The sequence below is a fragment of the Bos grunniens genome, chromosome 9 (genome assembly GCF_055505025.1).
Source record: "Bos grunniens cultivar Pamir isolate PY7600 chromosome 9, Bosgru_T2T1.0, whole genome shotgun sequence".
Classification (NCBI taxonomy): Eukaryota; Metazoa; Chordata; class Mammalia; order Artiodactyla; family Bovidae; genus Bos; species Bos grunniens.
Window position 1 is genome coordinate 56,280,570 of NC_141173.1, and position 144,179 is coordinate 56,424,748.

A 144,179-nucleotide genomic window follows, 5' to 3' on the forward strand; every position below is an offset into this window, starting at 1 on the left:
CATCCCAGCATTTCACATGATGTACTCTACATATAAACTAAATAAGCAGGGTAACCAGAAACATTCTTGACATACTGCTTTCCCAATTTTGAACCAGTCTGTTTCATGTCCGGTTCTAACTGTTGCTTCTTGACCTGGATACAGGTTTCTCTGGAGGCTCGTAAGGTGGTCCAGTATTCCCATCTCCTGAAGAATTTTTCACAGTTTGTTGTAATCCGCACAGTCAAAGGCTTTAGTGTAGTCAGTGAAGCAGAAGTAGATGTTTGTTTGTTTTCTTTCTTTGATTCCCTTGCTTTTTCTGTGATCCAATGGATGTTGGTCATTTGGCCTCTGGTTCCTCTGCCTTTTCTAAATCCAGCTTGAATATCTGGAAGTTCTTGGTTCACTGGCTGCCGAAGTCTAGCTTGAAGGATTTTGAGCATTACCTTACTAGCTTGTGAAAGGACCACAACTGTCTGGTAGTTTGAACATCCTTTGTCATTGCCCTTCTTGGTAATTGGAATGAAAACTGACCTTTTCCAGTCCTGTGGCCACTGCTGAGTTTCCAAATTTGTGGTATATTGAGTACAGCATTTTAACAGCATAGGTTTTATTATTATTATTATTTAGAATAGCTCAACTCTAATTATATCACCTACATTAGCTTTGATTATAGTAATGCTTCCTAAGATGCTAAGGCCCACTTGACTTCACACTCCAGATGTCTGGCTCTAGGTAAGTGATCACACCATTGTGGTTATCTGGGTCATTAAGACCTTTTTTTGTACAGTTTTTCTGTGTATACTTGCCTCCTCTTAATCTCTTCTACTTCTGTTATGTCCTTACTGTTTCTGTCCTTTATTGTGGTCATCTTTGCATGAAATGTTCCCTTTGTATCTCTAATTTTCTTGAAGAGATCTCTAGTCTTTACCATTCTATTGTTTTCCTCTATTTTTGAACTTTTCTTGCTATTCTTTGGAACTCTGCATTCAGACTCAGATAGACTGTTTTTTCAGTACAGCAGTTTATGTTGACCAACTTTACATGTTACATTCTTCTATAGTAAAAGAACCAGTGTCTTACTAAGACTATTATTTGGTACTATTTTGTATCTATGGTGATTCAATCACTTTTTTCTAAAATACCTTTCTGCTAAATTTTATCAAAATAACAGAAAAAAAATTGTTTTTCTTAAAGAATCTAAAATGATAGAAAATGTGTATCCACCAATTATTTATCATTTTTCTATAATAATTAACTCCCCAAAACATATATCATTGTTAATGAGATGGTAATATCTGTCCTTGTTTAAAAATTCACTTAAAAATTTTAAGGGAAAAATTCTTAATTTTTCCTTTAAAAATGTTAACACAAACTGTTTCTTTAGTCCTGCTGTCCCTCTGATACTCTATCATTTAGAATATATGCTTTTTAAAATACAAAATAATAGTGAAAATTTCAAGATACAGATTTAGTTTCTCTTACCTAAAAGGATTCTGGAGGTTGAAAACTGAGGGTGTTAATGGAAACTCCAGTGATATCAGGATCCAGCATCTTCCTGTTATTTGCTGTTAGTTTGTTTTTCAACCCCTTATCTGCCTTCCTTAGTGAGTGGTTTCCATTTTCAGCATCAGATTACATGTTTTACGGGAAAATAAAGATTGTATATAAAAGGAAAAATAATAAGCATTGTATGTAAAAGGCAAAATAATCTCTCAACTTTGATAATCCCTCTTAATTAGCTAGTTCACTCAGTTTTCATTTACTCATTTACTCATTTAATCATTCATTTACTCATCTTCCCTGGAAGGAAGATGTAAAATATCATTTATTAACTGCTAAAATCAATGTCATATTAGTTGCATTCACCCCTCCCAAAGTGGGACAAGTATAAGGTCATATCTTGTTACTCAATAAAGCACAATGTCTTTTATACCTGGTGCTGGGTAGACCGTGATATCAGATATAAATGTGCCACCTCATATTTGCAATCCAGAAACTAAAGTTCCATTTGTCTCCTCATAACACACTCATGCCATAATAGGAGATGAGAATAACCTAAAAAAACTCTGAGTTATTAAAGTGAAAAATGAAAGTGCCTAGCATTCACTAATTCTGAGCACTAATCAATCTTCCTTCTACAGAAATGGAGAGAACCGATCCTCACTTGATTTCCATTAAGCAAGCATTCATAGCGTATCATACTTACAGATGACTGAATTTGTCTCAAAATTCATGCTTAATTAATATATATTTGAAGAATAAATAAAGTATCTAAGTAGAAAAATATACTGGGGATTTTTGGTTTTGGGGGGACAGGATATAAAATTTTATACCATCTTTGAGTTGTATACTGGCTAAGAATCAGGTTTTTAAAAATAAATAGCAGGCTGCTCTAATTAAATATTTATTATTAAGTGATAATTTATAGCACTTTTAGAAACTGGATAAAGTAGATTTAAACTTTAGCTACAGAATATCTCTCTGATGATACGATAAATTCTTTCATGAAAGAAGTTAGGAGACAAAAGACTGAAATCAGTTGTGTTACGTTTAAGGTATATAATGTTCTTTATTATTGTTACTAATAATAATCTTTTATTTAGAGAGTTACAATTTGTCCTACATATATTTACATGAAAAGCATTAAACCGTCCTTTATTTGGTGCAGAAAAATACTCAGAAATCCACTAATTATTAATGATTAGTACATTATGAATTCCAACTATCATATTTCCCCTTTTTTAACCATAATACTTCTCTGTTACATAATCACTGCAGAGTATGAAACCTAGTTTGCTGTATGTGCTCTAATAAATGTTGCATTTTGGTAGTCTTCTTGTAATGTTGTTAATGTTTTTGAGCTTCCTTTTTGTAGTTGTATCTTTGGGTCTCTCACTTTCCCTCTCCCAACCTTGTTTTAGTGAGAAGAAGCTCTCAGTGCTTATTGTCAGTTTCGTCCTATAAACAAAGTGACACACTTTAGGTGACAGAGACTTTTATAGTTAGATGTCACCTCATAATCAATGGAAGAGGAGTATTACGTTCTGTAATTGGGACACTGCAAAACTTCACTTATCTGAGAGCCATCTACTTGGAAACCTCAAATATTCTCAGAAGACACAAATACCAGAATGTCTCTGTAGGCTTGTTGGGGCAGCCGAGAAACCTGGCAGGCAGTCAGAGCAGATGGTGTAGACCAAGCCTTGGCAGAGTTAGATCCCAAGACAGTTGGATTTAAGAATGTAGACATGGACTGAACACAAGTCGGATATAAGCTGACCAGCTGAATGTATCAAAATGAACACAGACGAGGGCCACTAAGGGTAGTTCTGTGTAAGCTGCTATTGATTACTGCTTTGTTCAATCTCATAATAATTACCTGATTCAAGGCAAGAAGAGTATATTATATCTTCTTTTTTGATCAAGTCTTAAAGGACCCTGATATATTAGAGTGAAGTTGAATTCTACTCCTGAGAGATAATCAGTTTAGTTGTATAAGCATTTATTCCCACTTTTCTACTCAATTGACATATGCGCCTAGAAGTAAGACTTGAGACTGTAATGAATACGGATATGTCCTCTGGTAGCATATGATAAAATAGTAAGTGCAATTCTCGTGTTTAATATTCCTATTTTAACCAAAATGGCCCTTAAACACAAACCAACTGTATCTTCTAACTCTTAACTGAAGAAACAGTAGTCTTTTTCAAACTGGAAGGAAAACTAGCTGGTTTGGATTTTCGTAGGATGATATGTAAGAGTGCAATCTTATAGATTCATAAAGTTGCTTCAAGAATAATTTTCTTTAGATGATATTTTCCTTCCAAAACAGTATTAAGAATCTAGAATTTCTACTCTAAATTATTTTACTATAGGGAATTCGTGGAACGTAAGCATAAATACAAATAGATAAATATCCAAGTCTAAAATTATGGCTTTATTCTTTATCTCTAAATAAGCACAGTGGGGAAAAATAATAGAAAAGATACATATTAGTCTTGCCAACAAGACTGACTAGAACTCTTAGTGGCCCTAGAGATTTAGCCTGGATTTTGATAGTATTCTTATTGACAAAGAATTAAATGGCCACAGGTTGGTCAAAATAAAGTTACATAGTACAGACAGTGTGGGTCAAATTCTAAAATACGTTTTAAATTTTTAACATCCAGTTCAGTCCAGTCCAGTTGCTCAGTCATATCCAACTCTTTGTGACCCTATGGACTGCAGCACTCACGCACAGACCAAAAAGGGTACTTACTTTAAGAATTTCTACATTCTATTTTAGGACATTAGACAACAAGTACAACAAAACCAAGGGCAAATAAATGAGCAAGAACAATTTCATGTGAGCAAAATACTTGAAAAATAGGAATGAGTCAGGGAAGGCATCATCCAAGGAGCTAGATTTATGAGACATAAGTGGCAACCCAACAGCATTATTATTTAGCCTCTCAGTAAATAGCAGATTATAAATTGTAAATGATGGACAGGTCAGTTGGCTAATTGGAATAAGAGAGATGTTTGGGGCTCTATCTCCTGTAATCTCCACTTGGGCGATTGGTTGTTTTTATGATATACAAAACAAACTTTCAAAAGGGAAAGATAAAAATGCTTTTCATTATCTCAGGTTTTCCTTCTCTTTTTTCTTACGGAAGCATTGATGACTTCCTGCTGTAAACAGAATCATGTGCAATTAGAATTTTTAGCTTCACTTTCTAAACCACTTTATTATTTAGTACTGGATGAATATGGCATTATACAAACCATATACATAAAAACTAAATTAAATATTGTAATATAACTTACAAGATAACAAAAAGTAACTATAAAATTTGTACCCTTTTTCCAGAAAAAAATAAGGTTAAAGTCATAATTTTATATGATTCCCAGTACCAAAGTAATTCTTTCAAAATACCATAGTTTTGGTTGGATATTGTCTTCAGATCAACTTAATTAGAGCTAGAAAACAAAGAGGCATTATTTTTGTATGATAATATATGAAGAAAAGTTACTGACTAATAAATCAATAAATGTATTGATAAATATACAAAAACTTGAAATTTTATTTGTTATTAATGAAGAAGAATATTTACAAAAATTGGCAATACAAATAATATTTTTAATAGTTTGTAAATGCTATTGGATTTCCCTTCATCATAAAATTAAAATGATAACATTCTTTAAAAGCATACTCAGCAAATGAAGAATAATTGAGCAAAAACTCAATAATAATTTATTTTTGTTCTAAGTAAGAAACTATTTGATCATGTGGCCAATTTGTTCAATTTTGTATGAAATAGACTAACAATGTAGATAATAATCCTAATTTGCAGGAAGAGTAACTGATGGTGTAATTACATTTAGATACAGCATCTCTTTACATATGCATTGCTTAAATAACTATTTTTTAAAAAAATTAAAACAATTATTCAAAATATCACATTTAGACCTTTTAATTTTGTCTGAAATATATTAATACCAAGAATTCAAGGAAAAGTATAATGTATTTTACATCCCCCCACTTTTATAGATATTATAAAAGACTTTAATGGATTTTTTATAGATATTATAAAAGATACTATAAAAGACAACTTTTTTGCTTTTAGAAGAAACTTCATATTAAAATAAATATATTTGGAAGATATTAGAAAACATTAAATATATGTACACTTTATAGCTTTGTCTCATGACTGGGTTTCATCTTTTTTTCCAAGAATGATTCTAACTTTTACCTGAAGCTTCATAATCTGTCATCATGGAAATAGTAACATATGCCAGCATCCCACTGCTTGTGTTCAATTTGCAAACAGTATGTGAAATTTTGTCAAATTCATGTGTTTCCGGCATGCTATTTTGTCATCGTCTTACAGGTTAAAATGCCACCACATCTACTGCTGCACTTTTCCCAGCAGAAAACAGGTGTGTATTGATTATATCGTCAGCAGGGAAACAACAGTTTTGTCTCTTCTTTACCATGCTATTATAATGTAAAATAGCAGCTAAGATATGGCAACAAGCTGATATGTACTGAACTGAAGGCAAAGTCTCAGGTGCTTGGGAGGTTCCCAATGTGAATAGGCACAAAGAATTGATTTTCCTCATTTAATGATAGCATTTTGCTTATTGCGTTTTTGGAGAGTCCTCGTCCAAGGTAAGGAGCAGCGGCTGCACTCTGCTGGAGCAGCCGTGAAGAGATAACCCATGTCCAAGGTAAAAGAAACCCAAATAAGACAGTAGATGTTGCAAGAAAGCATCAGAAGGCAGACACACTGAAACCATAATCACAGAAAACTAGTCAATCTAATCACACTAGGACCACAACTTTGTCTAACTCAATGAAACTAACCCATGCCTTGTGAGACCACCCAAGACGGGCAGGTCATAGGGGAGAGGTCTGACAGAATGTGGTCCACTGGAGAAGGGAATGGCAAACCACTTCAGTATTCTTGCCTTGAAAACCCCATGAACAGTATGAAAAGGCAAAATGATAGGATACTGAAAGAGGAACTCCCTAGGTCAGTAGGTGCCCAGTATGCTACTGGAGATCAGTGGAGAAATAACTCCAGAAAGAATGAAGGGATGGAGCCAAAGCAAAAACAATACCCAGTTGTGGATGTGACTGGTGATAGAAGCAAGGTCCAAAGCTGTAAAGAGCAATATTGCATAGGAACCTGGAATGTTAGGTCCATGAATCAAGGCAAATTGGAAGAGGTCAAACAGGAGATAGCAAGAGTGAAGATCAACATTCTAGAAATCAGCAAACTCAAATGGACTGGAATGGGTGAATTTAACTCAGATGACCATTAAATCTACTACTGTGGGCAGGAATCCCTCAGAAGAAATGGAGTAGCCATCATGGTCAACCAAAGAGTCCAAAATTCAGTACTTGGATGCAATCTTAAAAATGAAAGAATGATCTCTGTTCGTTTCCAATGCAAACATTCAATATCACAGTAATCCAAGTGTATGCCCCAACCAGTAACGCTGAAGAAGCTGAAGTTGAATGGTTGAATGGTTGAATGACCTACAAGACCTTTTAGAACTAACACCCAAAAAAGATGTCCTTTTCATTATAGGGGACTGGGATGCAAAAGTAGGAAGTCAAGAAACACCTGGAATAACAGGCAAATTTGGCTTTGGAATACGGAATGAAGCAGGGCAAAGACTAATAGAGTTTTGCCAAGAAAATGCACTGGTCATAGCAAACACCCTCTTCCAACAACACTCAAGAGAAGACTCTACACATGGACATCACCACATGGTCAACACCGAAATCAGATTGATTACATTCTTTGCAGCCAAAGATGGAGAAGCTCTATACAGTTAGCAAAACAAGACCGGGAGCTGACTGTGGCTCAGATCATGAACTCCTTATTGCCAAATTCAGACTGAAATTGAAGAAAGTAGGGAAAACCACTAGACTATTCAGATATGACCTAAATCAAATCCCTTATGATTATACAGCGGAAGTGAGAAATAGATTTAAGGGACTAGATCTGATAGAGTGCCTGATGAACTATGGACTGAGGTTCGTGACATTGTACAGGAGACAGGGATCAAGACCATCTCCATGGAAAAGAAATGCAAAAAAACAAAATGGCTGTCTGGGGAGGTCTTACAAATAGCTGTGAAAAGAGAAGCGAAAAGCAAAGGAGAAAAGGAAAGATATAAGCATCTGAATGCAGAGTTCCAAAGAATAGCAAGAAGAGATAAGAAAGCCTCCCTCTGTGATAAATGCAAAGAAATAGAGGAAAACAACAGAATGGGAAAGACTAGAGATCTCTTCAAGAAAATTAGAGATACCAAGGGAATATTTCATGAAAAGATGGTCTCAATAAAGGACAGAAATGGTATGGACCTAACAGAGGCAGAAGATATTAAGAAGAGGTGGCAAGAATACACAGAAGAACTGTACAAAAAAGATCTTCACGACCAATACAATCACGATGGTTCAATCACTCACCTGGAGCCAGACATCCTGGAATGTGAAGTCAAGTGGGCCTTAGAAAGCATCACTACGAACAAAGCTAGTGGAGGTGATGGAATTCCAGTTGAACTCTTTCAAATCCTGAAAGATGATGCTGTGAAAGTGCTCCACTCAATATGCCAACAAATTTGGAAAACTCAGCAGTGGCCTCAGGATTGGAAAAGGTCAGTTTTCATTTCAATCCCAAAGAAAGGCAGTGCCAAAGAATGCTCAAACTACCACACAATTGCACTCATCTCACACACTAGTAAAGTAATGCTCAAAATTCTCCAAGCCAGGCTTCAGCAACACATGAACCGTGAACGTCCAGATGTTCAAGCTGGTTTTAGAAAAGGCAGAGGAACCAGAGATCAAATCGCCAACATCCGCTGGATCATGGAAAAAGCAAGAGAGTTCCAGAAAAACATCTATTTCTGCTTTATTGACTATGCCAAAGCCTTTGACTATGTGGATCACAATAAACTGTGGAAAATTCTGAAAGAGATGGGAATACAAGACCACCTTATCTGCCTCTTGAGAAACCTATATGCAGGTCAGGAAGCAACCGTTAGAACTGGACAGGGAACAACAGACTGGTTCCAAATAGGAAAAGGAGTACGTCATGGCTGTATATTGTCAACCTGCTTGTTTAACTTCTATGCAGAGTACATCATGAGAAATGCTGGGCTGGAAGAAGCACAAGCTGGAATCAAGATTGCTGGGAGAAATATCAATAACCTCAGATATGCAGATGACACCACCCTTATGGCAGAAAGTGAAGAGGAACTAAAAAGCCTCTTGATGAAAGTGAAAGAAGAGCGTGAAAAATTTGGCTTAAAGCTCAACATTCAGAAAATGAAGATGATGGCATCCAGTCCCATCACTTCGTGGGAAATAGATGGAGAAACAGTGTAAACAGTGTCAACTTTATTTTTTGTGGCTCCAAAATCACTGCAGATGGTGACTGCAGCCATGAAATTAAAAGACGCTTACCCCTTGGAAGGAAAGTTATGACCATCCTAGACAGCATATTAAAAAGCAGAGACATTACTTTGTCAACAAGGTCCATCTAGTCAAGGCTATGGTTTTTCCAGTGGTCATGTATGGATGTGAGAGTTGGACTCTGAAGAAAGCTGAGCTCTGAAGAATTGATGCTTTTGGACTGTGGTGTGGAAAAGAGTCTTGAGAGTCCTTTGGACTGCAAGGAGATCCAACCAGTCCATTCTAAAGGAGATCAGCCCTGGGTGTTCTTTGGAAGGAATGATGCTAAAGCTGAAACTCCAGTACTTTGGCCACCTCATGCAAAGAGTTGACTCATTGGAAAAGACTCTGATGCTGGGAGAGTTTGGGGGCAGGAGGAAAAGGGGACGACAGAGGATGAGATGGCTGGATGGCATCACTGACTCGATGGACGTGAGTTTGAGTGAGCTCCGGGAGTCGGTGATGGACAGGGAGGCCTGGCGTGCTGCAGTTTTTGGAGTCACAAAGATTTGACCACGACTGAGTGACTGAACTGAACTGAACTGAATATTATACTGGAAAGCAATATAATATGTTAGCAGTGGTTGGGAGAGGGGCTTAGAGTTACAGCCTATCTCCCCTCCCATATTTTTATTTATAAATATTATTTCTTCACTAAACATATTTCATTTGTTATTTGTAAAGTGGATTGATAGAAATATAGCTTTTAAACAGAAACACTTAGGATATATATAAGGGTAACAGGAATATGTATAGGTTGAATAGCCTAAATATTTTTGAAGTATCTTTCTTTGTTACAATATGTAATTCATTTTAAATTGTTTTCAACATCAACATGTAATTAATTTTGATTTATCAACTAATAGATAATTTACTAATGTGACAGTTTTATTTTAGGTTATGATTTATTGAATATGACTGCCATTTTATATATAATAACTGTCTATTATGATCAGTTGCCAAGAAAATTAATTTTCTGGCAAAAGGTAATTAGAAAATAACAAATTAGAGATTTACTACGTTTAAAAATTATATCACATATTAGAACAACTTAATAAATATTTTGTATATACCAAAATAAATTTTAAAACATGAACATTCACAAATGAACAAAATTGGAGAGGAATATTTATACAAAATATAAATATGAAATAAAATAAATATGGATTTTCTAGCCATACATTTCTGTGTTGAATTTCTGTTGTGGTTTGTAGTATTATATCTTAGCAAGATCAAATACAGTTTTAGATACCTACACATGTATTGTGTCTTAGTGACATGGTCAAATTTATTTAAACAGCTGTATATCTTAAAAAAAAAACAAAACCTTAGAAATGGATTCTTATTTGCTCAACTTGTATTTCTTGAGAATCAGCTAAGTAGTAGAATCTGGGTTTACTCTGTGAATGTAAACAATAAAGAAAACCAAACACTTTTTCTCTCTATAAATCATTGATTATCTAAACACAGACTCAGATTTGAAAATCCCCAAACTGAGTATTAAATGGTTTAAAGGAAGTAAATATAAAATGGCATAGAGGCACATATTAAAGACTCTCATGGAAATTAGCAAAGACATTTGTCTTGTTCAAATCCATAACCTCGTCCTGACCTGTAGCCATCTTATTTATCAATATTTCACATAATATAATGCAACTATATTTCATCCATGTTGTTAAATACATCATTAATTCATTCCCTTTTATCTCTGAATAGTATTCCATTATATGGATGCAACAAATATTACTTATCTAATTATGAGATGAATGGTTTATTTGCTTCCAGTATTTTGCAGTTATGAATTAATCTCTTATGGACTTTAGGGGTATATTTACATAAAGTTTTTTGTGTGGTCATATGTTATTATTTCTATTGACTAAATGCCAAGGAGAATTGCTGGATTGGAACTCTTTGGTGCTCAGCCTTCTTTATGATCCAGTTCTCACAACCATATATGACTACTGGAAAAATCAGCTTTGACTATATGGACCTTATGGACTTTCTGCTTTTTAATATGCAGTCTAATTTTGTCATAGCTTTGTTCCAGGGGCAAGCATCTTTTCATTTCATGGCTGCAGTCACCATCCACAGTGATTTTGGAGGCCCCCAAAATAAAAGTCTGATACTTGTTCCACTCTTTCCCCTTCTATTTGTCATGAAGTGATGGGACCAGATGCCATGACCTTAGTTGTTGAATGTTGAGCCTTAAGCCAGATTTTTCATTCTCCTCTTTCACCTTCAAGAGGCTCTTTTCTTCTTCACTTTCTGTCATTAAAGAAGTATCATCGTTGTTGATATTTCTCCCAGTATTCTTGATTCCAGCTTGTGATTCATCCATCCTGGCATTTTGCATGATATACTCTGCACAGAAGTTAAATAGGCAAGGTGACAAAATACTTCTTTCTAAATTGTGAACCAGTCCATTGTTCCATATTTTAATTGTTGCTTCTTGATCCACATACATGTTTCTTAATTTCCATCTCTTTAAGAATTTTCCACATTTTGTTGTGATCCACACAGTCAAAGGCTTTAAAGTGTAGTCAATGAAACAGAAGATTTTTTCTTTTCTGTATTCCCTTGCTTTCTCTACAATTCAACGAATGTTGGGTAATTTGACATCTCCTTCCTCTGCCTTTTCTAAACCCAGCCTGAACATCAGGAAATTCTCCCTTCACATACTGCTGAAGTCTAGCTTAAAGCAACCTTACTAGCATGAGAAATGAGCGCAATTGTATGGTAGTTTGGACATTCTTTGGCATTATTCTTTGAGATTGGGATGAAAATTGACCTTTTCCAGTCCTGTGACCACTGCTGAGTCTTCCAAATCTAACTGACTTATCTTAAAATTTGCCTGTACTAATGTCATTGTGTTATAAATGTCTATGTTTTTGACAAATGCTTCATATATCTAAAGAAAACCTTGGTTTGTCCTAAAATATTCCCTGTGCATCAGCTATTCAACTCTTACAAATATTCACAAATCCATTCAGTCTCCAAGTTTGCCTTTTCCAAAAAAATGGAGCACAGCACTTTCTGACTTTCTTCATTTTGTAATAAGCATTTAAAATTCTCACATGCCTTTGCATGGCTTAATTGTTGCTGATCAGTGAATGTTCTATTATATAGATGTACCTAAGTTTGTTTAATCATGCATCTATGACCAACCTAAACAACATATTAAAAAGCAGAGACATTACTTTGCCAACAAAGGTCTGTCTAGTCAAGGCTATGGTTTTTCCAGTGGTCATGTATGGATGTGAGAGTTGGACTGTGAAGAAAGCTGAGCACCCCAAAAATGATGCTTTTGAACTGTGGTGTTGAGAAGACTCTTGAGAGTCCCTTGGACTGCAAGGAGATCCAATTAATCCATCCTAAAGGAAATCAGTCCTGAATATTCATTGGAAGGACTGATGCTGAAGCTGAAACTCCAATACTTTGGCCACCTGATGCGAAGAACTGACTCATTGGAAAAGACCTTGAATATGGGAAAGATTGAAGGCGGGAGGAGAAGGGGATGATGGAGGCTGAGATTGTTGGATGGCATCACCAATTCAATGGACATGAGTTTGAGTAAACTCTGGGAGGTGGCGATGGACAGGGAGGCCTGGCATGCTGCAGTCCACAGGGTCGCAAAAAGTTGGACACGACTGACTGAGCAATTGAACTAACTAACTAGCTAACTAATGGAAAGGTATCTTGATTGCCTCCAGTTTAGGGCACTTGTGAATTTTTAAAACTTTTATATATTTATATGTGGGTTCCATGCTTACAGAATTGTTCAAAATAACTGGGTAAATAGCTTCCTGAGATTTTGATTGGGATTTAATTGAATCAACAGATCAAGTTAGGAATAACTAACAGCTTAAACATATTGAATCTTCCAATCTACGTTCCTGAAATATTTCTCTGTTTATTTATATCATCTTATATTGTCTTCATCAGCTTTTGTAGTTATCTGCATATAGACCCAATACTTATTACTTTTAGATTTGCACCTAAAATTGTTTTTTGGGGTAGGGAATATAACTATAACTGGTAGAGTTTTAAATTTCAAATTCCAATTATTCATTACTGGGATATAAGAATGCATTTGACTTTTACATGTTGACCTTGTATCCTTGCCATTTTGCTATATTTGTCTGTTAGTTCTACTACTTGTTATGTAGAGTCCCTGCATTTTCTATATAATGATGTTTATGTCTTTCAGTGACTTTGTCTGTTTCACTTATGATATCACTTTGTGGACCTAAAGATTTATCAATTTTATTAATTTCTAGAAGAAATCCCTTTTGATTTCAATGATTTTTCCCCTTATTGTTGACCTGATTTAAATTTCCTTGATTTCCACTCTAATTTTTAATCATTTATTTTCTTTTGCTTGCATGGGACTTAAATTTTTCTAGTTTTAAGGCGGTTTATAAATGTATAAGCTTATGTTACATATTTTAAATTTTCTTCCTCTCTAACACAAGTTTTAAATGCTAAAAAATTCCCTCTAAATGCTGCTTTCACTATACCCCACATATTTCCAAAAGGTGTATTTCATTTTTATTAAGTTCAAAATATTCCTTAAATTATCTTGAGTCTCCTAATATGACCCAAATTATTTAGAAGTGTGTTGCTTAATTTCTAAATGTTTGGGAGGTTTCTAGATATACTTCTGCCATTGATTTCTAGTTTAATTTCACTGTGGTTCTGAGAATAAACTTTGCATGGTTCGCATTCTTTTTTATTTTTTAAGTTGTATCTTACTGTAATCATAGATATATGAAGGCTCTTAAAAATGTTTTTAGTGGTTGCCTTAAAGTTTCCCATATACATTTTCCATCTGCCATCAAATAATACATACAATATCACATGTAGTATAAATACCTATGAAGTGTATTCCCAACTTTCTCTCATATCACTTGTGTCATTGCTATTATTCAGTTAACTTATCCATATGCTATAATTAGATTAATATTTTTAAACAAACCAATACAATATTGTAAAGCTAAAAAATAAAATAAAAGAATTATGGAGAAAATAAATAAATAAATTCTACAAAAAAATAAACAAAATGTTATCATTTAGATTAAATACAAGAAAAATTTTTTAAAAACCTTTAATTTACTCATTTGTATTTTTTCAAATGCTTCATTTCTTTTTTATGTAGAACCAAGATTAAAGATGTAAACTCAAATTTCTTTTGCCTAGACTTCTTCTAGCATTTTTTTGCAAGGTAGGTATACTGTTGATAATTTCTCTCCGTTTTTATCTCTTAAAAAAACTATTTGTTCATTTCTGAAGTATGATTTTTCTGGGAATGAAGTTCTAGGTTGGCACGCCTCTTTTATCCTTTTAAATATTTCATTCTACTCTATTCCTGCTCATCTGGATTCTGATAAATCCATTCCAATTCTTATCTGTATTCATCTACGCATACATGTATTCATGCTAAATTGCTTCAGTTATGTCCAACTCTTTGTGACTCCAGAGGATGTGGCACATCAGGTACCTCTGTCCATGGGATTCTCCAGGTAAGAATAATGGAGTGAGTGGCCATTTCTTTCTCCAGAGGATCTTTCTGACCCAGGAATTGAAGCCACATCTCTTACATCTGCATTCAGATGGGTATATCTTTCCTTTTCTCCTTTGCTTTTCACTTCTCTTCTTTTCACAGCTATTTGTAAGGCCTCCTCAGACAGCCATTTTGGTTTTTTGCATTTCTTTTTCTTGGAGATAGTCTTGATCCCTGTCTCATGTACAATGTCACAAACCTCCGCCATAGTTCATCAGGCACTCTGTCTATCAGATCTAATTCTTTGGATCTATTTCTCACTACCACTGTATAATCACAGGAGATTTGGTTTAGGTCATACCTGAATGGTCTAGTGATTTTCCCTACTTTCTTCAATTCAAGTGTGAATTTGGCAATAAGGAGTTCATGATCTGAGCCACAGTCAGCTCTCAGTCTTATTTTTGCTGAATGTATAGACTTCTCCATCTTTGAATACAAAAATATAATCAATTTGATTTTGGTATTGACCATCTGGTGATGTCCATGTGTAGAGTGTTCTCTACACATGTCTAGAGTCAGTAAAGGACAAAAATGGTATGGACCTAACAGGTGCAGAAGATATTGAGAACAGGTGGCAAGAATACACAGAAGAACTATACAAAAAAGATCTTCAAAATAACCACAATGGTGTGATCCCTCACCTAGAACCAGACATCCTGGAGTGTGAAGTCAAGTGGGCCTTAGGAAGCATCACTACAAACAAAGCCAGGGGAGGTGATGGAATTCTAGTTGAACTATTTTAAACCCTAACAGATGATGCTGTAAAAGTACTGCACTCAATATGCCAGCAAATTTGGAAAACTCAGCAGTGGCCACAGGACTGGAAAAGGTCAGTTTTCATTTCAATCCCAAAGAAAGGCAATGCCAAAGAATGCTCAAACTACTGCACAATTGCACTCATCTCACATACTAGCAAAGTAATGCTCAAAATTCTCCAAGCCAAGGTTCAACAGTATGTGAACCATGAATTTCTAGACATATTTTAGAAAAGGCAGAGGAACCAGAGATCAAATTGCCAACATTCGTTGGACTATTGAAAAGCAAGAGATTTTCAGAGAAACATCTATTTCTGCTTTATTGACTACGCCAAAGCCTTTGACTGTGTGGATCACCACAAACTGTGGAAAATTCTTCAACAGATGGGAATACCAGACCACCTGACCTGCCTCTTGAGAAACCTGTATGCAGGTCAGGAAGCAACAGTTAGAACTGGACATGGAACAACAGACTTGTTCCAAATAGAGAAAGGAGTATGTCAAGGTTGCATATTGTCACTCTACTTATTTAACTTATATACAGAATACATCATGAGAAATGCTGGGCTGGATAAAGCACAAACTGGAATCGAGATTGCTGGGAGAAATATCAATAACCTCAGATAGGCAGATGACACCACCCTTACTGCAAGAAGTAAAGAAGAACTAAAGAGGCTCTTGATTAAAGTGAAAGAGAAGAGTGTAAAAGTTGGTTTAAGGCTCAACATTCAGGAAACTAAGATCATGGCATCTGGTCCCATCACTTCATGGCAAATAGCTGGGGAAACAGTGACAGACTTTATTTTTTTCGACTCCAAAATCACTGCAGATGGTGACTGCAGCCATGAAATTAAAAATGCTTACTCCTTGGAAGAAAATTTATGACTAACCTAGACAGCATATTAAAAAGCAGAGACATTACTTTGCCAATAAAGGTCTGTCTAGTCAAGGCTATGGTTTTTCAGTAGTCATGTATTGATGTCAGAGTTGGACTATAAAGAAAGCTGAGCGCCCAAGAATTAATTCTTTTGAACTGTGGTGTTGGAGAAGACTCTTGAGACTTGGACTGCAAGGAGATCCAACCAGTCCATACTAAAGGAAATTAGTCCTGAATATTCTTTGGAAGGACTGTTGCTGAAGCTGAAACACCAACACTTTGGCCACCTGATGTGAAGAACTGACTCATTGGAAAAGACCCTGATGCTGGGGAAGATTGAAGGCGGGAGGAGAAGGGGACAACAGAGGATCAGATGGTTGGATGGCATCACTGACTCAATGGACATGAGTTTGAGTAAACTCTGGGAGTTGGCAATGGACAGGGAGGCCTGGCATGCTGCAGTCCACAGGGTTGCAAATAGTCGGACATGACTGAATGACTGAACTGAACTGAATTGAACTCTTACATCTCCTGCATATATAGGCAGTTTCCTTATCATGAGCACTACATAGGAAGCCCATATTCATCTATGGGCAAGGTGTATTTCTTCCTACTTGATTCAAGATTATTCTTACCTTGGTTTTCTGTAGTTTGAACATAATATGGCTATATGTATTTTGGGGATGTTTGATGTTGGTTGTAGTTGCAATTTATTCTTTGTAGTATATTCCAGAAATTTCAAGTTCCTCTGGTATTCTTATTTGCATTATCATTCTTTACTTTGATCTACTATGAGTATTTCTAGAGAAAGAGAATGTACCTATAGGTTTTTTTCATCTGTAATTTACTGTTATACTTCATTATTGGCATGCTTGTGAAATGGAGAGGAGGGAGAATGTTCTATAATCTTAAGACAGCATCTTAGCTTATAATGGATCTGTGTCTTCGGGTTATGATCTTTACAAGTGTATGTCTAGTAGTGTACTTTTTTCCTCCACCCTTTCATCTCTTCCCTGTTTGAGGATTCCCCCAACCTATTTCACTGAAACCCTGATTCCTGTTAATTGTGTTTACTCTTTTCCTCTTAGGTAAGAAAGAAATGCCAGAAGGGTAAGAATGAAGTGGGAGGAATGATCTTCACCCACCTGAGATAAGTTTCAGGCAAAAATAGTAGGGGAGTAGTAGGTTGTCTCAGAGAAGGTGATGGCATCCCACTCCAATACTCTTGCCTGGAAAATCCCATGGATGGAGGAGCCTGGTAGGCTGCAGTCCATGGGGTCGTGAAGAGTCGGATACAACTGAATGACTTCGCTTTCACTTTTCACTTTCATGCATTGGAGAAGGAAAGGTCAACCCACTCCAGTGTTCTTGCCTGGAGAATCCTAGGGATAGGGGAGCCTGGTGGGCTGCCGTCTATGGGGTCGCACAGAGTCGGACATGTCTGAAGCAACTTAGCAGCAGCAGCAGTAGGTTCTCCATGTGTGTGTGTGTGTGTGTGTGTGTGTGTGTGTGTGTGTGGAGAAGTCTGGGAGTATATATGGGAAATAATGACTACTCTTCCCCTCACCCTGCTAGAACCATGATGTCTTCTTACTTAGCTCTTCAAATTAAAAACATGGTGGGGTTTCTGGAATTAAAGCCCTCCTAAAGTACATGGCCTCTCTGAGAATTTAAACCTCAGGAGCTTCTCATTTTTACACTATTCTACAGACAGTGTCCAGCTATTAATTGAAATTATCTTTTAAGTGTTATCAGTTTATGGCTCCATAGGTTTCTTCTACTGGGAAACAGATTCGAAGCTGTGACTCTGAGGCTTCAGTTATCTCTACAGATTTCAGGTTGGTGATTTTTTCTGAAATACTAGCTGTCGGAAACATCTAAGAAAATTCATTCATTTCCTTATCATAAGTATGGGAGTGCTAACTTCAAAGGTCTTTATATGTTGGAACTGAAACTAGAAATTCTACTCCACTGCCTTCTCCTCCACCACCGAGTTTGTCTTATTTTGAATTGTAAGAGGTTTTCTCATTTACACACAAACATTTTTTTATTAGATATGGTATTTGAAAAATGTTATTAGACATTATTATCATTATTCTCCTCTTTGCTCCTTTTCAGAGCTTTAGAAAAGTTTTTTTGATAGACCTCAAGCGTTTATGTTTTATTTGATGTCAGTCCAGGACTACCTTGTTGAAGTTCTGGTATAAATATTTTCTTCTATGAGGCCTTATCATTTTACTCTTCACTCAAATCACTGATCCATATCAAGTTTTTGTGTGTGTGTGTGGTGCAAAGTATGGAGCAAGGTTTATTTTTGCGTATTGTTACCTTTTCTGGTGTACTTTGTCTCTTTCTGTAGGTCCAAGTTTCTGTCCACTATCATTTCCATTCTTCCTGAAGATTTTATTTAACAAATTTTTTTAATACTGTTTCGTTGGGGAAGAATTTTTTTCAGCCTTTACATATCTGAAGTCTTTACATTGCGTATTTTTCATAGGTGTTTTCATTTGATATGGAATTCTGAGTAGTGTTTTGCTCAGTTTCTTTCACCAGACAATCTTAGATGTTTCTTTTCCCCCTATGCATATAGTATGTTTTCTCTTCTAGTTTTTGAGACTTTTCCTTTATCAGTTTTGAATGATTGGATATTATAATGTGTTTTGATGTCCTTTTCTTCACAATTCTAATACTTGAAAATCATTGAAAATCTTGGACCTGGGTACCTTCATAACTGGAAAACTTTCAGTCATTATTTTTCAGATATTTTTTCTGGCTTCCCCACTTTGCAAAGTTCTGTTACACATATATTAGCACACTTGTTGTCTCAGCTCACTGTTTCACTTTTCATTAATTTTTATTCTGTGTCTTATTTTAATATCTTTTATGTTTTATTTTGAAGAATTTCTATAACTAAGTATTCAGGTTTTCTAATTTTTCTTCCTGCAATGTCTAACTAGTCTATGTTTCATCTCAGATATTGCAGTCATTTCCAGAAGTTATATATATATATATATTGTTTTTTCACATTTCTGTTGTTTGTTGTTGTTGAGTCACTAAGTTGTGTTCAACTCTGCGAGCCCATGAACTGCAGCATGCCAGGCTTCTCTGTCCATCACTATCTCCCTGTATTGGTCTTTTCCAATAAATCAGTTCTTTGGATCAGGTGACCAAAGTATTGGAGCTTCAGCTTCATTATCAGTCCTTCCAATGAATAAACAGGGTTGATTTCCTTTAGGATTGACTGGTTTGATCTCCTTGCTGGCCAAGGGACTCTCAAGAGTCTTCTCCAACACCATAGTTCAAAAGCATCAATTCTTCAGCACTCACCTTCTTTATGTTACAACTCTCACATCTATATGTGACTATTGGAAAAATCATAGCTTTGACTATACAGGCCTTTGTTGGCAAATTGATGTCTCTGCTTTTTAATATGTAGTCTAGGTTTGTTATAACTATTCTTCCAAGGAGTCTTTTAATTTAGTGGCTGCAGTCACCGCCCACATTTCTGTTTCTACAAATCTCTTTAAACATATGGAATATAGTTTTAATGTCTTTTTTCCTAACATCTGTATCAGTCATGGGTAGATTTGGTTGATTTTTCTCTCTCCTATTCATAGGTCTTATTTATTCTTTTCTTTCTGTGCATGGTAATTTTTGATTGGTCAGCATACATTGTGAATTTTATGCTTTTGAATGCTGAGTATTCTTTAATGCAGTTAATTTATTTTGAAGTACTTATTCCTTTCATGTCTTGTTTTTAAGGTTCATCAGAATTGATGTAATGTTTAAGATAAAATATTTCCTACTACTGACAGAAAAGCTTTCTATATACTCTGCACATTACCCATGAATTAGGACATTTTTTTCAGTAGTGAGAACGGGCACTATTTCCAGCCCTTTGCAAATATTGTGCTCTTTTGTCTTTAAATTTTCAGATGATTGTTTCCCTAGCCTTGGGAAACAAATGCATACATTGTTCAGTATTCATCTGAACACTCAAGTTTCCTCTGTAGACCTCCAGAGTTCTTTCTTGCAAAGCTGTGTCCTACTTTATTTATTTGTACATTTATTTTGTTTGCCTCCTAGACATCTTTGAAACTATGGATTGTTGGCTTTTATTACTTTTGGAAGTTGCCAGCCATTTCTTCAAATATTTCTGCTGACTCATTCTATTCTCCTTCTGGAATTCCAAATACATATATTAGACTGCTAGATATTGCCCTCTCTCTGCTGCATGATAGTGACTGATGATGATTTTCACTCCTTTTTCCTCCTTTACTTCAGTTTGAATAACACGTAAGGACTTATCTGTAAATTCACTGTTTCATTGCACAGCTTCATTCTTACTTCCAGTAGCCTACCAAAGGAATTTCTTGTGTACATATTAAATGCTTTTTGTTTTTACCATTTAATTGTTTAGCATTTTAAGTATATTTATTTTAATGGCCCTGTGTGATATCTTCAACATCTGTGTCACACACAGTATATATTTTAAATGAATATTATGATATATTTGCTATTTCTTGTATAATTGACATGAAAAACTAAACTCAAATGGATACAACTCTCTGTTTTAAAATGCCATATCAAACAGGATTTCTGCAACATTGAAAGTTCTTAGTTTGGTAGCTCAGTTCAGTTCAGTTCAGTCGCTCAGTCATGTCTGACTCTTTGCAACCCCGTGAATTGCAGCATGCCAGGCCTCCCTGTCCAACTCCTGGAACTCACTCAAACTAATGTCCATCTAGTCAGTGATGCCATTCAGCCATCTCATCCTCTGTCGTCCCCTTCTCCTCCTGCCCCCAATCCCTCCCAGCATCAGGGTCTTTTCCAATGAGTCAACTCTTCGCATCAGGTGGCCAAAGTAATGGAGTTTCAGCTTTAGCATCAGTCCCTCCAATGAACACCCAGGACTGATCTCCTTTAGGATGGACTGGTTGGATCTCTTTGCAGTCCAAGAGACTCCCAAGAGTCTTCTCCAACACCACAGTTCAAAAGCATTAATTCTTCGGTGCTCAGCTTTCTTCACAGTCCAACTCTCACATCCATACATGACCACTGGAAAACCATTGCCTTGACTAGATGGACCTTTGTTGGCAAAGTAATATCTCTGCTTTTCAATATACTATCTAGGTTGTCATAACTTTCTTTCCCAGGAGTAAGCGTCTTTTAATTTCATGGCTGCAATCATCACCTGCAGTGATTTTGGAACTACTAGCCACTTATACCAAGAAATCATGTGAAATATGGCTAGTGTGACTGAGGAAGTGAATTTTATACTATACTGAGTTTTACTTAAATTTGAGTTGCCACATCAAGCTAGTGACTATCATATTAGTACAACTGTAGAATTTATCAAATCTAAGCATAGACTTCCTATTTTCAATTTAAAGAATCTAATTTACCACAAATGGCTCCAGTATACACTGAAATACATATAAAGAAAATAATATAAAGTTCTTAGTCACCTATTATATGAAGAGTTAATTCACAACTAAGAATTTATCAAGCATGAACAACAATCTTTCATGTCTTTATCTAAAAGCACTAACAACTACCAAAAAATTGAATATATTTCTTAAGAAATATGGATTATATAAAAGTTCAACAACCAGATATTTTAGTTTATTATTCCTGTATTAAAAGATCCCAGGACTCCCTAGGGTTTTAAGGGACTTTTTCTGTTATATGAATTTAGCAAAGTGTGATACTTGAAATAAAGGGAAAACTTTTTGTTATCATAGCATACAATATTTTGACAGATCTACAAATAACTTTATAGTCCAGAATAAAGAGATCAAAATTAGGAATTAGAAATGGTCATCTTGGCTGATTGATTGTGCATCAATGCTCTCAGTGTCATTTACCTTCCATGTAAATTGGAGGCACATATATATTTGTGCAGTTGTTGATAGTGCAGAGAAACCATACATATTTCAAGGATTATAATCTTTTTATAGCTTTGCTCAGAACAGATCCCAGGGTTCTAACTGTACAACTGAATATAAACATTAACAATGTTAAAGGTTTGCATTTATGTGTATATTTATGTGTGCATGGTATAAAATATTAAATATGCATTTTAATTACAAATACATCTACATGGTATTACTTCTGAAATACATGACCAAATCTCATTTAAGTAGCTTCATTTTTAGTCATTCATATGGTTTAGGATGTGTGAGAGTGAGATATCATTCAGATCTCCCTGAACTGGATCTACGTATCAATTTGCAGGTTTGCCCCACTCACCCCCTACTGTTCTCCTGCATTATTTCAACTAGATGAGGTGGTGTGCACACTACCAGTAATTTAGGGAGCTGAGGATAGATGCATACCATTTTCACATTACAGCAGGGAGCCCTTGTCTTGCCTTTTCAGTTATTCAATGTAACACCAATTAACACTTAAGTGATAGAGTTTCAGTTTCTAGGTAAAAACTAGGAATCTTTCTTTCATGCCTCTATACTAGGGCCTGTGTAGTTATGATATTTAATCAGCTGAAAGCCCAGGGCATGCACTTGTAGTTGTGTTATTATTTATAATTGAGTTCACCACTGCTGCTGTAGTAAACCTTACTGGCATAATTTGTGCAAGGTTTAATGCGTTCTGGTACTGCTTCTAGCTCTCCACTCACCAGGCTATTTTCCTATAGTGTTGCAGAGTATTTTAAAAAACTTGTTTGTGACTGAAGTCAATTGAGGAAAGGGGTGAGGGAGGTTGAAGAGCAAAAACAATAATGAAAGTGAAACAGATTAATTAATTTTCAAAAATAAGCAAGATCCTTCTCCAATTCTGGCTAATTTTCAAACTTGCTAACATGATATAACAATTCAGATGAGTATAAATAGTAAGGCTCAGAAGAGAATCAATAATAATAAGCCAAATATCCATTTTGAAGTTTAAAAAGACTTTAGCATCTGGTGTAATTATACACATACACACACACACACACACATACACACACTACACAAATGAGGAAAGAAGTAAGATTCACAAATCACATTCTAGAAACCTAATATTCTGAGCTTTAGTGTGCTAAATCTTGGCTGTATTCACAACAGGACCTCTGTACTGCTGCTAGCATGGAAATTGGCATCATAGTTATTATTAAAATGTACATTTTATACAGACAGCTGTACTATGATACAATAGAATCTAAAATAGACCTGTACATGTTTCTCTCACTAAATGTACATGAAGTCCTCAGGCTATCATCTTTATGGGAACACTACGAAAACAATGTTTACCAGACAAAACTATAGGCTACTATTCAGGTAAGTTCATAATAATAAAAACTTTATCTTTCAATATATTTCCTCTGATTTTATGTTTCAAATCCTCATTTTATTATCCAAATGATGCTCTGATTATTTATTGATGTCTTCAACAATGCAAAAGTTGTGAAATATCTACTATATGTTAAACTGTAGCCAATATTTTGGGGATGCAGCATTGAACAAAACAAATTCAAATTTATCCAAGCATATCCTACAGCTGCAAACTTCTTTCATACAGCTTATATTTTACTGTAAATATCCTTGTGAGGCATGCAATCATTCTCCCTTCCAATGATAGGCAAACACAATGAAGACTCACTAAACTAGAACCAGACTGATTGGTATTGCACATAAATGTCCTTGATCTTGAAAAGCTATGGCCAAAAGACAACCTAATCCTTTCTTTTTTGCTAGCCAAGTTGTGGTGGTGGTGCACGGGTTTAGTTGCTCCAAGACATGAAACCTTCCCGGATTAGGGATCGATCCCATTTCTTCTGCCTTAGCAGGCATATTCCTTACCATTGGGCCACCAGGGAAGACTTGTCTACACATCTGTAAGCCATGTGTCTCTGAGTGCAGGCATGCTAAGTCATTTCAGTCATGCCCGACTCTGTGCAATCCTATGGACTGTAGCCCGCCAGGCTCTTGTGTCCATGGGGATTCTCCATGAAAGAATACTGGAGTGAGTAGTCACGACCTCCTCCAGGGGATCTTCCCGACCCAAGGGTCGAACCTGTGTCTCCTGTGCCTCCTGCATTGCAGGTGAATTATTCACCACTGAGCCATGAGGGAAGCCCCTTTACTAGCTAACTGCTTCCTAAATTTTGAGATTCTGATAACTATTTCAAGAGACTGTTTTTTGCTACTTCAATAGTCTTTCAATGAAGGAAAAGCTGCTTTAAGAGCAGCTGCTGCTTACACACTGGAGTTGTAATTTGAAAAATAAAGTAATATAATGGAGTTGTTCATCTATCTTTTAAGTATCACAGAAACAACAATGTCACTAGACATTTCTAGCATAGTTGTGAAGATCAAATGAATTTGCATTTGGAATGCCCCCCTTCATGGTTGCCAGCACCTTGTATACACACTTAAATATTAGTATGTTGCTTTTATTACTTCTACCAGCCACAGAACACATTATGTTGTGGTCCACACTTTCTGATAATATTTAGATTTAAAAATTAAAGGATTATATTATGTGATATTGGTTTATCATACCGTATGATCTAGAAAGTAATACCATAGGAAAGGAAAAAAGAGGATAGTAGAAAAATCACTAGATGAGGATTTAAAAGATGAGTTTAAAATTCAGATATGCTACAGCTAGCAGATTTTCAATTTCCATAATTCTCAAGAGTTGAGAGTAGATGAGCTAATAATTAATATTATTTTATAATTTTAGAGAGAATTAATTGCAAAATAGTTTACCCTTCTTAAAGTACTAAGAGTTATATGATACAGATATTAGCTTTTCATTTAAGTGATTAAATATATTTCCCTGTGAATTAATATAATATTAAATCTAATCTAAGATGTTTATAATTGTATGCAGTGTTTTATTTATACCTTCATCATAAATGATGAATTAACAAAAGACTAACTTTGCTTTTAATAACTTGAAATTTTAGGATAGACATAAAAGATAAACTTTATTAAACTAATGAACTCAGTAAACATTGTGACTAGGTGATGATATATGTTATTTATCATTACATGTGAAACTGACCAATACTCACTCTCACTGTGTTTAAATATGAGAGCCAGTTATAGAACATCAATTCCAGAAAGAACAGAAAGAAACTGCTTCTGCACATATTTGTTTGAGTAAAGAGTGTCATGTGACTAGATCTAACTTCAGTAGGATAGAGAAATGTAGCCTTACCTTACAGTTAGTAAGAAAGGAGCTGGAAATGCTTGAACAGCACTGGGACCTACTAATATGTTATTTTATATATAGTAGTGTGTATATGTGGAGAAGGCAATGGCACCCCACTCCAGCACTCTTGCCTGGAAAATCGCATGGACGGAGGAGCCTGGTGGGCTGCAGTCCATGGGGTCTCGGAGAGTTGGACACAACTGAGCGACTTCACTTTCACTTTTCACTTTCATGCATTGGAGAAGGAAATGGCTATCCACTCCAGTGTTCTTGCCTGGAGAATCCCAGGAATGGTGGAGCCTGGTGGTCTGCCGTCTATGGGGTCGCACAGAGTCGGACACGACTGAAGTGCTTAGCAGCAGCAGCAGCAGCAGTGTGCATATGTCAATCTCAATCTCCCATTTCCCCCTGGTAACCATATGACTATTTCTACATCTGTAACTCTGTTTCTGTTTTGTAAATAATTAATTTGTACCAATTTTTTAGATTCCACATATAAGCTATATAAAAAACAGCTCATGCAGCTCAAAAAACAAACAACCCAATCAAAAACTGGGCTGATTCCAAAGACATACAGATGGATAAAAAGCACATGAAAAGTTGTTCAACATCACTAATTATTAGAATAATGCAAATTAAATCTGCAATGAGTATCACCTCAAAGGAATCTTAGAATACAATGTCCAGAGATCAGCATCCTGGACTGAGAGCATTATAGAAAAGGGTGGGGAATAGAACTATGGCACCCCACTCCAGTACTCTTTCCTGGAAATTCCCATGGATGGAGGAGCCTGGTAGGCTGCAGTCCATATGGTCACTAAGAGTCAGACACGACTGAGAGACTTCACTTTCACTTTTCACTTTCATGCATTGGAGAAGGAAAGGTCAACCCACTCCAGTGTTCTTGCCTGGAGAATCCTAGGGATAGGGGAGCCTGGTGGGCTGCCGTCTATGGGGTCGCACAGAGTTGGACACGACTGAAGCAACTTAGTAGTAATAGTAGGGTAAACTGAGAAAAAGCATACTTACCAGACTGGTTTGTTTTGAAATTTTACTGTGCTATTTATATTAACTCAGTCTCTTAAAATAACACACAAAAAGGAAATTTGGATAAAGGAGATCTCTTTGTATTTCCAAGACAGGTTGTTCCCAGTGATGTATTTTTTTTAATGAGCAATTTGAGAACTGCTAAACTTATATTAGAGCATAATGTTTTTTTTTTTTTTTTTATTGAACAAAAACATTGAACATGAAGTTTCACAGTTTGAGATATTGAAACCGTTGCTTTCCATTCACCTTTTTTGTTTAATATATATTTCTCAGGAAAATGTTCTCCATTAATGGCTTGTAGCAATTAAACCTGTGTGGGAGCATCAGTTTTGAGAAACTTTCAAAATGTTATTACCTTATAATCTAACTATATTAAAACTATGCATTGTTCATAGAGAGCCGATTTCAGTTTCTTTTCTGCTCTTAAAACAGGACCCCTCACTGAGGATTAAATTAAAATAAGTCTTTTCATAGATGGCTCCCACTGGAATGTAAATTACAATTCTAAGATTGCTGGTTTTCATGGCCTGCCTTTGCTAATTTTCTATTGAAGTTTCTAATTTTAGTATACATGATTAGTGTGCCTTGGATCTAATGAGAATGGGATGGCCAGAACAGATGAAGATTAACAGGTAAATCACACAGGTCAAATTGGTTTATATCCAGAGGCTGACTGGATGTATTCATCAGTACAGAAACGTGTAGTTTGTCTTCTACTATATAGAAACTATGCTAGTGAAAGTTTGGGGGGTTTTGTTTCTTTTCATTTTATAGGTAGACATTCAGCTTCAAAAATAAACAAATACACAAAACAAGAAGTATTCAAGCTGAGAACAGATCTTTCTCTCTTTTCATTTGATTGCTTTTTATTTTATTTTAATTTTTTTAACAATATTTCAATAATCTTAAATGTGCACTATGCCTATGGCCCTTGAAATATGAGTCATGAAACGGCAACATTGGCATAACCTGGAGGCTGGTCACTAACACAAAGTCATGGGCCTACTTCTAAACACTGAATAAGAATACCTGGGCTTGGGGTCCAATAATTGAAATTTTAACAAAGCTTTCAGATGATTCTCATGTAGGCCAAAATTGAAAAGCCCTATTCTAGAGGACTTATTTGATATTAAAATCAAAAGAGCTTCCTTAACATGTTTTTAAAATGTGTAATTTCTCCAGATATTATGGAGGTCTACAATAATCTTCATTTTAGGTTGTCTGAAGTTCAATGTATTAATGAAAAAATACTTGAAAATGGTTGGTTAGTTATGTTCACTATAATATTATTATGTTTTCTGTCACTAAAAAATGTTTGAGAAGAATTGTATGCTACTACAGATTTTGAACCCAGATTGCCTCTTTTCTGGAAGCTGTAAGCTGATCAAATCATGATATAGTTTAAAAACAACTGGAAATAAATGCTTTAAGGTAACTATTCTTCAAACTCTTCTAATCAGTTTGATATGAAGTTATCAAAAATCAAAAGTTTAGGTAAACTCTAGTAGGAATTATCAACTTCTATTAATAATGTTTTATTAGTGAGGAATATCAATTTATGAGCAATTCCCACACAGAGAAATAGAAAAATAATCTGTTGATAGGGATAGGGCTAAGCTGTAAGAATCCTATACATAAAATTATGATATAATGATTATCAAAGTCATAAGTAGTCATATTTTTGAGTAGGTATAAAGAATGAATTTTAATGTGTACTGTTTTTTGCCTTCAAAAACAAAATGATACAGTACTTTCCCTTAAAGAGCGCTTCAGAAATTTAAATTATAGGGACAATAGAGTATAGATATTACTAGGCAAGTCTATAAGTCTATAGACTTAATTTTTTTTAATCCTTATCCTGTCAAACTATAGAACTGGAGAAAACACTAAATGATTCAGACTTTAGTTTCTTCATTTGTTAAATTTGAAAAACAACAGTGCCTAATTTACAGAGCTATTATGAATATTAGTTTATGTATTACAAGAAAAACATTTAAAAGAGTACATCTGGCACTGCATAATAAATATTAATCACCATTAGTTCAAATTTCAAAACATTCATGTATCTGTACATTTAGTTATTTCTTTCCCAACCATTTCATTCCTTCAATCAATATTTGTGTTGTTTCTTTTAGTTCCTATCTCTCTGAAAAATCTCACATATTTGCAGCCAATCCAATGGCATTTCACAAATGCCTATACAAAAGAAAATGCTTAGAAAAAAAAAAAAAAAACAAGTAATGAAAAATATTTGCAAAGCACTTATATGTTAAACAAGCCATCCTAGATTCCTAGACTTTCTCCTCATCCTAAATATCCTTTCAAAAAAGAATCCTTCTAATCCTATGTTCTAAATATTTTCCACCCTTCCTCACCTCCTCTACCACTGCCATGAATTGACTGCCTCCTCACTTAGTTTAGATTTTCTTGATGTTTAATCTCCTACTCACTATACTGTTGCAGTGATATTTCTAAAGCAAAAATTTCAGTACCCAGGAGAAAGCAAATTAGCTATGGACTATGCATTCCAGTTTAGAGTGCCAGGAGAAATATCAATAACTTCAGGTACCCAGACGACACAACCCTTATGGCAGAAAACAAAGAAGAACTAAAGAGTCTCTTGATGAAAGTGAGAGAGGACAGTGAAAAAGCTAGCTTAAAACTCAGCATTCAAAAAACTAAGATCATGGCATCCAGTCCCATCACTTCATGGCAAATAGATGGGGAAACAGTGGAAACAGTGACAAACTTATTTTCTTGGGCTCCAAAATCACTGCTGATGGTGACTGCAGTCATGAAATTAAAAGACACTTGCTCCTTGGAAGAAAGCCTATGACCAACCTAGATAGCGTATTAAAAAGCAGAGACATTATTTTGCTAACAAAGATTTCTCTAGTCAAACCTATGGTTTTTCCAGTAGTCATGTATGGATATGAGGGTTGGATCATAAAGAAAGCTGAGCACTGAAGAATTTATGCTTTCGATCTGTGGTGTTGGAGAAGACTCTTGAGAATCCCTTGAACAACAAGGAGCTCAAACCAGTCATTCCTAAAGGAAATCAGACCTGAATATTCATTGGAAGGACTGATGTTGAAGCTGAAGCTCCAATACTTTGGCCACCTGATGCAAAGAACTGACTCATTTGAAAAGACCCTGATGCTGGGAAAGATTGAAGGCAGGAGGAGAAGAGGATGACAGAGGATGAGATGATTGGATGGCATCACCAAATAGATGGAACATGAGTTTGAGCAAGCTCCAGAAGTTGGTGATGGACAGGGAAGCCTGGCGTGCTGCAGTTCATGGATCACAGAGTGGGAAAAGACTGAGTGACTGAACTGAACTGATGCATTCTTGGCATTATTAATAGAGGGGGATATAAATGTGAAAGATATTAAGAGACTCATAACAATATAATTTATTTTTTGAATGAAAAAGGGGTTTAAGGTGGCCTATTAACTAGATATGCCATGTTTGGTTGATTGCTAAGTCATTTTAGTCGTGTTTGACTCCTTGCAACCCTATGAACTGTAGCCCTCCAGGTTCCTCTGTCCATGGAATTTCCCAGGCAAGAATACTGGAGTATGTTGCCATTCCCTTCTCCAGGGGATCTTCCCAACCCAGGGATCTAACCCACGTCTCTTATGTCCCTAGCAATGGCAGGCAGATTATTTTCAGCTGAGCCACCTGCGAAACCCAGATATGCCATAGTTAATATTAATGACTATAAAATTCAAGATTACACTCCTCAGCTTTTGTTTACTGAATGAAAGAATGAGTAGATATCACATATCATATTTTTTTAACAGAAATTTTAAAATTAGCCATTATCAATGAAAAACAGAGAATTGAAGAGAGACAACTCCTAGTTTTGCATTCCTTAGCTAGACATTAATATCAAAGTGTCACATAATCTGGACCTATATTCATTGGAAATTAGAATTTGGCAACATGATCTAGGAAAATTAAAGAACTAAAAAAAATTTAGTGCTTATTTTAAATTTTCATTTGTTGCTGTTCAGTTGCTAGGTCGTGTCTGATTCTTTGCCACTCCATGGACTTCATCAAGCCAGGCTTCCCTGTCTTTCATTATCTCCTGGAGTTTATTTAAATTCATGTCCTTTGAGTTGGTGATGCTACCCAATCATCTCATCCTCTGTCACCATCTTCTCTTCATGCTCTCAATCTTTCCCAGCATAGGGTCTTTTCCAGTGAGTAGGTTCTTCACATCAGGTGGCCAAGGTAGTGCAATTCAGCTTCAGCATGGTCCTTCCAGTGAATATTAAGGGTTGACTTCCCTTAGAAATGACTGTTTTCATCTCCTGGATGTCCAAGGGACTCTCAAGTGTTTTCTCCTGCACCACAATTTGAAAGCATCAGTTCTTCGGCACTCAGCCTTCTTTATGGTCCAACTCTCACATCCATACACGACTACTGGAAAACCATAGCTTTGACTAGATGGACCTTTGTTGCCAAGGTGATGTCTCTGCTTTTTAATATGCTGTCTAGGTCTGTCATAGATTTTCTTCCAAGGAGAAAGTGTTTTTTTAATTTCATGGCTGTACTCACCATCCACAGTGATTTTGGAACCCATGAAAATAAAATCTGTCAGTGCTTCCACTTCTTCACCATCTATTTGACATGAAGTGATGGGACTGGATACCATGATCTTAGTTTTTTTGTATGTTGAGTTTTAAGCTAGCTTTTTCACTCTCTTCTTTCACCCTCATCAAGAGGCTCTTTAGTTCCTCCTCACTTTCTGCCATAAGGGTGGTGTTATCTGAATATCTGAGGTTGTTGATATTTCTCCTGGCAATATTTTTTTAATTGATATTTTTTATTGAAGGATAATTGCTTTACAGAATTTTGCTGTTTTCTGTCAAACCTCAACACGAATCATTCATTGGTATACATATATTCCCTCCATTTTGAAACTCCCTCCCACCTCCCTCCCCATCCCACCCCTCTAGGTTGATATAGAGCCCCTGTTTGAGAATAGACTTATGGACATGGGGAGAGGGGAGGAGAGGGTGAGATGTATGGAAAGAGTAACATAGAAACCTACATTGCCATATGTAAAATAGATAACCAATGGGAATTTGCTGAATGTCTTAGGCATCTCCTGGCAATCTTGATTCCAGCTTGTGAGTCATCCAGCCCAGAATTTCAAAATGTATACTCTGCATAGAAGTTAAATAAACAGGGTGACAATATGAAGCCTTGACTTACTCCTTTCCCAATTTGGAACCAATCCATTGTTCCACATCTGGTTCTAACTGTTGCTTCTTGACCTGCATACAGGTTTCTCAGGAGACAAGTAAGGTGGCCTGGTAATCCCATCTATTTAAGAAATTTTTGACAGTTTGTTGTGATCCACACAGTCAAAGGCTTTAGTCAATGAAACCGAACTAGATGTTTTCTGGAATTCCCTTACTTTTTCTATGATTCACCAGATGTTGGCAATTTAATTTCTGGTTCCTCTGCCTTTTCTAAATCCAGCTTGTACATTTGGAAGTTCTCAGTTCACATACTGGTGAAGCCTAATTTGAAGGATTTTGAGCATGACCTTGCTAGCATGTGAAATTAGCACAATTTGGGAAACAGATGGGGAAACAGTGGAAACAGTGTCAGACTTTATTTTTGGGGGTTCCAAAATCACTGCAGATGGTGACTGCAGCCATGAAGTTAAAAGACGCTTACTCTTTGGAAGGAAAGTTATGACCAACCTAGATAGCATATTCAAAAGCAGAGACATTACTTTGCCAACAAAGGTCCGTCTAGTAAAGGCTATGGTTTTTCCAGTGGTCATGTATGGATGTGAGAGCTGGACTGTAAAGAAAGCTGAGCACCGAAGAATTGATGCTTTTGAACTGTGGTATTAGAGAAGACTCTTGAGAGTCCCTTGGACTACAAGGAGATCCAACCAGTCCATCCTAAAGGAGATCAGTCCTGGGTGTTCATTGGAAGGACTGATGATGAAGCTGAAACTCCGATACTTAGGCCACCTCATGCGAAGAGTTGACTCATTGGAAAAGACTCTGATGCTGGGAGGGATTGGGGGCAGGAGGAGAAGGGGACGACAGAGGATGAGATGGCTGAATGACATCACCAACTCGATGGACATGAGTTTGGGTAAACTCTGGGAGTTGGTGATGGACAGGGAGGCCCGGTGTGCCGATTCATGGGGTCGCCATAAGTCGGACACAACTGAGTGACTGAACTGAACTGATATTACAATCGAACATTCTTTGACATTGCCTTTCTTTGGGATTGGAATGAAAACTGACCTTTTCCAGTCCTGTGCCCACTGCTGAATTTTCCATATAATTTCCATATTCGCAAACAAAGGTTCACTACTAATTACTATGGGAACTGACAATTACTTTAATGCACATAAAATTTGATTCATCACTCCATCCACAACATATAGCAGAATGTTGGGAAAGAGTAAAGGCTCATTCAGGTGATCAAAGAGGGTAAAGGATCTGCATATGTGTATGGATGTGTGTGTAGGAAGGCAAACAAGCCAAGATATCAATCCAAAGAATAATTTATGTAGAATTTCTTACCTGATACAATTGCTTCACTGAGGGGTCCTACTTTTCTGTTGTATCACAGACTTGCTTGAAGGAATCAGAGTGAGTCACTTGAAACCTTTAGGAAACAGGCATTATCAACTGAGCTAAGCTGAATTTTTAAACACTGACATTGGACTACAACAGACAAATCATCTTATAATTTAAAGTATATAACAGAAACTGTCTTTATATATATCATAGACTTGAGAAAAGCCTGAAGTTTACAGGAAAAAAGAAAATATCCACTATTGAAAATCTATGGATGTCTTCCATATATATTATAATCTAAGGAGCCTTTAATGTGCCCTAAATTTGGCCAGGATATTTCAACCTTAAAATGCAGACATCATGAGATATATTTTTCAGGTGATAATGTAAATATGTGTGCAGGAGTAGGTGAATAAGGATGAAAACTTAAATATATATATATATATATATATATATATATATATATATATGCTTTCTCATCTGACGCACCAGACAGCAAAATTTTGCCATATCTACAATAATATCCCAAAGTTCTGTTACTCTTGACTTGATGATACAAAGGATGTTTTTACAATTCTTTCAAAATTCAGGCTGTTTGTGCAATTCTACTTATTTTCCCTAAAGTTTCTCTAGCCATCTCTGAGACTGAGGAATTGCCATTTATAATCAGACATGTTGCTTGCTACTTAAAAAAAAAAATCCTCTGCTCTTCACTTTGTTTCTTAGCATCCTACTCTGTTCACTATCCATGGCTCTGTCCTCAATGGCTCTGTCCCAACTTGGGTTGTTCAATCTGTCAGCCTCTGTGGTCTTTTCTCTCCCCACATTCAGCATGGAGACTCCTTCCTGTCTCATCATTCTCAACTCTTTTAGAGAAATTTTCCATAGCAAAGCTCTTTGGTCAATAGTGGTACACTTCTTTCATTTACACCAGAGTTTTAAGGGTAGTCAGATCAAAGAGCAGTCGGACATAGATGTACAGTGTAGTAAGAAATATTACTTAATTTTACATTCAGTTTCTGTCTTCCTTTGTGGCTTACAGTCATACTACCTCAGTCCTGTGACTTTTCCCTCTTAGTTTTCATGACCTCTTTCTACTTCCATTTTCTTGGACATCCAGTCTATTTAGCAAATTCATTCTAATTAGAATTCTAATAGTGAATTAAGATTAACTCCTCTCCCCATTAAAATAAAAAAGGGCATCACTCTGCATGTTTCAATAACCCTAATATTCTGAAACTATTAAGACAAACCATAAACTTTCTATTATTCGTGAGAGTAGGTTTCAAAGAACCCACAATCACACAGGCATTTTCCCATAATTTCTCAAAATAAATTGAGAGAGATTCTGACCCAGCCAACATATTGTCATACATAAATCTCTTATGAAAATTAGAATTTTGGGCACTGATACAGAAGAATTAGATTGGAAGCTATGAGTTAAGAAAGAAATGATTATGGTCATTTGATATCACAAGAAAATACTAGTAAGCTTATAAATCAAAGGAAAATATGAAGGATGGAAACATTGAACTAGCTATTTTATAATATACAATTTATATAATATACAATATGTTTATGTTTTATAATATACAATTTTATAATATACAAAAATAGTTGTATATTGGATATTTAGTAAAATTTCTGTTGATTTTCATCATGGGAGGTGATTCTGAGACTGGTTTTTCTACTCTGCAACCTGTGTTTCAGTTTAGGTATCCAGAGTCTAACAAACCAGTACATTGACATTAAAGGCAAAATTCAATATTTAAAGGCATTAGAACAACATCATGTAATTAAATATATGAATCACATGCATAAATATAAATTTTTAGTAGCTGTATTAAAAAATAAAAAAGGTAATTAATTTGAATAGTAAATTATATTTAATGCAATATGTACAGAACACAAAACAATGCAATCAATACAAAATTATGAACCATTTTACTTATTTTTTAACCAAGTCTTTGAAATCCACTGTGCATTTTATGCTTACAAACTTTCAGTTTGGACTAACTACATTTCAAATGCTCAATAGTCATAGATGGCTACTTTCCGTTCAGTTCAGTTCCGTCACTCAGTCGTGTCCGACTCTTTGCGACCCCATGAATCGCAGCACGCCAGGCCTCCCTGTCCATCACCAACACCCAAAGTCCACCCAAACCCATGTCCATTGAGTCAGTGATGCCATCCAGCCATCTCATCCTCTGCTGTCCCCTTCTCCTCCTGCTCTCAATCTTTCCCAGCATCAGAGTCTTTTCCAATGAGTCAACTTTTGGCATGAGGTGGCCAAAGTACTGGAGTATCAGCTTCAACATCAGTCCTTCCAATGAACACCCAGGACTGATCTCCTTTAGAATGGACTGGTTGGATCTCCTTGCAGTCCAAGGGACTCTCAACTCCACAGTTCAAAAGCATCAGTTCTTCAGCACTCAGCTTTCTTTATAGTCCAACTCTCACACTCATACATGACCACTGGAAAAACCATAGCCTTAACTAGACGAACCTTTGTTGGCAAAATAATGTCTCTGCTTTTTAATATGCTCTCTAGGTTGGTCATAACTTTCCTTCCAAGAAGCAAGCGTCTTTTAATTTCATGGCTGTGGTCACCATCTGCAGTGATTTTGGAGCCCAGAAACATAAAGTCTGCTACTGTTTCCACATCTATTTTCCATGAACTGATTGCACCGGATGCCATGATCTTAGTTTCTGAATGTTGAGCTTTAAGCCAACTTTTTCACTCTCCTCTTTCACTTTCATCAAGAGGCCTTTAGTTCTTCTTCACTTTCTGCCATAAGGGTGGTGTCATCTGTAACTCAGTCTTGTCCAACTCTTTGTGACCCCATAGACTATACAGTCCATGGAATTCTGCAGACCAGAATATGGAGTAGGCAGCCATTTCCTTCTCTAGGGGATCTTCCAAACCCAGAGATTGAACCCAGGTCTTCTGCATCGCAGATGGATTCATTACCAGCTGAGTCACCAGGGAAGCCCCTGCCTCCATTAGGTCCCTGCCATTTCTGTCCTTTATTATGCCCATCTTTGTATGAAATGTTTCCTTGGTATCTGTAATTTTCTGGAAGAGATCGCTAATCTTCACCCATTCTATTGTTTTCCTCTATTTCTTTGCGTTGATCCTTTAAAGGCTTTCTTATTTCGCCTTTCTATTCTTCGGAACTCTGCATTCATTTGGTTATATCTGTCCCTTTTTCCTTTGCCTTTTGCTTCTCTTCTTTTCTCAGCTATTTGTAAGGCTTCCTCAGACAGCCACTTTGCCTTCTTGCATTTCTTTTTCTTGGGAATGATTTTGGTCACTGCCTCCTGTACAAGATTATTTACCTCCATCCATAGTTTCCAGGCACTCTATCAGATCCAATCCCTTGAATATATTTGTCACTTCAAGTGTATAACCATAAAGGATTTAATTTAGGTCATACCTGAATGGCCTAGTGGTTTTCCCTATTTTCTTCATTGTAAGTCTGAATTTTGCAATAAGGAGCTCATCATCTGAGCCACAGTCAGCTCCTTATTGTTTTTTTTTTTTTTTTTTTTTTCTGACTGTATAGAGCTTCTCCATCCTCAGCTACAAAGAATATTATCAGTTTGATTTTGATATTGACCATCTAGTGATGCACATATGTATATTATACATCAGCTTCCCCGTTGGCTCAGGGGTAAAGAATTTGCCTGCAGTGGGGGAGATACAGAAGATGCGGATTTGATAGCTGTGTTGGGAAGATCCTCTAGAGATGAGAATGACAACCCATTCTGGTAGTCTTGCCTGGAAAATTCCATGAACTGAGGAGTCTGGCATGCTACAGCCCACGGGATTGCAAAGAGTCAGACACAATCGAGCTACTAACACAAACTTACTATAAAAGAAGTACATATAATTTATATATTTAGTAATATTATATTTACATTGCTATGATAAATAAAAATAAGTAGTATATTTATTTGCTATGTTAAGATTTTTTATAATAAATAGTATATATTTACAGTGTCTCCAAGTTCCATATCTGTGTAGTCAGTTACACAGTGGCAAATACAGTGCCTGATGCAAAGTACAGTCTTTAGATGTTAAAAATTGAATGAAAAGTGCTCAAAATAGATTAAAAATAAATGTCATCATAGAGGGCATTTAAAAAAATATGTTTCATGTTTTATCTAGTGTTAATTTAAGAGAAATAGGACTTTATTATATAACATTTACATTTTGAGGTAACTAAAAATAAATGAGTAAAGATCCTCCTTTTTTAGTATATATATATATATATATTTTAACTAATTAGATTATTATTTGAAACAGTAGTTTCAAGTAAAATTTGTAATGTATGTGGAAGTAGCCATTTAAAATATAGTATTACAATCATAGAAACAAATTTAAATGAAGATAAGTTTTTAAAATTTTTTTCCTTTGAAAAAATTTATAAAAATTCCTTCCTGGGATGGATGATAACTAAATCTGGTAAATACTGATTACTGTGATGTTTAGCTTGCATCACAGAAGTCATGCATACATTCACTTATGTCATTCACACACACGTGCACTCATATTTTTATATTCTGACTTCACCCAACTGGAAATTTTGAGGAAAAAAAAAAATGATAGAAATAGTTTTTTTTTTCTTTTCCAGAAAAGATTGCCAGAAAAGCAGATGTATTGTTGTTTCAATGTTAATACATCTGACTGTGATTCCATTTTAAAACAATGATAGTACACATTTAAGGACTATATCATTGGTGAAGAAGGTGAAGGAGAGTTCAAAGTCAAACCATAAATAATCCTTCTTCCAGACTTCTCATCATGTAAGATAAACATTTATATCATATAAATATTTGAAATTATTTGAAATTTCTGTAATTCACATCCAAAATCATCTTGTCAGGCAAATTATTCAGTAGTTTAAAAGAAAAGATCTCTGAATTTAGCAAAGAAGTGGTATTGGGTTTGCCATCATAAATCCTATACCTGCAAGAATATTGAGCAGGTGAATAAGAGAACTAACATAGTCATTTCTATAAGGCATTAGCTAATGACGCTGATTATGTCCTATTTCTCCATCTTGCTTCTATACATGTAGATTCCTATCTTGAATCCCCGATCCAAAGAGTCTTTCTTAGAAAGAATGGCAAAGGAATCCCATCCTCACTACCATCTTCTCCAAAATGTTTGTTACCTATGATTTCCTATATTTTGGTGTATTCCTCAAACTATCCCACTGTTATCTTCTAGAAATTCTTCTAAGATTCTAGTCACTTATGTCTATAACTCCTATTCTCAGTGCCATTGTGAATCTCTACTTTTTGATACCCTTTCATCATCATTTTAGCAACATTAAGGGAGTGAGGGAGGAAAGTATGTGAAAGCAGTTAACTTAGTTAACTATTGTCAGAAAAAGTTGCACTGGACTTGTTAAATAAGCAATATTTGGACTCAAGAGATGCAATAGGGATTGAACTCAACTCCTCTAAAACAAAAGGAGGGATAAGTACAAAAGGGTGAGCTAGTAGAAAAATTACTAAATGACATTAATGAGAGATCGGTCACTGTCATTAGTACATCTGTGCTTTATAATCGATGCTTTATCTGAGTTAGGTTTCCACCGTCCAAAAGGGACTGGGATATAGGGGCCCAACTTTCTTGATGATTGCATTCAAGGGAATGTCTCCCTGGTCCTTGAGACAGACATTTCTGAGTTATAGAAGATTCACATCACATGAGGAAAAAGAACAAATATATAATTGTAAGTTTTCTAAAATAAATCCTCTTGGAAAAGGGAGGTGAAGTGCCCATAGTCTGTAAGAACACCTATCTAAACTTTCATCAAGCTGAGAAAAAATTTAAGCCATCATAATCACCATTTTTATTGGATTCTCAGAAATAATCTAGAGGTAGATGAAGTGGAAGTGTTAGTCCCTCAGTCATATCTGACTCTATGTGACTCCATGGAGGTGTAGCTTGCCCGCCAGTCTCCTCTGTCCAGGAGATTCTCCAGGCAAGACTCCTGGAGTGGGTTGCCATTTTCTCCTCCAGTAGATCTTCCTGAACCAGGGATTGAACCTGGGTCTCCTGCATTGCAGGCAGATTCTTTACCATCTGAGCCACCAGGGATGTCACTCAGAATAAATATTTCTTAAACTCTCCCAACTTATTCTTATGCATGGCTAGTTTAAGTACAACAACATAACAGTAATTACAAATGTTTAATTCATTCAAACTCATTACTAAAGTAAAATTAAAGAGGAAATCTTGCCCTCTTTTTATAAAATTTATATAAAATATAAATTCATTTTGCTTTAACCCCACCCACAAATAGTTCTATTAATTATTTTTAACAAATAATTCAGTTAATTTATGCTTGTTATTTATGAAATTGTTGATTTAGACCAGATAAATAAATTTCAAAGTTACAAAAATCAATAATAGAGTCATATCAAGAAGCTGCATATGTCACAGTGGTAGTAATGCTAATCTGGGCTCAGTTAATGTAAAATTAAAACATCTTGTCATGGTTGGGTCATTAATTTGGGGCTTAAACTTTAAGCAAATAAGAATATAGTAGAAGCTTCTAATACTTCTGAGGATTATAATAATGAGCCCTAAGTGTCTCAACTGGAGAAGGCAATGGCACCTCACTCCAGTACTCTTGCCTGGAAAATCCCATGGATGGAGGACCCTGGTGGGCCGCAGTCCATGGGGTCACTAAGAGTCTGACACGACTGAGCAACTTCACTTTCACTTTTCACTTTTATGCATTGGAGAAGGAAATGGCAACCCACTCCAGTGTTCTTGCCTGGAGAATCCCAGGGATGGGGGAGCCTGGTGGGCTGCCATCTATGGGGTCGCACGGAGTCGGACACAACTGAAGCGACTTAGCAGCAGCAGCAGCAGCAGCAAGTGTCTCAATAGTGACAATATTCGTGTCTCAAGAGCCTTAATAGTGTCTAAGGCCCTTTCCATTTCTCCAAAGTAATGGCCATCCCAGAGGTTACTAGTCACTGTAGTCTAGTGAGACTGGGGTTTAGATGAAGCATGAGTGTTTCTCCCATTTAAGCAGAGGTAGAAGGCCACAGAAAGATGACACTGTGAAAGTGCTGCACTCAACATGCCAGCAAATTTGGAAAACTCAGCAGTGGCCTCAGGATTGGAAAAGGTCAGTTTTCATTTCAATCCCAAAGAAAGGCAATGTCAAAGAATGCTCAAACTACCACACAATTGCACTCATTTCACACGCTAGTAAAGTAATGCTCAAAATTCTGCAAGCCATGCTTCAGCGATATGTGAACTGTGAAATTCCAGTTTTTCAAGCTGGTTTTAGAAAAGGTAGAGGAAACAGAGATCAAATTGCCAACATCTGCTGGATCATCAAAAAAGCAAGAGAGTTCCAGGAAAACATCTATTTCTGCTTTATTGACTATGCCAAAGCCTTTGACTGTGTGGATCACAGTAAACTGTGGAAAATTCTGAAAGAGATAGCAATACCAGACCACCTGACCTGCCTCTTGAGAAACCTGTATTCAGGTCAGGAAGCAACAGTTAGAACTGGACATAGAACAACATACTGGTTCCAAATGGAAAAGGAGTACGTCAAGGCTGTATATTGTCAAGGGTGACAATTTAACTTATATGCAGAGTACATCATGAGAAATACTGGGCTGGAAGAAGCACAAGCTGGAATCAAGATTACTGTGAGAAATATTGATAACCTCATATATACAGATGCCACACCCCCTTATGGCAGAAAGTGAAGAGGAACTAAAAAGCCTCTTGATGAAAGTGAAAGAGGAGAGTGAAAAAGTTGGCTTAAAGCTCAACATTCAGGAAACTAAGATCATGGCATCGGGTCCCATCACCTCATGGCAAATATATGGAGAAACACTGGAAACAGAGGCTGACTTTATTTTTCTGGGCTCCCAAATCATTGCAGATGGTGATTATAGCCATGAAATTAAAAGACGCTTGCTCCTTGGAAGGAAAATTATGACCAATCTAGACAGCATATTAAAAAGCAGAGACATTAGTTTGTCAACAAAGGTCCGTGTAGTCAAGGCTATGGTTTTTCCAGTGATCCTGTATGGATGTGAGAGTTGGACTATAAAGAAAGCTGAGCATCAAAGAATTGAAGCTTTTGTATGGTGGTGTTGGAGAAGACTCTTGAGAGTCCCTTGGACTGCAAGGAGATCCAACCAGTTCATCCTAAAGGAGATCAGTCCTTGGTGTTGATTGGAAGGACTGATGTTGAAGCCGAAACTCCAATCCTTTGGCCACCTCATGCAAAGAGCTTACTCACTGGAATAGACCTTGATGCTGGGAAGATTGAGGACAAGAGGAGAAGAAGGCAGCAGAGGATTAGAGAGTTAGCATTACCGACTCAATGGACTTGAATTTGAGCAAACTTCAGAAGATAGTGAAGGACAGGGAAGCCTGGTATGCTGCACTTTATTGAATCACAAAGAGTCAGACTTGAGTTAGTGACTGAACAACAACAATCTTATAATATATTATGGTAGAGTATATAATCTCTATATACCTTATATATTATACTACACCATTCATAATTACATATATACTATATACATAATATAATTAATAAATTTAACGTGGCTTCCCTGGTAGTTCAGTTGGTAAGAAATCCGCTTACAATGGGGGAGACCTGGGTTTGATCCCTGGGTTGGGAAGATCTGCTAGAGAAGGTAAAGGCTACCCACTCCAGTATTCTGGCCTGGAGAATTCCATGAACTGTATAGTCCATGGGGTCACAAAGAGTTGGACATGACTGAGCAAATTTCACTTCACTTAAAGCTAACATGAAAGTGTACTCAATGGGAATGTGTGATGTCTCTGTAGGTGAGTTGGCATTTGAAATGAATCTTAAAAGATGAACCTTGTTGACTGGAAAATTTAGGGGTTGTACATTCTAGTCACTTTAACTGCAAGAGGAGGAAGCAAATGAAAAGCCGAAGTATATTTGTTAAGAGCTGAGCTGAAAGTTAGAAAGCTAATTTTATGAAAAGTCATGGAAGATCTTTGAATGCCATGTGATAGAATTTATCCTTAATTGCATGGAAACTTTAAAGGATTTTTATGTTAATCTTACAAAGATCTTGCAGTTTTAATCATTCACATTTGTTAAAGGGTCTTAGCAAATGACTGAACCAATAATATTTGGAATTTGGAAGTGCAGTGTCATGACAAAATGTTACTAGAGATAAAAAGAAAATTTTTATAATAAAAAAGTGAAATTTACCAGGGAAATATAGCAATACTAACATTGTCCATTATAACAATGTACCCTCAAATGTATAAAACAAAATTGAGAGGTAGAAAATTCAAAATCTAACTGGAAAATGTTAACACTCTTATAGAAACTTATGGAACAACAAAGCTTAGTAAGAATATTAACAATTTGAAAAATCCATAATAAAAACATCAGATCAGATCAGTCGCTCAGTCGTGTCCGACTCTTTGCGACCCCATGAATCGCAGCATACCAGGTCTCCCTGTCCATCACCAACTCCCGGAGTTCACTCAGACTCACGTCCATTGAGTCAGGGATGCCATCCAGCCATCTCATCCTCTGTCGTCCCCTTCTCCTCCTGCCCCCAATCCCTCCCAGCATCAGGGTCTTTTCCAATGAGTCAACTCTTCGCATGAGGTGGCCAAAGTACTGGAGTTTCAGCTTTAGCATCATTCCTTCCAAAGAACATCCAGGACTGATCTCCTTCAGGATGGACTGGTTGGATCTCCTTGCAGTCCAAGGGACTCTCAAGAGTCTTCTCCAACACCACAGTTCAAAAGCATCAATTCTTCGGCGCTCAGTCTTCTTCACAGTCCAACTCTCATAGAGTCAAATATATTAGCAAAATGATTATGGTATATAAAGAGGATAAGGCAATATAATCAAAGTTGTTTTTTCCAGAATTATGACTTTCATTTAACATTTTAAAATCAATCAATGAACTTTCTAGATTAACAGAATAAAGAAAACAATTTATATGATTATATCAAGATTATTTTAAAGTTTGTTGTGATAAATTTAGCAGACTAGGAAGAAAGAGCATTCATTTATCAAATGGAAAGTGTGTGAGTAGATAAATAGATGGCATTACACAATTGCCGTCACATTTAATAGTAAAATATTTTTTCTAGATTGGAATTGATTTAAGAATGCTCATTATCATCATTTTTATGTATTAGAAGGTATAACTAGTGAAAAGCTACAATAAAATGATACAATGAGTGCTTGAAAATGAAGAAATAAGACTACTACTATTTTATTTTAATTGTAAAAAATTAAACCTATAAGCCTATAAAGATAGTAAATAAATATGTCAGCAAGGATTGATGAACACAAGGTCAATATACAAAAATAAGCTATATTTCTATAAACAGGCAGTAGGCAATTAGAAACTAAACAGAAAAGAAATTTTTAATAGCATAAAATTTGAAAATATAATATCAAGAGAAAGAGGGGAGGGATAAATTGGGAGACTGGGATTGACATATATATATACAACTACATATAAAATAGATAACTAATAATAACCTACTGTATAGCATAAGAAACCCTACTCAACACTCTGCAATGAGAAAAGACCTAAAAAAGAGTGGATATATGTATATGTAAAACTGATTCACATTACTGTACACCTGAAAATAATACAACATTGTAAATGAGATGTACTCAAATATTGTTTTTAGTGAAGAGAAAACAACTAATAAATAATGTACAAAAAAGCTTCAAATAAAATTTAAAACATTGCCAAAAACATTAATAAAGAAAGAAAAATGCAGCAATATATTATATTATGAAATAGTTATCTTAATGCTTTAATGATATTAGTACTCCCAAAATATTTAATTAAATTCCATTAAAAAATCTCAAATGTTTTGTGGTGGCAGTTGAAATAAAAATTTCAAAATTTATTAGCAGTGCAAAGCATCAATTATATTTCATATATACTGGACGAATTAGAGCAATGTGGAAAGAAATTCATCATCTAACATCAAGATTCATACTAAAACTCTACTAACTGGAGGGAAAGGGCAGAAGAAGATCAGCTGTAGAATTCAGAAATAGCATTTAGCACTGGTTTGTGACCAAGGTGCCTTAAGACAGTGGGAAAGTGTTGTCTTTTTATTAATTGGTGTTAGGTCAATTGAATATGCATATGGACAAATAGTCATAATAATGATAAATAAATTTAATTCTTATAACAGATTCTATACAGAAAATAATTCTAGGCAACTTTAATAAGTATCAAAACAGCAAAACTTCTGGAAGAAAACATAAGAGAATACCTTAATAACATGGAAATAAACAATCATTGCCTAAAAACAATCACTAATGGATTAAAGATTGCTCCACTGGACTACATTAAAATTCTTTTAAGTTGTCTATTAATAAATGACATAAGATAAAGAATGGAAGCTAGTCACAGAAAGTAAGACAAAACATTCAGATTGGAATTATATAAAGAACTAGAATTCCATAAGAAATGGCAGAAACTCCCCACCCCACCGCCCACAAATGAGAAGTTTGAACAGGTATTGCCTAAAAAGGAAATCCAATAACTTATGGAAAGCTACTTAATCAACAATATGCTTAAAGTTAAATAAGATGGACAGTTCCAATGAGTGAGGATGGGAATTATAAAACAGAAAGAAATCAAATGTCCTTGTAAAGGGGTTTAAGTAAAACTTGTGTAATTGTATGTGAATGCAGCAATGAAGAAGCAATTAAGAAGTAATGAAGAGTATGATATAATATCATGAAAAGGTTGTCATGATGTGTGTTTGTATATGTATGAGAGATTGAGAGAAACAAGATAATCTGAATAATAGGGCACACATAATTTGATTTTTTAAAATGAGAAAAATTAAGATGGTATGAAGGAAAATGTTATATATTTCTGTTAAAATAAAATATTATAGAGATATTATAGGAATAAAATAAAACATCATAGACATGCTTTGTTTTCAAATTTCTGATTATGTTTTAAATATAAAATGAAAATATTTTGCATGATTAAATTAAATTATTGTCCATACTAAGAAACAATGGGGAATATGATTTCCTAATTCTTGTTGTTTCAGATGAGAATGTCAGTACTAGACTTTTGTCCTACTCCACTGGAACCCTCTGCTGAATCACACACACACACACACACTCCATATTCTTTCAGAGTAATAGTATATTATAGTCTTCTTCTAAAGAAGACACTGTGAAGGTATCCTTCAGGCCCTTGCCTCCTTCTTCCTATTTTGGTATTTCCTACCTTCCAATCTGAGTCCCGTGTCACCACAGCCATGCGTGAGTGCAAGGGAGCATGCATGCCCTGTGCTGGGCACAAGGCTGGTAGGCTTATAATTCTGCCAATGTCTGTGCAAAGAAAGGACCCTTACCTATGGATGGAGTATTAACAAGTCACTGTAGTTACCAGAAATTTAAGCAAATTGTTTAACCAATCAGTAATAGGACTCATGGGCTTCCCTCGTGGCTCAGTGGTAAAGAATCCACCTGTAATGCAGAAGACACAGAGATGTGGGTTTGAGCCCTTAGTTGGGAAGATCCCCTTGAAGAGGAAATGAAAATCCACTCCAGGAACTTTGCCTGGAAAATCCCATGATCAGAGGATCCTGGTGGACTTCAGTCCCTGTGGTCACAAAAGAGTCAGATACTACTGAACAAATCAACAACAGCAGCAATAGAACTCATTCCCATCTCTGTCTCTCTGTCTTTCCTTTCTATCTTTCCATTGGATCTCAGTTTTAATCAGGAATACAGTATCACTTGTTGAATTGCCTGCAATGCCGTGAAGAAGATATATATGTGCCATCATGCCTGTACTCTGAGCCTAATTTTTCCAAGACACTAATCTTTTTGTGACTATTACAAATTCTATTTGTATTTAATATTGTATCACATAATACAAACATTTTCTATTCCATTGCTTCAGTCAGACAGTTAATTTTGATGAAAAGTTAAAATTATAATAGAGTAATCATATTTCAGGGGCTTCCCAGGTGGTTCAGTGGTAAAGAATCCGCCTGCTAATATGGGAGATGTGGGTTCAACATCTGGGTTGAAAAGATCTCCTGGAGGAGGAAATGACAACCCACTCAGTATTCTTTTTTTTTTTTTTTTCACTCAGTATTCTTGTTTGGGAAATCCCACGGACAGAGGATCTTGGAAGGCTATAGTCCATAGGGTCGAAAAGAGTCAGACACGTCTCTGCCTCACTGAGAATTTGAATTTTCTCTGAACTGTACCAGGCCCAAGGACACCAGCTGCCACCTACAAGCTTATGGTCTTAAGGTGTCTCCTTGTATCATGCAATGATTTTGAATCCAAATCAGCCCTTACTTAAAAAGCATCATTACTTCTTGCCAGCTCCACTTGTAATTCTTGATAAGCAGCTCATGTAAATAAATATAACTTTGCAGTTTTTTGCTTTTATAAGTCTCCCTCATTTTGTAGTCCAGTGGAACACAAATTAAGTGTATCTTGAATCTGTGTCTCCCAGGATTTAGCCTTAACTCCAAACAGACACCTTTTTATTTCAATCACATATTTGTTTCTAAAATTTTGGTTAACAACCTAAAGATGACAAAGGAAAATATTTCTTGGTTCAAGACTGGTTTGAGAAATAGCAGAGTAACAGTAAACCACTACTGGGTTGAAAGTAAAAGTTACACATGATAAGAAGAGGGTACATTAGGATCCAGGGAATAGAAAGTTGCAAAGAATGTTTCTAAAATGTAATCCTTCCTCTTGATATTGTCTAATGTAATGTCTCCGCATTACTCTGTGCCTCATTTAATTTAAATTAACCAGAATTTGGAGAAACTGTTTCAAAGAATAGGCTATATAGTTAAATTCTCTGGGTTCAGATCCCAGATCTACTGGTTATTAGATCTGCTTATAGAATCTAATGTGTTCTTAATCTTTTTATGGCTGAATTTTATAATCTATGGAGGAAGATAATGACTGAATCTACTTCATAGAGTTGTGTGGAAAATGTGAGAAAATATACATAAAGCATTTTGTATAATATCTTTACAATGACCCTGTAAACATGAGATATGCTATAATTACTATTTATATTATATCATTACAGTGCTCACATGGAGCATTTGTCCTTGTTATTTTAAAACAAAATTAACTTAATATTCAATTTGAGCTGGCTGTAAAACTCAGTTTTTCATTAAAAGTCTCCCTGGATTGCAGCTTCTTAGAAATTCTCTTCTGTGCAAAATAACTCCCCAGAGCCACTGAAAAAAGAATCACTTGGATTTATTATTTTGATCTTACATGAATTCACACTATCTTCTTCTTGTTTAATAGACTAAAAATTTGTGATACAGACAAGTTAATGCATCAGCAGTCCAATACTATTAAAGTTTCCAGTTTTTTCCACAGCTTTGCCATTAACAGGCCCCCAAGTCCCACTTGACAGTCAAGTTATCAGATGACTGTCAAGAGCCACAATAAATGTATTCAAATCTCTGCAGAATCTCTTTCTTTCTGTCATTATTTCCAGGGTCTATAAATCAATAAAAATACACCAAATGACTGTAGAGCACTGTAACTTGATGCTTTGAGGGAAGGGCTCAGATAATGTTTAGTATTCTCTATTATAAACTCAAGAATCACTAAGGCTTTCAATGGCTTTAGGATAGTGTCTAATTTCAAATGCTGTATACTGAATCAGTGATGCTATAGAACATACCTTTCCTAAATAGCATTGTCAATTCCCGGATATGTTAAAAAGTTTCTCTCTTTCTCTTTCCTCCTTCCTGCCTTCCTTCTCCCCTTTCCCTTTTTCTCTTGCTCTTTTATTCTGTCTCTCTCCCTTCTTTCCTCCACTATCACCCACCACGCTCTCTCAGTTTTGCCTTAGAACTGGTTGTAAGGTCGTAACCTGAAATTAGTATCATCAATACATTTTATTGAGTGGGTTGCGATTGCCTTCTCCAGTAGGTTTTTTTTTTTATATAAATGCAATAGAATTATTTTCAAGAGGTACATTTAAAGGCACTCAATTTGGAAAAATCAGGTAAGTACTTAAAAATAAACATGATGTCAGGTTTTGGTATTAGGGTGATGGTGGCCTCATAGAATGAGTTTGGAAGTTTACCTTCCTCTGCAATTTTCTGGAAGAGATTGAGTAGGATAGGTGTTAGCTCTTCTTTAAATTTTTGGTAGAATTCAGCTGTGAAGCCATCTGGACCTGGGCTTTTGTTTGCTGGAAGATTTCTGATTAGTTTCAATTTCCATGCTTGTGATGGATCTGTTAAGATTTTCTATTTAAAAAATAAAATAAACATGATGAATTAGTGGTTATAGCTGGGCAGGACATCCTAAGGTTCTATTTTTAAGGGTTTTTTTTTTTTTTTTTTCTAAATTTTTTAAAATGTTTCTTCAGAGAACGACCCATTCAGTAACAAAATGAAATCATAAAGCTATGAAATAAAATATAACCTAAAAATTACCCATACTTAAATATTTTTATATTTAAATTTTTTTACAGCTAGCAGCAATGGTGAGGCTGGGGAGCCCTCTACTACCCATGGCTCCATTGGCCCCAGGGTGGCCAGAGGCAGCAGAGAGGCCATGGAGTCCTTCACTATTGGGCATCCTCCAACATCAATGAGCTCCAGCCAACAACTCCAGCAGGGCCTTTGCCCAGGCCCCTGGATGGCACACTGACCAACACCCAGCAGCCAGGGAAGGGTTACACACTCAAGAGGACCATCAGCACAAAAACCAGGATGCCAGGCATGTCCTCTGGCTACATGAAGCTGCTGAAAGGCATGTCCCTGCTCGTAAGGGCCTGAAATAATGTGGTCAGCTGGAGAAGGGAATGGCAGACAACTTCAGCATTCTTGCCTTGAGACCCCATGAAAGTTTGAATAGTATGAAAAGGCAAAAACATACGACACTGAAAGATGAGCCTCCCATGTCTGTAGGTGTCCAATATGCTACTGGGGAAGAGCACAGAAAGGAAACCCAGTTGTGGATATGTCTTGTGAAAGTAAATCCCAATGCTTGTAAAGAATAACATTGCATAGGAACCCAGAGTGTTAGGTCCATTAATCAAGGTAAATTAGATGTAGTCAAACAGGAGATGGCAAGGGTGAACATATACATATTAGGAATTAGTGAACTAAAATGAACTGGAATGGACAAATTTAACACAGATGACCATTATATCCACTACTGTGGGCAAGAATCCCTTAGAAGAAATGAAGTAGCCCTCATAGGCAACAGAAGAGTCCAAAATGCAGTACTTGGGTGCAATCTCAAAATGACAATGATTTGGTTCATTTCCAAGGCAAACCATTCAATATCACAGTAATCCAAGTCTATACCACAACTACTAATGCTGAAAAAGCTAAAGTTTAATGGTTTTATGAAGACTTACAACATCTTCTAGAACTAACACCAAAAAGGAATGTCCTTTTCATCATATGAGACTGGAATGCAAAACTAGGAAGTCAAGAGATACCTGGAGTAACAGGCAAGTTTGGCCTTGGAGTACAACATGAAGCAGGACAAAAGCTAACAGAGTTTGGCCAAGAGAACACACTGTTCATAGCAAAAACCCTCTTCTAACAACACAAGAGATGACTCTACACATGGACACCACCAGATGGTCAATGCCGAAATCAGATTTATTATATTCTTTGCAGCCAATAATGGAGAAGCCCTCTACAGTCAACAAAAATAAGATCAGGAGCTGACTGTGGATCAGATCATCAGGTCCTTATTGCAAAATTCAGGCTCAAACTGAAGAAAGCAGGGAAAATTACTAAACCATTCAGGTATGATCTAAATCAAATCACTTATGATTTTACAATGGAGATAATGAATAGATTCAAGGGATTAGATCTGGTAGATAGAATGCCTGCAGAACCATGGATGGAGGTATGTAATACTGTACAGGAGGAGGTGACCAGAAACATCCCCAAGAAAAAGAAATGCTAGAAGGCAAAGTGACTGTCTGAGGAGGCCTTACAAATAGCTGGGGAAAAAAAGAGAAGTGAAAGGCAAAGGAGAAAGGGAAAGATATATGCAACTGAAGGCAGAGTTTCCGAGAAAAGCAAGAAGAAATAAGAAAGACTTTTTAGGTGAAAGGGGCAAAGAAATAGAGAAAAGCAATAGAATGGGAAAGAGCATAGATCTCTTCAAGAAATTAGAGATTCCAAGGGAACATTTAATAGAAAGATGGGTACAGTAAAGGACAGTAATGGCAAAGACCTAATAGAAGCAGAAGAGATTCAAAATAGGTGGCAAAAATACACAGAAGAACTGTACAAAAAAAAATTTTAATGACTTGGATAACCATGATAATGTGGTCACTCACCTATAGCCAGACATCCTGAAGTGTGAAGTCAAGTGGGTCTTAGGAAGCATTACTATGAACAAAGCTAGTAGATGTGATGGGATTCCAGCTAAACTATTTCAAATCCTAAAAGATGATGAAATTAAAGTTCTGCACTCAATATGCCAGCAAATTGGAAAACTCAGTAGTGGACACAGGACTGGTAAAGGTCAGTTTTCTTTCCAATCTCAAAGAAACTCAATGCCATAGAATGTTCAAACTATAATACAACTGTGAACATAGCAAAATTATGTTCAAAATCCTTCAAACTATACTTCAGCAGTGCATGAACCAAGAACTTCCAGATCTACAAGCTGGATTTAGAAAAGGCAGAGGAACCAGAGATTAAATTACCAATATCTTCTGGATCATAGAAAAAGCAAGGGAATTCCACACACACAAAAAAATCTACTTCTCCTTCATTGACTATACTAAAGCCTTTGACTGTGTGGATCACAACAAACTGTGGAAAGTTCTTAAGAGATAGGCCTAGCTGACCACCATACCTCCCTCTTCAGACACCTGCATGCAGGAGAAGAAACAACATTTAGTAATAGACATTAGACTATGGACTGTTTCAAAATTGGGAAAAGAGTATGTAAGTGCTGTATATTGTCACTCTGCTTATTTAACTTATATGCAAAGTACACCATAAGAAATACCTGGCTGGATGAATCATAAGCTGATATCAAGATTGCTGGGGGAAATATCAGATATGCATATGATACCATTTAAATGACAGACAGTGAAGAGGAACTAAAGAGCCTCTTGATGAGGGTAAAAGAAGAAAGTGAAGAAATCTGGTTTAAAATTCAGCATTCTGAAAACTAAGATAATGGCATCCAGTTCTAACATATAATGGCAAATAGGAAGGGATAAAGTAGAAACAGTGACAGATTTTATTTTCTTGGGCTGCAAAATCACTGCAGCTGGTGACTGTAGCCATAAAATTAAAAGATGCTTGCTCCTTGAAAGAAAAGCTATGACAAAGCTAGCCAGGGTTAAAAAGCAGAGACATCACTTTGTTGACTAAGGTTCGTGTAGTCAAAGCTATGGTTTTTCCAGTAGTCACATCTGGATATAACCGTTAGACCATAAAGAAGGCTGAGTGCCAAACAGTGATGCTGGAGAAGACTCTTGAGAGTTCTTTATACAGCAAGGAGATCAAGCCAGTCAATCCTAAAGGATATCAACCCTGAATAGTCATTGGAAGGACTGATAATGAAGCTGAAGCTCCAATCCTTGGCCACCAGATGTGATGAGCCAATTCACTGGAAAAGACCCTGATGCTATGAAAATTGAGGGCAAAAGCAGAAGAGGCTGACAAAGGATAAGATGGTTGGATGGCATCACTGACTCAGTGGACATGAGTTTGAGCAAACTCAGGGAGATAGTGAAGGACAGGGAAGCTTGATGTACTGCAGTTCATCAGGTCACAGATAGTCTGACATGACTTGGTGACTGAGTTACTCAGTCATAACAAAGCAAGTATTATAATTTCCCTTATATGTCCCATCAAGAGATATTCAAATTATGTTTGATAAATTACATCTCCTTTCAAGAATATTTTCTGCTTAAACACACACAAAAAAGCTCACATTCTTTTGAACACTGTTCTATCAATATTTACCACATTTCTTTGACCTTTTTCATATTTTTTTTAACTTTATGGTCAGAGGAAATAAAAGTAGACAGGTTGATTATCTAAGGTCTACTAATGAAGTCAGCTCCTCACATTCAATATTTAATTCAAATTTTATTGCCTTCAAAATGCAGATGGAAAAGGAAATCCATCAAGGTTTTATAATACTAAGAAAGTTCTCATGTAATCATCCACATGCCTAAGAAATATATAAACCCTGAGATCTTTAAGAATAACTAAAGGATAAGCTAATTTAAATGGACTGGTAATATTGATTTCTTAAATCCACAGAAAGATTAAATTTTCAAAGTACACTAAGAAATAGTAAAAAGCAAAAAAGTACAATGTGGATACAATGAGATTGCAAGTAAAAATTGTATGAAACAGTGTGTTAATGTATGATGAGTTGTGAATAAGTTACATTAAAGTGCTTGCATATAAACCTTTCTCCATATCAGTTTCTCTGACTGTCTGAAATGAACAAGGAAAAAGGTTCCTCAGCTTTTGGGATAAAACTTAAGACACTGCTATAATATTTAGGGAAAAAGAAAACGTGAAATTTGGTGACAGGAACACATAGATTTTTCTGCAAGATAAACAAAATGAATGAGCAAATGTTATTGCATAGTGTTTGAGCTCACACATTATCAAGATTGTGGCAATCAATGTTTATCCCTTTAACCTGGTGAAACACAGACCACAGAGTATTATAATTGCGCTTTCTTCTCCAAATGTCAAGAAAGGTGAATTTTAAGTTCTGCGTAATGAAACTTCCCTAAAAGGCATTCACTTTTTTGGGGAAGTGTCTTTTTTTAAATTAAAGTAGTTGATGTACAGTATTATGTAAGTTATAAGTTTACCATAGTGATTCACAATTTTTAACAGTTATATATCACAGTTATTATAAAATATTGGCTATATTCCCCATGTTGTACAATATATCCTTTTAATTTAATACACTCTAATTTATGCCTCTTAGTCCCGCACCCCTATCTTACTTGTCCCTCTGCACTTTCCTTCCCCCACTGGTAACCACTAATATGTTCTCTTTATCTGTGAGTCTACTTCTCTCTTCAAGTATTCACTAGTTTGTTGTATTTTTCTAATTCCAGATATAAGTAATAAGTATTTGAAAGGCATTCACTTACTTTTAGTTCACCAGCAGAGTATGTTCATTGCTTTTCACACAGATACACTCTGCTACTATTTAAATTGCTCTTCCCTAGTGACCTGAAACAGATAAATTGCATTGAGAATTGCCAAAGAAATGCATGAAGAGGAGAAAAAAGTATTACTGAATCAGCATTCTTCTTAATTGCATACCTACAATAGATAATATTTCCATCCATCTCTCCTAGGTTAGACACACATAAAGATGAAGTTGTCTCTCCTCATGATAAAGGAAAAATCACTCCTTCAATTTTGGTATGGATCTTATTCTCTTCCTTGTTTTCAGGATCATCCTTCAGTTTAATTTCTCTTCAGCATCTCTACAGTTTTTTTCCTTAAAAATATCTTTAAAAAACCCCAATAAAACAGAAATAAAAATTAGAATTAAATACAGAAAAGTATAATTTTTCAAACATATTTTATACAAAATCTTAATACATGTAACAAAATTTTAACTTTACAATTTAAGAAAAATGAGAAAAATATATATGCATACATTTGACTTACCACCTTACTTTCTTTCATTTCCCTGTGATAGTCACTAAAATGTAGCTATCATTGCATTTTCCTCTAATTCATTTTATAATTTCATATAGTTATGTCTATCCCTAGGTAAGATCTATTGTTATTTTTATTTTAATTATAAAGAATATCATTCATTGAAAAAATATTTTAAGATATTGCTTTCATAAACAATTAGGTTTCAGCACCTATCTTTATCAATTGTTTCAAATTAAGCAATTTAATTTACTTCTTACATACATGTAATGTAAGAATAAACTACATTTTATTTCTAACTGCTCTTATATGTTATAACCCCATACTAAGAATAAACACATCATTTGGAAATTAATAGGGGGTAAGTTTTAGAGGAGGATTGCTGGAGATAGCTGTTGGTTTTCTTTGAGTTCATAATATGTCTCTGATGATCACCTCTAGTCAAATGACAGGGATTCAAGCGGCCCATGTGGGAAGGTTCAGATGCTTTTCCTCTAGGATACAATGGACAGATGTCAAATTTCTGCTTGACAGCTCTGCAGGTCTAGAGATGGGCTAGCTAGCTGCTAACTGATAAGTCAAAGTAGATCTATCTGCCTCAGTGGGATCTGCTTGAACTAAATTTTATCTGGGATAAAGGTGGAACATATTAGTGTTTTACATAGACCCGTTGGAGGCTGAGAGGAGAGTGCAAAGGAGGGTGTCGTACTAGGCCTTTCCATGATGCACCGGGCAAAGAAAATAGACTTCAGCAGACTAAAACTGGGGAGGCCAACAAATTACTTGTTTGAGGCAGACAGAAAAAGAACATGATCCACAGGAAGAACACAAAGGTTGGAGAGTTGCTCTGACAGTCTGCTTGTAACACCTTCTAAGTCGGCACAATAAAGTGCTGTGTGTGTGTGTTCAGTTGCTCAGTCCTGTCCTACTCTTCGCATCCCAGTGGACTGTAGCCCACCAGGCTCCTCTGTCCATGGAATTTTTCAGGTAAGAATACCTGAGCAGGTTGCCATTTTCTAACAAAATGTTAGTATAGAGGAGAGGAAAGAAGTAATAATCTGACAAGATTTTTGTCCTCAGGGTAGAGACTCCTCACTCACTACAGAGTAGAACTCAGATTTGGAAATAATGCAACCAGGGTTATTTGGTTTTTTTAATTATCATTTTACAAGACTGGGCTTTCTATTTGTACTGTCTTTTTTTTAAAATTAAGATTATATTTTATGACTGAGAATAATTAGAAAATAATTATAAGTCCTTTAAAAATATTCAAAGTAAAATAACTAACTTCATTGAATAAAGATAAAGGAGCACTGAGAGATGAAAACAAAATTTCTTTACTATCTCAACTCATGATTCTTAGTTTTTATCATACATATTCCTATCATTTGTTTATAAAAAATGCTAGTTTAACTTTCTATAATTCTACAGGTACACATGTGGGTGGTTTCCTAAAATAGATATTTAAAGTGGGATTCTTGGAATTGGTAGAAATCTTAAGTAGGTCTTAGAGTATATGCCTTGTAAGTTGTACTAGACACTATCATATCTGCGCCAAACCAGTTATAATAATTTGTACTATCATAGCAATGAATATACTTTTCCCATAACCTTTCCAATAACTCATTTTAATATTTTATTATTTTAGTGGAATTTTTCATTAAATCTAAATTTGTAATTTTTCTGTAGTTGCACATATCACTATTTCCCTTTACTATTTTTATATCTTGTTTAAGAAAATACACTTTTATGCAAAAAGAAAATCATAAAATTTTTTACTTTTAATTTTTTCAGATTTTGAACTATTTATATTTAAATATTTAACTGCAATTAATTTCTGCTTGAAAGCATATGTATTTAAATATTAAAACATCAGTGAATTTCCCTAATGCCATTTATTTATTAGATTAATTTTTTTACTGGTTGCTGTTCTCTAATTGATTATAAAAAATGATTTTAAAGTACACAGTCAATCCTTGATAACATGAGTTAATACCCACTTAAATTGAGGTTTTATTTAATAAATATATTGGAAAAATATTTGGAGATCTGTGGCAATTTTCAGATGAACTGCATAACCTGGAAATACTTAAAAAATAAGAAAAAGTCATGGATGTCATAAATATATTAAATATACATAGATACTAGTCTATTTTATCACTTACTGCCATAAAATGTACATAAATCTATTATACAAAGTTCAGTTCAGTTCAGTTGCTCAGTCGTGTCTGACTCTTTGCAACCCCATGAATTGCAGCATGCCAGGCTTCCCCTGTCCAAAGTTAACATTTATTAAAGTTATGCTCACAAACACTTGCAGACCATATATGGAAACATTTTCAGTGGAGAGAAACTTAAAAAAGGAGGCAAGTTATAAGTGCGTAAAATTAACTATAGTATGTATTGTACTACTGTAATAATTTTATATCCATCTTCTGTTTCTATTGCAGTGAGTTCAAGTGTTGTGAATATCTGCTTCAAACATCTAGTGATGCTAATCACCATCATGTTTACTGTAATACCTTACACCTTAAATTAACATCATAGGACCCATACAACTTGCCACTAGAGATGCTATGAATGCTCCTAAGAAGCAGAGAGAAGTCAGAATATTGCATGAAAAGTTGAATTGCTTGATAAGTACTTTACATTGTGGTCTGCGGCTGTGGTTGTCTGCCATTTCATGATAAATGAATCCAAGTACTACTTTAAAAGAGAGAGAGAGAGAAAAAGAAAAAGAAAAGAAAATTCACGAAGTTATTGCTGCCCGCAGGAGCTAGAACCTTGCTCTTTTGGCAAAATATCTTTATATCCAATATTGAAAACACAATAACAAGATTTTTGTCCTTTATGTGAGTGCAGAATTGCTATAAGAAAAGCCTACCACCTATAGACTCTTAATATGATTCCAATAAAAATTAAAGCCATTATATGACAATTTAAAATGAGGAGAGTGAAGAATCTAAAGCTGGAGAATTTAATGTCAGCAAAGGATGGTTCGATAATTTTAGAAAGGGATTTGTCTTTAAAAATGTCAAGATAACAGGAGAAGCAGCTTCTGCTGATGAAGAGACAGCAAAGTTCCCAGATGCCTTTAAGAAAATCATTGTGAAGAAAGGCTAGCTGCCTGAACTGTTATTTAATAAAGATGAAAGTGTCCTATTCTTGGTGGGGGGGGGGGGGGGAAGTCATACTAACAAGTAAGGGAGAGAAGCAAGTGCCAGGATTTAAGGCACAAAAGAATAGACTAATTCTACTGTTTTGTGCAAATGTGGTGAGGTTTATGATAGAGATTGTTCTTATCTATAGAGCTGTTAATCTCCAAGCCTTGAATGGAAAAGATAAATACCAGCTGACTATCTTCTGTTTGTGCAACAAGAAGTCTTGGACATTGAGAAAATTTTTCCTCAGTTGGTTCCACTGATGCTTTGTCCCTGAAGTCAGGAAGTACCTTTCCAGTAAGGGACTGTCTTTTAAAAGTTCTTTGATATTGGACAATGCTCCAGAGCCTAATGAGTTCAACATCAAAAGGATTGAGGAGGTCTGCTGCTGCTGCTAAGTCGCTTCAGTTGTGTCCAACTCTATGCGACCCCATAGACAGCAGCCTGCAAGGCTCCCCCGTCCCTGAGATTCTCCAGGCAAGAACACTAGAGTGGATTGCCATGTCTACTTGCCCCCAAACACAATGTCTCTAATTTAGCCTCTAGAACAAGGGGATCACAAGGAAATTTAAGGCCCATTACACATGGTAACTCTATGGAAAGATTTGTCAATGCTATAAAAGAGAGCTCCAATAAAGCATCATAGAAATCGAGAAGGATTACAACACTGAAGATAGCACTGATGCTTCAGAATAAGCCAAAAAACCATCAAACCTGAAATAGTAAGTTCCTGCTGGAGAAAACTCTGTCCAGATGTGCATCACTTCACAGAATATACAGCATATCCAATCAAGAAAATCATGCGATTTTGACCACAGCAAAAAGAAAGAGATAGATTTCGAGTTGGGGTTGACATGTAGTCACTGCTATATTTAAGACAGATAACCAACAAGGACCTACTGCATAGCACAGGGAATTCTACTCAACACTCTGTAAGAACCAAAATGAGAAAAGAAATTGAAAAAGAATAGATACATGCATGTGCATAACTGAACCACTTTGTTGTACACCTGAAACTAACACAATATTGTTAATCATCTCTGCTGCTGCTGCTGCTGCTGCTAAGTCGCTTCAGTCGTGTCTGACTCTGTGCGACCCCATGGATGGCAGCCCACCAGGCTCCGCTGTCCCTGGGATTCTCCAGGCAAGAACACTGGAGTGGGTTGCCATTTCCTTCTCCAATGCATGAAAGTGAAAAGTGAAAGTGAAGTCACTCAGTTGAGTCCGACTCTTAGTGACCCCATGGACTGCAGCCTACCAGGCTCCTCTGTCCATGGGATTTTCCAGGCAAGAGTACTGGAGTGGGGTGCCATTGCCCTCTCCTAATCATCTCTACCCCAATCTGAAATAAAAAATTTTCAAATGTGAGAGTTGAAGTGCTTCAAGATATAGATTGTGGAAAAATTCCAGAGGTAATAAACACCATGCCAGAAGAATTAACAGAAGTCAACTTGATGGAAATGAGTGCTTTCAAACCAGTACAAAAAAGTCTTGTCCAGAACAAAATACCAAGGTTCTTTTGATGTGGACCAAAAGTCTTACAGACCAAATGTATTATGAATTTTTAAACAAAATCAAATGTGCCTCAAGGATTTTTGTACATAAACATAAAAAATCTATATCAAGATGAATATATTATTCTATTTGAAACTGTTGGAAGACAATTTTTCTTCCTGGTAAGCAAGAGAAAATATGAATCAAGATATATATTTTAACATTATGTTATATAGAAGCCTATCCTAATAAATAATCAGAACTCACTAAAACACACACAAGTCATGTTGCTAATTGTGACTGTGCTTATAAGTTATAAATTTGAACAAGTTTAACAATCAAAGAAAGAGTGTTCAGAAAGATGGTGGAACTTTATCTTCCTTTGGAATTAAGTTTTAATACGTATATACTAATTTGGGAAAATGTTATTAACTTTATATATGAGAAAATCACTGAACAAAATGGGGTGTACATTTGTTAAATGAAAACTGCAAGCTATAGAATAATGGGTATAATATGATATTTAATAAAAAACTCCTGAGTTGGTGATGGACAGGGAAGCTGGCATGCTTTAGTCAATGGGATCACAAAGAATTGACACGACTGAGCGACAGAAATGAACAGAACTGAATATTTATCTATCTTTTTATATTGATTTGTAAAAACATAGAAATATGTTTGAAAAGGTAACAATAAATATTGTTCATTTATTTTGTGAAACACTGCATTGAAGAGAAGGGAAAATGATTAACTTTTTTTAAAAATCCATATGTATACTGTTTGTTGTAAGCACGTATTAAAGAAAATAAACAGTTATCCAAAACTTAGACTACTATGAATATATGTAAAAATATGCTTGAATAAAAAAATATGGAGCAATTTTTCACAAAACATTAATCAATAATTTTCTTTCTTTTCAATGTTTTTTGCTAATTTCTCAATTATTATGTATTATTTTTAAAGTCATATTGATTCATCAGAGTAATAGCATTCCAAATTTGCGTTTGAGGTAACGGATAATCTAATGATTTTAGTTCATATAGGCAGGAATGTATATACGCATGTTCAGTCATGTCTGACTCCTTGTGACCCCATACTGTAGGCTGTCAGGTTCTTCTGTCCATGGAATTTTCCAGGCAAGAATATTGGCCTAGGTTGCCATTTCCTACTCCTCTAGGCATCTATACACATTTATATACAATTTTCAAAAGACTAGAATTAAAATTAATATCAAAAGTGGTTATTTTAATGTCAGGGATATAGATAATTTATTCCTTTATACACTGTCTGTAATGACTATTTCATACACTTAGTCATTATTTATTTTATGGGCAGAATTCAATTTATTTTTATTTTTAAAATGAGATCATAGGTAAAATAGTAATGCAGTTATGAATATCAAAAACTGTAATTTTCAGTTGCACTTTTCAGGAGCTGAAGGACCTATAATTTATTTATCATAATTTATCATAAAACATAGATTTCTCATTTGTCTGAAAAAACAGTTCCAAATTTACAACAACAAATAAGTGTCATTCATGCCACAACCTTATCAAAGTTGACAGACAAGCCCCAGAACAGGTGGATTGCTTCAATTATTTGCCATCTATCATGAATACAAAATATGTTCTAAAAGTTTTCTGGAGATCTGTGGGATGCTGGCACTAGCTCACAGCAGTATGACATCGATGATGAAGCTTGGGCAAGATAAAAGTCATACACAAAAAAAATAATAAAGACAAGACATTGTTTTTTGTGACCTTTGGTTTGGCAACAATTTAACTACAAATCCAACAGCTGGCCACTGAAAGGATGATATCAAGACCGGTTGAAGGGTGTTGAGATGGACGCTATTGGCAGTCAGCCTATGCATTTGAGATCAAATAAACCCAGCAACTGGACATTTTAGCAGCTGGCCAGACAAAGGATATTCTTTAGATATTTAACGACTGATAATTGAGCAGACTAGCATTATTTGTTGAAAAAGATTTGGTTACCAAATGGGATTACAATCAATATTCAAAGCTTGAGAGGAGGATTTATGGGAAGATAAACCAAGAAGCATGAGATCGTCATTACCTCAACTATTTCAGGAAGACTTTCAAAAAGATAACACTAGGAATTCCAGAGCATAAAATGAAATGAACCACGATTTAACTCCAACATTGAATAGCCATTTTATACCCTTTGGCCTTCTCTTCACTGCAAATCAGTTCTTGCCATAACATAAGTCATTTCTTACTTATTACCATTTCATTGTCTTTCATAAATTGATAATACAGTGTGATATACCTTATTAAACATTCTTTTGTAATCTTAGACTGCAAAAGTGGCTACTTTTTATTAATTAACATATTTAACTATTTAATAGGTCCATTTAGTTAAAAACAGATGAAACACTTGAAAGAATATTCATTCAAGATAAAATAAAGTAAGGAAAAATATTAAACTTTTAATTGGCAGTAAAGATGATATCATCTTGCTTTACTGGAGATATATTTAAATGGAGTAGAAAGATGAAGCAATTTAAAATCTCTCTGCAATTTTGGCTTTCAAAATTTAAACTATATCTTATAATTTTTACATTATTTTGAATTTTTTGTTTGATGCAATAAGTATTTTTAAAATTAAGAATCATGATATATGTTAGCACTGGTTTACAAACAAAAGGATGAAATAAAAATAATAGCACTGATAAAGAATTTTCATGAAGATACGTGCAATTTATTTTTACATACTTAGCTTTACAAAATTTTTTAATTAAAAATATCACTACTTTAAAATTGTCCTCCAGGATCTATCAAGAATTTTTTCTTCTAAGAAATGTTCCATAAAACCATAATTGTCTAAAGAATCTGGTAAAATTTTATTACAGCAATTCCCACTGAATTACCTTGTAGAGATTTCTGACTTATTCTCTGAATTGAATATCTAATGAAATTTTCAGGACTTAAAACCAAATGAAGAACAGCATACAAAGTCAAGAGGCAAATAAAGGAAGATATCCTATCTTACTTTGTCTCAGGCACCATATTGAAAACAAAAGTCAGATTGTGAGAGAATTATATATTACCCTGAAAGGACGTATGGGCAGAACAATAAACGTAAAGGCATTAAACAGAAAAAGCATCCAAATACATGAAATGGTGATTTGAGCTGTTAAGAGTTTAATGAGAATTGGAAAGAGTTTATAAGCTTAAGTGGGGTCAGGTTTCACTATAAAATTCATGCTGGCCAACAAAGAAGGAAAAAAAAATCCTAGCTTGCCTTAAAAAAATTCATAATCTTTAAAATACGTCAATATTTGTGAAAAATAGAACATTCGGAATGATGCTTCCATTTCAATATTTCTTTCCAAATCATAAAATTTAGAACAATTGTACTTTTAAATTCTTTCAATCAAAACATTTAGTAATTATCTCTATTTTACTGAAACAATATATTGTTTTTGTTCAGTCCATCAGTCATGTCCAACTCTTTGCCACCTTATGGCCTGCAGCACGCCAGGCTTCCCTTTCCTTCACTATGTTCCAGAGTGCTCAAACTCACGTCCATTGAGTTTGTGATGCCATCCACCCATTTCATCTTCTGTCGTCCCCTTCTCCTCCTGCCTTCAATATTTCCCAGCATCAGGGTCTTTTCTAATAATTTGGCTCTTTGCATCAGGTGGCCAAAGTTTTGGAGCTTCAGCATCAGTCCTTCTATGAATATTGAGGACTGATTTCCTTTAGGATTGACTGGTTTGATCTCCTTGCAGTCCAAGGGACTCTCAAGAGTCTTCTCCAACACCGCAACTCAAAAGAATCCACTCTACAGCACTCAGCCTTCTTTATGGTCTAACTCTCATATCCATACAACACTACTGGAAAAACCATAGCTTTGACTAAATAAACCTTTATTGGCAAAGTAAGGTTACTGCTTTTTAATATGCTGTGTAGGTTTGTCATAGCTTTTCTTCCACAGGGAAAGCATCTTTTAATTTCAAGTCTACAGTCACCATCTGCAGTGATTTTGCAGCCCAAGAAAATAGTCTCTCACTGTTTCCATTGTTTCCCCATTTATTTGGCATGAAGTGATGGGACTGAATGCCATGATCTTGGTTTTCTGAATGTTGACGTTTAAGGCCAGCTTTTCGCTGTCCTCTTTCATTTTCATTAACAGGCTCTTTGGTTTCTCTTTTCTTTCTACTATAAGCATGGTGTCATCTGCATATTTGAGATTATTCTTATTTCTTCCAGCAATCTGGCTTGTGCTTCATACAGCCCAGCATTTTGCATGATGTACTCTGCATGTAAGTTAAATAAGCAGGATGACAATATACAGCCATGACAAACTCTTTTCCCAATTTGGAACCAGTCAGTCTATTGTTCAGTGTTTGGTTCTAACTGTTGCTTATTGACCTGCATACAGGTTTTGCAGGAAGCAGGTAAGGTGGTCTGGTATTCCCATTTCTTGAAGAATTTTCCAAAGTTTGTTGTGATACATAACAATCAAAGGCATTAGCATTTTCAATGAAACAGAAATAGCTATTTTTTCTGGAATTTTCTTGCCTTTTTTATGATCCAACAGATGCTGGCAATTTGATCTCTTCTTCTGCCTTTTCTAAATCCAGCTTGACCATCTGGAAGTTCTCTGTTCACGTATTGTTGAAGACTGGCTTGGAGAATTTTCAGCATTACTTTGTTCAGGTGTGAAATGAGCACAATTGTATTATAGTTTGAATATTCTTTGGCATTGCCTTTCTTTGGAATTGGGTGAAAACTAACCTTTTCCAGTCCTGTCACCATTGCTGAGTTTTCCAAGTTTGCTAGCATATTGAGTGCAACACTTGCACAGCATCATCTTTTAGGATTTGAAATAGCTCATCTGGAATTCCATCACCTCCATTAGCTTTGTTCATAGTGATGTTTCCTAAGGCCCACTTGACTCTGGACTCCAGGATGTCTGGCTCTAGGTGAGTGATCACACCATCCTGGTCATCTGGGTCATTAAAATCTCTTTTGTACAGTTCTTCTGTGTATTCTATATGCTATATTAAAAAAGTATTATAAGAATCTATGTTGTATGTTTGTAAATTTGGTCAAGGTGTCTAGAATTCTTAAAATATCCAATCATTATTGTATTATAAAAGTTATCAGAAATTTATTGTTTTTTTAATCTTTTTAAATACCTTCTTGGTGTTAGTAGAAATATTAAGAAAAGAACATTTTTATGAAGAATTTTTTTTATCACATCTTTCCATTATGGTACTCTCATGTCTTGAAAACACCAACTAATGTAAGCATGTTAAGGTCATTATTATTTTCTACTCCCCCTTGGTTTTTAAATCAGCTACATTTTGACCTTACAGATGATGCTTTTTGTTTCTTTTCCTAGTGTGACTTCTTTGTTTAACATATGATTCTAGTTTTACCTATTTTAGGAAAAGTAAATATGGAATAGCTATAGTATTTTCATTACATATATTTTTTGTTTGTTTTTGTTTTTATTTATTTATTTTTATTTTTAAATTAAATTTATTTATTTTAATTGGAGGCTAATTACTTTACAATATTATATATATATTTTAAAAATGAGTAATTTTTGCCTTATAGTCTATGTGTCTATATTTCATTATTTTGTCTTCATGACTATATGCATAATATTATTATTATTTACTGATAATAAAGTTGGGATAGAAAACTTCCAGATGTCGGCTCATCCAAGAGAATATGTACTTGAATGAACACTCAGGTTCAAATGTTCCTTTTACCTGGAGAAAATTAAAATAATGAGCTCATGTTTTCTGGACTTCATTAACTGCAAAACAAAAATATTTTTATATGTAACAAATAAAATTTATTTTGCAATACCATTTTAGTAGAACAGAAATTAGTAAGATCGGCAATTTTCATATTAAGATACAAAAGTTAAGACCTGGATAGCTAAGCAACTTGCCAGAATTCCAAATATAGCTAGTATCAGAAGCAGTATAGTTAATGTGAAATCTTAACTTTTAAAATTCAACTTTTTCAATTACTCTATCATTTCTTATCCCTTGTACTAAGTATACATGCACTTAATACATAATACATTAAGAATAATCTATTAAATTCATGCTCCAAATTTTAGTTTCCATTATTCCTTTGCTTTACATATCCAAAGGTAAAATGTGGTGAAACAATTCAGTAAAATAAAAGTTCAAAAACAAATATTTAACATATATCCTTCAATTTAATTGACATATAACTCATACATCTTCAGTGTAAGGATCAGAGACTTCAAACATATAATCACTTTTAACTGCTCCCTACTTGCCTATTCTGAGCCATCCATTTGTATTTTTGCTTTGGAGAAAAGTAGAGAAAATTAAGGTAACTGTGAATCAAACTGATAGGTATGAAAGAAACAGAATACAATCTTTGTGGCTTTGTACTGACTTTGGGTTGAAAGAAAGAAAATACAATAAGTTTTCCTTATTGAATTCTCTCAATTAAACTTCACAACTATCTTTGACATTAAAAATGCATAAGAATCTCTTAATACTTTGTAATAAAAGGAAAATAGTTCTTTAAAATCTCCATAATAAATCTTATACACATCTAATCAGAGATTATAATAAAACAAAATAAGCCATCCCAGTATTAAAATTATCAGTATTGTTAACATCCATAAATTATGACAATGACTTTTTAAGCAGAAAAAGAGACTGATGTAATTTACATGTAAACATTTTTGAAATCATGATCCAGTGTTGAAGACCTGAGTATTTTTGTATCTATAACAAAGTTTGACAGTCAACCATTTAGTATAAAGGAAAATGTTCTTTACATCTATCACTCAAAACACATCAGAGAAATACCTGACCCCCAACATTCCTCTATAGGATTGGGCTCATTTTATCCAGCCTACAGTTCAATTCAGTTCACTAGCTCAGTCATGTCCGACTCTTTGAGACCCCATGGACTGTAGCACGCCAGGCCTCCCTGTCCATCACCAGCTCCAGGAGTTTACTCAAACTCATGTCCACTGAGTCAGTGTTGCCATCCATCAGGTGATCTCATCCTCTGTCATCCCCTTCTCTCCTGCCTTCAATCTTTCCCAGCATCAGGGTCTTTTCAAATAAGTCAGTTCTTTGCATCAGGTGGCCAAAGTATTGGAGCTTCAGCTTCAGCATCAGTCCTTCCAATGCATATTCCAGACTGATTTCCTTTAGGATTGACTGGTTGGATCTCTTGGCAGTCCAAGGGACTCTCAAGAGACTTCTTCAACGCCACAATTCAAAAGCATCTATTCTTTGGCACTCAGCTTTCTCATAGAGCCTATTTTCTCCATCTTAAATTCTTCGTTCTCAGTTCCCAACCCATAGGTCTTTTACTGTCTCTTGCCCAACAAAGCCCTCATAGCTCTTTTACATGCAGATTAAATGGGTTTCCAATTCTCTTCCTGACATTCATTGTAAAAGAAAAAAATATTTCTGGGAAAAAAAAAGAGAGAGAGAGAGAAAGGAAGAAAAAAATGATCTGTGAGCATTTGATTGAAGTCCAAAGAGTGAATAGTAGGAACACTATCTTGTCTGCTTGAAAGGCGGTAATCTACATCACACGGTGGCAAAAAGTGATGTGTCACCCACCACATTTGGAGGCAGATGATAACAGGAAATGAACTTGTAGGATGGGGGGAGGATATCCTATTAGTGGTTGCCTATTTATAAACATCTCTCTTTGATGAGAGAGAGAAGAACTCAGAATCTGTCCATTTGCAAGCAAGATAGCGAGACTTTTGAAAGAATGTCAGAAATCCATGGCTTTGCAGTATTGGAAAAGTCAACCAATGTTAGACTCCGAACAATAAGAAAAGAAGATATGGAAATTTTTGAGGAAAAAAAAATGGATGGATTTAGGGGCATGATATCACTTACATTATTAAAACCCAGAAATTAATAGAGTCTGATAAAGATCAGCTGAGGATCTAGGAACAACCAAATCCTTTCAGACAAAATGACTCAGGGAAGGAAAACAGGAATACTGACAGTCCCACCAAAGTCAGATAAGCTCAAAGGATATGCAAACACAAGTGTGTAAGGACAAACAAAGATAAGGGTGCAAAAACCAAGAAATATCCTGCAGCTGAAAATTATGTCCCCAAAGATCTGTGGGCTTGTTAATTAGCAATGGAGTTCACTAAGTATTTATATGAGATGTACTGCTAAATGATTAACTGATGTGGGGAGAAAAAAAAAAGAGAGAGAGAGAGAAAGTTTACTATTTAAGACTTAAAATTATCTTTAGATCCCTAATAGACCAGGGGCAGAAGGAAACTGAAAATGCTATCCTCCACCCATTCCCTGATGGCCCCTTCAGATACAGCCAAGGACAATGTGGAAGACTGAGCAATTTACAGAGTGTAGCACCATAGGAAAGCTGATATATTACAATAAATTGCAACCATATATATATTTGGGGAAAAAACAGCTTACATTTTTATTTCAAGAGACTCTCATACTGGTTTTAACAACTTTGAAATCAAAATAGGAATTGCTTTAATTTTTCTCTAGTTACTGTCTTAAAAGGGCTCTCAATAGAATTTAAATTTAAGCTTCACAAGGGCAGACATTTTTGTTTGTTTTGTTTATATGTGTGCCCTCAACAGCTAGAGCAAATTTTGCTACAAATATTCACTGACTAAAGGATCAATAAATGCTGTTTTAGATTTTGGTTTTTCTTCCTCTCCAATTATATCGTGTACAGGTCCTTTAAGTTTTGAGGTTCTTTCTATTTTTAAACAAAATTTAAAGTTTCAATTTCAACACAGATTTAAACTTCATTGCCACCTATGCCCTCATAGGAGGGAGGGGAATTCTAGACTCTACGGAAAACAGGAGAGCCATGGTCTGACTCTGAGATATTTGTCCACTTTTTTAACTTCAAGGTCTAGTTCCTCTTGTGTATTGGAACTGGGGAGAAAGAGGGAAACTGAGTGTAACTGTAACTTTCTTAAAGTTCCTCTAAACAACCTTGAAGAACAGAGATGCTCTTTGTCAGGTAAGAGTTTAAATGCTTGTCTTCTCCTGGGTAAGTGTGTGAGTTTTTCAGAGTCTCCTTGATGTACTTTCTGCCTCCCAGTTTTTTGTGATATCCCTGTGGGACATCCTCTGAAGCCTGATAGTCCATCCTCTTTCACTCACTTGTAGGCACTTCTCACTGTGCCCCTGATGAGAAACATGATCAGAGATGGGTATATATTTATAACTGTCTAAAATATACTCTACAGTAATATTTTAAAACCATTTAATATATTTTATGTTCAATGGTTAAACTTAGTTTACCTTAAGAACTAACTGAAGGACTATACAAATTTCTAAAACCTCAGGATGTGAGAAGTTTTATTGCATGTTAAATAAGCCATTAAATGAGCTCTCTTTGTTTCATTGGAAATGCATTATAAAACATTTTTAAACTGATTTCTGCCTTTCAGTTTTGTTGAAGTAAGGGTATAAGTGGAAGGAGCCCTGTCTTTCACAGTCAACCCCAGCTCCACTCCACTTGCGCACTTTGTGAATTTCTGTGGATTACAGGGCCCCATGGGAAATTAAGAGCTAGTAACACACACACAATCACAGTGTTCTAATCTATGTGACTGATGTGTAACAATCACTGCTTCTTCCCTGGACAAAATGAAGTGTCTTGAAATTTTGGAAAGATAGCTTTCCTAAAATATTCAAGATGCTTTTGCATTCATGAAGTTGTTTCTGAACTAATACATAATTTTCACATTAAAAGCAAAGTGCTAATAAATAAACATGATTTATATACCTGCCACTCACATAGTTTGACACAGAAAGTAGCAAACAGAGTTTGTCTAAATAAAGGGTCTCCGAAACACTAAAAGTTAAGAGAAAGGAAAGCAGTACAGAGGAAAGGGAACTATAACAGTGACAAGAGAAAATGACTATGTTTTTTTTCCATGCTATGTGAAAGGGCTCTCATCATATAAGTGTGTTGAAGAAATTATACATCTGAGGAATATCAGAAACCACAAAATGTTTGCTAATTACAAAAGCTAAGACCCTTTGCTTTGGAGCAATTTTAGGGTTAAGAAGCTAGAAAGGAATTTATCATTGTTCATTCATAATGGAGAGGAAGAACAAAAAAACATGGAAATAAGTTGTCACAGTAATTGGGCACTGCTGCTACTGCTAAGTCACTTCAGTCGTGTCTGACTCTGTGCGACCACATAGACGGCAGCCCACCAGGCTCCCCCATCCCTGGGATTCTCCAGGCAAGAACACTGGAGTGGGTTGTCATTTCCTTCTCCAATGCATGAAAGTGAAAGTGAAGTTGCTCAGTCGTGTCGGACTCTTCGCGACCCTATGGACTGCAGCTCACCAGGCTCCTCCGCCCATGGGATTTTCCAGGCAAAAGTACTGGAGTGGGATGCCATTGCCTTCTCCAGTTGGGCACTAGTCAGTTTCAAAGCCTTCACACCTGAGTCTCTACAGCAACATATATGACTGCAAGGGATGGATTCTTATAAAACCCCAAACAACTAGGGGGCATGCTTGTACTCAGTCTTGCATTCAGTCTAAAATCCTTTTGTCATAGAATGAGGCAATAAGAATGAAAACAAAGTTTTGTTTGTTTTATAGTAGTCAAAAACATTTTATTATGGCACGTCTTACCTTCTGAATAGAGTGGTATAATTTTCTCAGATAAATTTTATATAACTCCTTCTATATCCAAAGTCTAGTGGAAAGAAAGGGGAGGATTAAATGGTAAAAGTCTAAGGTTTTTTCCTGTGGTTTTGAAAGTTGATAACTTAATAAATATAGATTTTTCAGAGTAACTTAATATGCTTTTCTGTATATAATAATGTGGGCCCAAGGTGAAAATCTAAATTTATTTCCTGAAACTTTGAAAATAATTCAGTTTAGAAGATAGTCCTAAAATAAATTTTTTCAGTAAGTCTAAGGAACAGTCTTCTCACAAAAGCAAATTACCTCTCACAGCAATTTGTCAGTACTGATTACTTCTTCCTTCTTAAAATGCGTTTTGTGCTTGATATATGCTATATTTATATGCTGTAGGTTCTATTTTCCTGGAGAACCCCAACTGGTACACTTAGTTTCTTAAATACCCAACTCCACCAGTTTCCCTCTTACCTTAGTGCAAGACTTTGAATATTAAATTATTCCTAGAGTTCATTCTTCATCTACACTTATCCCTTGATTGATTCTGCACAATCCTGTGGCTTTAAATGTGATATGCTATGACTTACAAAAATGTATATTCAGCTTAGACCACTTCTTTGAGATTCAAACTCCTATATCGAATTGCCTACTCAGTATTTCCACATGAATATCTAAAAGGTACCTTACTCTTTACATGCAAAACTATTTTTTTCTTCCTCCCAAACCTACCACTCTCTCAATCTTCCTCCTTTCATCAAATGGTACCATCATTAATCCAGCTGATTTTGTAAAAATCTCAGAAATCACTATTTATTCCTCTTATTCTATCTCATTCTATGCCCAATCCTACTTTATCCATTATCTATCCAATCCTACTTTGTCCATATCTCTCACACGTGTTGCCCTCTCAAACCTCCTGCACTTCCTGTATTGGAGAACTTGGATTGATACATTTTCCATGGTTTATAAGACTGCCAAATACCTGGCACTAATATACTCAAATATCTTACCGAATTCTTTACCACTCTCTCATATTCTTTCATTTATTAAAAAAAAAATGCCACACAAGCTCTTTTCTTTTTTTTTTTTACTTTTGAAGTTATCATTGATGGTAAGATCAGAGCACTGGTCAAACTAAAGATAGCCAGAAACAAGTTGCTAGTAGCAGCTTGTCCAACCTGTAAGAACAGGGATATATTATGTTAAATTACGATTTATTGTCCAAATTTTGTGCTAGCCTATTACTTCCTCACCAGTAATGTGCAATATTCTGCATTATAAGGCTGTGCTATATGAATGATTATTTTAAGAAATCAAGAATAATGAAAACCCTTCCTCATTTTGATTACACAAATGGATGAAACTGAGAATTTTCTTGTTCACTATTGGGGGAATAAGGATCTCATCCTCGTAGTTTCCGTGATACACTAAAGGATGGGGAAAGAAAAAGCAAACAAACATGAGTCCTTGGCGAGGTTGATATAGCAGGATATGAACTCAAACACTGAAGAATCTTTTTAGGACACTATAAAATGTTAAACTTACAATAAACTTCTTACTGCATCACAAAAGCATACACCTAATAAATCAAACCGTTTTGGAGAGCCCCAGGTCTAACTTTAGAACTGGTAATAAAAATGGATTTGGGGCATGGATTGTCAAGTTTTGGCACTCACAAGAAAGGGTATGGATAAACAATGATGTTAGACATTGCTCAAGATTCTTAGAACTTATACTTTACAACATTTGAAATAAAGCCTCTGGTTTCCTGGTGTCTAGTGTCTCATGAATCAGTATTTTTCTTCAAATAGTTCATTTGATTTAACTGCACTCAGTGAATGTTTTAGCCACTAGAATTATTGATGTCTAGTCTAATGGGAAAACTCTGAATATATTGATGATTCCTAGTCTTTCTACAAATGTAAGTCATGTTTTAGTCTAAATGCACTGAGCATATTGTTTATATCTGTGCTGTCCAATAGAGTAGACTATATGCCTATATATCTCAATATTATTCCATTACATGCTTAGTTAATCCATGATACAATAGATCTTATTAATGAGTTTGCAGATAGGGTTTCCATACTCTACAAAATGTGAAAAAGAAAAAAATCCAGCAGGCATGTATACATAATTATTCCATTATTAATCATTCAATGTTCTATCATCTCAAACCTTCTGTCCACAACAACAAAATTATTTTCAGCATTATTGACCTTTTCTGATCTCTGAATCTATCCAAGTGTATGTGTGCAAGAATGCATACATGCGAAGTCATTTCAGTCCTGTCCGTCTCTTTGCAGCCCACCAGGCTCTTCTGTCCATGGGATTCTCCAGGGAAGCATACTGGAGTGGATTGCCATGCCCTCCTCCAGGTGATTTTCCCAACCCAGGGATCAAACCCGAATCACTTATGCCTCCTGCATTGGCAGGTGGTGGTTGTCTTTTTTTTTTTTTTTTTTAGTTTCTTTGTTTTACCACTAGCACCACCTGGGGAGGCCAAATATACTCATAGGAATATTTAATAATAAATTATGATAAATATCCTACTGGTTCTCAGTTATTAAATCTCACTTAAATATTTGTGTTTTCCATTTTATTATGAACATTTGCAAACACAGAAGAAAACTAAAAAAAAAAAAAAATCTTGCATTAAACAATGTATGAAAGTGAAGTAGCTCAGCCGTGTCCAACTCTCTGCGACCCCGTGGACTGTAGCCTACGAGGCTCCTCCATCCATGGAATTTTCCAGGCAAGAGTACTGGAGTGGTTTCCATTTCCTTCTCTAAAACAGTGTATATTCAAACACAAATTCTACCATTAGTATTTATTTAGTTATGAAGTGTTTACTGAACATTTGTGACGCGTGCATGCTCAGTTGTGTCCGATCCTTTGCAACCTCACAGACTGTAGCCCACCAGGCTCCTCTGTCCATCGAATTTCCCAGGCAAGAATACTGGAGCGGTTGTCATTTCCTACATTAGTGGTTACAGAATGTTTACCATATACTAGGTTTCACGGTTACAGTGGTGAGTAGCAAGACCTCATGATCTGTAAGGCAAATAAACGCAGAACACATAGACACGTAATTATAACTTGTGATAAATACTAGGAGAAAAAAGCACAGGGTGCAATGAAAAAAAAATGCAGGTGATGCTTAGCTTTGAGGTTGAAAAGTTCTTTCTTTAAGGATGGGTGTGAGTGGTAGGAGAGGAGAAGTGCTAAAGCTGGAAAAACAATCAAGGCAGAAGGAACAGCCGGCACAAAGGCCTAGAGGCCTGAGGAGCTTACAGGTTAAGAAATTGAAAAAAGGCCCTGACTGAAGTGCAGAAAGGAAAGGTGGCAGAAACTGTAGTCACAGAAAGAGAAAGGAGCTGATCTTATAGAACATTGCTGCCTAGGGAAATAAGACTAATATCTATTCTGAGTACCATGAATACCCATTGGATATGTTTTTATCTTTTTATTTGTATTTTTAATTGGGTATTTTCTTCTATATTATTTTTAAAATGTTATTTTCTAAAATTTTGTTATTCCATTTGTTTTATTTTGTTTTTAGAATAGGTCACCTGGCCACAGATTCTCTTAGTTTTAACTAATGTCTTGATTTTCTCTTATATCTGAGGGAAAGTAAAACTCCTGTTGGGAAGGTTCACTTAATTTCTTAAATCTGTAGAACTACAAAATCTGTAGAATTTGACAAATTAGGGGAAATTTTAGCTATTATTTCTTCAAATATTCTTTCAGGCCCACTTTCTTTTTCCTCTCCATCTGGAACTCTGATGAGATGAATGTTAGATTCTTTATGATAGACTTATTTATAGATTTTTTGCTATACACCTCGAGGTTGAAGAATTCTCTTGGTACTTCAATGAGAGAGAACAAGTTTTTGTTGAGAATTTCCTTGTCTTTAGCTATTGGTATTTTGGGGTTGCCAGCTTCCCTACCATCAGGTTAGATATATGAGGCAAAAGAAAACCTGGGGTATATGTTGCCATGACATCTCTTGGTCCAGAGTTTCCTATGGAGTCTGCCTTCTTTCCTCTACATTGCAGAATGTTCTTATATTTTTTTAGTTTAATTATATATGTCCACAGTGTTTAGCTATACTGATGAGAAGAATAGGGAAAAAGTATGTCTACGTACCCCATCTTGTTGAAAATACCTACTTTTAATACTATTTTGAAAATCAGAGACCATATAATTTCCTTGCAACATCCAAATTAGGTATAAAGATGTATATACTATCAGTTCAGTTCACTTCAGTTCAGTAGCTCAGTCATGTCCAACTCTTTGCAACCCCATGAATCGCAGCACGCCAGGCCTCCCTGTCCATCACCAACTCCCGGTGTTCACGCAAACTCTTGTCCACTGAGTCAGTGATGCCATCCAGCCGTCTCATGCTTTGTTGTCCCCTTCTCCTCCTGCCCCGCTAACTCCCAGCATCAGGGTCTTTTCAAATGAGTCAACTCTTCGCATGAGGTGACCAAAGTATTGGAGTTTCAGCTTTAGCATCAGTCCTTCCAATGAACACCCAGGGCTGATCTCCTTTAGGATGGACTGGTTGGACCTCCTTGCAGTCCAAGGGATTCTTAAGAGTCTCCAACACCACAGTTCAAAAGCATCAATTATTTGGCACTCAACTTTCTTCACAGTCCAACTCTCACATCCATACATGACCACTGGAAAAACCATAGCCTTGACTAGACAGACCTTTGTGGGCAAAGTAATGTCTCTGCTTTTGAATATGCTATCTAGATTGGTCATAACTTTCCTTCCAAGGAGTAAGCACCTTTTAATTTCATGGCTGCAATCACCATCTGCTGTGATTTTGGAGCCACAAAAAATAAAGTCTGACACTGTTTCCACTGTTTCCCCATCTATTTTCCATGAAGTGATGGGACCAGATGCCATGATCTTCGCTTTATAAATGTTGAGCTTTAAGCCAACTTTCTCACTCTCCACTTTCACTTTCATCAAGAGGCTTTTAGTTCCGCTTCACTTTCTGCCATAAGGGTGATGTCATCTGCATATCTGAGGTTATTGATATTTCTTCCAGCAATCTTGATTCCAGCTTGTGTTTCTTCCAGCCCAGCGTTTCTCAGGATATACTCTGCCTATAAGTTAAATAAGCAGGGTGACAGTATACAGCCTTGACATACTCCTTTTCCTATTTGGAACCAGTCTGTTGTTCCATGTCCAGTTCTAACTGTTGCTTCCTGACCTGCATACAGCTTTCTCAAGAGGCAGGTCAGGTGGTCTGGTATTCCCATCTCTTTCAGAATTTTCCACAGTTTATTGTGATCCACACAGGTAAAAGCTTTGGCATAGTCAATAATACAGAAATAGATGTTTTTCTGCAATGCTCTTGCTTTTTCGATGACCCAGCGGATGTTGGCAATTTGATCTCTGGTTCCTCTGCCTTTTCTAAAACCAGCTTGAACATCTGGAAGTTCACAGTTAATGTACTGCTGAAGCCTGGCTTGGAGAATTTTGAGCATTACTTTACTAGCGTGTGAGATGACTGCAATTGTGCAGTAGTTTGAGCATTCTTTGTTATTGCCTTTCTTTGATATTGGAATGAAAACTGACCTTTTCCAGTCCTGTGGCCACTGCTGAGTTTTCCAAATTTGCTGGCATATTGAGCGCAACACTTTCACAGCATTATCTTTCAGGATTTGGAATAGCTCAACTGGAATTCCATCACCTCCACTAGCTTTGTTCATAGTGATGCTTTCTAAGGCCCACTTGACTTCACATTCCAGGATGTCTGGCTCTAGGTGAGTGGTCACACCATTGTGATTATCTGGTCATGAAGATCTTTTTTGTACAGTTCTTCTGTGTATTCTTGCCACCTTTTCTTAATATCTTCTGCTTCTGTTAGGTCTATACCATTTCTGTCCTTTATTGAGCCCATCTTTGCCTGATATATTCCCTTGGTATCTCTAATTTTCTTGAAGGGATCTGTAGTCTTTCCCAGTCTGTTGTTTTCCTCTATTTCTCTGCACTGATCACTGAGGAAGGCTTTCTTATCTCTCCTTGCTATTCTTTGGAACTCTGCATTCAGATGCTTATATCTTTTTTTCCTCTGCTTTTCACTTCTCTTCTTTTCACAGCTATTTGTAAGGCCTCCTCAGAAAGCCATTTTGCTTTTTTGCATTTCTTTTCCATGGGGATGGTCTTGATCCCTGTCTCCTGTACAATGTCAGGAATCATCATGGTTAACAAAAGAGTCCATAATGCAGTACTTGGATGCAATCTCAAAAAAATAGAACAATCTCTGTTTGTTTCCAAGGCAAACCATTCAATATCATGGTAATCCAAGCCTATGCCCCAACCAGTAACACTGAAGAAGCTGAAGTTTAAAGGTTCTATGAAGACCTACAATACCTTTTAGAACTAACACCCCCAAAAGACGTCCTTTTCATTATAGGGGACTGGAATGCAAAAGTAAGAAGTCAAGAAACACCTGGAGTAACAGGCAAATTTGACCTTGGAATACAGAATGAAGCAGGGCAAAGGCTAATAGAGTTTTGCCAAGAAAATTCATTGGTCATAGAAAACACCCTCTTCCAACAACATAAGAGAGGACTCTATACATGGACATCACCAGATGGTCAACACCAAAATCAGATTGATTATATTCTCTCCAGCCAACAATGGAGAAGCTCTATACAGTCAGCAAAAAACAAGACCTGGAGCTGATTGTGCCTCAGACCATGAAATCCTTATTGCCAAATTCAGACTTAAATTTAAGAAAGTAGGGGAAATCAATAGACCATTCTGGTATGACCTAAATCAAATCCCTTATGATTATACAGTAGAAGTGAGAAATAGATTTAAGGGACTAGATCTGATATATACCAAATGTGTGTGTGTGTGTGTATATATATATATATATATATGTCCCTTCATAACTTCTCTGGAGAAGGGAATGGCAACCCACACCAGTATTCTTGCCTGGAGAATCCTATGGACAGAGGAGCCTGGTTGGCTAAGACGATGGGGTCACAAAGAGTCAGACATGACTGAGTGACTAATGCTACTACAGCTTTTGGTAGTGATCAATTTATAAATGGATAATGCCCCAGGGATTAGAAAATTAACAGTTAGTTGCAATTAGTAGCAAATTGCAATGCACTGCTGAACAACCATCAACAGGAGGTCCCACCAAAAAATGATACCCCATGTCCAAGGGCAAAGGAGAAGCTGCAACAAGATGACAGGAGGGGTGAAATTGCATTTAGAATCAAACCCCATACCGGCCAGAGAAGCTCAGAGGGCTCAAAAAAAAAAAAAAAATTTGTGCACCAGGACCCAGAGACCCCACAGAGACTGAGCCAGACTTGCCTTTGAGTGTTGGAGTGTCTCCTGCAGAGGCAAGTGTCAGCAGTGGCCTGCCACAGGGACAGGGCTCTGGCTGCAGCAGACCTGGGTCATACAATGTAACCCACCATAAAGCCATTGAGCAGATGACCCACAAACTGCAGAACAATTATACCAAAGAAATTCTCTCACTATTAAGAAAGTTCTAGGACCCGCAACAGATTTCCCAACCTGGGAATCTGGCAAAGGGGTGGTGAATCCCCAGGGAATTTGACTTTGGAGGCCAGTGGAATTTGATTACAGAACTTCCACAGGACTTGGGAAACAGACTCTTGGAAAGTGAAATTCATTCAGTCATGTCCAACTCTTTGCAATCCATTGAGTTCTCCAGTCCAGAATATTGGAATGGGTAGCCGTTCCCTTCTCCAGGGGATCTTCCCAACCCAGAAATCAAACCCTGGTCTCACCCATTGAAGGCAGATTCTTTACCAGCTGAGCAACAAGGGAAGTCCAAGAATACTGGAGTGGGTAGTCTATCACTTCTGCAGTGGATCTTCCTGACCCAGAAATCGAACTAGGGTCTCCCCCATTGCAGGTTGATTCTTTACCAACTGAGCTATCAGGAAGCCCCTGATATCAGGAAGACTCTTGGAGGGCACAAACAAAACCTTGTGTGCACCAGGAGCCAGGAGAAAGGAGCAGTGTCCCCACAAGAGACTGAATCAGACTTGCCTGTGAGTGTCCAGGAGTCCTCAGGCCAAAAAACAGGTAGCAAACACAGCCCTATCCATCAACAGAAAATTAGATTAAAGATTTACTGAGAAAGGCCCCAACCAACAGAACAAGACCCAGTTTCCCCCACAGTCAGTCTCTCCCATTAAGAAGCTTCCATAAGCCTCTTATCTTTATTCATGGAGGGCAGAGAGAATGGAAACCACATTCACAGAAAACTAACCAAAATGATCACATGAATGACAGCCTTGTCCAAGTCAATGAAAATATAAAGCATGCCATATAAGGCAAACCCAAGACAGGTCATGGTGGGGAGTTCTGACAAAATATGGTCTATTGGAGAAGGGAATAGCAACCCACTTCAGTATTCATGCTTTGGAACTCCATGAACAGTATGAAAGGGGAAAAAGATATGACACTGAAAGATGAAATCCCCAGGTCGGTAGGTCCCCAAAATGCTACTGGAGAAGAGTGGAGGAAATAAATACAGAAAAAAATAAAAAAGATGGAGCCAAAGCATAAACAATACCCAGTTGTGGATGTGACTGGTAATAGAAGTAAAGTCCGATGCTGTAAAGAGCATAGGAATATGGAAGGTTAGGTCCATGAATCAAGGTAAATTGTAAGTAGTCAAACAGGAGATGGTGAGAGTGAATATTGACATTTTAGGAATCCGTGAATGAAAATGAACAGGAATGAGTGAATTTAAATCAGATGACCATTATATCTACTTCTGTGGGCAAGAATACCTTAGAAGAAATGGAGTAGCCCTCATAGTCAACAAAAGAGTCTGAAATACAGTACTTGGGTGCAGTCTCAAAAATGACAGAATGATCTCTGTTCATTTCCAAGGCAAACCATTCAATATCACTGTAATCCAAGTCTATGCTCCAACCATTACTATCAAAGAAGCTGAAGTTGAATGATTCTCTGAGGACCTACAGGACCTTCTAGAACTAACACAAAAAATGAAGTCCTTTTCATCATAAGGGACTGGAATGCAAAAGTAGGAAGTCAAGAGATACCTGAAGTAACAAGCAAGTTTGACCTTGGAGTACAAAATGTGCAGGAAAATGGCTAATAGAGTTTTGCCAGGAGAACACACTAATCATAGCAAACACCCACTTCCAACAACATGAAAGACAACTCTACACATGGACATCACCAGCCGGTCAAAATCAAAATCAGGTTGATTGTATTCTTTGCAGCCAAAGATGGAGAAGCTCTATATAGTCAGCAAAAACAAGACTGGGAGCTGACTGTGGCTCAGATCATGAACTCCTTATTGACAAATTCAGAATTAAATTGAAGAAAGTGGGAAAAACCACTAAACCATTTCAGTATAACATAAATCAAATCCCTTACCATTATACAGTGGAAGTGACAAATAGATTCAAGGGATTAGATCTGGCAGAGTGCCTGAAGAACTATGGATGGAGTTTCATGACATTGTACAGAAGGCAGTGATCAAAACCTACCCTAAGAAAAAGAAATGCAAAAGACATAATGGTTGTCTGAGGAGCCCTTACAAATAGCTGAGAAAAGAAGAGAAGCTAAACACAAAGGAGAAAAGGAATGATATACCCATCTGAAAGCAAAGTTCCAAAGAGTAGCAAAAAGAAGTAAGAAAACCTTCCTCAGTGATCAATGCAAAGAAATAGAGGAAAACAACCAAATGGGAAAGATTAGAGATCTCTTCAAGAAAATTAAAGATACCAAGGGAATATTTCATGCAAAGATAGGCACAATAAAGAACAGGAATGGTATGGACCTAATAAAAGCATAAGATATTAAGAAAAGGTGCCAAGAATACACAGAACTATACAAAATAGATCTTCACGACCCAGATTACCATGATGGTGTGATCACTCACCTAGAGCCAGACATCCTGTAGTCCAAAGTCAAGTGGGCCTTACGAAGCATCACTATGAACAAAGCTAGTGGAGGTGATGGAATTCCAGCTGAGCTATTTCAAATTCTAAAAGATGATACTGCTAAGAGTGCTGCACTCAATATGCCAGCAAATTTGGAAAACTCAGTCATGGCCACAGGACTGGCAAAGGTCAGTTTTCATTCCAATCCCAAAGAAAGGCAATGCCAAAGAATGCTCAAACTACCACACAATTGCACTCATCTCACACGCTAGCTAAGTAATGCTCAAAATTCTCCAAAGGCTTCGACAGTACATGAACTAAGAATTAACAGATGTTCAAGCTGGTTTTAGAAAAGGCAGAGTTACCAGAGATCAAATTGCCAACATCCTATGTATCATAGAAAAAGCAAGAAGGTTCCAGAAAATCATCCACTTCTGCTTTATTGACTATACCAAAGCCTTTAACTGTGGATCATAACAAACTGTGGAAAATTCCTAAAGAGATGCGAATACCAGACCACCTGACCTGCCTCCTGAGAAATCTGTATACAGGAAAAGAAGCAACAGTTAGAACCAGACATGGAACAATGACCTGGTTCCAAATGGGAAAGGTAAGTTAAGGCTGTATATTGTCACCCTGCTTATTTAACTTTTATACAGAGTTCAGTTCAGTTTCATTTCAGTCACTCAGTCATGTCCAACTCTCTGCAACCCCATGAACCACAGCAGGCCAGGCCTCCCTGTCCATCACCAACTCCCTAAGTCCACCCAAATCCATGTCCATTGTGTCAGCGATGCCGTCCAACCATCTCATCCTCTGTCGTCCCCTTTTCCTCCTGCCCTCAATCTTTTTCAGCATTAGGGTCTTTTCAAATGAATCAGCTCTTTGCATCAGGTGGCCGAAGTATTGGAGTTTCAGCTTCAAAGTCAGTCCCTCCAATGAACACCCAAGACTCATCTCCTTTAGGATGGACTGGGTTGACCTCCTTGCAGTCCGAGGGACTCTCAAGAGTCTTCTCCAACACCACAGTTCAAAAGCATCAATTCTTTGGCACTCAGTTTTCTTCACAGTCCAACTCTCACATCCAGACATGACCACTGGAAAAACCATAACCTTGACTAGACAGATCTTTGGTGGCAAAATAATGTCTCTGCTTTTCAATATGCTGTCTAGGTTTGTCATAACTTTCTTCCCAAGGAGTCTTTTAATTTCATGATTGCAATCACCATCTGCAGTGATTTTGGAGCCCCAAAAAATAAAGTCTGACACTGTTTCCACTGTTTCCCCATCTATTTGCCATGAAGTGATGGGACCAGATGCCATGATCTTAGTTTTCTGAATCTTGAGCTTTAAGCGAACTTTTTCACTCTCCTCTTTCACTTTCATCAAGAGGTGTTTTGGTTCCTCTTCATTTTCTGCCATAAGGGTGGTGTCATCGGCATATCTAAGGTTATTGATATTTCTCCTGGCAATCTTGATTCCAACTTGTGCTTCTTCCAGCCCAGCATAAGTTAAATAAGCAGGGTGACAATATACAGCCTTGATGTTTATGCAGAGTACATCATTAGAAATGATGGGCTGGATGAAGCACAAGCTGGAATCAAGATAGCCAAGAGAAATATCAATAACCTCAGATATGCAGATGATACCACTAGTACGGCACAAAGTGAAGAAGAACTAAAGAGCCTCTTGATGAAAGAAAGAGGAGAGTGAAAAAGCTGACTTAAAATCAACATTCAAAAAACTAAGATCATAGCATCCAGTCCTATCACTTCATGCCAAATATATGGGGAAACAATGGAATAGTGAGAGACTTTATTTTCTTGGGTTCCAAAATCACTGCAAATGGTGACTGCAGCCATGAAATTAAAAGACACTTGCTCCTTGTATGAAAAGCTATGACCAATCTAGACAGCATGTTAAAAAGCAGAGACATTACTTTGCCAACAAAGATCTGTCTAGTCAAAGCTATGGTTTTTCTAAAAAATCCATGATGCTTTTGAACTGTGGTGTTGGAGAAGACTCTTGAGAGTCCCTTGGACTACAGGGGGATCAAACCAATCAATCAGCAAGGAAATAAGACCTGAATATTCATTGGAAGGACTGATGCTGAAGCTGAAGCTCCAATACTTTGGCCACCTGGTGCGAAGAACTGACATTGGAAAAGACCCTGATGCTGGGAAAGATTGAAGGCAGGAGGAGAAGGGGACGACAGAAAACGTGATGGTTGTATGGGATCACCCACTCGGTGGACATGAGTTTTAGCATGCTTCGGGATTTGGTGATGGACAGGAAAGCCTGGTGTCTTGCTGTCCATGGGGTCCCAAAAAGTCTGACATGCCTGAGGTACGAACTGAACTGAAATGACATCCCTTCATATAACTTATGCTTTAACTAACAAATGTTTTCTGATTGTGTGAATCATGTCTCACTCCCTGTATTACATAAAAAAACCAAGACCCTGTTAAATACTTATTACATAGGTTTGGTTTCACAAGCAAATAGATGGTTAGTCTCAGAAAAAATATTTTTATGTCAACAATTTTAAAACATTATTTATGCTTCCAACATTTAAGTGGATCATATTCAATAATGATATTCCAATGATTATTTTATGCGCAATTCCCAAGGTAATTATTTTTATTATATCACAGATATGCTGTGATTTCAATATGTTGATAAAATTATAGGATTACTTTTTTTCTGTATATACCTTTGTGACTTTAATACTTGCTTTGAAATTTTCAAGCTTATTTTAACTATGCCATATAATTTAAAACTTTAGGAACTTAGTATTTCTCATCTCCATTTTATTAGGTCACTTGTATTCTTATAAGTTATCACAAAAATCTTTGTAGAAAAAGTAGTTGGCGTTTGTCTTAGGTTTGGTTGTTGTGAGAAGTAGTTCAAGCAAACACTGGGAAAGGAATGAAAATGAGACATGGGTGGAAATAAGATCCACCAAGAATACATTAATAGGAAAGTTTGCACTTTGGTCAGTTCAGTTCAGTTCGATTCAATCCCTCAGTCATGTCTGACTCTTTGCAACCCCATGGACTGCAGCACACCTGGCCTCCCTGTCCATTGCCAACTCCCAGAGCTTACTCAAACTCATGTCCATAGAGTCGGTGATCTCATCCAACCATCTCATTCTCTGTCGTCCCCTTCTCCTCCTGCCCTCAATCTTTTCCAGCATCAGTGTCTTTTCCAGTGAGTCAGTTGTTAACATCAGGTGGCCAAAGTATTGGAGTTTCAGCTTCAGCATCAGTCCTTCCAATGAATATTCAGGACTGATTTCCTTTAAGATGGACTGGTTGGATCTCCTTGCAGTCCAAAGGACTCTCAAGAGTCTTCTCCAATGCCACAGTTCAAAAGCATCAATTCTTTGGTGCTCAGCTTTCTTTATAGTCCAACTCTCACATCAATACATGCCGCTGCTGCTAAGTCGCTTCAGTCCTGTCCAACTCTGTGGGACCCCATGGACTGTAGCCCACCAGGCTCCTCTGTCCACGGGATTCTCCAGACAAGAATACTGGAGCAGGTTGCCATTTCCTTCTCCATATCCATACATGACTACTGGAAAAATCATAGGTTTGACTAGACGGACCTTTGTTGGCAAAGTAATGTCTCTGCTTTTAATATACTGTCTAGGTTGGTCATAGCTTTTCTTTCAAGGAGTGAGTGTCTTTTAACTTCATGGCTGCAGTCACCATCTGCTGTGATTTTGGAGCCCCAAAAATAAAATCTGTCACTGTTTCCATTGTTTCCCAATCTATTTGCTATGAAGTGATAGAACCAGATTCCATGATCTTAGTTTTCTGAATGTTCAGTTTTAAGCCAACTTTTTCACTCTCCTCTTTCACTTTCATCAAGAGGCTTTTTAGTTCTTCTTCATTTTCTGCCATAAGGTTGGTGTCATCTATGCACCTGAGGTTATTGATATTTCTCTCAACAGTGTTGATTCCAGCTTGTGCTTCATCCAGCCCAGCACTTTGGGAAACTTCCAGCAAATCAGTGGACCGTTTGGAAGACATATAAAACTTCTTCAAAGATATATAGCCCCGTTACGGTAAGATGAATGTATTTATTCATTGATTTCCGCCTGTTATTGCTTTGAGCTGAACTTGGTGTATTGATCCCTGAGATCTCTAATGAAGGGAGTTTGAGTTATTACAGATGAAAACCTTCAGCATGCAAGGGAACAAGAAACTCAGATGTGATACAAGAAAGCCTCTGATTGTGTGTGCCATTTGGGAGTGAAAGTAAAATTTAAAAAAAACCTCTATATTTGAATAAACAGCCTATGTAAATATGCACATATGTCTTGGAGCAAGATCAGAATTACTTTATTAGAAGTATCTACTTTTGTTTACAGGAACTTAAATTAGGACGAAAATGGTTCTTTAGGCATTTGCTTTAGGCAGATTACTTTTTATGGTTCTTCATTTTAACAAAATGAGGTCCACTCTACCATATTTGTCTCTAAAAAGTCTATTTGCTTGAACAAAACAGAATTTCAGCATTGAAAGAAAAAGCTGAGATAATTCAGTTATTTCCTTAGCAGCAAACATAATAGTTGTTTTCAGTCTCTGCCTAAATAAATACTTTGAAAATATTATAACTTATTCTATTGATGGGCAATTATAATAGTTATAATAATAATTATGTATAATAATAATGCTAATAGTTATAATAGCTATATTGCTTCCTACCCAATAATCCCTTAAATTTCTCCTATGTTATGCATATGAAAAATATAAAAATGAAAGGGCTTATGTCACTCAGAAAATTAGGTTAATCTTTTCCTCACTTAATATTTTTATTATTGATATTTTGGGTAAAGCACTAATCTCATCCTGTCTCTAGCTCTTTAAGGACATAAGGACAAGCGCTACAACCACATATACCACTTGACTACAACCTGTGGCTCAGTTGGTAAAGAATCTGCTTGCAACATAGGAGACTGGAGTTTAATTCCTGGGTCAGGAATACTCCCTGGAGAAAGAAATGGCAACTTATTCCAGTATTCTTGCCTGGAAAATCCCATGGACAGAGGAGCCTGGTGGGCTACAGTGCATGGGGTCACAAGAGTCTGACTTTACTTAGTGACTAAACCACCACCACCACCTCATTTAGCCATAGTTCCTGGATCTTCCTCATTTGTATTTACATGCTTTTATTTAAATCCTATCTCTGAAAAACTCTGAATTCTCTCTTCTCCAGTAGTTCTTGCCTCATGCTTTCTGAATTTGTTCTGCATTGCAACGATGTCCCTGCTATTTGATTTTTGGCTTTTTCCAAAGTGACTTTGGAAATAGTTTCATTATTTCAATTTTCTCCTAGTTCTTTTTACCCCTACTGCTATTCATAAGTGTCCTCATCATGAATTTGTTCCCTCAGACTCATGGGCATTTTTCACATGTCTTGAGATTAAAGATGATGGCAGAGAAATGGTTCTTTCCATATATCCATATGGGTTGAAGCAACTTGAAGATACAAGTCTATTCTCAAAGACTTAAATGCTCTCTCTCACTTTCTCCAGAAAAAAAACAGAAAAACTTGTCTTTTATATTCTTGTATATATTTTATATCAACAAGGATTATAACATTGGATAATATTTTTTTTCATTTGTATCTTTGAAGTTTAGGGTATATGTCCAAAAATTAAGGACATGAAATGCACCTTCAATCATTTGTCTCTTCATAATTTTGACTAGAGTTGAAGTAAAGAAATGTTTAAAATTCATTTATCAATATACACAAACAAAACATGCACACCCACACACATGCACAGCTGCACACCTTTTAAAAGTGCCCATTCACAACAATAAAATTGGTCTATGTACTTTATCGGTTCAAATAAAATAGAGCATTTAATACGCTCTGGCACTGCTGCTTAGGTTACTGCCTACATATTTTGCCCTTTTTCTCTTCTGCTTTTTTACTCAGAGGCGTCTATCAAGAGACCAAGTACAGAAATATCAAGTAAAATATATCATAAAAAAAGAACTCTGAGAACCTAGTGACCTGAAAAAAATGTTACTTATGAAACTAATGACCTAAGAATGCCTTTAAATTGGAGAGTATCTAGTACAGCAAAAAGACCTTCAAAATGGGCTTGTAAGCATTGATCCAGATAGAAGATTAAATAGCACAGTGTATTAAAAAGCATAAGGTGAAATAGGAAAAGTTGGAATTTTTCACTCCACAGAAGTATTTCACTCTGCAGCTGAGAAAGTGTCTTTCTCCTTCTCTCTTTTTCCTCCTTCCTTGCTTGCTTCCTTTCTTTCATTCTCTTTCTTACTGCATTTTATACTTTCTTCTTGTTTTGGTATTAGATTAGTTCACACTTTTCCTATATTCAAAGAATCTGTGATAAGATATTTATTCAGAAAGTCTAATATTGATTCATGGATATAAAACATACCATCACATTATGCTCACTAGGATTTTCATGGGCTTATTAGCATAATTATTTTGAGGAATATATGCCAATTATTTTTGTATGCTTGTATGCATACGTGCATGCCAAGTCACTTCAGTCATGTCCGACTCTGCCATCCTCTGGTCTGTGGCCTTCCATGCTCCTTATCTATAGTATTCCTATGTAAGAATACTGGAGTGAGTGACCATTTCCTCCTCAAGGGATCTTTCCAACCCAGGGATCCAACCCATGTTCGATAGAACCCATCTCCTGAAATGGCAGGCCAGTTCTTTACCACTAATGCCACCAGGAAACTGTATGCATATAGTTCTCTGTTAAACTTTATATTTAAGTTGCAAGAATTTCCAGTAATGAACTTTGAAAGTAATTGTTAGTACACTTATTCTTAACATATCTGATTATAATTCAGTTCAGTTCAGTCACTCAGTCGTGTCTGACTCTTTGTGACCCCATGAATTGCAGCACGCCAGGCCTCTCTGTCCATCACATTCTCCTGGAGTTCACCCAAACTCACGTCCATTGAGTCAATGATGCCATCCAGCCATCTCATCCTCTGTCATCCCCTTCTCCTCCTGCCCCCAATCCCTCCCAGCATCAGAGTCTTTTCCAATGAGTCAACTCTTCCCATGAGGTGGCCCACGTACTGGAGTTTCAGCTTTAGCATCATACCTTCCAAAGAACACCCAGGGCTGATCTCCTTTAGAATGGACTGGTTGGATCTCCTTGCAGTCCAAGGGACTTTCAAGAGTCTTCAAAACCACAGTTCAAAAGCATCAATTCTTCAGCGCTCAGCCTTCTTCAGAGTCCAACTCTCGCATCCATACATGACTACTGGAAAAACCATAGCCTTGACTAGACAGACCTTTGTTGACAAAGTAATGTCTTTGATTTTCAATATGCTATCTAGGTTGGTCATAACTTTACTTCCAAGGAGTAAGTGTCTTTTAATTTCATGGCTGCAATCACCATCTGCAGTGATTCTGAAGCTCCTCCCAAAATAAACTTTGACACTGTTTCTACTGTTTGCCCATCTATTTCCCATGAAGTGATGGGGCCAGATGCCATGATCTTTGTTTTCTGAATGTTGAGCTTTAAGCCAACTTTTGCACTCTCCTCTTTCACTTTCATCAAGAGGCTCTTTAGTTCCTCTTCACTTTCTCCCATAAGGGTGGTGTCGTCTGCATATCTGAGGTTACTGATATTTCTCCTAGCAATCCTGATTCCAGCTTGTGCTTCTTCCAGCCCAGCGTTTCTCATTATATACTCTGCATATAAGTTAAATAAGCAGGGTGACAGTATACAGCCTTGACATACTCCTTTTCCTATTTGGAACAAGTCTGTTGTTCAATGTCCAGTTCTAACTGTTGCTTCCTGACCTGCATATAGGTTTCTCAAGAGACAGGTCAGGTGGTCTGGTATTCCCATCTCTTTCAGAATTTTCCACAGTTTATTGTGATCCACAGAGTCAAAGGCTTTGGCATAGTCCATGATCCAGTGGATGTTGGCAATTTGATTTCTGGTTCCCCTGTCTTTTCTAGAACCAGCTTGAATATCTGGAAGTTCACGGTTCATGTACTGCTGAAGCCTGGCTTGGAGAATTTTCAGCATTACTTTACTAGCGTGTGAGATGAGTGCAATTGTGCGGTAGTTTGAACATTCTTTGGCATTGCCTTTCTTTGGGATTGGAATGAAAACTGACCTTTTCCAGTCCTATGGCCACTGCTGAGTTTTCCAAATTTGCTGGCATATTCAGTGCAGCCCTTTCACAGCATCATCTTTCAGGATTTGAAATAGCTCAACTGGAATTCCATCACCTCCACTAGCTTTGCTCATAGTGATGCTTTCTAAGGCCCACTTGACTTCACATTCCAGGATGTCTGGCTCTAGGTGAGTGATCATACCATCATGATTATCTGGGTCATGAAGATCTTTTTTGTACAGTTCTTCTGTATATTCTTGCCACCTCTTCTTAATATTCTGCTTCTGTTAGGTCCATACCATTTCTGTCCTTTATCGGGCCTATCTTTGCATGAAATATTCCCTTGTTATCTCTAATTTTCTTGAAGAGATCTCTAGTCTTTCCCATTCTGTTGTTTTCCTCTATTTCTTTGCACTGATCACTGAGGAAGTCTTTCTTAACTCTCCTTGCTATTCTTTGGAACTCTGAATTCAGATCCTTATATCTTTTTTGTAAGGCCTCCCCAGACAGCCATTTTGCTTTTTTGCATCTGATTATAAGGATATATCAAATTAGATGCTGGCCATAGAGAATAAAACTACTGATTTTCCATTCTCTACTCAATAAAATATCAATAGACTTTACAGCGAAGTGATAAAACCAAAAGGAGACATCCATACCATTCATATTAGATTAAATCAATATATGAAGTTCTTATTAATGTGCAGAATGACAGCTTTATTTGACAGGAGAAAACACTGTTGTTACGTCCTTTTTCATTTTGAATGGAGGGGCAAAAGTCAACTATGCATAATGAATTTGAATCTCAAATTTTTTCAGATCAAAAAACCCTGAAACTCACAAATTCATTTTTAAACAGATATATTATCCCTAGTGTACAGTTCAATAGCTTTATTAGAAATTATGGATGAACAGTTAACAATTTGAAAGAGAACACAGGCTTATTTATACACAACTTCAATAATCCCACAGTATTTCACAAAGTATGCTTCCTGTGTACATAATCAGCTGATTTTCTTTCCATTTACTGCTGTCATTTTAAAAAATATAGAATGTTAATTATTATGCAGTTTTGTGTGCTTCTCAAAAAAGCTTCATAAAGATCTACATCATCTCAAAATTTAACCTAGTTATAAATCAGTTTGTTTCATATTTGATTTCTAATTCAGGGTCACTAGAGAAACTGAGCAATATATATTTATTGCATTTCTAATTTTGACTGTCACTTACTAGATCTAAAGCATTTGTTTTGAAGCTTGTAAATGTTTGTACATTTTTATTTATTTTCATAATTTTGTGACATTTATCAGGAAGCCAGTTTATATTCACTGGAAAAGAAATTGGTTGACACAGAAAAAATTTCACCCATAAGTCCATATCCTTGAGTAAAAGGTTTCTGATACTTTGGCATAAATGCACATGTCATAATTACTACACATTCTGCTTTGGGGCTTGATGTTTTAGCTTGCTTTATTCAGTCACAAAATTATATTCTACAACTTGACTCTGAATAATTGTATACAATGTCATTTATCTATGCAATTTCATTTTTGAGAACTGAGATTATTTTTTATTTCATATTATAGCAGATCATATTGTGATGACTATTCTTATAAATTCTTTAGTTGCTTCTATTATTTTTATAATTATAAATTCTTACAAAAGGATTTTCTTTTTTAACAAATATGTGTGATTTTTACAGTTTTTCATTCCCACTTCCTCTTGATTTCCAGGTGCCTGAACTACTTAATATTATTACCAGCATTGTCACATTACATCTCATTACCTATCCCTTACTCACACTGGTAGATATCTGGATAATAGCTACATCAATATATCTTTCAAATGTAATAGGTAGGACACAGTATTTTAATAGTATTTAATTTTGTATTTTACTACAAAGAGTTTAAATATGTTTATTGTTACATGTTGATAATTTTTCTTATGTAAATGCATATTTATATTCTTTAAAAATTATTTTTTCATAACATTCTCTCTCATTATTTTGGTCAAATTTAGGTCAATTTCCATTTTATCAATTCTAACAGTATAATTACTTATCATCTGCAATATATGAATGTTTTGCTTTGTCTTAAAACTTTCATTTTCTTAAATGTAATAAAATTTAGAAAAATTTTATTTTATGCCTTATGCTTTTCTTTCTGTTCTTTTAATGTATTTCAATTATATATTCTTAGTTATGTTTTTAAAGGGTTATACTTTGACTCTGTATTAAGAGACCAAAGAAGAGTTAAAGAAAATGTAACCAATTTTACCAATTGGTTTTTACTCTGTTCCAAAAGTTGATGTAGATTTTCAAAAGGTCTGCTTTAAACTTTGACCAGAGATAGTAATTGAGGATGAACTCTGGTATCTTTTCAGAGTAAAAGAGGAGTGCTGAAAGAGCATGAAAAATCTCAAAGACAAGTCATTTCTGGGACAATAACTAGTTGAAGAAAGCAGTTAGCAATAACTTAAAGAAAATTCAATTCTTTTCTATATTTCAATGTTTTTTAAGTCTATGAAGTAGTTATCATTAAGAAATACTCAGAAAAGGCAAAACAAATAATATTAACAAATAACGTGTATGTATGGAATCTAGAAAGATAATACTGATGAACTTAGTTGCAGGGCAGAAATGGAGACAGACATAGAAAACAGACTTGTGGATATGTGGCAGGGGTTGGGGAAGGAGGCGGAGGTGAATGGAGAGGGTAGCAGAGAAACATATACATTACCATATGTAAAATAGATAGTCAGTGGGCATATGCTGTATTCAAGGAGCTGAAACAGGGGCTCTGTGACAACCTAGAGTAGTGGAATGGGAAGGAGGCACAAGGGAGTTTCAAGAGGAAGGGAGGGGGCATATGTGTACCTATGGCTGATTCATGTTTACATACAGAAAGAACCAATACAATATTTTAAAGCAATTATCCTTCAATTAAAAATAAATTTTTAAAAAAGAGAAAGAAATACAATTGATGTAGAATCATGAATTTCTGCAAGTTATGTTAAAAGAAATGAGGCAAGGAACTGACCTTCCAGTGGAACAATGTGACTTCTAAAGTGTCTGGATCAAAACAAGTTGATTAATGAAGAATAAGGAACTGGATAAATTCTGGACAGGATAAATACATTTCTCTTAACAAATTCTGGCTAAGAATTCTCCTGATCATTTGTTCATTAAGAATTGAGAGGTGAAACTACAGTCATATCAGTGATGCTAAATAGTGTGCTTTACATTCAAACACAGAAAACTTCCTAAATGTACAGAGCAAAAAATGACAAAAAGAAAAAGGGATATATATATATATAAGTTGGGAGGACTCCAAAGAGTAATTACATGCAAAATCCTCTCTATAGAAGGAACAGACCTAGGAAAGAGTTCATTTTACCAATTACTACAATAAAAGTAACAATTAATAAATATTATGTGCTTAACACATTGGAGCTTTATATTCAACATGCTACACAGAGTTTCTTAATTATTCCTAATAGCCCTATGAGGTAATCCTAATTTTATATGCCATTTCTAGATGAGAAAACTGAACCCAGGAAAGACAAATAAAAATGAATGAATGGAGAAAGAATGATTGAATAAGTAAATAGAATCAGTTCTTTCTGTCCTGAAAACCAGTGCTCTCAACCTTGAATATTCTTTCAAAATGCTTAAAAATAAGTTGCTATAATTAAAAAAATATTTTTTCTTATTGGCTTTATCTAAATATTTCCCTGAGAATTTTACTATTATTAAATTCTTTTTTTCATACATTGTCTTTCATCTTACTTGACCTGTACATACAATTTTGAGTTCATATGCCTAAGGTGAAAAATTGGGCTGTTAACATTAATACCTCTGTCACAACCCTGTTGCAAAGATAAATCATAATAATAGCTTTTAAAGTAGTTTTATCCTATTTTAAGTTACTACTCAAATATCAGTTATTATTACACTAGAGTTTTTCCTCTCTGTGATGCTTAGTTTTATGTGTCAGCTTGGCTGGGATATAGTCTGAAGTTATTCCATTAAATATGAATCTTGGTCTTATCATTAAGGTATTTTGTGCATATGGTTAACATATACAATCAGTTGACTTTAAGTAAAAGAGATTTTTCTTTGATGATGTGGATGGGCTTCATCCAATCAGCTGAAAGTTCCTTAAGAACAAAACTAGGTTTTCCAGAGAAATAAGTAATTCTCCCTCAAAGCTACAGTATTAGTTTCTGACGTACAGTTAGGACTCCAGGCCTGCCATAGAGATTTCAAACTTGCCAATCCTCACAATTGTATAAGCCAATACCTTGAACTCTATCTATATATAAATATATATATATGTTTATATATATTTATTATCTATCTCCTACTGGCTCTGTATCTTTGGACAAATCTGACTGATGCATTCCCATATGAGTATGAATGTTTCTTGAGGAGAAATGCCCATTCAGTAATTTTCTCTCAATTCATCTCAGAGCCTATGAGTGTGCTTTAGGCTCTCAATAAGCATATGCTAAATAAATGAAATTTCATGACATTAATTTCAGAGAGGGAGCATAAAGCTCCACAATAGTTTAAGGTAGAAGTAAGGTTCTGGGAGACTGTATCATGAAAAATATATTTTATTCCATCCACTCTATAGAAACCAAGTCCATTGAGATGTTAATTTTACTTAATCTCCAACAAAAGAGTTCCTTTACATGTATTTGTCTTATTATTCTAATCTTTGTGGTCAATTAAAAAAAAAAATTATTGGACATAGTTGATTTACAATGTTGTGTTAGTTTTAGATGTATGTTAAGGTGAAACAGTTTATATATATATATATATATATATATATATGTCATTACAGAGATTACAGAGTATTGAGAGTTCCCTGTGCTATACAGTAGGTCTTTATTAGTTATCTATTTGATATACAGTAGTGTGCATGTCAGTCCCAATATCCTAATTGGTCTAATTTTTATTATATCTATTTTTCAAATAATCTAGATTTTTAAAATAGTATGTGTTAGGTTGTCCCTTCTATTTGTACCTACCAAGCATAGTATAATGTAATCATATTAAAAAAATAATAATCGCTCTATGTGTTCCCCAAGTATTGGTAATAAAGTAAAGATATTTTTATAATGCCAAAATACATTAAACATATGTAAAGATAAGGTAGATATGTATGTTTTGGGGCATACACAAAGCTTTATCTCTATAATTATATCATATATATATATATGAATAATATTACCTTTTATTTATTTATTTATTTTTTTAATATTACCTTTTATATACATCAAAATCCAGGGCTAGTTTAAATGGAAATGACACAAAACAACATACTAAAATCTACTTCTTATAAATATATTTTTGTAACTTTTTTCTGGCTGACATTTGTGCTTTAAGTCAAAAGTACTTATGAGAAAGCAACTTTTTTTTTTTTAATCCATCTTCTCTAGAATTGTGTAGAAGGAAGCAAATCACTACCACTCACTCCCTGACATTAATTCAACAGACACATATTTTGATTTCAGAAGAATTATGGGAACATTCTTTCAGAAGAGAACAATGAATGATAGCATTCTGTGTTTAGCACGTTTCCCTTTCCAAGTGGCAATATAGCCTTTTAACGGCAAAGTAAATTGCTTCCTATTTCTATCTGCTTTATAAAACTGTGACACTGACTGAGCTGAATGACTGAGAACACATCTGTACACAGCTGAATGCAAAGTTTTATTTGATAGTACAACTAGGCAGAATGATTTTTTTTCCTTGGCTATTCTGATGATAAACAATTCTTAGGCCAGAATTTGCACACAGTAGGATAAATATTCAGGATACTGTTAGGAAACTCAGTTGTTAATAGATTTTTATTAAGGGTTTCTTTACACAGGTGTGACCTGAGTTAAGGGACACTGCAAGATATGACTGTATGCTGGAGCACTCATGAGAGGCCCCTTGGGTAAAGGGTGGAATGATGTACTAAAGCCTCAAAGAAGGGTTGAAACCATAGAAGCAGAGTTGCCTAATAAGAATTTCAAACACAGAACTCTGCCTTTGTCCAAATTGAGGAAAGGCAAGACAGAGATTGTTAAGAGTGATAAATGTCTTCACATTTCTCTCCTACAGCTCTCTGATATCCTGTGATGCTACGCTCAGTAGCCTCTGACTCTTTGCAACCTTATGGACTATAGCCCGCCAGGCTCCTCTGTCCATGGGATTCTCCAGGCAAGGATATTAGAGTGTGTTGCCATTTCATCCTCCAGGGGATTTTCCCAATCCAGAGATCAAACCCATGTATCCTGTGTCCCCTGCATAGCAAACAGATTCTTTACCACTGAGTTAGCTGATAAGTCCAATATCCTGTGATGCTATTGATTATATCAAATCAGAGATCAGAAATCAACAGAGCCTGGGTGATGCCATGGGTAGAAATAACCTTCCTTGACCATAGAAAAGGGTAGGGAAGAGTGAAGAACTGACTTTTAAGGAGAGTGGGAAAACCACATAGAGTAGACATAGCATATAAAGGCTGACTGTAGGTACTTTACTAAGTCTAAGCTTTTTAACAGCATGTTGCCAGGCACAAAAATCATAGTTCTGAGTCATCTGGATGTAAACATTTTATATTTGAAAGTATAAATAAATGAGTTGATGAATATAGGATGATGGTGATTATAACAATATCAGAGCTTTTCAATTTCTAATGACCATTAATTCCTACTAGCATACATTTTCTTTAATCCTCACAGCGAGTGTGAAAAATAAATGTTATCACATTTACTTTGCATTTGGCATAACTGTGTTTCAGAATGGTTAACTAAGCTACTCAAGTTCGCCCAGGTAGTAAGTAATGGAACTAACATTCTTCACTGGGTTTTAAGAGTTTCAAAGTCAACATTTTTCATGTGGTTACATAGTGGCTTCCAGGAATGAAAGTAAATAAAGAAATAGCATTAGACTGAGAACCCAGAGTAGTGCCCCAAATTTCATGACAGTGGTTCAAGTGATTGCTAATTATTTTTAATTGAGCTCTTATTTTACAACTTGAATGACAGCTATGGAAAACTGCAATAACTCATCCCTGGTAAAGGTTCATAATAAAAATTTAAAGAACAGCATACAACTTCAGAGAGATCACAGAGACTAGAGTCAACTCATAAATTATTTCCAAGGAAAGAACATGCAAACAGTAGAGAAATACCAAGGGCTTATTCAATCAACCGGCAAAATACAGCCACCCAAACCTCAGACCACAGTTACAGGATGAGACTATGAAATTGTAGTTACTGAAATCACTATTTGTTACTTTCCACAGATTTTTAAGACAAAATATCTTGTATCTGTTCTGACAAGTTTCTCTTTCATTTTATTAAAAAAAAATAGTGTGTTTCATTCTGCTGATGCTGCTATAACAAATTGCCATAAACTGACTGGCTTAAACAAGAAACATTCATTTTTCAGTTTTGGAAGTTGAGAAGGACAAGATCAAGATTTTGACAGATTTGGGTTTTATAAGAATCCACTTCGTAGATTCCAAATAGCCATTTTCCCTTATCCCACATGACAGAGAGCACACAGAGTGACCATCGATCACCTATCTTTTCTTAAAGTATCATTAAACCTGTACATGAGAGTTCCATCTTCATGATCTAATTACCTCCTAAAGGTAATTACTTTAAAGCATTACTTCCAAACGCTACCATATTGGGGTTTAGGCTTCAACATACGAATTGATACAAAAATTCAGTTCATAACATACTGAAAGACATTATTGCAAATGAAGATTAACAAGACAGACGTGGTCTCTAAAGTTCAAGGAGCTTTCTACTGGCCATGTTATAAAAGAATTAAACAGATATTGAGACAGAGAATATGAATGGAGGACTAGTTTAGATAGGGTGAACAGAGAAGTCCATATGAAGATGATTTTTAAGTTGAAGATGATTTTTAAGTCCATGTGAAGATGATTTTTAATGCAAGAATAAGAGTAGATAAGCAAAGGGTTAGGACTGAAATTTCTCCAAAGAGAAAAGAACAAAACTCTTAAAAGCAGGAAGGAAACTGGCATATATTAAAAAGTAGAAGGCTGAACCAAAATGGAGTGGATTGAGTGAAGGATGCATTGGCATAAAAATAGGATGTAAAGAAGGAGAGTTTAGATTTAAAGGACCTTTATGTCCATAGGAAAGCCATGCAGAAGAATGATAAAAAAAAAAATGATTCTCAGTTCTTTTCTTTTTAAAGATTACACTGCCTCCTATCTTTTAAGTAGATTTTAGAGAGGCAAGAATTGATACTTAGGGATTATTTAAGAATTCATTGAAATAACCACAAAAGAAACAGGAGTGGCTCTAATAGTGTAAAGGAGGGGGAATGGAGAACAGTGAATGGACATCAGATATGTTTTAGAGATAAAATAAATAGAATTTGCTAAATTTGCACTTGAGAGGTAAGGGAAAGAATAAGTGGAGTAGGACTTTTGAATTTTGGGGTTTAGTTTTGGTAGATAGTGATGCTATTTACAAAATGAGTAACAGGTTTGGAATAAAAGAGAATCAAAACTTCCATTTTGTGCACAATAAGTTTGGGATGATTAAGTGGAAATATCAAGTAGAAGTTTGAATATAAGTGTATGAGATTCACAAGAATTGCCTTGGTTTGAGGTATAATTTTGAAAGTAATCAACAAACAGATGGTCATAAGATTCAGTGAGCAGCACACGTAAAGTGAAAAGATAATGATCCAGGACAAAATTCAAAGTAAGTCTAACATTTTGAGGGGTGATTTAATTTATTAATCAGGGAAGAATATTTAAAAGGAGTGGTTAAATCAGGGAGAAAGCAAGGACTACATATTGTCATAAAAGTTAAAATGAAAAGTTAAGAAGGCATTTATAAAAGATGGACAGAAAAATGCATAGCCTGCTACTGAGAGATCAAGTGAAATTAGGAGAGGAATATTTCTTTTAGGCTGGAAATATGTAGGTCATTGATGGTTATGACTGACCGACTTTTGTGGACTCTGGTGGAGATTAAAAATTTTAAGCAAAGCAAGCAGAAACTAATGAGTTCTCTAGACAATTAATCCTTACAGTTTTGCTGTTAAAATGGGAACAGAAAAATGGATCCTTATCTAGAGGAAACGTTGACTAAGTTGCTCTTCAGTTGTTTAAGTTGAAACAGAAAGTGTAAGTCCCTCAGTGGTGTCTGACTCTTTGCCACCCATAGAGTCCATGGAATTCTCCAAGCCAGAATACTGGAGTAAGTAGTCTTTGCCTTCTTTAGGGGATCTTCCCAACCCAGGGATCAAACCCAGGTCTCCCGCACTGCAGGTGGCTTTTTTACCAGCTGAGCCACAAGGTAAGTTGAAACAGAATGTGGCATGGAATTATAAAGACAAAAATGTTGTAGACACTTTTTTTTTTTTTTAACTTAAGTAATGGTTTGAAGGAGGAAGAAAGTAGGCAAAAGAAGCATGTTCTTGAGAAGAAAAATGAGGATAGGCTCCAGATGTCAAAGACAAACAACATTTAAAGTACCTCCACTGTTTTCTCAGTATATAATTCAGTATTCATACCACAGTCAGGATTAATTCCTCAGGAAATATGAAGGAGCAGAGACAGGAGATTCAAATTCTGAATCAAAATATAAGTGCATAGCCTTCATTTTATTTTTACTGTTGTCCTCTCAATTTTAGTAACTTCTGCTTCCATAAAGCTCATGTGATAAACATAAATCACCAATAAAATGTCTGTCTTTACATGAGGAAATGTTAAATTGAAGAAGAATAATATACTTTCTGAAAAACTAACAGAAATTTGGAGCTTCTATTTTTCTAAAGCTTCTCAAAAAATTCTGATAAACTCTTTAGACAGTGATGGATATATAACTTGGGAAGGAGATTTGTAACCTATGTCTTACACTCCAGACTTATATATTCAACTGCATGTACGATATCTATAGCAAACTTCCAAAAATTAACATGTCCAACACTAACATTTGATTTTTCCATCCCTTACTTATAACTTGTTTCTCACTCAGTATTTCTCATTTTTGTAAATGACAGCATAATTCATCCAGCTGAGTCAAGTCAAAACTCCAGGAGTTATCCTTGGCCCCTATTCTCTTTCTTACCTTACTAATAGAATACCACATCAGGGTTCTATTTTCTCCAAATCGAATATATACACGATATAGATCTAAGATTCTATTCTCAACATTTATACACTACTTGAAGACATGGATGTTTTTTCCTAAAACAATGCAATTATTCCTGTTTCTCTCGTGTTTCCTTGTTACCCATTCTCCAAAAAGCAGTCATAGCAACCTTTTAGAAACAGAACTTAGATCAGACCAATTCCCTGCAATAAACTCTCAAATGTTTTCCAATCACCCTTCACCTAGGAGGCCTCTGAACACCTCTCCTTCTCATTTCCCACACCTCACTTACAACTTTTCAGATAATATTGAACTTTGGTTCCTGAAATTGGCCAGGCACTTACCCAAGTCTTTCCTCTGCATAAAGCGGTCTTTCCCCAAACCTTTGACCATCATTTTTTTTTCTTAGCATAATAGTCTCAATATAAATACCATCCTCAGCTAAAAATAAATTAGAAGTTACAGAATAACCCTCCCCAAAGAAATAGCACCATTCAACTCTAGTAAGCCAAATCTGTTCAATAATAGAACAAAAAAAGATCCAACACTAATCGTTCTCATATACACAGGCAATAGGTAGCAACTATTATGAAAAGTGATGCCAGAGATATGTGATCCAAGTTAGGCTGCAACAATATCTAAATCAAGAACTTCCGGATGTACAAGCTGGATTTGGAAAAGGCAGAGGAACCAGAGATCAAATTGCCAACATATGTTGGGTCATAGAAAAAGCAAGGGAATTGCAGAAAAAAAAAATCTACTTCTGCTTTATTAGCCACATAATCCATTGACTGTGTGGATCAAAACAAACTGTGGAAAATTCTTAAAGAGATGAGAATACCATACATCTGACTTGCCTCCTGAGAAACTTGTATGCAGGAGAAGAAGCAACAGTTAGAACTTGATATGGAACAACAGACTGGTTCCAAATAGAGAAAGGAGTACATCAAGGCTGTATTATTGTCACCCTGCTTATTTAACTTATATGCAGAGTACATCATGTGAAATGCTGGGCTGGATGAAGCACAAGCTGGAATCAAGATAGCTGGGAGAAATATCAATATCCTCAGATATGCAGATGGCACCACCCTTATGGCAGAAAGCAAAGAAGAACTGAAGAACCTCTTGATGAAAGTGAAAGAGGAGAGTGAAAAAAATTGGCTTAAAACTCAACATTCAAAAAACTAAGATCATGGCATCCAGTCCCATCACTTCATGCCAAATATACTGGGAAACAAGGGAAAAGGTGAGAGACTATTTTCTTGGGCTCCAAAATCACTGCAGATAGTGACTGCTGCCATGAAATTAAAAGATGCTTGCTCCTTGGAAGAACATCTATGACCTACCTAGACAGTATATTAAAAAGCAGGTATATTACTTTGTTGACAAAGGTCCATCTAGTCAAAGCTATGTTTTTTCCCGTAGTCATGTATGGCTGTGAGAGTTGGACGATAAAGAAAGCTGAGCACCAGAGAACTGGTGCTTTTGACTGTGGTGATGGAGAACACTCTTGAGAGTTTCTTGAACTGCAAAGAGATCCAACCAGTCCATCCTAAAGGAAATCAATCCTGAATATTAATTGGAAGGACTGATGCTGAAGCTGAAACTTCAATACTTTGGTCACCTCATGCGAAGAACTGACTCATTGGAAAAGACCCTGATGCTGGGAAAGATTGAGGGCGGGAGGAGAAGCGGACAATAGAGGATGAGATGGTTGGATGGCATCAGTGACTCTATGGACATGAGTTTGAGTAAGCTTGGAGAGTTTTGAGGGACAGGGAAGCCTGGCATACTGCAGTCCATGTGGTCACTAAGTGTCAGACACGACTGAGCAACTGAACTAAACTGAATACATTATTTTCAGATTACGTATGATCTTATAGGCCCTGTGATTTAATTATTTATTCATATTATTTTCTAAGATTTCTTAATTACAATCAACAACTTTAGAAAATGAGCTTTGTTAATATATGAATGTATTGCTTTTATAGTCATTTTATGTTATTTTTAGGCTGTAATGTCTGACTTTTCAAAGGAAATAGCTGATATTCTTTGATTATCACTATGTGAAGTTTTAGCACTTAACAACAGCTTAAAATCTCAATTAATTTTAGCAGCAGGGTTTGGTTAATACTTGAGTAATTAGAAAACTGAAGAGATAACATACAATTACAGATTGTAAAGGTTTAGCAAGACTACTGAATAACTTTTCCAACACTTTTCATCATTGACTATACTCTGAATTCCTTCCACAGTAACAAAAACAATTAATCTTCAAAACTATTTGCAGTTTCACTATAGGAAATGACAATGCACTTGATTACTGAAAAACAGTTTGCTTATGGTTACTTTCATCCTTTGGTCAAAATTTTATCAATTACATAACTTTAAAGCCAGGCTAATCATTCTTTCATAAGACATATTTGAATTGTTTATATGTTCACCTTCACTGATTTTCCTACATTCTGTTAACTTAATATATATTTATTTTTTCATCTAAAATGCATCAGGCATTGTACTAGAGACCTATGATACAGACGTGTCACAGAAGAGATACAGAAAATCCTGTTCCTGTCATTCAGATTCTTTTCTGTTATAGGTTATTACAAAATATTTACTATAATTCTCTGTGCTATACAATGGGTCTTTATTGTTTATGTATTTTATATAGTGTACATCGCTTGTCCCCAAATTCTTAATTGATTCCTCTCCATCCTTTCTCCTCCCTGGTGGCTCAGACGTTAAAGCGTCTGCCTGCAATGCAGGAGACCCTGGTTCGATTCCTGGGTTGGGAAGATCCCCTGGAGAAGGAAATGGCAATCCACCCCAGCACTCTTGCCTGGAAAATCCCATGGACGGAGGAACCTGATAGGCTATAGTCCATGGGGTCGCAGAGAGTCGGACACAACTGAGCAACTTCACTTTCACTTTTCACTTTCATCCTTTCTCCTTTATTAACCATAAGTTTGTATTCTATATCTACGAGTCTGTTTCTGTTTTATAAATAAGCTCATATGTATTATTCTTTAGAATCCACATCTATCTGATAGTTGGCTTTTTCTGTCTTATTAACTTCATTTAGTATGATAATCTCTATATGCATACACATTGCTGCAACTGGCAATATTTCATACCACATTTCCTTTATCCATGCATCTTTTGATGAACACTTAACCTGTTTGCACATTTTGACTATTATAAATAGTGCTGTAATGAACATTGAGGTACATGTATCTTTTTGAATTAGAGTTTTTGTCTTTTTTGGATCTTGCTCAGGCGTGGGATTGCTGGATCACAGGGTAACTCAATTTTTGTTTTTTTAAGGAACCTCCAAACTATTCTCCTTAGTCCCTGCACCACTTTATATTTCCACCAAAGGTGTAAAAGGATTCCTTTTTCTTATGCCCTCTCCAGTGCTTGTTGTTTTTAGATTTTTTTGATTATGGCCATTCTGACCAGTGTAAGGTGTACCTCATTGAGGTTTTGACTTGCATTTCTTTAATAATTTGCAGTGTTGAGCATCTTTTCTTTTGCTTCCTGGCCATCTGTATGCTTTCTTTGGAGAAATGTCTCTTTAGGTCTTCTGTCCATTTTTTGATTGGGTTCTTTGATTTTTTGATATTGAGATGTATAAGCTGTTTGTACATTTTAGAAATTAAGCTCTTATTGGTCACATCATTAGCAAATATTTTCTTGTATAGGTTGTCTTTTCATTTTGTAGTTTCCTTTGCTACACAGAAGCTTATAAGTTTAATTAGGTCCATTTATTATTTTTTTCTTTTACATATACTGACTTGAGAGACTGATCAAGAAAGTATTGCTATGATTTATGCCAGAGAATGTTTTGCTTATGTTCTCTTCTAGGGGTTTATGGTGTCATGTTTTATACCTAAGTCTTTAAGCCATTTTGAGTTTATTTTTATGTATGGCATGAGGGAGTATTTTACCTTCATTGATTTACATGCATGTGGCTGTTCAGCTCTCTGAACACCAGTTGTTGAAGAGACTGTCTTTTCTCCATTGTGCATTCTTGCCTCCTTTGTATGTGGGTTTATTTCTGGGCTCTCTATTCAATTCCATTGATTCATATGTCTGTTTTTGTGCCCATACCACCCTGTTTTGTGCACTCCAGCTTTATATTATTGTCTGAATTCCGAGAGGGTTATGCCTCCAGCTTTGTTCTTTTCCCTCAAAATTGCTTTGGCCATAGCACTGGAAAAGGTCAGTTTTCATTCCAATCCCAAAGAAGAGCAATGCCAAAGAATGATCAAACCACTGCACAATTGCACTCATTTTACATGCCAAAGTAATGCTCAAAATCCTTCAAGCTAGGCTTCAACAGTACATGAACCGAGAACTATCAGATGTACAAGCTGGATTTAGAAAAGGTAGAGGAACCAGAGATCAAACTGCCAACAATCCTTGGATCACAGACAAAGCAAGATAATTCCAGGAAAAAAAAAAAAAAGACATCTATTTCTGCTTCATTGACTACACTAAAGCCTTTGACTGCGTGGATAACAGCAAACTGTGGAAAATTCTTCAAGAGATGGGAATACCAGACCACCTTACCTGCCTCCTGTAGATGGGGACTGCAGCCATGAAATTAAAAGATGCTTGCTCTTTGGAAAGAAAGCTATGGCAAACTTAGACAGTGTGTTAAAAGCAGAAACATCACTTTGCCAACAAAGGTCTGTACAGTCAAAACTATGGTTTTTCCAATCGTCATGTGAGGATGTGAGAGTTGTACAATAAAGAAGGTTGAACGCTGAAGAAATTGGTGCTTTCAAATTGTCGTGCTGGAGAAGACTCTTGAGTCCTTTGGACTGCAAGGAGATCAATCTAGTCAAACCTGAAGGAAATCAACCTAGAATATTCACTGATGCTGAAGCTCCAATACTTAGGCCACCTGATGCGAAGAGCTGAATTATTGAAAAAGTCTTTGATGCCGGGAAAGCTTGAGAGCAGAAGAAGGAGAGGGTGACAGAGGATGAGATGGTTGGATGGCATCATTGACTCAATGGACATGAGTTTAAGCAAATTCTGGGAGATAATGAAAGATAGGGAAGCCTGGCATGCTGCAGTTTAGAACAACAACAACAACAATAAATTTTATAATTATTTGTTCTAATTCTCTGAAAGGACTACTTTCTTTATCACTGTGTTTTTGCATTAGAAAATAGACATGTGAACCCATGTCAATCATGTGTATTTTTCTCATAAATTACTAGGTAAACCCAGAAGTGTTTTTTTCTCCCTTTACTCAATAAACATCTACCATCTGTTAAGGACTGTGATACTTGAGTGATCAGCTGTGGTGAACAAAAGAAATGTGATTCTTACCCTGATGGCTGGCTTTCTAATGAAGGATACAGATAATATAAATTATAGGCAATGGCATAATAACAGTGATAGACTTTGTGAAGGAAAAGAGTAAGGGATGGAGACTAGAGTAAGGAAATTTACAAGGAGCTTCTCAGAGCAAGGATTATAAGAAGCCAGTTATGAAAAGAGTAGAGAAAATATGATCCAAGCACACAAGATAAAATTGTCTGAAGCAAGAAAGATCTTGTTGTCTCTGAAGAACTGAAATGAAATCTGACTTAAGAACAGAGGGTGAGTAAATTAGGGGAAAGGGATAAGGTTTAACAAGCAGGCAGTGATAGATTCTGTCTATCTCAACTGATATTCTCTACAGTCAGGGCTTTCCAATGTAATCTAGTGTTTCTTCTCTTTTCCCTTCCTTCTCTATATTTTAAAATTCTCAGCACTTAGACAGCTAGTGGATATGATTATCTATCATTCTACCTCTCTGTCTGTCACCAACCCTAGGTTTGGTTTTTCTATAACCATGAGGTATATTCTGTATAACACCGTATATACAGACAAAAGAAATTCCTTATGACTGTTTTTACTTTATCTAAAAGCCAAACTATTTATCAGATAAAAAAATAGAAAATTATTCTGGCACTATCTTGTCTGGATTCCTGCCAAAATTCTCAGTGACTCCAAAGTTTCTTCTTGACTCACTGTCATGTCACTTACTCCTTTCTGTTTTTCCTTGTTTCTGTGTCTCTTTGTCTATCTGTCCAGAATGTTTGGGGCATTTGATAAGCCTTAGTTTACTCTGAGAATATCCCAGCTCATGCTTTAGGGAAACCAGTAGGCATCCTAACAGGACATATCAGGCCTCTATGTCTGCACATAACCTATCATCATAATCATAAACAAAGAGGCATCAACCACTAAAAATAGTACCTTATTTCTAAAACCACATATATTTCTTGTTATTCAATACTTTTTCTCTATAAAGTATGGATTTACAGAGTATTCGATATTATTATTACTTGTTACGCAGCTTTCAATATAGCAGAACTTCCTACTTTTTTTTCCTCCCATGTTTATCCAGTCTCTACATTTTCTATTTGTGAATTATGAATCTGAATATTTGTGGAAATTATCTGCCTGCTCACAATTTTATACAACATACTTTTCTTTTGACATTATACCCTCTAAACACATAGAAGGACATTACCCAAGACTTTTTAGTTTCTCCTATGTAAGTGACTTCCCAAGTGGTGTAGTGATAAAGAATCCACCTGCCAGTGCAGGAAACACACGAGATGCAGGTTTGATTTCTGAGTCAGGAAGATCCCCCTGGAGTAGAAAATGGCAACTCACTCCAGTATTCTTGCTTGGAAAATTCCAAAGACAGAGGAGCCTGGCAGGCAACAGTCCATAGGGTCACAAAGAGCTGGACACAACGGAACAACCGATCACACACACATGTAATTGGCAACTTGCTCTAACTTAACAAATACCTAATTGTTTCTGGCAAAGGATCAGATTTAACACAATTCATTTTTGGTATTAAAATAGCTTCCGTGGTTCCATACCTCTTAGTTAGGTTTGAAGTGTCACATGAGATTAGAGTTGTGTGTGACTTCTTTTTATAATATGTTCATCCTCCTCCCTTAACAAATTGCCACAAAACTGATGGAATCCATAATTACTATTGAGTACTGATAATGTCAAAAGCTGGGGGTTTGTTTTAGTCATTTAATCATCTTGTTGTTGTTTTTCAGTCATCCAGTCATGTCCGACTCTTTGCGACCCCATGGACTGCCACATGCCAGGCCTCCCTGTCCTTCACCATCTCCCAGAGTTTGCTCAAGTTCATGTTCACTGCATCCATGATGCCAACCAACCATCTCATCCTCTGATGCCCTCTTCTCCTTCTGCCCTCAATCTTTCCCAGCATGAGGGACTTTCCCAATGAGTTGTGGGTTTGTATCAGATGACCAAAACACTGGAGCTTCAGCTTAAGCATCAGTCCTTCCAGTGGATATTCAGGGTTTATCTCCCTTAGGATTGACTGGTTTGATCTCCTTGCTGTCCAACGGGTTTTCAAGACCTTGTATTTTATATACCAGCAGAGTAGGCTTCTTGCTTTATCCATTGTCAAAGAAATTACCTCTAAAATGCAATAGAATATTTTATTTTTCCAATATCCATCAGGTTACAATGCATCCCCCAAATAGAGAATAGTCACATAAACTTTGGCAATTTTATTTAAAGAACTATACTTAGAATAGAAAATCTAGATAAGCTTAAGTAACTCTCCCTTTGATTTTTTAATCTGTGAATTATCAATGACCTTCTGATTTGTTTTAATTCACAAATAAAAGACTGTAAATAAGGGCATATCCAAATTGCACAGATCCTGAATTAAAACTCTATCAGATACCCTAAAAGAAATTCACATATATTGATTTGACTTTAATATGCAGGTCATAACCAATCATATTTATTATCACATTTGCAATTATGTAATGCCTTATTTCTCATGGACATGTAAAACTTTTAGCAAAATGTTGACTCTCTCATTTGACTAGTCATCTCTTAAATGTATGTGCTTCATGAAAAAAAATCTTGAGCAAGACAGTCATTAATAACTTGCATCACTGGAAGATATAGTCAAAACTGACCCTAATGATATTGAGGCAATGTTCTCAATACTGTATTTACAAATACATAGAGTAAAGTAATGCTCAAAATTCTCCAAGCCAGGCTTGAGCAATATGTGAACCGTGAACTTCCAGATATTCAAGCTGGTTTTAGAAAAGGCAGAAGAATCAGAGATCAAATTGCCAAAATCTGCTGGATCATTGGAAATGCAAGAGAATTCCAGAAAAACATCTATTTCTGCTTTATTAACAATGCCAAAGCCTTTGACTGTGCGGATCACAATAAACTGTGGAAAATTCTGAAAGAAATAGGGAATACCAGACCACCTGACCTGCCTCTTGAGAGAGCTGTATGCACATCAGGAAGCAACAGTTAGACTGGACATGGAATAGCAGACTGGTTCCAAATAGGAAAAGGAGTACATCAAGGCTGTATGTTGTTACCCTGCTTATTTAAATTATATGCAGGGTACATCATGAGAAATGCTGGGCTGGAGGAAGCACAAGCTGGAATCAAGATTGCCAGGAGAAATATCAATAACCTCAGATATGCAGATGACACCACCCTTATGGCAGAAAGTGAAGAAGAACTAAAAAGCCTCTTGATGAAAGTAAAAGAGGAGAGTGAAAAAGTTGGCTTAAAGCTCAACATTCAGAAAACTAAGATCATGGCACCCGGTCCCATCTTCATGGCAAATAGATGGGGAAACAGTTGAAACAGTGGCTGACTTTATTTTTGGGGGCTCCAAAATCACTGCAGATGGTGACGTGGCCATGAAATTAAAAGATGCTTACTCCTTGGACAGAAAGTTTTGATCAACCTAGACAGCATATTAAAAAGCAGAGGCATTACTTTGCCAACAAAGGTCCATCCAGTCAACACTATGGTTTTTCAAGTGGTCATGTATGGATGTGAGAGTTGGACTATAAAGAAAGCTGAGTGCTGAAGAATTTATGCTTTTGAACGGTGGTGTTGGAATAAACTCTTGAGAGTCCCTTGGACAGCAAGGAGATCCAACCAGTCCATCATAAAGGAGATCAGTCCTGGGTGTTCATTGGAAGGACTAATGCTGAAGCTGAAATTCCAATACTTTGGCCACCTGATGTGAAGAGCTGACTCATTTGAAAAGACCCTGATGCTGGGAAAGATTGAGGGCAGGAGGAGAAGGGGACAACAGAGGATGAGATGGTTGGATGGTATCACCGACTCAATGGACGTGGGTTTGGGTGGACTCCAGGAGTTGGTGATGGACAGGGAGACCTGGGGTGCTCCAGTTCATGGGTCACAAAGAGTCAGACACAACTGAGCGACTGAACTGAAGCACATATAGTCATGTAATAAAATGAATGTGTATAAATTACACTTTTAAGCTTATTTAAGTAGTAACAAAGTTTCCTAGCTTGGAGAAGAGTATATTTAGTTTTAAATGGAAACTTATTTTGAGTTTGTCTCTGTGAGTTGTAGAAATCTAAACTCTTCAGTGCCATTTATAAATCTGTGCCTCAGTGTCTGTTTCAGCTTGAGGCAGAGCCAGGATGTTGTTACAGAGAGAACCTTTGAGAATTGGTAGACCTGACTTTATTTGTTCCAAGTAACTCAAGGGGAAAAAATGCTGTCTTAGAAAGCAAAGCTCCATATTCTTCTCCCAGTCTATTTTGGACATGAATATAACCTGGATTTAACCATGAGTAGATTAAAAATTGGATTTTTTTCCATAAAACCTTGCTGTAATGCTTGGCTTCTCATATTTCTAAAAGTTAGTTTAGGCTTACTCATGGCCTATTTGATGATAGCAATATTCTAAGAATTCAATTCTTAGAATTGAAATTAAGTTGTCAAATCTGGTTAATTCTGTGGGATCTTGGGTAATGAGAAATCTCTTCTCTTTTATTATATGTCTTGCACAGTAAAACCTAGAATTTGCATCTGTTTTTGAGTGGCATTAGATCAATGAATACCCAGCTGCTGATAGTGCTCAAGCTGAGTTGCATGATCATTTGTCAAGAAGATTGAGAAGGAAATCTTGCACTGGATGGGAGTGTGAACTATAACTAATGACAGGGGTTCCTTCTAATTTCAAGATTCTGCAAGCATACAGAACTACTCATAAACAAATAAAAACCAACATATACCAAAATAGAAATATTTTAACAAGATTTTAGCTTTTGGGATTATATTGTTGAACATTGATTCAGAAAAGCATCTAAGGAAAGGGCACAGCATATCTACTAGATAATAGGATATCAAAATCAACAGACATATTTACAACAACTCATTTGGCAAACACTGTTGGACTTACAATTATTACAGCAACTTTTTTTCAATGTTTTCTATCATTGTCAATATATTTTAATGCAATAAAATTTTAAACTTCTTTGATTCATAAGTTTGCATTGGTTTAATTGTTATGTGCATATTTTAAATAAAAAGTAAATTATTAATAGGGTTCATATTCCAGAAATGATGAAGTCGCTTATATGAAGGGACTGGAGAGTGACCAAAATAAGATATAGGTAGATACTGGAAGTGATTTGACCTATGTACAAATGGAACTTATTTCTTGGGTTTTCTTCTGAGGGAATTGACATTTATAGTTATACAAGGCAACTAGAATTGCAATAGAAACTTGCTATCTAATTTACTTGAGGAGCAGAGGAAGAGCTTTAACATTGTCAGAGTGGCTAGAGATTGACTTTAAGAAAACCTAGAAAAGAATGTGGCACAGATTGGGAACTCTAATTATTGGCATATCATGTATACTTGAAGTCCTGAGTGAGCCCTGACTGCATATATTGGTGAGATTTTTAAGGAAACCAGGAAGCACCAGCTTCAAGGCTGAAATTGCTGAGTAGAGATTTAAGTTGCTACCTAGTACAGGAGAGATTGAAATTTGAGTTTGAGACTTGTCAAGTGACAGGCTTTCCACTGACTTTTGGAGTAAAGACAGTGTCCAAATATCATTTCCAAGAGAAAGTAGCTAAGAATAATACTCTTGCAAATATCAACTGTAAATTCAATTTAAAATATATATATATTTGAAGGTTAAAACATTCAGGAAGATATTAATATTTGAAGGAAGCAACCAGGTATACAATAATATTCCAGATTTGTTTCTTCCTTTCTTCTTTACTTTCTTCCTCTTTTCTTTTTTTCCTTTCATTTACCTTTATTTTCACTAACAACTATCAAAACAGAAGTTTGGAGTAGCCAAAACTCTAATAGAAAGCACAATGTCTTTCTGTAAAAAGAAATCTGGACACCTGGAACTTCCAAAGAAGTAGGAAGGAATTAGAAAGGAGAAAGGGAAGAGAAATACAAATCAGATTATACATTCTGCCCAGGTATATGGATGACCCCTGAAATGGGTATTAGCAAGCAGATTAAAGTAATCAGAAGTAAGATATGAGCCAATGCTACTGCAGGCATACAGAATTTACAGTCTGAATCTACACTCATTAGTTTTCTACAAAAACAAATACAGGAAAATTGACATTTTTGAAGGGAATATAATAAAACCTGCTGCTTCTACAATGTCCAAATATAATCCAAAATTACTGAACATCTGTAGAAGCAGGGAAATATCAGTGAATCTCAAAGGTAAAGACAATCAGTCATTATATCAACCATGAGAATAAACTAATGATGGAATTATCAGGCGAGGACTTTAACACAAATGTTATAACTATAATCAATGAGGTAAAGTACACTACCATCACAATAAATGAAAAAAGAGGCAATCTAAAAAAAATATATAAAATAAATCAAACATTTAAAAATTATAAATATAAGGAATGTGAAAAATAGATTTAATAACACAATAGAAATTACCAAAAAAAAAAAAAAAAGAGTGTCAATAAGCTTGAAGACAAATAGAAAGTTTTAAACTGAAGAAATAAGTGAATAAAAAATTTGAAATCTTGGTAATCAATAGGACAATATAAATGGATTTAGCATAGGAATAATCAATTCTCAAAGAAGAGAAGAGATAGGATGCAAAAATAGTTGAAGATATAATGTACAAAAGCCCAAAATTATACACACACACACACACCCATATATGTACAGCTGAATATCAAGGAGAAACAAAATTAAAAAGAAGAAAACCATGATTATCACCTCATAGTAGAAATTATAAAATGAATAGAAAAACTTGAAATCATATAGAAAAAGAATTATATAACAAATATAAGGGAAAAAATGATCCTAATAACCATGAACTTATCATAAGAAAATAAGAAATCCAGAGGAGCATCTTGTATGCTCTGAAAGAACAAAATAAAACACCTATTAACTCTAAACCAATGTCTAACATCAACGTTTCACAAATGTAACATAAAGTGATTTTCAGGAAAAAAAATAAATCATTTGTAATAGATACATACTCTAAGAAATGAGAGCATTGTTTTAGGGAGAAGGGGAAATACACCAGAGGGAAACTTGGATAGTCAAGAGGTAATAATGACTAATCCTGGAAATGGTAAACATTACAGATTATTTTTTCTTTTTAAATTTTAAAACATTTATGGCTGTTTTAAAGCAAAATTTAGAACATTGTGTAATACAAATTTCAGCGAAACAATAGAGTTTCTAACTGATCCTATATATATGAAAGTTTATACATACTATGTGAAATGGCATAGTACAAACTTTAAATAGAAAGGAAAATTGAAGAATGTATATTGTAATCCCTAGAAGAACCAATGAAAAATAATCAACGAGCCAAAGCTACATTAAAACAAATTTATTAAAAATCAAAAACACAGGAAAGAGGGCACAAAGGACCAAAAAGCTAACAGAAAACTGACAAACAAAAAACAAATAATAAAATACCACACCTAAATATGAACATCAATAGCTACATTAAAATAATATTCTAACTATTTTAATTAAATTGATATTGAAATTATAATAATAGATTAAAAAATAAAGTAACTCCTATGCTTCAGGGTAGGTGCAGACAATGATAGGTGTGTAGCAACAAATCTGTGAAACAACTGAGTATATAAAGAATATTCAACGGGGGGAAGTCCTAAGATGGCAGAGGAATAGGATGGGGAGACCTCTTTCTTCCCCACAAATTCATCAAAAGATCATTTGAACACTGAGCAAATTCCACAAAACAACTTCTGAATGCTGGTGGAGGACACAGGTACTGAGAATGCTCTTCGAAAGGAGGTAGGACAAAATATAAAAGATAAAAAGAGAGACAAAAGAGTTAAGATGGAGACCCATCCCAGGGACGGAGTCATGAAGGAGACATTTCCAAACACAGGAAACCCTATCACTGGCAGATCTGTGGGGAGTTTTGGAATCTCAGAGGACAACATAACTGGGAGGAAAAAAAAAAAAAAAATCCACAAATTACGTGCCTAGCTGCAACTCCCAGCAGAGAAGTAGCCCAGATACTCGTATCCACCAGCAGGGAGCGGGGCTGAACAGGGAGGCTGTTTGCTTAGGGTAAGGACCAGGCCTGAGTACCCTAAGGACAATCTGAGGGAGCTAACGTGAGATAGCAGCCCAAACTCTGGGATAGTCAGATGGTGGGGGGTGGAGGGAGGGGGACCTGGTGCGGGAAGATAGAGAGAGAACTTTCTTGCAAAAAGCTATAAGGCACAACCTGGCCTGCTCACAGAACAAAGGACCAAGGGAATACCAGAGATCTAGTTGGGTGCAGACTGGCCCCTCCCCCCGCCGGAGGCAGAGAGGCGGGAGGGCAACAGCCAGAGCTGAAAAGCGAGGGGCATCCTCCACCAAACTGTGAGCAGGCTCCCATCTGGGATCCTGGATGGTTGACATCCGCCAGGAGGGTCACAGTCAGAGACCCAGAGGAGACACATGGTACACCTGAGACAGCACTCCCACTTCACATGCAGGAAACCAAGGGGCTGGGACCAGGGAGATGCTAAGATGCACCGCCCACCTGGAGAGAGTGCGCTTGCCAAGCACCTGGTCAGCTGAGCTGCTTGGAGCTGGAAAGGGCACAAAATGCAGGCCCAATCAAGTCTGTACCTTTGTGGAGTACCCAAGAACCTGAACCTGAGTGGCTTAGACCTGGGAAGTGCATGAAACTCAGGGCCTGCTTAGGACAGTTCCCGTGCAGAGCAACCTGGAGCCTGAGCAGTGTAGACTGGGAAAGCATACATGCTATGAGTGGGGGCAAACCTAGTGTGTCCCAGACACTGGGAGCACTCCGCACACATGCCAGTGATATTTGCAGTGTTCCTCCCACCCCACAGCACAACTGAACAAGTGAGCCTAAATAAGTGACCACCTTCACACCCTGGTGTCAGGGCAGAAACTAGACACCGAAGAGACTTGCAAACAGAGGAAGCCAAAACAACAAAGAAAAGGGAACTGCTTTGGAACTGACAGGTCCAACAGATTAAAACCCTGTAATTAGCTGCTGCTGCTGCTAAGTCTGTTCAGTTGTATCCAACTCTGTGAGACCCGATGGACAGCAGCCCACCAGGCTCCCTTGTCCCTGGGATTCTCCAGGCAAGAACACTGGGGTGGGTTGCCATTTCTTTCTCCAATGCATGCATGCATGCGTGCTAAATCGCTTCAGTCATGTCTGACTGTGTGACCGCATGGACAGCAGCCCACCAGGTTCCTCTGTCCACAGGGTTCTCCAGGCAAGAATACTGGAGTGGGTTGCCATTTCCTTCTCCATGTAGTTAGCACTGATACATTGGAAGGGGCCTATAGACCTTGAGAAAAAGTATAAGCTGGAAAAAGGAACTATCTGAAACTGAACTGACCCCACACTACCCTCAACATTTCCAGAGAAATTCCTAGATATATTTTACTATTATAATTTTTTTTAATTTTTAAAGTTTTGTTCAATTTTAAGTTCTTTATTACTCCTTTAATTTTCATTTTTATAACATACTATTATCTTGCAAAAAAAAAAAACCCCTATTTTTAAAGCAAATTTCATTTATTTTTTATAATTTTTGTTTTTTTGTTTTATTTTTTAATATTGTATTTTTGAAAGTCTAAACTATATCCTAGATTTTTAATCTTTGCTTTTTGGTATTTGTTATCAATTTTAAACCATTAAGAATCCAATCTTCAGTTCCCATTTTTACCTAGGAGTGTGATTACTGGCTTGAATGCTCTCTCCCCCTTTTGAGACTCCTTTTTCTCCCCAGGTCATCTCTATTTTCTCCCCTCCTCTTCTCTTCTCTACCCAACTCTGTAATTTCTTTGAGTGTTCTGGGCTGTGGAGAACACTTAGAGAACTGATTACTGGCTAGATCTGTCTCTCTCCTTCTGAAACCCCTTCAAACTACTGCAAAATTGCACTCATCTCACACACTAGTAAAGTAATACTCAAAATTCTCCAAGCCAGGCTTCAGCAATACGTGAACCATGAACTTCTAGATATTCAAGCTGGTTTTAGAAACGGAAGATGAACCAGAGATCAAATTGCCAACATCCGCTGGATCATCAAAGAAGCAAGAGAGTTCCAGAAAAACATCTATTTCTGCTTTATTTCTATTTCTGTCAAAGCCTTTGACTGTGTGGATCACAATAAACTGTGGAAAATTCTGAAAGAGATGGGAATACCAGACCACCTGACCTGCTTCTTGAGAAACCTATATGCAGGTCAGGAAGCAAGAGTTAGAACTGGACATGAAACAACAGACTCATGGTTGGAACAACAGGTTCCAAATAGGAAAAGGAGTATGTCAAGGCTGTATATTGCCACCCTGCTTATTGAACTTCTATGCAGAGTACATCATGAGAAACGCTGGGCTGGAAGAGGCACAAGCTGGAATCAAGATTTCTGGGAGAAATATCAATAACCTCAGATACGCAGATGACACCACCTTTATGGCAGAAAATGAAAAGGAACTAAAGAGCCTCTTGATGAAAATGAAAGACGAAAGTGAAAGAGTTGGCTTAAAGCCCAACATTCAGAAAATGAAGATCATGGCATCTGGTCCCATCACTTCATGGGAAATAGATGGGGAAACAGTGGAAGCAGTGTCAGACTTTATTTTTTGGGGGGCTCCAAAATCACTGCAGATGGTGATAGCAGCCATGAAATTAAAAGACGCTTACTCCTTGGAAGGAAAGTTACGACCACTTAGATAGCATATTGAAAAGCAGAGACATTACTTTGCCAACAAAGGTCCGTCTAGTCAAGGCTATGGTTTTTCCAGTGGTCATGTATGGATGTGAGAGTTGGACTGTGAAGAAAGCTGAGAGCCGAAGAATTGATGTTTTTGAACTGCAGTGTTGGAGAAGACTCTTGAGAGTCCCTTGGTATGCAAGGAGATCCAACCTGTCCATTCTAAAGTAAATCAGTCCTGGGTGTTCATTGGAAGGACTGTTGCTAAAGCTGAAACTCCAATACTTTGGCCACCTCATGCGAAGAGTTACTCATTGGAAAAGACTCTGATGCTGGGAGGGATTGGGGGCAAGAGGAGAAGGGGACAACAGAGGATGAGATGGCTGGATGGCATCACCAACTCGATAGACATGAGTTTGAGTAAACTCTGGGAGTTGGTGATGGACAGGGAGGCCTGGTGTGCTGTGATTCATGGGGTCGCAAAGAGTCAGACACGACTGAGTGACTGAACTGAACTGAACTTCTCCTCTTGGTCACCTCTGTCTCCTTCCTCCCTCTTCTCATCTCTATGCTATATAACTCCATGAACCTCTCTGAGTGTTCCAGATTGTGGAGAGCACATAGGGAATTGATTACTGGCTAGATGCTCTTTCCCCTTTTGTTTCCCCCTCTTCTCCTCCTGATCACCTCTATCTCCCTCCTCCCTCTTCTCTTCTCCATATAACTCTGTGAACTTCTCTGGGTGTCCCTCACTGTGGAGAATCTTGTCACCATTAACCTAGATGTTTTATCATCAGTGCAGTATCGATGGAGAAGTCTTGAGGCTACTGTAAAAATAAGACTGAAAGCCAAAGGCAGGAGGCTTAAATCCAAAACTTGAGAACACCAGAAAACTCCTGACTCCATGGAACATTAATTGACAAAAGCTCATCCAAAAGCCTCCATACCTACACTGAAACCAAGCTCCACTCAGGAGCCAACAAGTTTCAGAGCAAGACATACCAAGCTAATTCTCCAACAACGTAGGAACATAACCCTAAGCACAAAAATAAAGGCGGCCAACAGTCACACCAAACCCATCGACACCTCAGAACTCACTACTGAACACTTCATTGCACTCCAGAGAGAAGAGATCCAGGTCCATCCACCAGAACACCAACACAAACTTCCCTAAGCAGGAAACCTTGACAAGCCACTCATCCAACCCCACCCACAGGGAGGAACCTCCACAATAAAGAGGAACCACTAACTTCCAGCATACAGAAAAGCCACCCCAAACACAGAAATCTAAACAAGATGAAAAGGCAGAGAAATATTCATCAGGTAAAGGAACACGACAAATGCTCACCAAACCAAACAAAAAAGGAGGAGACAGGGAGTCTACCTTAAAAAGAATTCAGAATAATGATAGTAAAAATGATCCAAAATCTTGAAAACAAAATGGAGTTATAGATAAATAGCCTGGAGACAAGGATTGAGAAGATGCAAGAAATGTTTAACAAGGACCTAGAAGAAATAAAAAAGAGTCAATCAATAATGAATAATTCAGTAACTGAGATCAAAAACACTCTGGAGGGAATCAACAGTAAAATAACTGCGGCAGAAGATAGGCTAAGTGAGGTGGAAGATAGAATGGTGAGAAAAAATGAAGCAGAGAGGAAAAAAGAAAAAAGAATTAAAAGAAATGATGTCAACCTCAGATACCTCTGGGACAATGTCAAATGCCCCAACATTCAAATCATAGGAATCCCAGAAGAAGACAAAAAAAAAAAAAAAGGCCATGAGAGAATATTTGAGATAATAGTTGAAAACTTCCCTAAAATGGGGAAGGAAATAGCCACCCAAGTCCAAGAAACCCAGAGAGTACCAAACAGGATACACCCAAGGCAGAACACCCCAAGATACATATTAATTGAATTAATGAAGATCAAACACAAAGAACAAATATTAAAACCAGTAAGGTTTTTCCAGTAAGGGAAAAACAACACATAACACAAAAGGGGATTCCCATAAGAATAACAGCTGATCTTCAATAGAAACTCTTCAGGCCAGAAGAGAATGGCAGGGCATACTTAAAGTGATGAAAGAGAAAAACCTACAACCCAGATTACTATACCCAGCAAGGATCTCATTCAAATATGAAGGATAAATCAAAAGCTTTACAGACAAGCAAAAGCTGAGAGAATTCAGCAGCACCAAACCAGCTCTTCAACAAATGCTAAATAATCTTCTCTAGACAGGAAATGCAGAAAAGGTGTATAAACTCGAACCCAAAACAACAAAGAAAATGGCTAGAGGATCATACTTATCAATAATTACCTTAAAAGTAAATGGATTGAATGCCCCAACCAAAAGACAAAGACTGGCTGAATGGATACAAAAACAAGACCTCTATATATGCTGTCTACAAGAGACCCACCTTAAAACAAGGGACACATACAGACTGAAAGTGAAGGGTTGGAAAAAGATATTTCACACAAATGAAGACCAAAAGAAAGCAGGAGTAGCAATACTCATATTAGATAAGATAGACTTTGAAATAAAGACCACAAAAAGAGACAAATAAGGACACTACAAATGATCAAAGGATCAATCCAAGAAGAAGATATAACAATTATAAATATATATGTACCCAACATAGGAGAAGGAAATGGCAACCCACTCCAGTGTTCTTGCCTGGAGAATCCCAGGGACAGGGGAGCCTGGTGGGCTGCTGTCTATGGGGTCGCACAGAGTCAGACACAACTGAAGTGACTTAGCAGCAACACAGGAGCACCACAATATGTAAGGTGAATGCTAAAAAGTATGAAATGGGAAATTGACAGTAACACAATAATATTGTGAGACTTAAATACCTCACTGATACCTATAGATAGATCAACTAAACAGAAAATTAGAAAGCAAACACAAACTATAAATGATACAATGGACCATTTAGACCCAATTGATATCTATAGGACAAAGGAGGCAAGCATATACAATGGAGAAAAGACAATCTCTTTAACAAGTGGTGCTGGGAAAATTGGTCAACCACTTGTAAAAGCATGAAACTAGAACACTTTTTAACACCATATATTAACTTAATTCAAAATGGAATAAAGATCCAAATGTAAGACCAGAAACTGTAAAACTCCTAGAGGAAAACATAGGCAAAACACTCTCCGACATAAATCACAGCAGGATCCTCAATGACCCACCTCCCAAAGCAATGGAAATAAAAGCAAAAATAAACAAATGGGACCTAATTAAACTTAAAAGCTTTTAGACAACAAGGGAAACTATAAGCAAGGTGAAAAGACAGCCTTCAGAATGGGAGAAATTAATAGCAAATGAAGCAACTGACAAACAACTAATCTCAAAAATATACAAGCAGCTCCTGCAGCTCAATTTCAGAAAAATAAATGACCCAATCAAAAAAATGGGCCAAAGAACTAAATAGACATTTCTCCAAAGAAGACATACAGATGGCTAACAAACACATGAAAAGATGCTCTACATCACTCATCAGAGAAATGCAAATCAAAACCACAATGAAGTACCATCTCATGCCAGTCAGAATGGTTGCTATCCAAAAGTCTACAAACAATAAATGCTGGAGAGGGTGTGGAGAAAAGGGAACCCTCTTACACTGTTAGTAGGAATGCAAACTAGTACAGCCACTATGGAGAACAGTGTGGAGATTCCTTAAAAAACTGGAAATAGAACTGCCATATGACTCAGCAATCACACTGCTGGGCATACACACCAAGGAAACCAGAACTGAAAGAGACGTGTGTATCCCAATGTTCATCGCAGCACTGTTTACAATAGCCAGGACATGGAAGCAACCTAGATGTCCGTTGTCAGATGAATGGATAAGAAAGCTGTGCTACACATATACAATGGAATATTACTCAGCTATTAAAAAAATACATTCAAATCAGTTCTAATGAGGTGGATGAAACCGGAGCCTATTATACAGAGTGAAGTAAGTCAGAAAGAAAAACACCAATACAATATATTAACACATATATATGGAATTTAGAAAGATGGTAACAATGACCCTATATGCGAGGCAGCAAAAGAGACACAGATGTAAACAGCAGTCTTTTGGACCCTGTGGGAGAAGGCGAGGGTGGGATGATTTGAGAAAATAGCATTGAAACATATATATTATCATATGTGAAATAGATCGCCAGTCCAGGTTTGATGCATGAGACAGGTGCTCGGGGCCGGCGCACTGGGATGACCCTGAGGGATGAGATGGGGAAGGGGGTTCAGGATGGGGAACACATGTACACCCATGGCTGATTCATGTCAATGTATGGCAAAAACCACTACTGTATTGCAAAGTAATTAGTCTCCAATTAATATAAATAAATTAATTTTTTTAAAAAATTAAACAAACAAACAAAAAAAGGAAGCAAACAAAGAAAATTCAACAAATCAACAGTATGGCGCCAAACACTCTTCCCTCACCTCTAATCTATTTCTGTGAGCAAAGACAAAAAAGGGAGATTTTTAAAAATTGTTTTGAAAACGACTGAGGAGATTGCTAGTGAAGTTGCTTCAGAGGGAGTTGGAGAAATCAGTTTAAATATTGTCTTTCTTAAATTTGAAAATTCTAAAAATCTATTGAGACAATCAGAAAATGGTGTGCAGGAATATATTTTCAAAGAGTCCAAAGCCTCGTATAAATGGCCTGCTGCTGCTGCTGCTGCTAAGTCGCTTCAGTCATGTCCGACTCTGTGTGACCACATAGATGGCAGCCCACCAGGCTCCCCCGTTCCTGGGATTCTGCAGGCAAGAACATTGGAGTGGGTTGCCATTTCCTTCTCCAATAAATGGCCTACCTATAATTAAAGAGGTATTACCTTGCAAAAGACCTAAGGCCTTATCTAAAGGAAGAAAACCAACTGAAAAGGGCAAGTTAAAAGCACAGTTTCTGGGGAAGAAAAAAGGGCAAAATAAAAAAGAGCTTTCTGATATTTAAAAAAAAAAAGAAATAGTAAAATAATTTGTATTATCCTGAGTCTGACAAAATGCCCCAAAAGATTTTTAAACATAAACAACTGAAATGTAAAGTTCATTGCAGAAAACCAAGAAATTAAAATTCACACAAATCAATTGAAATTCATATCTAACTCCCATTTAAAAAAAAAAAAAAAAAACGGAGAGAAAACTCTAAGTCTACACTTAAAAAAAAATTAAATATATTCAAACAAGCATGAAACCTTGAAGCAGAAATTCACAATTATATTTAAGAAGAAACAGAACAAATGAAAGTTGTTCAGTCATGTCTGACTCTTTGTGACTATATGGACTGTACAGTCCAGGGATTCTCCAGGCCAGTATTGGAGTGGGTAGCCATTCCCTTCTCCAGGGAATCTTCTCAACCCAGAGATCTAACCCAGGTCTCTCACATTGCAGGGGAATTCTTTACTAGCTGAGCCACCAGAGAAGCCCATGAATACTGGTATAGGTAGCCTAACCCTTCTCCAGGGGATCTTACCCACACAAGAATCAAACTGGAGTCTCCTGCCTTGCAGGCAGATTCTTTACCAGCTAAGCTATCAAAACAAAATTAAATATATTCAAGCAAGCATGAAAATAACCTTGAAGCAAAAATTCAAAATTACATTTAATAAAAAATAGAACAGACTAGGAACATAGAAGTAAATTATCTTATGCCCAGGGAGGAAAAAATTTCAAATATAAATTTTAATTAGGGACATTGACGAACAGTAGGAAAACAACCTAGTTAACTAAGATAATATAAGGAAAGAGAACTAATTTTAAAGTGGCAGAAAAAAGGGGGTAAAAAATGGAAAACAAGCACAGAAAATAAAATAAACCAAAACAATGGAATAGAATTAATATTTAAATCTATACTGAAAGGCAACTTTCCAGAAAAAAAAAAAAAAGTCTGTATATAACATCAAAAAGTTCATTAGGCACTTTGGAAAATTATAATATTCAATCCTGATATATATCATAATGAAGTGTCAGATTTAAAAGTAAAATAAGATCTTCAAATTTTGCAGGACAAAAGGATGAAATGACTTGTAAAAATTAAAACAGCAATTTCAAGATACACAAAACAAAGCAACAATGGAGATGATATTTTACAAACTCAGATAAACTGTGAATCAAAGATTTTATACCCAGCTAAGCCCTACTTCAAATATAATCTTTAACTGTTGAAAGCAGTTTTTAGGATATAGGTAACTGCGAGGCTTCCCTAGTGGCTCAAATAGTAAAGAATCTGCCTACAATGAGGGAGACTTTGGTTTGATCCCTAGGTCAGGAAGATTCCCTGGAGAATGAAATGGCTACACACTCTAATATTCTTGCCTGGAGAATCCCATGGACAGAGGAGCCTGACAGGCTACAGTGAGAGGGGTCACAAAGAGTCTGACATGACTGAGTGATTCACACACAACCATGAGATTTTATACCCATCAACCGCTCTTCAGACATCTACTTAGAGGTTGTTTCATTCATCTTAGTGGTAGAAATTATTAGATTCCTCTCATCCTCAAAAAAATAACAAAAACGAACAACTCTGTTTATTCTCTATATTGCTTCCTTTCTATTCTATTGATATTTGACTATTAGTCTTTTGCCATTAAATCACCCTCTCTTTGTGTTTATTGTTTTTGGTTATCTGACACTTTTATATGAAATTTTAGCTCGTTAATTTTCAACTTTTTATTTTACATGTTTTAATATTACAAATATCTCTCAAACATGAATTTTCCAATCTTTCAAGTATATATGTAGAGTTATTTTATTACTCAATTTTAAAATTATTATTTTTAATTTTATTATGATTTTACTGATAAGAACATCTTATTTATGGGCATCTTTAAATCTTTATTTATGAGTATCTTTTAAATTATTCAGCTTCCCTGAGAGCTCAGTTGGTAAAATAATCTGCCTGCAATGCAGGAGACCCTGGTTCGATTCCTGGGTTAGGAAGATCCTCTGGAGAAGGGAAAGGCTACCCACTCCAGTATTCTGGCCTGGAGAATGCCATGGACTGTATAGTCCATAGGATGGCAAAGATTTGGACACAACTGAGCAACTTTCACTTTAAATTATTCAATATATGATAATTTCAATGTATTATATTTTTAAGTCTCTATAATGACTGTCTGTGGTTTGGGAATGCTATATTTTCAAAACATATTTAGGGTAGTTTATTAAGTGCTTACTTACTTGTTGGGAATTGCTATTTGAGAGGTCATTGGAGTCAAAATGATTAATTTAAGTACTGATTCTGCCAATTAACAGTTATATACTTTTGGCATCAGGTGGTTGGAGTAAGCTAAGAACCAACTCTTTAGAAAAGACCCTGATGCTAGGAAGGATTGAAGGCAGGAGGAGAAGCAGACAACAGAGGACAAGATGGTTGGATGGCATCACTGACTTAATGGACATGAGTTTCAGTAAGCTCTGGGAGATGGTGAAGGACAGGGAAGTCTGGCATGTTGCAATCCATGGGGTCGCAAAGAGTCGGACACAACTGAATGACTGAACAACAACAAACACTGATTCTTCTATTTAACAGTTATACACCTTTTAATCACATCTCCTCAGCCTTTTCATCTGCAATATGGATATAATATTGTACCTATGTGTTGTGACAATTAAATAACAATATACTTAAAGATTTCTAAACATTCTCTAGCATATAGGAAGGGATGTATAAAGTATAGCTAATTAATATGGCAACAAAGGTAAAATCACTTCTGTAAATATCAAATGCTTATTTCCTTTTAAATGCAAAATTCCATACATATCTAGAATGTCTAGCTTGATTTTTTTTAACTAATCTTTTTAACTAATTTTTCAAAGATAATGCTGTGAAAGAGCTGTACTCAATAAGCCAGCAAATTTGGAAAACTCAGCAGTGCCCACAGGACTGGAAAGGGTCAGGTTTCATTCCAATCCCAAAGAAAGGCAATGCCAAAGAATGCTCAAACTACCACACAATTGCACTCATCTCACACGCTAGTAAAGTAATGCTCAAAATTCTCCAAGCCAGGCTTCAGCAATATGTGAACTTTGAAATTCCAGATGTTCAAGCTGGTTTTAGAAAAGGCAGAGGAACCAGAGATCAAATTGCCAACATCCGCTGGATCATGGAAAAAGGAAGAGAGTTCCAGAAAAACATCTATTTCTGCTTTATTGACTATGCCAAGGCCTTTGATGTGTGGATCACAATAAACTGTGGAAAATTCTGAAAGAGATGGGAATACCAGACCACCTGACCTGCCTCTTGAGAAATATGTATGCAAGTCAGGAAGCAACAGTTAGAACTGGACATGGAACAGACTTGTTCCAAATAGGAAAAGGAGTACGTCAAGGTTGTATACTGTCACCCTGCTTATTGAACTTCTATGCAGAGTACATCATGAGAAACGCTGGGCTACAAGAAGCACAAGCTGGAATCAAGATTTCCAGGAGAAATACCAATAACCTCAGATATGCAGATGACACAACCCTTATGGCAGAAAGGGAAGAGGAACTAAAAAGCCTCTTGATGAAAGTGAAAGAAGAGAATGAAAAAGTTGGCTTAAAGCTCAACATTCAGAAAACTAACTAAAACTATTTCCCATCACTTCATGGGAAATAGGTGGAGAAACAGTGGAAACAGTGTCAGACTTTATTTTGAGGGGGCTCCAAAATCACTGCAGATGGTGATTGCAGCCATGAAATTAAAGGACGCTTACTCCTTGGAAGGAAAGTTATGACCAATCTAGATAGCATATTCAAAAGCAGAGACATTACTTGGCCAACAAAGGCCTGTCTAGTCAAAGCTATGTTTTTTTCAGTAGTCAGGTATGGATGTGAGAGTTGGACTGTGAAGAAGGCTGAGCACCGAAGAATTGATGCTTTTGAACTGTGATGTTGGAGAAGACTCTTGAGAGTCCCTTGGACTGCAAGGAGATCCAACAAGTCCATCCTAAATGAGATCAGTCTTGGGTGTTCATTGGATGGAATGATACTAAAGCTGAAACTCCAGTACTTTGGCCACCTCATGCGAAGAGTTGACTCATTGGAAAGGACTCTGATGCTGGGAGGAATTGGGGGCAAGAGGAGAAGGGGATGATAGAGGATGAGATGACTGGATGGCATCACAGACTTGATGGACGTGAGTTTGAGTGAACTCCGCGAGTTGGTGATGGACAGGGAGGACTGGCGTGCTGCAATTTATGGTGTCCCAAAGAGTCAGACATGACCAAGTGACTGAACTGACTGACTGAATCTTTGTCATCACTCATTGTTTGGTCTGATATCTCCATGTTTGAGAGATATGTGTGAAGCTCATTCAGTCTCTTTTCAGTTTATATAAATATTAAATTAGAAAAAGTACAAAAATCATTTTGCAAAGCCAATATAACACTAGTTGTTATGTAAAGATGCCTAGCATAGAAAAATATGGTCCAATGTCACTTAAAACATAAATGTTAATAATAGCAAAAGGAATGCATTTGGATCTATGGATTTTAGTCCCAGTGATATTCATCTAAGATTTATCCCCTAGGTTAGTCACCACAGTCATTCAGTTGAGGCTGCCCTATTTGATCAATAGAATTAAAACCGAAGTAACAGTATGTGACTTCCAAGACACTGCATGAAGGGTATTGTATTTTCCAAGATAGTCTTTTGGATTCCTCACTCTGGTGGAAGCCATCCTCCATATTTTGAGGAAGTTCAAGATGTCCTATGAAAAAGCCCACATATGGAAGAAACAATTGACTGACATCAATTGCCAGGCATGTGAATAGCTCTCATGAAAGTGGATCTTCCAGTCCTAGTCCTAGTCAAGACTTTACATATCTAGTCATCTTGTGGGAAGTTCTGAGCTGCAAGTATCATGGGAAATAACATAATTATTGTTTGTGTATATTATTTGTTATGTAGCAATAGATGTGGTACAGATTTCTAAAATAATATGTCATGTGCAAGTTGAATCAAATGCAAAAAGGCAAATACAGCCCAACCTAGGGAAAATTTATTTACAAAATAATCTAAATTAAATATGAAAAACAGTGTCATCATCTGAAGAGATTCAGAAAAACACTTGACAAAATTAAAATTAATTTCTAGTAAAAGAAAAAACTCAGCACATTTTAAATAATAGGAAACTTCTAGAACTTAGTTGACAAGAAACTATTCTTATTATATGCAAAAATGAAACATTTGTGACATTTTTATTAAAGACAAGAACAAACAGGTTTGGCTGATACACTCCTTTAGTGTATCAATACTGTATGGGAGATTAGAGGTTGCCTAGGATTTGGAATGGAGTGGGGGATGACTACAAATGGGCACAAAGGATCTTTTCAGGTGATAGAAATAAAAGTGAATTATGGTAGAATTAAAATTCAATTATGGCCATGGCTTCACAATTCTCTAAATTTACTAAAAGCATTGAGTTATAGATTTAAATCAGATGAATTCAATGCTATGTAGACCATACCTCAATAAAACTGTCCAAAAAACAAATGACAAAACATCAAGAAAATGTACTGGAGTTCTGGCCAAAGTTTAAAGCAAACAAAAAACAACTGAATGTGGATAAACTTTGTAAAAGTAAATATAAAGCTATCATTATTTCAAGGAAATATTATCATCTAAATAGACTACCTAAGAGAACAATGAGTTCAGCAAGATCTTTGATCAAGATCACCACATAAAACAAATTATCTTCCCCACATACCATCAGTAACTAGACAGACAAAGTAATTGGAAAAAATTTTTAGATACAAAGACTCCAACATAAATGATAAGATATAAATGGGGTCACAAAGAGTCGGACACAACTGAGCGACTGAACTGACTGACTGACTGAAAAAGAAATGAAATGAGGAAGACCAATAGGAATAAAAAGTCTAAAACTTTACTGAAGAATATTTTTAAAAGGACTCAGTAGATGGAGAGGCTTATTAAAAGTCTGTATGGAGAAGTCTGTATGAAAAAATGTGGTCCACTGGAGAAGGGAACGGGAAACCACTTCAGTATTCTTGCCTTGAGAACCCATGAACAATATGAAAAGGCAAAAAGATAGGACACTGAAAGATGAACTCCCCAGGTCAGTAGGTACCCAATATGCTACTAGAGGTAAGTGGAGAAATAACTCCAGAAAGAATGAAGAGTTGGAGCCAAGGCAAAAACAACACCCAGCTGTGGATGTGACTGGTGATAGAAGTAAAGTCCAATGCTATAAAGAGCAGTATTGCACAGAAAAGTGGAATATTAGGTCCATGAATCAAGGAAATTGGAAGTAGTCAAACAGAAGATTGCAGGAGTGAATGTCGAATTTTTATGAAGTAGCAAAGTAAATTGGACTGGAATGGGTGAATTTAACTCAGATGACCAATATCTACTACTGCAGGAAAGAATCCCTTAGAAGAAATGAAGTAGCTTCGTATTCAAAAAGGGAGTCCTAAATGCAGTACTTGGATGCAATCTCAAAAATGACAGAATAATCTCTGTTCATTTCCAAGGCAAATCATTCAATATCACAGTAACCTGTCTATGCCCCAAGCGGTAATGCTGAGGACCCTGAAGTTGAATGCTTCTATGAAGACCTACAAGACCTTCAAGAACTAACACCCCCCCAAAAATGTCCTTTTCATGATAAGGAACAGAATGCAAAAGTAGGAAGTCAAGAAACACCTGGAGTAACAGGCAAATTTGGCCTTGGAGTACGGAAATAAGCAGGGCAAAGGCTAATAGAATTGTAACAAGAGCACACACTAATCATAGCAAACACCCACTTCCAATAGCACAAGAGAAGACTCTACACATGGACATCACCAGATGGTCAATACCAAAATCAGATTGGTTATATTCTTTGCTGACAAAGATGGAGAAGCTCTATACAGTCAGAAAAAAACAAGACGGGGAGCTGACTGTGGCTCAGATCATGATCTCCTTATTGCCAAATTCAGACTTAAGTTGAAGAAAGAAGGGAAAACCACTAGACCATTCAGGTATGATCTAAATCAAATCCCTAATGATTATACAGTAGAAGTGAGAAATAGCTTCAAGGGATTAGGTCTGCTAGACAGAGTGCCTGAAGAAATATGGATGGAGGTTCATGACATTTTACAGGAGACAGGGATCAAGACCATCCCCAAGAAAAAGAAATACAAAAAAGCAAAATGGTTGTCTGAGGAGGCCTTACAAATAGCTGTGAAAAGAAGAGAAGCTAAAGGCAAAGGAGAAAAGGAAAGATATACCCATTTGAATGCAGAGTTCCAAAGAATAGCAAGGAGAGATAAGAAAGCCTTCCTCAGTGATCAGTGAAAAGAAATAATGAAAACAATAGAATGGGAAAGATTAGACATCTCTTCAAAGAATTAGAGAGACCAAGGGAAGATTTCATGCAATGAGGGGCACAATAAAGGACAGAAATGGTATGGACCTAACAGAAGCAGAAGATATTAAAAAGAAGTGGCAAGAATAAACAGAAGAATTATATATTAAAAAAAAAATCTTCATAACCCAGATAATCACGATGGTGTGATTACTCACCAAGAGCCAGACATCCAGGAATGTGAAGTCAAGTGGACCTTAGGAAGCATCACTACAAACAAAGCTAGTGGAATTATGAATTCCAGTTGAGCTATTTCAAATCCTAAAAGACAGTGCTATGAAAGTGCTGCACTCAATATACCAGCAAATTTGGAAAACTCAGCAGTGGCCACAGGACTAGAAAAGTTCCATTTTCATTTCAATCCCAAAGAAAGACAATGCCAAAAGATGCTCAAACTAATGCACAATTGCACTCATTTCACATGCTAGTAAAATAGTGGTCAAAATTCTGCAATCTAGGCTTCAACAATACATGAACCAAGAACTTCCAGATGTTCAAGTTGGATTTAGAAAAGGCAGAGGAACAAGAGATCAAATTGCCAACGTCCACTGGATCATCAAAAAAGCAAGAGAGTTCCAGAAAAACATCTACTTCTGCTTTATTTACTGTGCCAAAGCCTTTGACTGCATGGATCACAACAAACTGGAAGATTCTTAAAAAGATGGGAATACCAGAACACCTGGCCTGCCTCTTGAGAAATCTGTATGCAGGTCAGAAAGCAACAGTTAGAACTGGACATGGAACAACAGACTCTCCAAATACAGAAAGGAGTTCATCAAGGCTGTATACTGTCACCCTGCTTATTTAACTTATATGATGTACCCTGTTTGTACATCATGAGAAATGTTGGGTTGGATGAAGCACAAGCTGGATGAAAGATTGCCAAGAGAAATATCAATAACCTCAGATATGCAGATGATACCATCCTTATGGGAGAAAGTGAAGAAGAACTAAAGAGACTCTTGATGAAAGTGCAAAAGGATAGTGGAAAAGTTGGTAAAACTCAACATTCAGAAAACTAAGATCATGGCATCTGGTCCCATCACTTCATAGGAAATAGATGGGGAAACAGTGAAAACAGTGACAGACTTTATTTTCTTAGGCTCCAAATTCACTGCAGATGGTTACTGCAGCCATGAAATTGAAAGACACCTGCTCCTTGGAAGAAATTATGACCTACATAGACAGCATATTGAAAAGCAGAGCCATTACTCTGCTAACAAATGTCCATCAAGCAAAGCTATGGTTTTTCCAGTAGTCATGTATGGATGTGAGAGTTGGACTATAAAGAAGGCTGAGCACCAAAGAACTGATGCTTTTGAACTGTGATGATGGAGAAGACTCTTGAGTCCCTTGGACTGCAAGGAGATCCAACCAGTCCATCCTAAAAGAAACCAGTTCTGAATAGTCATTGGAAGGACTGATGCTAAAACTGAAACTCCAATACTTTGGCCACTGATGTGAAGAACTGACTCATTGGAAAAGACTCTAATGCTGGGAAAGATTGAAGGCAGGAGAAGTGGACGACAGAGGATGAAATGGTTGGATGGCATCACCGAGTCAACGGATATGAGTTTGAGTAAACTCTGGGAGTTGCTGATGGACAGGGAGGCCTGGTGTGCTGCAGTCCATGGGGTCAAAGTGTTGGACACGACTGAGTGTCTGAATTGAACTGATGGAAGAAGGTCCATAGAAAATAAAACATTTATTTTTTAAATTATTATTTTACTGCAAAATAATCTGAATAAATTAAAAAAAAAACTTTCAAACCTATTTGAAAACTCATATTGGAGAAAATACACAGGAATTATAAGGTGATGAAAATAACACTGAAAACGTACTTGCAGATAATACCAACCATAATATGGAGTTATAGAAATTAAAATACACTGAGTTTTAAACATCATACTTCCATGAATTCAATAAATGTATGTTTGGAATTTCATCTTAGAAAAATAAACACGTAGGCAATTTATGCTTATTAGGAAAAATCATTGTTTACAGGAGAAAACAATCAAGAATAGCATTAACAAAAAGCCATAATAGAGTTTAAATGAATACTATGCAGCAGATAAAATGCTAATATTCCAAAATCATTTTTCTTCCAATTTTATTGTGATATAACTGACATATAGCATTGTAGAAATTTTAAGGTACAGCAAAATTATTTGACTTATATTCACTAGGAAATTATTACTACAATAAATTTAGTGAACAGTCATCACTGTATATAGAAATAAAAGAAAAATAATTTTCCTTGTGATGAGAATTCTGAGGATTTGCTCTCTTAACAGCTTTCCTATAGGATATAGTGGTGTTATATCTATTAGTTACATTGTACATTACATCCCTAGGACCTACTTATCTTATAATTGGAAATCTGTACCTTTTGATTACCTTCATCCAATTCCCCTTCCTCCCACACCCTACCCCTCGTAACCACACATAAGACATCTTTTTCTATAAGTTTGTTTGTTTTTGAAGTATAATTTACCCACAACGTTACCTTAGTTTCTGTTGTAAAATATGGTAATTTGATCTTTCTATACATTTCAAATTATCATGAACAATAAGTCCAATTACCATCTGTCACAGTACAGAAATATCACATTATTATTGACTAAATGTATTTGTATTTTTAAGTGGAACAATCTTCAGAATCATATGGTATAGTTAAGAGCACAGACACTAAAACTAAATTATATAGACTGAAATTCTAGCTCTACCACCTAGTGAGTTGTTTAGCCTTTGACTGGTTAACTCTTAACTGAGGCTGGTGCCTCAGTTTCCTCATTTATAACATGAAGAATATTATATGACTATCTCAAAGGGTTTTTGTGATGCTAAAAGAATTAACACACTTCATGGCACATTATCCAGGAAATGCACATTAAAACAACAATGAGATATCATTACATACTTATTAGAGTGGCCAGTCTAAGACATGGACAATGTCAAATACTGATGACGATGTTGAACAACAAGAACTCTCATTCATGGCTGGAGGGAATTCAAATGGCACAGCTATATTAGAAGACACACTGGTAATTTCTTACAAACTGTTAATTTCTTACAAAACTGAATAAACTTTGCTGCATGACCCAACCACCATGCTTCTTGGAATTTAGCCAAAAATGTTGAAAGCTTATTTCCCTGTAAAACCCTGCACACAAAAGTTTATAGTCACTTATTCATAATTGCTAAAACTTGGAAGTGATCAAGATAGTGGTTTAGTTGCTAAATCATGTCTGACTCTTGTGACCTCATGGACTGTAGCCCATCAGGCTCCTCATACATGGGATTTTTGAGGCTAGAATACTGGAGCAGATTGTCATTTCCTTCTCCAGGGGATCTTCCAGACTCAGGAATTGAACCCAGGTCTCCTGCATTGCAGGAAGATTCTTTAAAACCGACTGAGCTACAAGGGAAGCCGTGGAGGGAAACCAAATGCTTATTATCAAGTAAAAGAGGCCAAAATGAAATACTGTATGAATCCAACTATATAGCATTATGAAAAAGTCAAGACTTTAGAAACAAAAATATTGGTGGTTTCCAGGGTTTGGAAGATAGGGGAATGGATAAATAGACACAGCACAAGGATTTATAGGACAGTGAAAATACTTTGTATGACATTATAATGATGGATACATATCATTATACATTTGTCCAAATCCATAGAATACACAAGAATGAACTGTAATATAGACTATGGGCTTTGAATGATTATGATGTGTTAATGTAGATTACACTTTTTTTTTTTTAAAGTCTCAATCTATTCAACGATGTTGATAATGGCTATGCATTTGTTGTGGCATTAACTATACATATAATCTCTATACCTCTCTCAGTTTTATTGTAAACATAAAATTGTTATAAAAAAGTAAAGACTTCAAAACAAAACAAAAAGAATTAAAACAAAACAAAAAGAACATGTAAAGTTCTTTCAAAAGTAACTGTGACACGTTTTATGTACATTTCAGAAATAGAAATAATTATTATTTCTCATTCTTAAATAAAAAAACAATAAATATAGTATATCAATTAGTAAAAATGACAGTTTTTCTATATTTCTATGTGTACAAACACACATACCAATTATATGAGTATGTATTATAATATCTCCAGGGGCTTTATATGAATTGGTAAATAAAATTGACAATACACGCAATTAGTAGAGAGAAGGTATGGAAGAGTTACTTTAAACTGTACATAATTTGGAGGTATGTATTTTATCTTGGGATTCATTTCTAAAAATTAAATTAGAAGCTTGTTTTAAAAGAGCAGAGTATCAGGGCATTTGTGTTCAAATAGACAATTTTAAACATTGTACACTCAAGATAGAGATAGTATTAAAAAGGGTCTGTGTATATGGGGAAGATTAGTGTATGATACAGATGACTTTTCAAATTGGTAACCATGTTTTACAGTCAGAAGCATTCAACTTCTTGACTGGTAAGCGATTCTTGTAGTCATGAGACCAAAAACAAAATCCAAGAGCATCTTTTCTTGTAAAAGCTTTTCTTTGATTTAGCAGAGAGACAGAGATATCTCTCTTATTTAATGATAAAAAGATCTAATTTCTAATGACTGCATGCATATGGTTAGTCAGACTAGTTGCAGCTTTTCTTTACATTTTTCTTTAAATTTTTAATATAAATTTATTTATTTTAATTGGAGGATAATTACTTTACAATATTGTATTGGTTTTGCCATACATCAACACGAATCTGCCAAGGTATATACATGTTCCCCATCCTGAACCCCCCTCCCTCCACGCTCTCCGTACCATCCCTCTGGGTCGTCCCAGTGCACCAACCCCAAGCATCCAGTATCATGCATCAAACCTGGACTGGCGATTCGTTTCATATATGATATTATACATGTTTCAAAGCTATTCTCCCAAATCATCCCACCCTCGCCCTCTCCCACAGAGTCCAAAAGACTGTTCTATACATCTGTGTCTCTTTTGCTGTCTCGCGTACAGGGTTTTCATTACCGTCTTTCTAAATTCCATATATATGCGTTAGTATACTGTATTGGTGTTTTTCCTTCTGGCTTACTTCACTCTGTATAATAGGCTCCAGTTTTATCCACCTCATTAAAACTGATTCAAATGTATTCTTTTTAATGGCTGCGTAATACTCCATTGTGTATATGTACCACTGCTTTCTTATCCATTCATCTGCTGATGGACATCTAAGTTGCTTCCATGTCCTGGCTATTATAAACAGTGCTGCGATGAACATTGGGGTACATGTGTCTCTTTCAATTCTGGTTTCCTCTGTGTGTATGCCCAGCAGTGGGATTGCTGGATCATAAGGCAGTTCTATTTCCAGTTTTTTAAGGAATCTCCACACTGTTCTCCATAGTGGCTGTACTAGTTTGCATTCCCACCAACAGTGTAAGAGGGTTCCCTTTTCTCCACATCCTCTCCAGCATTTATTGCTTGTAGACTTTTGGATCACAGCTATTCTGACTGGCGTGAGATGGCACCTCATTGTGGTTTTGTGGATTAAAGATCTAAATGTAAGACCAGAAACTATAACACTCCTAGAGAAGAACATAGGCAAAACACTCTCTGACATACATCACAGCAGGATCCTCTATGACCCACCTCCCAGAATATTGGAAATAAAAGCAAAAATAAACAAATGGGACCTAATTAAATTTAAAAGCTTCTGCACAACAAAGGAAACTATAAGCAAGGTGAAAAGACAGCCTTCAGAATGGGAGAAAATAATAGCAAATGAAGCAACTGACAAACAACTAATCTCAAAAATATACAAGCAACTCCTGCAGCTCAGTTCCCAAAAAATAAACGACCCAATCAAAAAATGGACCAAAGAACTAAATAGACATTTCTCCAAAGAAGACATACAGATGGCTAACAAACACATGAAAAGATGCTCAACATCACTTATTATCAGAGAAATGTAATTTTTAAAGAAATATTTAAAGACATTTTACTTTTTTCTTAGACTGGATTTTCATTTTCTTAATGTGACTTATGCTTCCAGATATGCAGAAGTATCTTATACTAAATAAATCTTCTTAAATAAAAATAAATAAAAGCTGTGCTGCTGCTGCTGCTGCTAAGTCGCTTCAGTGGTGTCCGACTCTGAGCGACCCCATAGACGGAAGCCCACCAGGCTCCCCCATCCCTGGGATTCTCCAGGCAAGAATACCGGAGTGGGTTGCCATTTCCTTCTCCAATGCATGAAAGTGAAAAGTGAAAGGGAAGATCCTCAGTCGTGTCCGACTCTTAGTGATCCCATGGACTGCAGCCATCCAGGCTCCTCCATCCACGGGATTTTCCAGGCAAGAGTACTGGAGTGGGTTGCCATTGCCTTCTCCAAAATAAAAGCTGTATGAAATTTTAGAATATCTGACCAATCAAGGTAAGCCAACACTTGAGGGAGTATAATCTCATAGAAAAGGAAACACTAAGAAGTGAATCTCAAAGTTTACCTGTACTGGGCAAGGGGTCAAGTACCCATGAGAAAATTTTATTTGAGAGGCTAAACAACTAACCAGAGCATTAGGTAGTTTTATAATATTAAGATGACAAAAATTGGATTACAGAGCCCCCCAAAAACTAAGTAAATAGCCCAGGCTTTTAGTTAAGATCTCTAAAATATAACACCCTAAGAATCAGAGCAAATCAGAAATAGGCCGGCCTCACAAACACTAAAATATACCAACAAGTCACCTTAATGTCTGATTAAATGTGTGTGATATGCCACTGCACAAACTGCCTACCAGAAGAAAAGTAAATGATTTATGTAGAAATAAAAAATATTTTTCACAACCTAAACACAATTTGTATACACAAAGGTCAGTAAGTGAGTCACTCAGTCATGTCCAACTCTTTGCAATTGCATGGAATATAGCCTGCCAGGCTCCTCCATCCATGGGATTTTCCAGGCAAGAGTACTAGAGTGGGTTGCCATTTCCTTTGCCAGGAGATCTTCCTGACCCAGGGATCAAACCTGGGTCTCCTGCATTGTAGGCAGATGCTTATCTATCTGAGCCACCAGGGAAGCCCATCTAGATAATTTCCACTGCACTGTTTTTCAGTTCACTGATCCTTTTTCTTGCTCTTTGTAATATGATGTTACATCTATTAGGCTCTTAATTTCCATTCAGTTTAGTTCAGTTCAGTCGCTCAGTTGTGTCCGACTCTGCGACCCCATGAATCACAGCACGCCAGGCCTCCCTGTCCATCACCAACTCCTGGAGTTCACTGAGACTCACGTCCATCGAGTCAGTGATGCCATCCAGCCATCTCATTCTCTGCCATCCCCTTCTCCTCCTGCCCCCAATTCTTCCCAGCATCAGAGTCTTTTCCAATGAGTCAACTCTTCGCATGAGGTGGCCAAAGTACTGGAGTTTCAGCTTTATCAACAGTCCTTCCAAAGAAATCCCAGGGCTAATCTCCTTCAGAATGGACTGGTTGGATCTCCTTGCAGTTCAAGGGACTCTCAAGAGTCTTCTCCAACACCACAGTTCAAAAGCATCAATTCTTCGGCTCTCAGCCTTCTTCACAGTCCAACTCTCACATCCATACATGACCACAGGAAAAACCATAGCCTCGACTAGACGAACCTTTGTTGGCAAAGTAATGTCTCTGCTTTTGAATATGCTATCTAGGTTGGTCATAACTTTCCTTCTGAGGAGTAAGCGTCTTTTAATTTCATGGCTGCAGTCACCATCTGCAGTGATTTTGGAGCCTAAAAAAATAAAGTCTGACACTGTTTCCACTGTTTCCCCATCTATTTCCCATGAAGTGATGGGACCGGATGTCATGATCTTCATTTTCTGAATGTTGAGCTTTAAGCCAACTTTTTCACTCTCCACTTTCACTTTCATCAAGAGGCTTTTGAGTTCCGCTTCACTTTCTGCCATAAGGGTGGTGTCATCTGCATATCTGAGGTGATTGATATTTCTCCAGGCAATCTTGATTCCAGCTTGTGCTTCTTCCAGTCCAGCATCCCTCATGATGTACTCTGCCTGTAAGTTAAATAATCAGGGTGACAATATACAGCCTTGACATACTCCTTTTCCTATTTGGAACCAGTCTGCTGTTGCATGTCCAGTTCTAACTGTTGCTTCCTGACCTGCATACAAATTTCTCAAGAGGCAGGTCAGGTGGTCTGGTATTCCTATCTCTTTCGGAATTTTCCACAGTTTATTGTGATCCACACAGTCAAAGGCTTTGGCATAGTCAATAAAGCAGAAATAGATGTTTTTCTGGAAGTCTCTTGCTTTTTCGATGATCCAGCAGATGTTAGCAATTTGATCTCTTTTTTCTCTGCCTTTTCTAAAACCAGCTTGAACATCAGGAAGTTCACAGTTCACATATTGCTGAAGCCTGGCTTGGAGAATTTTGAACATTACTAGCATGTGAGATGAGTGCAATTGTGCGGTAGTTTGAGTATTCTTTGGCATTGCCTTTCTTTGATATTGGAATGAAAACTGACCTTTTCCAGTCCTGTGGCCACTGCTGAGTTTTCCAAATTTGCTGGCATATTGAGTGTAGCACTTTCACAGCATCATCTTTCAAGATTTGAAAGAGCTCAACTGGAATTCCATCACCTCCACTAGCTTTGCTCATAGTGATGCTTTCTAAGGCCCACTTGACTTCACATTCCAGGGTGTCTGGCTCTAGGTCAGTGATCACACCATCGTGATTATCTGGGTTGGGAAGATCTTTTTTTGTATAGTTCTTCTGTATATTCTTGCCATCTCTTCTTAATATCTTCTGCTTCTGTTAGGTCCATACCATTTCTGTCCTTTATTGAGCCCATCTTTGCATGAAAGGTATCTCTGATTTTTTTGAAGAGATCTCTAGTCTTTCTCATTCTGTTGTTTTTTCTCTATTTCTTTGCACTGATCACTGAAGAAGGCTTTCTTATCTCTTCTTGCTATTCTTTGGAACTCTGCGTTCAGATGCTTATATTTTTCCTTTTAGTGTGTTTAAATATAAATTTTATGTGTATAGGTTTTCTATTCATCTTCATATAACATTTTCATTAGCACTCTCAAGTTACTTTGTGACACTAAGCTCCACTTTTTTGATTATTTGTGGGTATGATTCTATTTTCTATTTTTAACATCTTAAATTTTCTTAATTTTTATTTTTATTTTATTTTTAAGATTAATAGAAAACCTATACACTTAAAAATTTTTATTTGAAATACATTAATGGGAATTAAGAACCTAATAGATGTAACATCATATTAGAAAGAGCATGAAAAAGGATCAGTAATCTGAAAAACAGCACAGTAGAAAATATAGAGGTCAAAGCATGAAGAGACAACAAGGATGAAAGATGCAAAATAGAATATGGGAAGCTTATATGGGACATGGTAAAATCATATTATTTGTATCTGATTGTAATGTAATGAAAGAGATGGGGAAAAAGGAAAAAGAAATGTTTGACGATATGCAACAAACAACATAGGCAAATGTATATGAATAACTGAATCACTCTATCGTAAACCTGAAACTAACACAACATTGTTAACAACTAAGCTGCAATATAAAATAATTTTTTTTAATGTTCAAATAGTTATATGAATCCATAGGTAGGTAAAGGAGAACTACACCTTAGAATATCATAGTAAAACTACCAAACAATGGTTAAAATAAAAACAAAGTAATAATAAATATTAAAATCATCCAGATAAAACCACTATGCTTTCAGAAAGATTCTTAATATGTGAAATGTACTGAGATACTTAAATAGATACTTTGAGTTTGAAGTAATCACAGTTGTACTTTTACTGTACTGAATTAAATTCAACTTTTTTTTTCAGACTATATTTGTATGCTTTTCTTTCTTTCAAACTGTTATCCTTATACAAATTGTCATAATTTTCTGGCTTAATGTGAATTTACTTCCCAAATGCACCATCTAAGTTTCTGAAATAATTCTTTCAATACACATTTTTTTCATGTTTGTGTTAATTTGACCCCTTCAGCTAAATAAGGGCTTCCTAGGTGGCGCTAGTGACAAAGACTCTGCCTACAAATACAGGTAGATGTGAAAGACTTGGGTTCAGTCCCTGGGTCAGGAAGATCCCCTGGAAAATAAAATGGCAATGTATTTCAATATTCTTGCCTGGGTAATCCCATGGACAGAGGAGACTTGTGGGCTGCTGTCCCTAGGGTTGCACAGAGTCGGACATGACCAAAGCAACTTGGCACGCATGTATGCAAGCTAAATAAGGACTTCCCAGGTGGCGCTAGTGATAAAGAACCTGCCTGCAAATGCAGGGGTCATAAGAGACCTGGGTTCCATTCCGGGAAAATCCCCTGGAGGAGGACATGGCAACCCATTCCAGTATTCTTGCTTGGAGAATCCCATGGACAGAGGAGCCTAGCAGGCTAGAGTCCATCGGGTCACAAAGAGTCAGACACAGCTGAGGTGACTTAGCACACAGGCACACAAGCTAAATAAGCTAGATCTTATGAGTATGTTTCTTAGGGCTTCCATACCAAATGACCCCAAAATCAGTGGCTTCAAACAAAATACAATCCATGTCAGCAAAACTAGGCTCTGTCTAAAGACTTTAAGGGAGAATCTTTTTCTTCTTTTTTTGCCTATTCTAGCTTTTGGTGAATCTTGTTTCATGGGAGCATAACTCTGACTCTGCCACTGCCTTCTCATGGCCTCTTGTTTGTCTGTATATGTCAATTTGTTTTCTCTTCTTTTAAGGTCACTGCTGCTGCTGCTGCTGCTGCTAAGTCGCTTCAGTCGTGTCCGACTCTTTGCGACCCAATGGATGGCAGCCCAACAGGCTCCCCTGTCCCTGGGATTCTCCAGGCAAGAACACTGGAGTGGGTTGCCATTTCTTTCTCCAATGCATGAAAATGAAAAGTGAAAGTGAAGTCGCTCAGTCATATCCAACTCTTCTCGACCCCATGGACTGCAGCCTACCAGGCTCCTCTGTCCATGGGATTTTCCAGGCAAGAGTACTGGAGTGGGGTGCCATTGCCTTCTCCCTTAAGGACACTAGTCGTTGAATTTTGAGCCCAAACTAACCCAATATGAAAGCATTTAAATTTAATTACATCTTCAGAGACCATGTTTTCAAACAATGATACATTCTGAGTTTTTCGGTGGACATGATTTTTGGAGGATACTATTCAATCCATTACAGATTATGACTAAGTTAATTTTAGTTGAATATAATCTCTTTTAACCCATTTTCAAGACTAGAGATGAATAGCTCATGTTTGAAAGCTAGATACCTTGTTGTAAATCAAAAAGACACAATCTGTTATAAATTAATTTCACTTTTAAGTTATTTGAAGTGATGATATGTTACAAGTGTACAGAAATCAGAATTATTTTCTTGTTAAATGTAGCTGGCTCATGTAAACCAGTGGATTTCAGAACACTTACAGGTTAGTTTTTATAGTACCATCATACATGACCTAATTACTTTCCTTTTTCTCATAACCTGTATATAGAATAAAATCCTGAGTGAGTGAAGTACACTCATAAGATTAAACTATAAGGAATTTGAATAGTAACACAATCACAAAATTGTAGTTGCCTTTACAGAGCTAATGCAACATTGCTGAGTTTCTTTTGTCAGGAGGAGGACATATGAAGTTCCAAAATAATTTACGGTCCCATGGGGAGAATGTTAGAGCAGTCAGGCAGAAAATAAAGACTTAAGTCCAATAGTGCAATAAGGTAAAGGGCAATAAGGTATAGAAAGGTAAAATAAGCCACAGATTTGAGAAAGGGCTCAAATGAGATGCTTAATGCATTAAAAAGACATTTATCTAAGCTCTTTAGAATAACTGGATGCTGATGAACACCTGTTTATCTTTCTGCTTGAGATTCATAATAAAAGGCTTAGAGTGGAGTTACTGAGTATTTCTTCTTTCTCGATTTGGACTCATCTAAAGAAGTCAGCAATTATAAATGGTTATGTTTAAGTATGTAGAAAGTGTACTTTTTACCCCTTGTGCTTCTATAAACCCTGTTAATTATAACAGAAATGTAAGATAATGCTGAAATACTTTTACATTGAAAAGCTGATAAGATCTATATATCTCAGACCAGAAAATCAGTAAGCATTCAAAGTAACTTTTGCTTAATTAACTTAAAATATTTCTAATTTCCATTCATACCTAACTGACGGCATAGCAAGTGAATGCATAGCAAAAAGATGATGAAGACTGCCTTAGCAGACTATGTTAATAATTTTATTAGGCTGCTTATATATGATAATTTAAATAATAGATATCTTCACAATTATTTTAAAAATCATATCTTTACTATTAATAACAGTATTATAGAATATGTAGCAATCAATGAAACAAAAAGTCAAATATTGATTTGCACACTTATTTACTGCAGCTCATCAGGACAGAAAAGTCCCTGATATGCCAAGGAGGATGACACTGACAGGTGTTGATCCAACACTCCCCTTTCCATTTATAGTTCAGAAAAACCACATTCCTGTTTCTGCAAAATTATCCACAAAGTTTATCAGTCTACTTGATTTATTTTCTGTTCTTTAACTCTAGCTATTTATACCTAGGGAGATTATGAGGGTACATTGTTTTACCACTGCAGTAAAGTTTTACCCTGACCAGTGTAAGCTAATGGAATAATGCTATATTATACTTGGATGACCAAGATGTTTTTAAGACCTTTTCTAAGAATTAAATTGTTAAAAGCACTTAAGAGCTTTTCCAGGAATTTTAATATTACTACCATTATGCTTAGTCAACTATCTTTTGTGAGTATAAGCTTTACTATTTAGAATTTGTTATTATTTTAAACTACTATAGTAAAATATTTTTAGCAGAAACAGGAGAATCACGTAAGGCCAAATATCATAAAAGAGTGCATCATATTTTATCTTCCCATTTTTAAGTGACTAATACTGTAATCCACATGAATTCTTAAATTGATGGAATTAAATAATTCATATTTAGAATAGTCTATGGCTCAAACGGAGAAGGCAATGGCAACCCACTCCAGTACTCTTGCCTGGAAAATCTCATGGACAGAGGACCCTGGCAGGCTACAGTCCATGCGGTTGCAGAGTCAGAAACGACTGAAGCAACTTCATTTTTTCATTTTTCATGTGTTGACCACACATAACTTGAAATATCAACCAACTATTTTTACTCATTAAATCAAACCAAAAATCAAGCAAACAAAAAACTTTGGCCCAAATCTATTGAATATGATCAGTATATTCTGGAAAAAAAATTTTTGAGTGAATTCAAGTTGAATAAGTCACCATAAATATATAAATTGAAAATGAGATTCCAAAAGTATCTATATGACTTTGGCACATACAATATTTTTTCTTAGAAGGTATTTGCTCCCCTCAAAAACCAAACTCAGACTGTGTTCAAATAAGCCTCTGTCTATAGTAGACAAGTATGTTCATGGCATATAAATGGCTTCAGCATAGTTTTCTCCCTGTTACCTTTTAATTTTATAAGTGGTTTCCAAGAAAATATAATAAAATAGAGAAAAATACATCTCCTCAGTGAATCAATGTAATTTTTATAAATCATATTGTTTTTTGAAAAGAGTTCCTCAGTGGATAAATCTTGGTTTATGTCTTTAAAATCACAAGTTGTAAGTAGATGAGTTAAAATATTTCTGAAAACATTTAGAAGCAAGGTGAGTTTTGTAAAAACATTGGCAGAGCATCTTATTCATTCCAGGTACCCAAACTGAAAAAAATATCAAGGTGATTTAAAATTTTGGTTAACGTCAACACAATTTTCTCTTTTTGGCTTATGTGAACCTTCTTATTTATGCTAAATCAATTTGTCTTCCAAAGTAGCTATCTTTTAATTTCTCCCTTGTCTTTTCTTGTTAGACACTATTGGAGATAATAGTTTGTTGTTATTTTTGGATGCAAATATACAGCACCTTTAAATGAAGCCAATCATGGACACAAGAAAAGCTAGAGCAATCCCAAATTCAGAAATGAATCTGTAACTATCTAAATGAAATAAATCACTCTTTCACTAACCTAAGAGAATATGGCCATAAAATATCATTATTTTCCCATTTTGAAAATGCAAGTTGTACAAGTTATTGTTCTGGACATGCAATTTATTTCTAGAGCTTTCACCTCCAGGTCATTTCATTAATATAACAATGAATTTTCTTCATTGTTTTCTATAATGCCTTGTAAAAGGAATGCTGAATAAATGTTTATTGTTTTCAATGTAACCAAACATCTAAAGAAATTTCTCAAAAAATTTCATTTTATAAGATTTATTACATTGTACTTACATATAAAGAGAGACAAGGCATTTTTTAAAAAGTGACCTAGAACGGAGAACCCTATTAGTGAAAAAATTAATATATCAAACTATTCAAACAAACAAACAAACTATTCAAACAAACTAATCTGTATATTCTTAGTTTAAATTGTCATGTAAGAAGGATTGTTTCAATTAAAATTAATAGAATTCATTCAATACATAGAGCTTGTTATGTAAGATATATATTATATATATATATATATATATAATATATATCAGTTCAGTTCAGTCACTCAATCATGTCCCACTCTTTGCGAACCCATGAATCACAGCACGCCAGGCCTCCCTGTCCATCATCAACTCCAGGAGTTCACCCAGACTCACGTCCATCGAGTCAGTGATGCCATCCAGCCATCTCATTCTCTGTTGTCCCCTTCTCCTCTTGCCCTTAATCCCTCCCAGCATCAGAGTCTTTTCCAATGAGTCAACTCTTCGAATGAGGTGGCCAAAGTACTGGAGTTTCAGCTTTAGCATCATTCCTTCCAAAGAAATCCCAGGGCTGATCTCCTTCAGAATGGACTGGTTGGATCTCCTTGCAGTCCAAGGGACTCTCAAGAGTCTTCTCCAACACCACAGTTCAAAAGCATCAATTTTTCAGCACTCAGCCTTCTTCACAGTCCAACTCTCACATCCATACATGACCACAGGAAAAACCATAGCCTCGACTAGACGAACCTTTGTTGGCAAAGTAATGTCTCTGCTTTTTAATATGCTATTTAGGTTGGTCTTAACTTTCCTTCCAAGGAGTAAGCGTCTTTTAATTTCATGGCTGCAGTCACCATCTGCAGTGATTTTGGAGCCCCCCAAAATAAATTCTGACACTGTTTCCACTGTTTGCCCATCTATTTCCCATGAAGTGATGGTCACTCTCCACTTTTACTTTCATCAAGAGGCTTTTTAGTTCTTCTTCACTTTCTGCCATAAGGATGGTGTCATCTGCATATCTGAGGTTATTGATATTTTTCCCAGCAATCTTGATTTCAGCTTGTGCTTCTTCCAGTCCAGCATTTCTCATGATGTACTCTGCATAGAAGTTAAATATGCAGGGTGACAATATACAGCCTTGACATACTCCTTTTCCTATTTGGAACCAGTCTGTTGTTCCATGTCCAGTTCTCACTGTTGCTTCCTAACCTGTATACAGATTTCTCAAGAGGCAAGTCAGGTGGTCTGGTATTTCCATCTCTTTCAGAATTTTCCACAGTTTATTGTGATCCACACAGTCAAAGGCTTTGGCATAGTCAATAAAGCAGAAATAGATGTTTTTCTGGAACTCTCTTGCTTTTTCCATGATCCAGCAGATGTTAGCAATTTGATCTCTGGTTCCTCTGCCTTTTCTAAAACCAGCTTGAACATCAGGAACTTCACGGTTCACATATTGCTGAAGCCTGGCTTGGAGAAATTTCAGCATTACTTTACTAGCGTGTGAGATGAGTGCAGTTGGAATACTGCTTTTATTAATTTACATTTCATTTAAATTTTTTGCAGCCAAAATTTCACCATGAAATTTCAACCTGATACTAACATGTACATGTCTTTAAAACTGATATTCCAGGTTTTGTTTATTTAGATATATGTCTTATGGTTGACACATTAAAAAAAAAAAAAGAAACTTTAGAAATTGAGTTATAGATCAAGATTTATAACTGTTTATCTCAATGATGCAGATATGGACTTTAGCCATACAAAATTGTTACTTTTATTTGTATATTAAACATTCCCGTTATGGTCTTATCTCATGGACCCTATATTATAGAATTGTAGATATGGATTTATAAATATTTCTCCCCCAGGAGACACTGAACTCCTTTGTAACTCTATTCTCTGATGAGCCAAGCTTGAAGATATCACCAACACATTTTTCAAGTAGCCTAGCAGTGTTGGATATCAGGAAAGGAAAGGACTCTGAATGTATATCTAGATAAACAAATCATATTTTATTTAGAAGTCTTATTTAAATCCCACATGGGATTTAGTGGACATAATTTAAAAGCAAACTAAGATATTTCATGTAATCATGTATCTGAAATGCCAAGCATGAAACATGACACTCAGTAGATACAACATTATTGGCAACTTTTACTCATGGATGAAAATAAACTAGATTATATATATATATATATATATATATATATACACTAGAATATATATACTATATATATATAATTTATATATATATATATATATATATACTAGATTATATACTAGACTCTGTCTAGTCAAAGCTATGGTTTTTCCAGTAGTCATGTATCATGTGGGAGTTTTACTATAAATAAAGCTGAGCGCCGAAGAATTGATGCCTTTGAACTGTGGTGTTGGAGAAGACTCTTGAGAGTCTCTTGGACTGCAAGGAGATCCAACCAGTCCATCCTAAAGGAAATCAATCCTGAGTATTCATTGGAAGGACTAATGCTGAACCTGAAACTCTAATATTTTGGCAACTTGATGTGAAGAACTGACTCACTGGAAAAGACCCTGATGCTGGGAAAGATTGAAGACAGGAGGAGGGGATGACAGAGTTTGAGGTGGTTGGATGGCATCGCCGTCTCAATGGACATGAGTTTGAGTAAACTCAGGTAGTTGGTGTCCAGCAGGTTGGCCTGGTGTGCTGCAGTCCGTGGTGTTGCAAAGAGTTGGATACGACTGAGCAACTGAACTGAACTGAAAGAATTGTTTAAGAAATAGTATGTTAAGCAGGTTACCTATTTTTAAGAATTGTATTCACTTTCTGCATAAAATCGCTTTTTTTAGACAATTTTAGTAACAATATTTTGGACTTACATAATGATGATGGTTGAAAACTCAACTCACAAAAAACTCAGTACTGATTAGCCATCACTTCTCATTCCTCCCTCCCCCCATCTCCTAGCAACCACTAACCTACTTTCTGTGCCTTTGCAGTGCCTATTCTAAACATTTCATGTGAATGGAATCCCATAATAAGTGCTTTTTTGTATCTAACTTCTTTTACCATAACATTTTTGAGGTTCACCCATGTTGTAGCATGTATTAGCAATTCATTCACGTTTTTTTGGCTGAATAATATTATTTTGTAATAATTGCATCACATTTGTTTATCACATTTTGTTGATAGACATTTCAGTTTCCCCTCTGGCTAATATCAGCAATGCTTTTTTAAACATCTGTGTACAAGTTTTTGTACAATTCTCTTAATTATGTACCTATGAGTAGAATTTATGGGTCATATAGTAGCTCTATGTCTTAGTTTTTGGGTAATTTCCAAAGAGTTTTCAACTGCTAAAGGAAATATTGTCATTTTATAATCTCACAACTTGTGTATGAGGATTCTAATTATTCCACTTTCCCATCAACACTTGTAACTGTCTTTTTTTATAGCCATCTCAGTAGATAGGAAATGTTTTCTTATTGTGATTTTGACTTACATTTCCTCAGTAACTAATGAAGTTGAGTATTGTTTTTTCATGTGCTACTTAACCATTTGTATCTTTTCTTTGGAGAAATACCTGTTCAAATCTTTTGTGCATCTTTAATTATCATTTTATTGGTTAGTTTTAAGTGTGCTTTATATATGTTGAATTTTTTGCCTTTATCATATATATGATTCATAAGCACTATCTCCCATTCTGTGGTGAGATCTTTCAGTCTCTTAATAGTGCCTTCATTTAAAACACGGAAGTTTTACAATTGTGTCAAGTTCAAGTCTTTGATTGCTTTTGGTCACTAAGCTAAGAAATGACTGCAGAATCTGAGGTCATGAAAACTTACACCTATGGACTTGCTTAGAGTTTTATCTCTTCCTTTTAGGTATTTGATCTATTTTCAGTTATTCTTTTATATTTGAGACGAGAGCGTCTCCAACTTCATTCCTTTGCATGTGAATATCTAATTGTCCCAGGAATATTTGTTGAGAAGTCTATCCTTGCTCCACTGAATTTGAATTGTTTTCTCACTCTCACTGAAAATCTATTGACTTAGGTTTATTTGTCATGCATAGGTTTATTTCTGGACCCTTGACTTTATTACATTGTTCTATATAATACATGTTTATGCTAATACTGCATGCATACATGCTCAGTTACTTCACTTGTGTTCATCTCTTTGAGACCTTATTGACTGTATCCTGCCAGGTTCCTCAGTACATGGGATTCTCCAGGCAAGAGTACTGGAATGGGTTGTCATGCTCTCTTCCAGGGGATCGTCCTGACCCAGGAATCAAACCATGTCTCCTGCATTACAGGTGGATTCTCTACTGCTGAGCCACCAGGGAAGACCCTATGCTACTGCTGCTGCTAAGTTACTTCAGTCCTGTCCAACTCT